Genomic DNA, 107,567 nt, shown 5'->3' with positions numbered 1-107,567 from the left:
ACTTTATATAATGTTTACATGCCCTACATTACTCATCTCATATGTATATACTGTACTCTATACCATCTACTGTATCTTGCCTATGTCGTTCGGCCATCGCTCATCCATATATTTATATGTTCATATTCTTATTCATTCCTTTACACTTGTGTGTATAAGGTAGTTGTTGGGGAATTGTTAGATTACTTGTTAGATATTACTGCATGGTCGGAACTAGAAGCACAAACATTTCGCTACACTCGCATTAACATCTGCTAACCATGTGTATGGACCAATAACATTTGATTTGATTTGACATCCTTGACAAATATACTGTAAACATTATACCCTTCTATTCTACTATATTATATTCTACTATATTACATTCTACTATATTATATTCTACTATATTACATTCTACTATATTATATTCTACTATATTATATTCTACTATATTACATTCTACTATATTATATTCTACTATATTATATTCTACTACATTATATTATACTATATTTTATTATACTATATTATATTATAATATATTTTATTATAATATATTTATTATACTATATTTTATTATACTATATTATATTCTACTATATTACATTCAACTATATTATATTATACTATATTATATTCAACTATATTATATTATACTATATTATATTCTACTCAGACTGATGTACTGCTGCTCAGGACTCTAATAACCACTGCCATCTGCTGCTCAGGACTCTAATAACCACGGCCATCTGCTGCTCAGGACTCTAATAACCACTGGCCATCTGCTGCTCAGGACTCTAATAACCACTGCCATCTGCTGCTCAGGACTCTAATAACCACGGCCATCTGCTGCTCAGGACTCTAATAACCACTGCCATCTGCTGCTCAGGACTCTAATAACCACTGGCCATCTGCTGCTCAGGACTCTAATAACCACTGCCATCTGCTGCTCAGGACTCTAATAACCACTGGCCATCTGCTGCTCAGGACTCTAATAACCACTGGCCATCTGCTGCTCAGGACTCTAATAACCACTGCCATCTGCTGCTCAGGACTCTAATAACCACGGCCATCTGCTGCTCAGGACTCTAATAACCACGGCCATCTGCTGCTCAGGACTCTAATAACCACTGGCCATCTGCTGCTCAGGATTCTAATAACCACTGCCATCTGCTGAATAAATGCAGTATTATCATCAGAATTTTGAATATTAAATCAGAAGGATGATGTTTTGATTTGGAGATCTATTCTGTCTCTATTGCATTTTATTTACAGACCTACAGACCTATATCTATCCTACCCTGCCTTTCTAAGGTCTTCGAAAGCCAAGTCAACAAACAGATTACCGACCATTTCGAATCCCACCGCACCTTCTCCGCTATGCAATCTGGTTTCCGAGCTGGTCATGGGTGCACCTCAGCCACGGTCAAGGTCCTAAACGATATCGTAACCGCCATCGATAAGAAACAATACTGTGCTGCCGTATTCATAGACCTGGCCAAGGCTTTCGAATCTGTCAATCACCACATTCTTATCGGCAGACTCAACAGCCTTGGTTTCTCAAATGACTGCCTCGCCTGGTTCACCAACTACTTCTCTGATAGAGTTCAGTGTGTCAAATCGGAGGGCCTGTTGTCCAGACCTCTGGCAGTCTCTATAGGGGTGCCACAGGGTTCAATTCTCAGGACGACTCTCTTCTCTGTATATATCAATGATGTCGCTCTTGCTGCTGGTGATTCTCTGATCCACCTCTACGCAGACGACACCATTCTGTATACTTCTGGCCCTTCTTTGGACACTATGTTAACAACCCTCCAGACGAGCTTCAATGCCATACAACTCTCCTTCCGTGGCCTCCAACTGCTCTTAAATACAAATAAAACTAAATGCATGCTCTTCAACCGATCGCTGCCCGCACCTGCCCTCCCGTCCAGCATCACTACTCTGGACGTTTCTGACATAGAATATGTGGACAACTACAAATACCTAGGTGTCTGGTTAGACTGTAAACTCTCCTTCCAGACTCACATTAAACATCTCCAATCCAAAATTAAATCTAGGATTGGCTTCCTATTTCGCAACAAAGCATCCTTCACTCATGCTGCCAAACATACCCTCGTAAAACTGACTATCCTACCGATCCTCGACTTCGGCGATGTCATTTACAATATAGCCTCCAATACCCTACTCAATAAACTGGACGCAGTCTGTCACAGTGCCATCCGTTTTGTCACCAAAGCCCCATATACTACCCACCACTGCGACCTGTATGCTCTCGTTGGCTGGCCCTCGCTTCATATTCGTCACCAAACCCACTGGCTCCAGGTCATCTACAAGACCCTGCTAGGTAAAGCCCCGCCTTATCTCCGCTCACTGGTCACCATAGCAGCACCCACCTGTAGCACGCGCTCCAGCAGGTATATCTCTCTGGTCACCCCCAAAGCCAATTCCTCCTTTGGCCGCCTTTCCTTCCAGTTCTCTGCTGCCAATGACTGGAACGAACTGCAAAAATCTCTGAAGCTGGAGACTCATATCTCCCTCACTAGCTTTAAGCACCAGCTGTCAGAGCAGCTCACAGATCACTGCACCTGTACATAGCCCATCTATAATTTAGCCCATTCAACTACCTCTTCCCCTACTGTATTTATTTATTTATTTATCTCCTTTGTACCCCATTATTTCTATTTCGCACTTTCTTCCACTGCAAATCTACCATTCCAGTGTTTTACTTGCTATATTGTATTTACTTTGCCACCATGGACTTTTTATGCCTTTACCTCCCTTATCTCACATCATTTGCTCACATTGTATATAGACTTATTTTTCTACTGCATCATTGATTGTATGTTGTTTTACTCCATGTGTAACTCTGTGTTGTTGTATGTTGTCGAACTGCTTTGCTTTATCTTGACCAGGTCGCAATTGTAAATGAGAGCTTGTTCTCAACTGGCCTACCTGGTTAAATAAAGGGTTAGGGTTATGTATATAATATATAAATACATGGTTAAATAAAGGTGAAATAAAAAATAAAAAAATTATAATACTGTGAAGACCCTGGGTTTATAAGCGCGGTTATCGACTCTGCCGCTTGAACGTGCTTTTGCGGTACAGTCGATAGCGCGCTGGACCTTGGGCTAGAAAGTCGAGGGTTCGAGACCTGCTCCCTCCCTGCCTGTTTCATTACAATACATTTAGGATTTTATTTATGTTTTTATTTTAGCTTTCTCACATATTTTCTTACAAAGATAAGGTGCACACAAAATAATATTTTTATTTCGTTTAGTTATTCCAAATTAAATATTTTTTAAAACGTTTCTGTTAAATATAATCAAAAACACAATCTACTGTGTCATCGTGACGTGACATGTGCTATACGGGATCCTCGGGACGTCCATACACTAAACCCTAAACCCTAAACCCAAAGATACTCTGGAGGAGATGGGAAACTCCATAGAAATTGTGGTAAAGGCCATTGTTTAAAATGCCCATGCATTCTGGGCGAATAAGGGATAAGGAAAGCAGTACTTCAAGTAGTGAATGGGAGTCGATTAAAAACCCAAACATTAGCAATAATTTCGTGAACAAGGAAGTACAACTTTACAAATATTTTCCACGATATCATATAGCTTTGGAATAATGTACTTTAGAGGAAAATAGCCCGGTTTCGCAATTCACAGCCTGACTTTTAGTTTAGCAACAGCGTGAACGCGATTGGTCGACAGTCTGCCATTCCTCCATCCACTGCCCAATGGGATTCCCATATCCTCCTCCTCTCTCTGTAATATCTCTGACTGTACTGTCTTTGGTCGGGTTGTCCTCCTCTCTCTGTAATATCTCTGACTGTACTGTCTTTGGTCGGGTTGTCCTCCTCTCTCTGTAATATCTCTCTGACTGTACTGTCTTTGGTCGGGTTGTTGCGCTGCATGCCGGGATACACCTCCGTTGTTGACACAAAATGGTCGAGTATGTTTTGTGACCCGGGAGTTTAGCAGGCCTAAAAGTTGTACCTTATCATTCGGCACGCAGAAACATCTATATTCGGATAGTAAATAGTAGATTAAGTGCATGAGATAGTTTTATAGAAAGGACATTTCTACAGCATGAGAGCAAGACTGTCGAAGGAGAGTTGATTCTGCCACAGACAAGACGCACAGTCCGCCCTGCATGACTCGGATAACACTCACAGGTCGGTAACATACAATATCTATCTATCTATTTATCTATCTATCTATCTAACAACGGGGATATTATTGGACTGCAGTCTTGTCACAAAAAAGCGAGGAAGCGATTGCATGAACAGAATGTCTTAAGATCGCCAAAATACTGATACACAGCGATGTTTTTTACTTGTCCACTTTGGCATATCAAGCACTTGGGACTATATTCTATCTTTACGTAGCAGAAATATCTGGACACCCCTTCAAGTTAGAGGATTCAGCTTTTTCAGGTTCACCCGTTGCTGGCTGGTGTAAAAAATTGAACACACAGCCATGCAATCTGTAGGAAAACATTGGCAGTAGACTGGCCTTAACTGAAGGTAACACAAGTTCACAGAACGGGACCGCTGAGTGCTGAAGCGCGTAGCGGGTAAAAATCCTCTTTCCTCTGTTGCAAAACTCACTTCCGACTTCCAAACTGCCTCTGGAAGCAACTTCAGCACAATAACTGTTCATGGCCGAGCAGCCGCACAAGCCTAAGATCACCATGCGCAATGCCAAGCGTCGACTGGATTGGTGTAAAGCTCGTCGCCATTGGACTCTCACGCATCACCATCTGGCAGTCCGACAGATGAATCTGGGTTTGGCAGGTGCCAGGAGAACGTACCTGCTGTAAAGTTTGGTGGAGGAGGAATAATGGTCTGTGGCTGTTTTTCATGGTTCGGGCCCCTTAGTTCCAGTGAAGGGAAATCTTAACGCTACAACATACAATGACATTCTAGACGATTCTGTACTTCCAACTTTGTGACAACAGTTTAGGGAAAGGCCCTTTCCTGTTTCAGCATGACAATGCCCCCATGCAAAAAGCGAGGTCCATACAGAAATGGTTTGTCGAGATCGGTGTGGAAGAACTTGACTGGCCTGCACAGAGCCCTGACCTCAACCCCATCGAACACCATTGGGATGAATTGGAACGCCGACTGCGAGCCAGGCCTAATCACCCAACATCTGTGCCCGACCTCACTAACGCTCGTGGCTGAATGGAAGCAAGTCCCCTCAGCAATGTTCCAACATCTAGTGGAAATCCTTCCCAGAAGAGTGGAGGCTGTTATAGCAGCAAAGGAGGGGACCAACTCCATAATAATGCCCATGATTTTGGAATGAGATGTTAGATGAACAGGTGTCCACATACCTTTGATCATGTAGTGTATTTACATATAACTAGGAATAAAATGACAGACAGTAAACAGTAGCAGTAGCATATGTGATGAGTCAAAATATTTCATGCGAAAAGGGTAAACTATTTAACTATTTAGCAGAGTCATCGGTAGAGAACGTTGAACAGAACAAGGCTATGTCAACAACTGAACAGAACAAGGCTATGTCAACAACTGAACAGAACAAGGCTATGTCAACAACTGAACAGAACAAGGCTATGTCAACAACTGAACAGAACAAGGCTATGTCAATAACTGAACAGAACAAGGCTATGTCAACAACTGAACAGAACAAGGCTATGTCAACCAACTCCATAAAACAATTTGAATGCAGATAGAAACCGTCGCTATAGTCCCAAAGCTCTCGATATCCTGGGTTTCACTTTGCAAGAAATAGCTGACCTTACTGTTACGCTTGTTTTACACAAAGCCTGTTTATGCTTGACCCGGGGAATGTGGCCTGGTGGTTCCGTACAGCGGGTGTGAAGCCGTAGGCTTGCAGAGGCCAGATCCAGCTCCGTACCGCATCGCCGTGCGCCTCCCAAAATGTAACATCGCATAGAGCTCCGTATAGCTCTGCGTTGAGATGATAGGTTGACGGTTAAGTGGGGGCAGTTTGTCCATATAAACACAAACTCACTTCCTCACTTATCACTGCGACCGCAAGAAATATTGTATGTCCTGACTTCTGCAGAGGCCGCGTCTCAGTAACTGATCCAGATTGACCGTAAATCTGCTTTCTGAGCTGCACTGGGGGCAGAACGCAATCATGGTTACATTGACACCGGGAGCCGGCGTGAGGGTTGGAAAACATACCTCAATGCAGGGATGGCATATGCCACTTCACTCCCAAGTTTGACCTTTATCCACACTGATACATCTAGAAGATTGAAATAGTGTTTAGGGAGAACTGCCCTTGACTAAAGAGACCCAGAAAAAACTATTGGCTAATTAAAAAAAAATATATATATATATATTTCAGTTCACTAAGACAAGAAAAAATATTCTCTATGTGACTAAAGTCTGACTTCTAAGTGGAATGGACAATCGTTTTTGGAGAGATTGCAAGCTTTTCAGTGACGAGCACAATTTAAAGCTGCAATATGTCACTTTTTGGGCGACCCTGACCAAATTCACATAGAAATGTGAGTTATAGATCTGTCATTCTCATTGAAGGCAAGTCTAAGAAGAGGTGGATCTGTTCTTGTTGCGCTATTTCTATGCTTCCCGTTAAGTTTAGTTTTTGCGTCTTACTTTTGGTTTGTAAACCAGCTTCGAACAGCTGAAAATTCAATATTATTGGTTATTGAAAATATATTTCAGTGGTTTAGATAGTTCACATAATTTCAGTTTGTGTGATTAAAATAAGCAATATATAGTTACAAGAATTATTGAACTATTAGAATTTTGCAACCATATTTCACCTTTTATTATTACCAGCATAGATGTGCAGTTCTGTTCAGCAGTGGGAAGTATGCGTCACACAGCCTACATCAGCTGGTGAGCTGCGGGGGAGCAAGCGATGACTGTGGGCAGACTGGCTCCGCCTCCGATTGTAGCCTACACATCACACAGGTGACTCTCTTGCTTTACCATCAGATTGCAGGCAGTCTTTGAATTTGTTAGTCTCGCTCAACCCTCCCACTTTTCCCACTGCATTTCATATGAGTCATTCCACATCAAAAAGGATTTCAACACCCACCGTCTCAGATTGTTCTGAAATACTTTCTGTAGTTACAAACCGATAAGATTAGCATTCCTGAAATATAATTTTCTTTAAATGTAATTAGATTTTTTTTGTTATTGGCATTTTTTTGTATTTATAAAATTCATATAATCTTCAATAAAAATAGTACCTACCATCCGATTTGGACCATAATTATTCCTACCAATGTCCAAGACGTGAGGAATCCAATAAAATGGTCAAAAGCAACCCACGGACTGCCCACGCCAATCCCACGCCAACGACCAGTATACAGTATCAATTCTCTGTCTGACAAGTAGTGTTAAGCTGCAGCTTGGAGTATTGCTTCTTCTTCCTTTGTAATGTATTCTCCTTTTTAATATCTGACTGGGTAAATAACTTTATTTTGAGTTAATGAGTAACCAGTGACTGACTTGAGCACTGGGATGCGGACTTCAGCCATAGGGACTCGTGACTGGACTCGTAACTCAACCATTGATGACTCGGACTCGAGCACAAGGGGACTTGGGGGGGGGGGGCTCGATTCGGACTCGGCTACATCACAGGGTGAAACAGTCATTAGCCCAGTGTGGCTATGGAGCGTTGATATCAATGACTTGACCGAATGACGGAGGTGCTACACCTACTACTTTACAGCACCATCTGTTGATTGTGTTTCTCTCCTCACTCTGTGTGTGTGTGTGTGTGTGTGTGTGTGTGTGTGTGTGTGTGTGTGTGTGTGTGTGTGTGTGTGTGTGTGTGTGTGTGTGTGTGTGTGTGCTGTGCTATAATATCTATTTAGGCTGAATTAGGAATTTACATGGACAGATAATTATTTTATATAATCTTCTATATGTTTGTCATATTTCTACTGTTGGGAAGAGAATAGGATGTTTAGCAGAGCAATATGTTGGTAGGACAAGGCTAGATATGTATGTTTATGTTTACTATAGGTTCATGAGGCACTACAAATGTGATGTAACAAATGAAAGGGCATTTAGTTGACTAAACGAAACTGTTTTTTGTAATTTTGACAATAATTAGACTAAATCATTATTCAAATTGAAATTATTTTAGTCACGTTGAACAACGAAGGAGCTGATTGGCTGACACTGCCGTTCCTAATTGGCTGCGGTGGCTACTGCTAGCTAGCATGAAGACGAAAAGGGCAATTTTCCAGGAACACTAACAGTAATTCTTGGAAAAAGGTACAGATTGAGTACAGTATCCCATCCCTGCATTACATTTTCCGACCCATATCTCACACTGGCTCCATGGTGTCTTAATGTAACCATGATTTTGTTCCCAGCTCAATTTAAACAAGCGTAACGGCAGGGTCGGTATCTTCTGGGTAGGTTTCACTTTGCTCACCTCGAACTAGCATCATGTATTTCTTCTCCTCTAGTTGCCCTCTAGTTGCCCTCTAGTTGCCCTCTAGTTGCCCTCTAGTTGCCCTCTAGCTGCCCTCTAGCTGCCCGCCTAGCTGCCCTCCTAGCTGCCCTCTAGCTGCCCTCTAGCTGCCCTCTAGCTGCCCTCTAGCTGCCCTCTAGTTGCCCTCTAGCTGCCCTCTAGCTGCCCTCCTAGCTGCCCTCCTAGCTGCCCTCCTAGCTGCCCTCTAGCTGCCCTCTAGTTGCCCTCTAGCTGCTGCTGTGGTGAGACACACGTGAGATGTAAAGAAGTGTCTGTCTAGCTGATGTGTTGCAACATGACACCAATGTAGCCAGCTGATGCTGAACTGTAACAGTGTAACAACAAATGGAAGGAGCTTGTTGACATCTGTACTGTAGCCTCTAGGCAGCCATAGCCGTATCCCGAGTGACTGACCATGTCGAAGACAGCAAGTGAATATGAAGCAGTTATCCTCCTATAGCTGCTTATTCTTTGGCCTAGTTACGAACTTTTATTTAGACAGTCCTTCAGAAGCCTCATATATATAACATTTCTTTTTAAATCAAAGGTTAGTTTGTTAACGTCCTGCCATCTTGTTTCAGACCATTGCCTACATCATAGAGGACGCTAAATCAAGCCGAATGTAAGTGTGAGGTACAGGAATGTTACTACTGCTAACTACCCATGTCCCATATTAACCACGGAGCCACAATTATTCTCTTCATCCTATTTGGACTGAGGCTAGATATCTCCATGCTGATTTGATATGATTTGTCACCATGGTGATTCACACAGTTTACCTTTTTTTTAAATTTTAAACGTGTCATCACTTTTGGCATGGACCAAATGGCAACATTGTCGCTAAATTGTAAACGGTCTACATTTTAGTCTAAATGCATGCAATGCTCAGATTTATTATTATTATTTTTTTTAAACTTATGATTAGTACATTCATAGTTGTTGCATTGCACGTTTATTCTTACTGTTTTTATTGGGGGGTTTTTGTGCTTTTTTTAAACAAAATTGTAAATATAATGTATCCTCTCTGTTCTGGGAGTCGTTCCACCTCCAAAAAGCACAAAGAGGATTTTCACATCCACCGTCTCAGATTGTTCTGAAATTGTAAGAAACGGATCAGATTAGCAACAGATCAGATTAGCAACAGATCAGATTAGCAACAGATCAGATTAGCAACAGATCAGATTAGCAACAGATCAGATTAGCAACAGATCAGATTAGCATCAGATCAGATTAGCAACAGATCAGATTAGCGTTCCTGCTGCATTGTTTTGTTGAAATATAATTTGATCTGACAAATTTAAGATAATTGATTGCACCCAAGTTGGCCATTTTAATTTATAGGATTCATATAAATTAATGTTTGACCATTTATTTCGATTCTTCATGCCTAACTCGTTGTTAGAATACATTTTGGTCCAAATCGTATGTTAGGTACTATATTTATTGAAGATTATATTAATCCTATACATTTAGATGCAGTCAATTAGTTTAATTTCTCAGATTTAAATTATATTTCAACCAAATAATGTTGCAGGAATGCAAAAATCATATCCATTTCTAACTACAGAAACAATTTCAGAACTATCGGAGTCATGGCTTGCTGAAATGACAATGTTAGTTCTGTGGTAGAGCAAGCTTCCTTTTCGGTGGTTGTCGTACTAAAACCTTGTCACTTCCTGTTTGAATGTCCTGTACAGGAAGAGAGCGGCTGCAAAGCATCTAATTGAGCGCTACTTTCGCCAGTTAACAGAGGGCTGTGGAAATGGGGCCTGCACGAATGAGTTGTGTGCATCGTGTCTTGATTTTCAACCGTTGGATCACAACGCGGCGGCCATCAGAGCCCTGGAGCTCTATAAAATTAACACCAAACTGTGTGACCTTCACCCCTCCGCTGCCTTCCCTGACAACGATAGTGCCGAGGACACACGACCTGCCTTATTACTGGGCGACCGCAACGGGAAGATGACAGACAACCTGTTTCCCCCTAGAGAAGACTTCAGAGGTAAACACTTTCACAGAAATACACACTGGCTGTATCCCAGATGGCACCCTGTTCCCTATATCAGACGCTGCTTTTGACCAGGGCCCTATATAATGCTCTGCTTTAGACCAGGGCCCTATATAATGCTCTGCTTTTGACCAGGGCCCTATATAATGCTCTGCTTTTGACCAGGGCCCTATATAATGCTCTGCTTTTGACCAGGGCCCTATATAATGCTCTGCTTTTGACCAGGGCCCTATATAATGCTCTGCTTTTGACCAGGGCCCTATATAATGCTCTGCTTTTGACCAGGGCCCTATATAATGCTCTGCTTTTGACCAGGGCCCTATATAATGCTCTGCTTTTGACCAGGGCCCTATATAATGCTCTGCTTTTGACCAGGGCCCTATATAATGCTCTGCTTTAGACCAGGGCCCTATATAATGCTCTGCTTTTGACCAGGGCCCTATATAATGCTCTGCTTTTGACCAGGGCCCTATATAATGCTCTGCTTTTGACCAGGGCCCTATATAATGCTCTGCTTTTGACCAGGGCCCTATATAATGCTCTGCTTTTGACCAGGGCCCTATATAATGCTCTGCTTTTGACCAGGGCCCTATATCAGACGCGGCTTTTGACCAGGGCCCTATATAATGCTCTGCTTTTGACCAGGGCCCTATATAATGCTCTGCTTTTGACCAGGGCCCTATATAATGCTCTGCTTTAGACCAGGGCCCTATATAATGCTCTGCTTTAGACCAGGGCCCTATATCATACACTGCTGTTGACCAGGGCCCTATATCATACACTACTTTAGACCAGGGCCCTATATAATGCTCTGCTTTTGACCAGGGCCCTATATCAGACGCTGCTTTTGACCAGGGCCCTATATCAGACGCTGCTTTTGACCAGGGCCCTATATCAGACGCTGCTTTTGACCAGGGCCCTATATCAGACGCTGCTTTTGACCAGGGCCCTATATCAGACGCTGCTTTTGACCAGGGCCCTATATCAGACGCTGCTTTTGACCAGGGCCCTATATCAGACGCTGCTTTTGACCAGGGCCCTATATCAGACGCTGCTTTTGACCAGGGCCCTATATCAGACGCTGCTTTTGACCAGGGCCCTATATCAGACGCTGCTTTTGACCAGGGCCCTATATCAGACGCTGCTTTTGACCAGGGCCCTATATCAGACGCTGCTTTTGACCAGGGCCCTATATCAGACGCTGTTTTTGACCAGGGACCGGTTTTCCCGACAGCGATAGAACTGAGGCTTACGAATGCGTTTCCCAAAATGGCACACAGAGAGAAGGTTCACTAAGCGCGTCATTGAGGCATGGTGTCGATACCGATAGGATGGAAAGAACGGCAGAGCTGCTTTCGGATCAGAGTTCTCCCTTTTCCAGTCTTACCTTAACGTTATAATTATTCCACAATACTGACGATGGATCAGCTCCTAGAGAGATATTACCACCTCTGGCTGAAAAGATCGAGATGGCTTAATATAATAATAATAATAATAATAATATTAATACACTGAATCAAGACTTAGCACATCAATGCTCATGTTGTTACGCATGAAAAATATTGAGACTCAAATTACAGACAGTAGACCTAGCCTACAATTTGCAAAATAGAACTCAATTTAATACACATGAAACTGATTTCAATATGATTGAAATACATACGGTGCATTTGGAAAGTATTCAGACCTCTTTACTTTTTTTAAACATTTTGTTACGTTACAGCCTTATTCTAAAATCTATTAAATAAATTGTTTTCCTCATCGATCTAAGCTCGACACTCCATAATGACGAAGCGAAAACAGGTTTTTAGAAATGTTGGCAAATTTATACAAAAAAAAAAAAAAATGGATACCTTATTTCTATAAGTATTCAGACCCTTTGTTATGAGACTTGAAATTGAACTCTGGTTTTTCCTGTTTCCATTGATCGTCCTTGAGATGTTTCTACAACTTGATTGGAGTCCACCTGTGGTAAATTCAATTGATTGGACATGATTTGGAAAGTCACACACCTGTCTATATAAGGTCCCACAGTTGACAGTGCATGTCAGAGCAAAAACCAAGCCATGAGGTCAAAGGAATTGTCCGTAGAACTCCGAGACAGGATTGTGTCGAGGAACAGATCTGGGGAAGGGTACCAAAACATTTCTGCAGCATTGAGGTGTTAAAGGAAGTTAATATCTTGATGATAATAATCAATAATCAATTCGCCTTGACTAATGCCCAAGGTTTGTAAGACAATAGGTTATAATAATTAGGCAAGGACTCAGCTTTCTGCAAAAGGTTTCTGTAGCTTTATTCATGAGAACGTTCTGAGGTCAGGATAACAAAACAGTCATTATATAGTTCTTGCTTACTTACGCACATGCATTTACACACAAACTGTTGGTGACCTGCATCCCCCATAAACTTCTCACACTGTTTATCACTATCCAGAGCTCAGCCTGTTCTTTTCCCTCAAGGTTCAAGAACTCTCTGAAGCTTTTACTCCCTTGACCATCTGTCTCCTGCTGTCCCTCCTAATGGCATACACACATTTCTTTCCCTCTCCAGTGGTTCCTGGACTTTCCGGAACTACTCAGACTAATCGATCCCTACATTGATCATTACATTGATTATTCATTAAACCTGCTGTATGACTAATAATTCATCATGGTTTATTGATTCATTTACATTTATTAGATAATTCTCTTATCATGAGGCCACTATGTTCTTGGAGACCTTAAATCATTCATAAATGGAAGAAGTTTGGAACAACCAAGACTCTTTGAGCTGACCGCCCAGCCAAACTGAGCAATCAGGGGAGAAGGGCCTTGGTCAGGGAGGTGAACCAAGAAACCGATGGTCACTCTGACAGAGCTCCAGAGTTCCTCTGTGGAGATGGGAGAACTTTCCAGAAGGACAACCATCTCTGCAGCACTCCAACAATCAGGCCTTTATGGTAGAGTGGCCAGACGGAAGCCACTCCTCATTAAAAGGTTCATGACAGCCCGCTTAGAATTTGTCAAAAGGCACCTAAAAGACTCTCAGACCATGAGAAATAAGATTCTCTGGTCTGATGAACCCAAGATTGAGTTCTTTGGCCTGAATGCCAAGCGTCACGTCTGGAGGAAACCAGGCACCACTCATCACCTGGCCAAACCATCCCTACGGTGAAGCATGTTGGTGGGAGCATCATGCTGTGGGGATGTTTTTCAGCAGCAGGATCGAGGGAAAGGTGAACGTAGTAAAGTACATACAGATCCTTGATTAAAAACCTGCTCCAGACTGAGACAAAGGTTCACCTTCCAACAGGACAACGACCCTAAGCACACAGCCAAGACAACGCAGGAGTGGCTTCAGGACAAGTTTCTGAATGTCCATTACTGGCCCAGCCAGAGCCCGGACTTGAACCCGATCGAACATCTCTGGAGAGACCTGAAAATAGCTGTGCAGCGACGCTCCCCATCCAACCTGACAGAGCTTGAGAGGATCTGCAGAGAAGAATGGGAGAAACTCCCCAAATACAGGTGTGCAAAGCTTGTAGCATCATACCCAAGAAGACTCGAGGTTGTAATCACTGCCAAAGGTGCTTCAATAAAGTACTGAGTAAAGGGTCTGAATATTGATGTAAATGTAATATTTCGGTTTTATTTTTAATAAATTTGCAAACTTTTCTAAAAAGCTGTTTTTGCTTTGTCATTATGGGGTTATTGTGTGTAGATTGAGGTGGAAAAAAACGAACAATTTAATCAGTTTTAGAATAAGGCTTTAACGTAGCAATGTGGATTAAGTCAAGGGGTCTGAATACTTTCCGAAAGCGTTGTATAGGGCTCTGGTCAAAAGTAATGCACTATATAGGGAATATGGTGCCGCGTGGGACGCGATATGTAGGGAATATGGTGCCACGTGGGACGCGGTATGTTGGGAATATGGTGCCACGTGGTATGTAGGGAATATGGTGCCGTGTGGGACGAGGTATGTGGGGAAATGTGGTGCCCTGTGGGTCGCGGTGTGTAGGGAATGTGGTGCCGGGGTATGCAGGGGAAGGTGGTGCCGCGGTATGCAGGGGAAGGTGGTGCCACGGTATGCAGGGGAAGGTGTTCGCTGCGGTATGCAGGGGAAGGTGGTGCCGCGGTATGCAGGGGAAGGTGGTGCCGCGGTATGCAGGGGAAGGTGTTCGCTGCGGTATGCAGGGGAAGGTGTTCGCTGCGGTATGCAGGGGAAGGTGTTGCCGCGGTATGCAGGGAAGGTGTTGCCGCGGTATGCAGGGGAAGGTGTTGCCGCGGTATGCAGGGGAAGGTGTTGCCGCGGTATGCAGGGGAAGGTGTTGCCGCGGTATGCAGGGGAAGGTGGTGCCGCGGTATGCAGGGGAAGGTGGTGCCGCGGTATGCAGGGGAAGGTGTTGCCGCGGTATGCAGGGGAAGGTGTTGCCGCGGTATGCAGGGGAAGGTGTTGCCGCGGTATGCAGGGGAAGGTGTTGCCGCGGTATGCAGGGGAAGGTGTTGCCGCGGTATGCAGGGGAAGGTGTTGCCGCGGTATGCAGGGGAAGGTGTTGCCGCGGTATGCAGGGGAAGGTGTTGCCGCGGTATGCAGGGGAAGGTGTTGCCGCGGTATGCAGGGGAAGGTGTTGCCGCGGTATGCAGGGGAAGGTGTTGCCGCGGTATGCAGGGGAAGGTGTTGCCGCGGTATGCAGGGGAAGGTGGTGCCGCGGTATGCAGGGGAAGGTGGTGCCGCGGTATGCAGGGGAAGGTGGTGCCGAATGGGGAAACAGACACAAACTTATTTTATTCTCCATTCATGCTGTTCAATAGTCATTCATTTTAGAGAGATTTAAAATGGTTGCTCACTATGTTTCTCTTGTTATATCTGTTTCCAGAGGTGCATTACCTGACTGAGGAGAAGGTGTACGAGATCCTGAGTATCTGTGAGGGGAAGGAGGACTACTCTCCTCTGATCCGAGTCATCGGGAGGATCTTCTCCAGCGCTGACGGTCTGGTGCAGAGCTTCAGAAAAGACAAGGAACAACACCCCAACACCAAGGAGCAGCGCAAGACCCACCAGGCCAAAGATGAGGACAAGGACGAGGATGAGAAGGAGAGAACCACGGCCATGGAGCAGGAATCAGAGGAATCGGAGGCCTCGGCGTCCATGGAAGGAGCGACGGGATCGACGGAGAACAGACTGGGTCCTGTCGAGGTCTCGGTGGACATAGAAGCTGTGAGGAGAGTGTACGACAGACTCCTCTCCAACGAGAAGATCGAATCGGCCTTCCTCAACGCCCTGGTCTACCTAACTCCCAACGTAGAGCTGGATCTGACCTATCTAGACGTGTACGACACCAACCCAGACTACCTAAACATCTTCGTCATCGTGATGGAGAACAGCAGCCTCCACAGCCCAGAGTACCTGGAGATGGCCATGCCTCTGTTCTGTAAGTGTATGAGTAAACTCCCTCTGCCTGCCCTGGCCAAGCTGACGCGCCTGTGGTCTCAGTACAGTGTGGAGCACGTCAGGCGTATGATGGAGACCTTCCAGCAGCTCATCACCTACACGGTAACGTTACATTCTTCTATTTGATTTTGAGGTTTTTATTTTCGTTCATGCTCGCAGTCGACAAGACTGAATTATGCGGAAAACGCCGTTACTCGCATTCAATGTTTTATGTACGTTATTTGGTATTTTTTTTTTGTCATTTTCTGGCTACCTAGAGCGTTGATTCGTCTGTAGTGAATACTTCTCTCTCAAAGTCAACAGCACATGATACAGCAGGTGGAAAAAGTACAGTAAAATGCTGTTATACAAATGTGTTATTATTATCGTTATTAAGGTGATAAGCAACGAATGCGGCAGCGACAGTCTGGTGAACGATGACGAGCGCGTTGTGGCGGCCACCAAGTGTCTGAAGGTATGGGTCTTTTTTTTTTTTTTTTTTGATTTTACATGTTAGTCATTTATCAGACGCTCTCATCCAGAGCAACTTAACATTGCATTCATCTTAAGGTAGCTAGGTGAGACGACCACGTTTTACTTAACTTTTAAAAGCACTGAAGTTCACAGCCTTGCCTCCCTCTTATCTGACAGACGTGCTGGTTCCATACAACCAAGGATCTGGTCTATAACAATACCTAGTGTTACAACCAAGGATCTGGTCTAACAATACCTAGTGTTACAACCAAGGATCTAGTCTAACAATACCTAGTGTTACAACCAAGGATCTGGTCTAACAATACCTAGTGTTACAACCAAGGATCTGGTCTAACAATACCTAGTGTTACAACCAAGGATCTGACCCTAACAATACCTAGTGTTACAGCCAAGGATCTGGTCTATAACAATACCTAGTGTTACAACCAAGGATCTGAACCTAACAATACCTAGTGTTACAGCCAAGGATCTGGTCTATAACAATACCTAGTGTTACAACCAAGGATCTGGCCTAACAATACCTAGTGTTACAACCAAGGACCTGGTCTAACAATACCTAGTGTTACAACCAAGGATCTGGTCTAACAATACCTAGTGTTACAACCAAGGATCTGGTCTAACAATACCTAGTGTTACAATCAAGGATCTGGTCTAACAATACCTAGTGTTACAACCAAGGGGCTGGTCTAACAATACCTAGTGTTACAACCAAGGATCTGTCCTAACAATACCTAGTGTTACAGCCAAGGATCTGGTCTATAACAATACCTAGTGTTACAACCAAGGATCTGAACCTAACAATACCTAGTGTTAAAGCCAAGGATCTGGTCTATAACAATACCTAGTGTTACAACCAAGGATCTGGCCTAACAATACCTAGTGTTACAACCAAGGATCTGGTCTAACAATACCTAGTGTTACAACCAAGGATCTGGTCTAACAATACCTAGTGTTACAACCAAGGATCTGGTCTAACAATACCTAGTGTTACAACCAAGGATCTGGTCTATAACAATACCTAGTGTTACAATCAAGGATCTGGTCTAATAACAATACCTAGTGTTACAACCAAGGATCTGGTCTAATAACAATACCTAGTGTTACAATCAAGGATCTGGTCTATAACAATACCTAGTGTTACAACCAAGGATCTGGTCTATAACAATACCTAGTGTTACAACCAAGGATCTGGTCTATAACAATACCTAGTGTTACAACCAAGGATCTGGTCTAACAATACCTAGTGTTACAATCAAGGATCTGGTCTATAACAATACCTAGTGTTACAACCAAGGATCTGGTCTAATAACAATACCTAGTGTTACAATCAAGGATCTGGTCTATAACAATACCTAGTGTTACAACCAAGGATCTGGTCTAACAATACCTAGTGTTACAACCAAGGATCTAGTCTAACAATACCTAGTGTTACAACCAAGGATCTAGTCTAACAATACCTAGTGTTACAACCAAGGAGCTGGTCTATAACAATACCTAGTGTTACAACCAAGGATCTGGACTAACAATGCCTAGTGTTACAACCAAGGAGCTGGTCTAACAATACCTAGTGTTACAACCAAGGAGCTGGTCTAACAATACCTAGTGTTACAACCAAGGAGCTGGTCTAACAATACCTAGTGTTACAACCAAGGATCTGGTCTATAACAATACCTAGTGTTACAACCAAGGATCTGGTCTATAACAATACCTAGTGTTACAACCAAGTTTAATCTGGTCTAACAATACCTAGTGTTACAACCAAGGATCTGGTCTAACAATACCTAGTGTTACAATCAAGGATCTGGTCTAACAATACCTAGTGTTACAACCAAGGATCTGGTCTAACAATACCTAGTGTTACAACCAAGGATCTGGTCTATAACAATACCTAGTGTTACAATCAAGGATCTGGTCTAACAATACCTAGTGTTACAACCAAGGATCTGGTCTAACAATACCTAGTGTTACAATCAAGGATCTGGTCTAACAATACCTAGTGTTACAACCAAGGATCTGGTCTAACAATACCTAGTGTTACAACCAAGGATCTGGTCTATAACAATACCTAGTGTTACAATCAAGGATCTGGTCTAACAATACCTAGTGTTACAACCAAGGATCTGGTATAACAATACCTAGTGTTACAACCAAGGATGGGGTCTATAACAATACCCTATTATCTATACCTACAGTCTTCAGAAAGTATTCACACCCCTTGTTGTGTTACAGCCTGAATTTAAAATGAATTCAACTGAGATGTGTCACTGGCCTACACACGATACCCCATAATGTCAAAGTGGAATTATTATTTTTTTAACAAATTAATTAAAAATGAAATCCTGATTTATGTTTTGAGTCGTTTTCCCCCTGATTCGGACTCTCCGGTTCGAATGAAATCGTGGTGAATCCTGCCAACAACGCCAACCCTATAGCTTATAAATAGAGTGAAAACTAGCAACAGCTCAAACCAAGTTTAATCTGGTCTAACAGATTAAATGGGTCAAACAGCCGAAAAAAGACAAAGACATATTGACACAAGCACTGGCATTTATACCTTCCTCCTATGCTGAGTCTCCTCCTTACACCTCCTATGCTGAGTCTCCTCCTTACACCTCCTATGCTGAGTCTCCTCCTTACACCTCCTATGCTGAGTCTCCTCCTTACACCTCCTATGCTGAGTCTCCTCCTTACACCTCCTATGCTGAGTCTCCTCCTTACACCTCCTATGCTGAGTCTCCTCCTTACACCTCCTATGCTGAGTCTCCTCCTTACACCTCCTATGCTGAGTCTCCTCCTTACACCTCCTATGCTGAGTCTCCTCCTTACACCTCCAGGTGTTGAAAGCTCTTAGAGACTTACCCAGAAAGACTCAACAGCTGTAATCACTGCCAAAGGTGATTGTAACATGTATTGACTCGGGTGTGAATATTCAATTAGATATTTCTGTATTTCATTGTCAATAAATTAGCACATTTCTAACAAAAAACATGTTTTCACTCTGTAATTTTGGGGTGTAGATTAAGTGAGAAGAAAAAAACAAACAATTTAATCCATTTTAAATTAAGGTTGTAACACACAGTGGAATAAGTCATGGGGGTATGAATACCTCCTGAAGGCAGGAAGTGGTTCTACACCGAGTAGAACCAAGGAGAATCCTTTATCGGATCCCCACAGCTATGGAACGACCTGTCAGGAAAGAGGGGCAGACAGTCAAGGTTTTTAAAACTCGTTTGAAAAGCCACTTTTTTTTAAATAAATGATTTTACTGTTATTTTGCTTTTTACTGTAAATCAACGATTTCACAATTTATTGTAGACATTTTTATAAATGTTATAGTTGTAATTTATTGTTTTACTGTAAAGTGTGTTGTGATTTTGAATCATGTTTGATTCTATTTGAAGCTGGTGTTCTACGCCAACGTACTGGGAGGTGACCTCGATACGGGCCACAACGAAGAGGAGGTAAGAAATGTTGTCCGGCTGGAGCAGCTTACTGATTTATGATTGTCTAATAAACTCATAATCAACTAGAAAGGTATTTTGTCCATGAAGAGAAGTTGCGTGACTTGCTTTAACTGTTTAGGTAGCCTTTTTCCACTTCAATATGGATTGAAAGTGGCATATTTTTGTCTTGACTGATAACCATTATACATTTGAGCACAGCACTCAACAAGAAGTTGCTGCCATCCTCCCAACTAATTGGGCAACTTTTTCACATTTGTTGTCTGAGGGAGGTAAATGTTGTAAATCAAGAGGGTGTTCTGACGGATGAGACGTTGAGGGTTATAATAAATACAGCTTTAAGGTCATATAGTATCTCAGGGCCGTACCCCTGGACAGGACGTCAGCCTATCACAGGGCCGTACCCCTGGACAGGACGCTGGCCTATCACAGGGCCGTACCCCTGGACAGGACGCCAGCCTATCACAGGGCCGTACCCCTAACACCAGTTATTCCTCTCACTGAAACCCACAGTTTGGAGAGGTGTGGGGCCACTTGGAAACACCAGTTATTCCTCTCACTGAAACCCACAGTTTGGAGAGGTGTGGAGCCACTTGGAAACACCAGTTATTCCTCTCCCTGAAACCCACAGTTTGGAGAGGTGTGGGGCCACTTGGAAACACCACTTATTCCTCTCCCTGAAATCCACAGTTTGGAGAGGTGTGGGGCCACTTGGAAACACCACTTATTCCTCTCCCTGAAACCCACAGTTTGGAGAGGTGTGGGGCCACTTGGAAACACCAGTTATTCCTCTCCCTGAAACCCACAGTTTGGAGAGGTGTGGAGCCACTTGGAAACACCAGTTATTCCTCTCACTGAAACCCACAGTTTGGAGAGGTGTGGAGCCACTTGGAAACACCAGTTATTCCTCTCCCTGAAACCCACAGTTTGGAGAGGTGTGGAGCCACTTGGAAACACCAGTTAGTCCTCTCCCTGAAACCATTGTAATCGTTTTTTCTTATCTTGTACCTACTCCGAAAGTTCAATTAATATTCTTATCATGTTACTGTAAGTATCCGGAGTATTTTCAGATTTCGTTATCAACAAATACAGTGAAAGTACTGTTGATGTAAAATGCACATCAAATCAACAATGTCATGTTTGGATTCATTCTTGGCAGATCTACAGTTGTGTCCTCACCTTTTTGGTCTAATAATTTACCCATAATCCTCAGTGTTCTCTTTCACGGTTCTGTAAGGAACGTTTCAATTTGGCCCTATCCACGTAGGTCAAGTATTTTTATGGTAGTGGGAGAAGTTTTAAAAAGTGCAAATTCAATCAGGAGGAGGAGCCCCCGTCTGAGTCCAGCGAGCTCACCTTGCAGGAGCTCTTGGGGGAGGAGAGGAGGAACAAGAAGGGTCCCCGGGTCGACCCTCTGGAGAAGGTAAAGAATTCACTTTTTCTTTGTTATCCTCAATAATTTACAGTGCAGTCAAAGTATTCAGATCGCTTGATTTTATCCACGTTATGTTACAGCCTTATTCTAAAATCGATTAAATCGTTTTTTTTCCCCCTCATCAATCTACACACAATACCCCATAATGACATCACAATACCCCATAATGACATCACAATACCCCATAATGACATCACAATACCCCATAATGACATCACAATACCCCATAATGGCATCACAATACCCCATAATGACATCACAATACCCCATAATGACAAAGCAAAAACTGGTTTAGAAATTTTTGCTGATTTATTCACACAAAAAAACGTATCACATTGACATAAGTATTCAGACGCATCTTTGGCAGTGATTACAGCCTCAAGTCTTCTTGGGTATGACGCTACAAGCTTGGCACACCTGTATTTGGGGAGTTTCTCCCATTCTTCTCTGCAGATCCTCTCAAGCTCTGTCAGGTTGGATTGGGAGCGTCGCTGCACAGCTATTTTCAGGTCTCTCCAGAGATGTTCGATCGGATTCAAGTCCGGGCAACTCAAGGACATTCAGTGACTCGTCCCAAAGCCACTCCTGCGTTGTCTTGGCTGTGTGCTTAGGGTCGTTGTCCTGTTGGATGGTGAACCTTTGCCCCAGCCTGAGGTCCTGAGCACTCTGGAGCAGGTTTTCATTAAGGCCTGATGGGTGGACTACTGCAGAGATGATTGTCCTTCCGGAAGCTTCTCCCATCTCCACAGAGGTACTCTGGAGCTTTGTCAGTGACCATCGGGTTCTTGGTCACCTTCCTGACCAAGGCACTTTCACCTGATTGCTCAGTTTGGCCGGGCGGCCATCTCTAGAAGCAATCTTTGTGGTTCCAAACTTCTTCCATTTAAGAATGATTGAAGGTCCCCAAGAACACAGTGGCCTCAATGCTGCAGAAATGTTTTGGTGCCCTTCCCCAGATCTGTTCCTCGACACAATCCTCTCTCTGAGCTCTACGGACAATTCCTTTGACCTCATGGCTTGGTTTTTGCTCTGACATGCACTGTCAACTGTGGGACCTTATATAGACAGGTGTGTGACTTTCCAAATCATGTCCAATCAATTGAATTTACCACAGGTGGACTCCAATCAAGTTGTAGAAACATCTCAAGGATGATCAATGGAAACAGGATGAACCTGAGCTCAATTTCAAGTCTCATAGTAAAGGGTCTGAATACTTATGTAAATAAGGTATGTTTTTGTCTTTTTTTATAAATTACCAACATTTCTAAAAACCTGTTGGCTTTGTCATTATGGGGTATGGTGTGTGTGTGTATATTGAGGGACAATTAAAAAAAAAAAAAAATCTGTTTTAGATTAAAGCTGTAACAAAATCTGGAAAAAGTCTAGGGGTCTGAATACTTTCCAGATACACTGTAAATACTTTTTTTGTGTTATCCTCAATGATTTAAATACTTTGTTATCCACACTGATTTGGAATGGATAGTGTCCACGGTTGGTTGAATTATTTTTAAATTGTCCAATGAAAAGGAGCTGGGCGTCAGGACCCTGGACTGCAGACGACCCCTCATCCCCTTCGAGGAGTTTGTCAACGAACCGTTGAACGATGTTCTAGAAATGGACAAGGACTTTACCTTCTTCAAGGTGGACTCGGAGAGTAAGTTCTCCTTCCAGAGCTGTCCCTTCGTCCTCAACGCCTGCACCAAGAGCCTGGGTCTGTACTACGACAACCGCATCAGCATGTACAGCGAGAGGAGGATCACAGCGCTCTACAGCCTGGTACAAGGACAGCAGCTCAACCCGTACCTCAGGCTCAAAGTACGACGAGAGCACATCATCGACGACGCCCTCGTCAGGGTGAGTCACAAACAACACACATACACACACACACACACACACATATAGTACCAGTCCAAAGTTTGGACACACCTACTTATTCCAGGGTTTTTCATTATTTTTACTATTTTCTACATTGTAGAATAATAGTGAAGACATCAAAACTGTGAAATAACACAAATGGAATCATGTAGTAACCAAAAAAAAAAGTGTTAAACAAATCAAAATATACAGTATCAAGAAAAAGTATGTGAACCTTTTGGAAATACCTGGATTTCTGCATAAATTGGTCATAAAATCTAGGTCACAACAACAGACAAACACAGTCTGCTTAAAGTAATAACACACAAACAGTTAGACGTTTTTCTTGAACAAACCGTGTAAACATTCACAGTGCAGGGTCGGAACAAGTATGTGAACCCTTGGATGTAATAACTGATTGACCCTCCTTTGGAAGCAATAACCTCAACCAAATATGTTTAGACCTGCACAATGGTCAGGAGGAATTTTGGACCATTCCTCTTTACATTTTGTTATATTACAGCCTTATTCTAAAATGGGTTAAATACAATTATATCTACACTCAATACCCAATAATTAAAAAGCGAAAACAGGTTAAGATTTTTTACATTTTTATAAAAAATAATGTAAAATACTTTATTTACATAAGTATTCAGACACTTTGCTATGAGACTCGAAATTGAGCTCAGGTGCATCCTGTTTCCATTGATCGTCCTTGAGATGTTTCTACAACTTGATCGGAGTCCACCTGTGGTAAATTCAATTGATTGGACATGATTTGGAAAGGTACACACCTGTCTATATAAGGTCCCACAGTTGACAGTGCATGTCAGAGCAAAAACCAAGCCATGAGGTCGAAGGAATTGTATGTGGAGCTCTGAGACAGGATTGTGTCGAGGCACAGATCTGGGGAAGGGCACCAAAACATTTCTGCAGCATTGAAGCTCCCCAAGAACACAGTGGCCTCCATCATTCTTAAATGGAAAATTAAACATTGAAGGCGATTGCATCGTCTGTGGACCTATTGGGGCGGTAAGCAAATTCAAGTGGGTCTAGGGTGACAGGTAAGGTGGAGGTGATATGATCCTTGTCTAGTCTCTCAAAGCACTTCATGATGACAGGAGTGAGTGCTACGGGGCGATTAGTTAGTCATTTAGTTCAGTTACTTTCGCTTTCTTGGGTACAGGAACAATGGTGGACATCTTGAAGCAAGTGGGGACAGCAGACTGGGATATGTCCGTCAACACTCCAGCCAGCTGGTCTGCGCATGCTCTGAGGATGCGGCTAGGGATGCCGTCTGGGCCGGCAGCCTTGCGAGGGTTAACACGCTTCAATGTCTTACTCATCTTGGCCACAGAGAATGAGAGCCCACAGTCCTCTTGAGCGGGCCGCATCGATGGCACTGTGTTATCCTCAAATCGAGCAAAGATTGTGTTTTAGCTTGTCCGGGAGCAAGACGTCGGTATCCGCTACGTGGCTGGTTTTCCCTTTGTAATCCGTAATTGTCTGTAGACCCTGCCACATACGTCTCGTGTCTGAGCCGTTGAAATTGCGACTCCGCTTTGTCTCTGTACTGACGTTTTATCCTGTTTTGATTTGCCTTACGAAGGGCATAACTGCACTGTTTCTTTTCAACCATATTCCCATTCACCTTGCCGTGGTTTGCGCTTTCAGTTTTGCTGCCATCTGTCCACGGTTTCTGGTTAGGAGGGTAGGTTTTAATGGTCACAGTGGGAACAACATCCCCTGTGCACTTCCCGATGAACTGCGTCACCGAGTTCAGTGTATACATCAACGTTATTCTCAGAGGCAACCCGGAACATATCCCAGTCCGCGTGATCAAAACAATCTCGAAGCATGGATTCCGATTGGTCAGACCAGCGTTGAACAGTTCTTAACACGGATAATTCCTGTTTTGAGTTTCTGCCTATAGGAAGGGAGTAGCAGAATGGAGTCATCATCTGATTTGCCCGAAAGGTGGAAGGGGGAGGGCCTTGTAGCCATCCAGGAAGAGAGAGTAACAACGATAGAGTTTTTGAAGCTCAAGTACTATAGTCAATGTGTTTGTAGAACTTCGGTAGCGTTTTCCTCAGATTTGCTTTTGTTAAAGTCCCCAGCTACAATAAATGTGGCCTCAGGATATGTGGTTTCCACTTGCACAAAGTCTAGTGTAGTTCTTTGAGGGCCGTCGTGGTATCGGCTTGAGGGGGAATATACTGCGGTTATGGCTGCGACATTAGCCGAAGAGAATTCTCTTGGGAGGTAATATGGTCAACATTTGAGGTATTCGAGGTCGGGTGAACTAAAGGACTTGAGTTCCTGTACATTACCACAATCACACCATGAGTAGTTAATCATGAAACATACAGCTCCGCATTTCTTCTTCCCGGAGAGTTCTTTATTCTCTTCTTTATTCTCGTCTGCATGATGTACTGAGAACCCAGCTGGCTGTATGGACAGGGACAGTATATCCTTACAGAGCCATGATTCCATGAAACAGAGTATGTTACAGTCCCTCATGTCTCTCTGGAAGGAGATCCTCGCCCTGAGCTCGTCTACTCTATTGTCCAGGGACTGAACATTAGCCAGTAATATACTCAGAAGCGGTGGATGGCGTGTTCGCCTCCTGACTCGGACTAGACGTCCACTCCGAATACCTCATCTCCGTGGCATCTTACCTCTGGGATAAGTTCATGCATCTTGGGGGGGGTACGAAGAAAGAATCCAATTCAGATAAGTAATATTTCTGTTCGAAATGCAGGTGAGTGATTTCCGTCTGTATGTAAAAAAACGCAAAGAACATTCTGGGGTAATGTAATAAATAACAAAAACCAAAATAATACTGCTGAGTTGCTTAGCAGCAGAGCGGTCACGTCGGTCGGACTCCCTCTAGTCATCTGTGTCTTTTTTTTAAAATTATTTTGTCAGACAAGCTCGGTGCATATCTTTGATTTGATTTAAAACACATTGGATGTGTCTATATATGGGAGAGAAAAAAAAAAACGTTTTAACATTTCTACCAATCGATTGGTGGAAAGAACAGACGACTCTCGGGTCGACCCAGAGACCAGGCTAGCGCTAAGGTGAATGGAAAGGGTTCCTCTGTGTGTCTGTCCCCTTCTCCTAAACCTAATGGTCTGGGAAGGGTTCCTCTGTGTGTCTGTCCCCTTCTCCTAAACCTAATGGTCTGGGAAGGGTTCCTCTGTGTGTCTGTCCCCTTCTCCTAAACCTAATGGTCTGGGAAGGGTTCCTCTGTGTGTCTGTCCCCCTCTCCTAAACCTAATGGTCTGGGAAGGGTTCCTCTGTGTGTCTGTCCCCTTCTCCTAAACCTAATGGTCTGGGAAGGGTTCCTCTGTGTGTCTGTCCCCTTCTCCTAAACCTAATGGTCTGGGAAGGGTTCCTCTGTGTGTCTGTCCCCTTCTCCTAAACCTAATGGTCTGGGAAGGGTTCCTCTGTGTGTCTGTCCCCCTTCTCCTAAACCTAATGGTCTGGGAAGGGTTCCTCTGTGTGTCTGTCCCCTTCTCCTAAACCTAATGGTCTGGGAAGGGTTCCTCTGTGTGTCTGTCCCCTTCTCCTAAACCTAATGGTCTGGGAAGGGTTCCTCTGTGTGTCTGTCCCCTTCTCCTAAACCTAATGGTCTGGGAAGGGTTCCTCTGTGTGTCTGTCCCCTTCTCCTAAACCTAATGGTCTGGGAAGGGTTCCTCTGTGTGTCTGTCCCCTTCTCCTAAACCTAATGGTCTGGGAAGGGTTCCTCTGTGTGTCTGTCCCCTTCTCCTAAACCTAATGGTCTGGGAAGGGTTCCTCTGTGTGTCTGTCCCCTTCTCCTAAACCTAATGGTCTGGGAAGGGTTCCTCTGTGTGTCTGTCCCCTTCTCCTAAACCTAATGGTCTGGGAAGGGTTCCTCTGTGTGTCTGTCCCCTTCTCCTAAACCTAATGGTCTGGGAAGGGTTCCTCGGGCTGTCCCCCCCCCGGTCGGGGGGTCCTCGGGTCGCCCCCTTCTCCTAAACCTAATGGTCTGGGAAGGGTTCCTCTGTGTGTCTGTCCCCCTTCTCCTAAACCTAATGGTCTGGGAAGGGTTCCTCTGTGTGTCTGTCCCCTTCTCCTAAACCTAATGGTCTGGGAAGGGTTCCTCTGTGTGTCTGTCCCCTTCTCCTAAACCTAATGGTCTGGGAAGGGTCCCTCTGTGTGTCTGTCCCCTTCTCCTAAACCTAATGGTCTGGGAAGGGTTCCTCTGTGTGTCTGTCCCCTTCTCCTAAACCTAATGGTCTGGGAAGGGTTCCTCTGTGTGTCTGTCCCCTTCTCCTAAACCTAATGGTCTGCGTCCTACAGTTAGAGATGATCTCCATGGAGAACCCAGCGGACCTGAGGAAGCAGCTGTTTGTGGAGTTTGAAGGAGAGCAGGGCGTCGACGAGGGAGGAGTCTCTAAAGAGTTCTTCCAGCTCGTCCTGGAGGAGATGTTCAACCCTGATATTGGTGAGATGTTCTACTTGGAATTGAATGCTGTATCTGTGGTTGATTTAAAAATACAATGTCGTCTCTCAGGCTTTGCGTTATACATGTTGTTATATGTGAGCCAAAGACACTTTCCTAATGCACTGAATATAGAAATGTATCAAGACCTCTTCTGTTTTTCCACATTTTGTTACATTAGTCTTATTCTAAAATGGATAAAGTAAATTTTAAAAAATCCTCATCAATCTAGATATAATGACAAAGCGAAAAACAAGTTTAGTCGTTTTTGCTAATGTATTAAATATAAATAACAGATACCTTATTTTACATAAGCATTCAGACCCTTTGATTTGAGACTCGAAATTGATCCTCCTTGATGTTTCTACAACTTCATTGGAGTCCACTTGTGGTAAATTCAATTGAATGGACATGATTTGGAAAGGCACACACCTGTCTATATAAGGTCCCACAGTTGACAGTGCATGTCAGAGCAAAAACCAAGTCATGAGGTCGAAGGAATTGTCTGGAGAGCTCAGAGACAGATCTGGGGAACGGTACCAAACAATTTCTGCAGCATTGAATTTCCCCAAGAACACAGTGGCCTCCATCATTCTTAAATGGAACAAGTTTGGAACTGCCAAGACTCTCCCTAGAGGTGGCCGCACAACCAAACTGAGCAATCGGGAAAGAAGGACCTTGGTCAGAGAGGTGCCCAAGAACCCAATGGTCATTCTGACAGAGCTCCAGAGTTTTTCTGTGGAGATGGGAGAACTCTTCCAGAAGGACAACCATCTCTGCAGCACTCCAACAATCAGGCCTTTATGGTAGAGTGGCCAGATGGAAGCCACTCTTCAGTAAAAGGCACATGACAGCCCGCTTGGAGTTTGCCATCCCTACGGGGAAGCATGGTGGTGGCAGCATCATGCTGTGGGGATGTTTTTCAGCAGCAGTGACTGGGAGACTAGTCAGGATTGAGGGAAAGATGAACAGAGCAAAGTACAGAGAGATCCTTGATGAAAACCTGCTCCAGAGCACTCAGGACCTCAGACTGGGGCGAAGGTTCACCTTCCAACAGGACAACGACCCTAAGCACACAGCCAAGACAACACAGGAGTGGCTTCGGGACAAGTCTCTGAATGTCCTTGAGTGGCCCAGCCAGAGCCCGGACTTGAACCCGATCAAACATCTCTGGAGAGACCTGAAAATAGTTGTGTAGCGACGCTCCCCATCCAACCTGACAGAGCTTGAGAGGATCTGCAGAGAAGAATGGGAGAAACTCCACAAATACAGGTGGGCCAAGCTTGTAGTGTCATACCCAAGAAGACTCGAGACTGTAATCCCTGCCAAAGGTGCTTCAACAAAGTACTTAACTAATAAATTGCAACTGGCGTAGAGGAAAGCCAGAGTGTCTATGTATGTGGATGACTCAACACTATACACGTTAGCTACTACAGCGACTGAAATTACTGCAACACTTAACAAAGAGCTGCAGTTAGTTTCAGAGTGGGTGGCTAGGAATAAGTTAGTCCTAAATATATATATATATTTTTAAACTAAAAGCATTGTATTTGGGACAAATCATTCACTAAACCCTAAACCTCAACTAAATCTTGTAATAAATCATGTGGAAATTGAGCAAGTTGAGGTGACTAAACTGCTTGGAGTAACCCTGGATTGTAAACTGTCCTGGTCAAAACATATTGATACCACAGTAGCTAAGATGGGGAGAAGTCTGTCCATAATAAAGCGCTGCTCTGCCTTCTTAACAACACTATCAACAAGGCAGGTCCCTACAGGCCCTAGTTTCTACCTTCTTAACAACACTATCAACAAGGCAGGTCCTACAGGCCCTAGTTTCTACCTTCTTAACAACACTATCAACAAGGCAGGTCCTACAGGCCCTAGTTTTGTCACACCTGGACACCTGTTCAGTCGTGTGGTCAGGTGCCACATCAAAGGACTTAAGAAAATTGCAATTGGTTCAGAACCCTTGGATGTACACACAGAGCTAATATGAATAATATGCATGTCAATCTCTCCTGTCTCAAAGTGGAGGAGAACTTGACTTAATCACTACTTGTATTTGTGAGAGGTATTGACATGTTGAATGCACCGAGCTGTCTGTCTAAACTACTGGCACACAGCTCAGACACCCATCCATACCCCACAAGACATGCCACCAGAGGTCTCTTCACAGTCCCCAAGTCCAGAACAGACTATGGGAGGAGCACAGTACTACATAGAGCCATGACTACATGGAACTCTATTCCACATCAAGTAACTGATGCAAGCAGTAAAATCAGATTTAAAAAACAAAACACATTTTTTAAAAACACCTTATGGAGCAGCGGGGACTGTGAAGCAACACAAACATAGGCACAGACAGACAGACAGACAGACAGACAGACAGACAGACAGACTCACATGTATACATGGATTTTGTACTGTATATATGTGGTGGAGTTGGGGCCTGAGGGCACACAGTCTGAATGTATTGTAATGTTTTTAAAATTGTATAAACTGCCTTAATTTTGCTGGACCCCAGGAAGAATAGCTGCTGCCTTGACAGGAACTAATGGGGATCCATAATAAACCCCAGGAAGAGTAGCTGCTGCCTTGACAGGAACTAATGGGGATCCATAATAAACCCCAGGAAAAGTAGCTGCTGCCTTGGCAGGAACTAATGGGGATCCATAATAAACCCCAGGAAGAGTAGCTGCTGCCTTGGCAGGAACTAACGGGGATCTATAATAAACCCCAGGAAGAGTAGCTGCTGCCTTGGCAGGAACTAATGGGGATCCCTAATAAACCCCAGGAAGAGTAGCTGCTGCCTTGGCAGGAACTAATGTGGATCCATAATAAACCCCAGGAAGAGTAGCTGCTGCCTTGGCAGGAACTAATGGGGATTCATAATAAACCCCAGGAAGAGTAGCCACTGCCTTGGCAGGAACTAATGGGGATGCATAATAAACCCCAGGAAGAGTAGCTGCTGCCTTGGCAGGAACTAATGGGGATCCATAATAAACCCCAGGAAGAGTAGCTGCTGCCTTGGCAGGAACTAATGGGGATCCATAATAAACCCCAGGAAGAGTAGCTGCTGCCTTGGCAGGAACTAATGGGGATCCCTAATAAACCCCAGGAAGAGTAGCTGCTGCCTTGGCAGGAACTAATGGGGGTCCCTAATAAACCCCAGGAAGAGTAGCTGCTGCCTTGGCAGGAACTAATGGGGATCCATAATAAACCCCAGGAAGAGTAGCTGCTGCCTTGGCAGGAACTAATGGGGATCCATAATAAACCCCAGGAAGAGTAGCTGCTGCCTTGGCAGGAACTAATGGGGATCCATAATAAACCCCAGGAAGAGTAGCTGCTGCCTTGGCAGGAACTAATGGGGATCCATAATAAACCCCCAGGAAGAGTAGCTGCTGCCTTGGCAGGAACTAATGGGGATCCCTAATAAACCCCAGGAAGAGTAGCTGCTGCCTTGGCAGGAACTAATGTGGATCCATAATAAACCCCAGGAAGAGTAGCTGCTGCCTTGGCAGGAACTAATGGGGGTCCCTAATAAACCCCAGGAAAAGTAGCTGCTGCCTTGGCAGGAACTAATGGGGATCCCTAATAAATACAAAAGTAAAGGGTCTGAATACTTATGTAAATGTGATATTTCAGGCTTTTTTTATTAATTTGCCAAATTTCCCAAAACCCGTTTTTGCTTTGTCATTATGGGGTATTGTGTGTCGATTGATGACGTAAAATATTTTTGTTGTCCATTTTAGAATAAGGCCGTAACGTAACAAAATGTGGAAGAAGTGAAGGGATCTGAACACTTTGTGAATGCACCGTATGTTAGCCATAGACACATTTCTATAAAGTTTTAAACTTGATATTCACAAACAAATTGTCCATCTGTTTTCTTGGTATTAAAGTCCAGTTCTCCCTCCCTCCTCCAGGCATGTTTACATATGACGAGTCCACCAAGCTGTTCTGGTTCAACCCGCCTTCTCTGGAGAATGAGGCCCAGTTCACCCTGATTGGCATCGTCCTGGGCCTGGCCATCTACAACAACTGCATCCTGGATGTTCACTTTCCCATGGTGGTCTACAGGAAACTGATGGGGAAGAAAGGCACCTATCTGGACCTGGCAGACTCACATCCGGTACTGAAACATGCTGAAATATGTTTAAATGTAATTCTGAATCGGTCTATGTTCTTAAAAAGTGTTTCAGGTTAGACAACTACTACAAGAGCTGTGTTTAATTTTTTAATTTAAAACCTTGTAATTTAATAATATAGCATGCTTATCCTTCTGTTAGCTACGTATTAATATAGCGCGCTAATCCCTCTGTTAGCTACGTATTAATATAGCCTGCTAATCCCTCTGTTAGCTACGTATTAATATAGCCTGCTAATCCCTCTGTTAGCTACGTATTAATATAGCCTGCTAATCCCTCTGTTAGCTACGTATTAATATAGCATGCTAATCCCTCTGTTAGCTACGTATTAATATAGCATGCTTATCCCTCTGTTAGCTACGAATTAATATAGCGCGCTAATCCCTGTGTTAAATATGTATTGGTGGTCTCTCCCATTTATACCGACTGACTGACAGCCTGGGGTCTCTCCCATTTATACTGACTGACTGACAGCCTGGGGTCTCTCCCATTTATACTGACTGACTGACAGCCTGGGGTCTCTCCCATTTATACTGACTGACTGACAGCCTGGGGTCTCTCCCATTTATACTGACTGACTGACAGCCTGGGGTCTCTCCCATTTATACTGACTGACTGACAGCCTGGGGTCTCTCCCATTTATACTGACTGACTGACAGCCTGGGGTCTCTCCCATTTATACTGACAGCCTGGGGTCTCTCCCATTTATACTGACAGCCTGGGGTCTCTCCCATTTATACTGACAGCCTGGGGTCTCTCCCATTTATACTGACAGCCTGGGGTCTCTCCCATTTATACTGACTGACTGACAGCCTGGGGTCTCTCCCATTTATACTGACTGACTGACAGCCTGGGGTCTCTCCCATTTATACTGACTGACTGACAGCCTGGGGTCTCTCCCATTTATACTGACTGACTGACTGACAGCCTGGGGTCTCTCCCATTTATACTGACTGACTGACTGACAGCCTGGGGTCTCTCCCATTTATACTGACTGACTGACAGACAGCCTGGGGTCTCTCCCATTTATACTGACTGACTGACTGACAGCCTGGGGTCTCTCCCATTTATACTGACTGACTGACAGACAGCCTGGGGTCTCTCCCATTTATACTGACTGACTGACAGACAGCCTGGGGTCTCTCCCATTTATACTGACTGACTGACTGACAGCCTGGGGTCTCTCCCATTTATACTGACTGACTGAATGACATTCTGGGGTCTCTCCCATTTATACTGACTGACTGACTGACATTCTGGGGTCTCTCCCATTTATACTGACTGACTGTCTGACAGCCTGGGGTCTCTCCCATTTATACTGACTGACTGACAGCCTGGGGTCTCTCCCATTTATACTGACTGACTGACTGACAGCCTGGGGTCTCTCCCATTTATGCTGACTGACTGACAGCCTGGGGTCTCTCCCATTTATACTGACTGACTGACTGACATTCTGGGGTCTCTCCCATTTATACTGACTGACTGACTGACAGCCTGGGGTCTCTCCCATTTATACTGACTGACTGACTGACATTCTGGGGTCTCTCCCATTTATACTGACTGACTGACTGACATTCTGGGGTCTCTCCCATTTATACTGACTGACTGACTGACATTCTGGGGTCTCTCCCATTTATACTGACTGACTGACTGACATTCTGGGGTCTCTCCCATTTATACTGACTGACTGACTGACATTCTGGGGTCTCTCCCATTTATACTGACTGACTGACTGACAGCCTGGGGTCTCTCCCATTTATACTGACTGACTGACTGACAGCCTGGGGTCTCTCCCATTTATACTGACTGACAGCCTGGGGTCTCTCCCATTTATACTGACTGACTGACTGACAGCCTGGGGTCTCTCCCATTTATGCTGACTGACTGACTGACAGCCTGGGGTCTCTCCCATTTATACTGACTGACTGACAGCCTGGGGTCTTTCCCATTTATACTGACTGACTGACTGACAGCCTGGGGTCTCTCCCATTTATACTGACTGACTGACTGACAGCCTGGGGTCTCTCCCATTTATACTGACTGACTGACTGACAGCCTGGGGTCTCTCCCATTTATACTGACTGACTGACTGACTGACAGCCTGGGGTCTCTCCCATTTATACTGACTGACTGACAGCCTGGGGTCTTTCCCATTTATACTGACTGACTGACAGCCTGGGGTCTCTCCCATTTATACTGACTGACTGACAGCCTGGGGTCTCTCCCATTTATACTGACTGACTGACTGACAGCCTGGGGTCTCTCCCATTTATACTGACTGACTGACAGACAGCCTGGGGTCTCTCCCATTTATACTGACTGACTGACTGACATTCTGGGGTCTCTCCCATTTATACTGACTGACTGACTGACATTCTGGGGTCTCTCCCATTTATACTGACTGACTGACTGACATTCTGGGGTCTCTCCCATTTATACTGACTGACTGACTGACTGACAGCCTGGGGTCTCTCCCATTTATACTGACTGACAGCCTGGGGTCTTTCCCATTTATACTGACTGACTGACTGACAGCCTGGGGTCTTTCCCATTTATACTGACTGACTGACTGACAGCCTGGGGTCTTTCCCATTTATACTGACTGACTGACTGACAGCCTGGGGTCTCTCCCATTTATACTGACTGACTGACTGACAGCCTGGGGTCTTTCCCATTTATACTGACTGACTGACTGACAGCCTGGGGTCTTTCCCATTTATACTGACTGACTGACAGCCTGGGGTCTCTCCCATTTATACTGACTGACTGACTGACATTCTGGGGTCTCTCCCATTTATACTGACTGACTGACAGCCTGGGGTCTCTCCCATTTATACTGACTGACTGACAGCCTGGGGTCTTTCCCATGCCAGGTTCAGTACCAGAGTCTGAAGGAGCTGCTGGACTATGAAGGGGATGTGGAGGAGGACATGATGATCACCTTCCAGATCTCACAGACGGACCTGTTTGGAGAACCCATCACTTACGACCTGAAGGAAAATGGGGACCAGATACCTGTCGGTGAGGACAATAGAAAGGTGAGATACCTGTCGGTGAGGACAATAGAAAGGTGAGATACCTGTCGGTGAGGACAATAGAAAGGTGAGATACCTGTCGGTGAGGACAATAGAAAGGTGAGATACCTGTCGGTGAGGACAATAGAAAGGTGAGATACCTGTCGGTGAGGACAATAGAAAGGTGAGATACCTGTCGGTGAGGACAATAGAAAGGTGAGATACCTGTCGGTGAGGACAATAGAAAGGTGAATATTTTGTTGTAGCCCTGTCCAGAACGACCCATAGAGAAGTATCTAGTCTGTCACAGGACCACTGAAGTATCTAGTCTGTCACAGGACCACTGACTGAAGTATCTAGTCTGTCACAGGACCACTGACTGAAGTATCTAGTCTGTCACAGGACCACTGAAGTATCTAGTCTATCACAGGACCACTGAAGTATCTAGTCTATCACAGGACCACTGAAGTATCTAGTCTGTCACAGGACCACTGAAGTATCTAGTCTGTCACAGGACCACTGAAGTATCTAGTCTGTCACAGGACCACTGACTGGCTGAAGTATCTAGTCTATCACAGGACCGCGGTCGTCCCCCTCTTCAAAGGGGGTGACACTCTAGACCCAAAATGCTACAGACCTATATCTATCCTACCCTGCCTTTTCTAAAGTCTTCAAAAGCCAAGTTAACAAACAAATTAAAGACCATTTCAAATCTCACCGTACCTTCTCCGCTATGCAATCTGGTTTCCGAGCTGGTCATGGGTGTACCTCAGCCACGTTCAAGGTCCTAAACGACATCATAACCATCGATAAAAGACAGTACTGTGCAGCCATCTTCATCGACCTGGCCAAGGCTTTTGACTGTCAATCACCGCATTCTTATCGGCAGACTCAACAGCCTTGGTTTCTCAAATTATTGCCTCGCCTGGTTCACCAACTACTTCTCTGATAGAGTTCAGTGTGTCAAATCGGAGGGCCTGTTGTCCAGACCTCTGGCAGTCTCTATGGGGGTGCCACAGGGTTCAATTCTCAGGACGACTCTCTTCTCTGTATATATCAATGATGTCGCTCTTGCTGCTGGTGATTCTCTGATGACACCATTCTGTATACATCTGGCCCTTCTTTGGACACTGTGTTAACTAACCTCCAAACGAGCTTCAATGCCATACAACTCTCCTTCCGTGGCCTCCAACTGCTCTTAAATACAAGTAAAACTAAATGCATGCTCTTCAACCGATCGCTGCCCACACCCGCACCCCGTCCAGCATCACTACTCTGGATGGTTCTGACATAGAATATGTGGACAACTACAAATACCTAGGTGTCTGGTTAGACTATAAACTCTCCTTCCAGACTCATATTAAACATCTCCAATCCAAAATTAAATCTAGAATTGGCTTCCTATTTCGCAACAAAGCCTCCTTCACTCATGCTGCCAAACACACCCTCGTAAAACTGACTATCCTGCCGATCCTCGACTTCGGCGATGTCATTTACAAAATAGCCTCCAACACTCTACTCAACAAACTGGATGCAGTCTATTACAGTGCCATCCGTTTTGTCACCAAAGCCCCATATACTACCCACCACTGCGACCTGTATGCTCTCGTTGGCTGGCCCTCGCTACATATTCGTCGCCAAACCCACTGGCTCCAGGTCATCTACAAGTCTCTGCTAGGTAAAGCCCCGCCTTATCTCAGCTCACTGGTCACCATAGCAACACCTACCCGTAGCACGCGCTCCAGCAGGTATATCTCACTGGTCATCCCCAAAGCCAACACTTCCTATGGCTGCCTTTCCTTCCAGTTCTCTGCTGCCAATGACTGGAACTAATTGTAAAAATCACTGAAGCTGGAGTCTTATATCTCCCTCTCTAACTTTAAGCATCAGCTGTCAGAGCAGCTCACAGATCACTGCAGCTGTACATAGCCCATCTGTAAATAGCCCATCCAACTACCTCATCCCCATATTATTACTTACCCTCTTGCTCTGTTGCACCCCAGTATCTCTACTTGCACATCATCATCTGCACATCTATCACTCCAGTATTAATGCTAAATTGTAATTATTTTCGCCTCTATGGCCTATTTATTGCCTACCTCCCTACATTTGCACACTTTACATAAATAGAAAAAACTTTTTTCTATTGTATTATTGACTGTACGTTTGTTTATGTGAAACTGTTTTGTTTGTGTCGAACTGCTTTGCTTTATCTTGGCCAGGTCGCAGTTGTAAATGAGAATTTGTTCTCAACTGGCCTACCTGGTTAAATAAAGGTGAAATATTATTATTATTATTTTTTTTAACTGACTGAACTATCAAAGAAGTTGATGCCCGTGTGGCTCAGTTAGTAGAGCATGGTGTTTGCAACGCCAGGGTTGTGGGTTCGATTCCCACGGGGGACCAGTACGAAGGGGGGGGGGGGGGGGGGGGAAATGTATGAAGTGTATGCATTCACTACTGTAAGTCGCTCTGGACAAGAGCGTCTGCTAAATGACTAAAATGTAAAAAATGATGCAGTGGAAGTGAATGATGCCTTTTAATTCTGACTGGTCCTATCTGTGTTCCTGTGTGTGATCTCCAGGAGTTTGTCTCTCTGTATGGTGATTACATCCTTAATAAGAGCGTGGAGCGCCAGTTCAAAGCCTTCAGGAGGGGCTTTCAGATGGTCACCAACGAATCGCCTCTCAAGTGTTTATTTAGACCTGAAGAGGTGGAGCTACTGATCTGTGGAAGCAGGGTAAGGAAACTCATCTGAGGCCCTTTCTCAATGATTCTTTGCTTTGTTTACTCGCTTCCTCTGTCTCTTCTCCTCGTTTCCTTCTCTAAAGGATTTTGGGGGAGAGAGAAGGTCACAGGAATGTGAGACTTTCTGGAGGCAATGATGCAAGGTCTCACGGAAAGACCAATTGAGCTTGAGTTATAGAAAAGACATTTGGTGTCAGTGTTGGAGTCACTGCTTCATCTTTTCTACACCACCTGATCTAATGCAACCTTGTGTGTGTGTGTGTGTGTGTGAACTCAGCAAAAAAAGAAACGTCCTCACTGAACTGCGTTTATTTTCAGCAAACTTAACATGTGTAAATATTTGTTTATGTACCCGTCTCTTGTATTCTGACTTCAATCTACACCCCCTGATGTACCCTTCTCTTGTATTCTAACTCCTTCTACACCCCCTGATGTACCTGTCTCTTGTATTCTAACTCCTTCTACACCCCCTGATGTACCTGTCTCTGGTATTCTAACTCCTTCTACACCCCCTGATGTACCTGTCTCTTGTATTCTAACTCCTTCTACACCCCCTGATGTACCCGTCTCTTGTATTCTAACTCCTTCTACACCCCCTGATGTACCCGTCTCTTGTATTCTGACTTCAATCTACACCCCCTGATGTACCCGTCTCTTGTATTCTGACTTCAATCTACACCCCCTGATGTACCTGTCTCTTGTATTCTAACTCCTTCTACACCCCCTGATGTACCCGTCTCTTGTATTCTGACTTCAATCTACACCCCCTGATGTACCCGTCTCTTGTATTCTAACTCCTTCTACACCCCCTGATGTACCCGTCTCTTGTATTCTAACTCCTTCTACACCCCCTGATGTACCCGTCTCTTGTATTCTGACTTCAATCTACACCCCCTGATGTACCCGTCTCTTGTATTCTAACTCCTTCTACACCCCCTGATGTACCTGTCTCTTGTATTCTAACTCCTTCTACACCCCCTGATGTACCTGTCTCTTGTATTCTAACTCCTTCTACACCCCCTGATGTACCCGTCTCTTGTATTCTAACTCCTTCTACACCCCCTGATGTACCCGTCTCTTGTATTCTAACTCCTTCTACACCCCCTGATGTACCCTTCTCTTGTATTCTGACTTCAATCTACACCCCCTGATGTACCCGTCTCTTGTATTCTAACTCCTTCTACACCCCCTGATGTACCCGTCTCTTGTATTCTGACTTCAATCTACACCCCCTGATGTACCCGTCTCTTGTATTCTAACTCCTTCTACACCCCCTGATGTACCTGTCTCTTGTATTCTAACTCCTTCTACACCCCCTGATGTACCCGTCTCTTGTATTCTGACTTCAATCTACACCCCCTGATGTACCCGTCTCTTGTATTCTAACTCCTTCTACACCCCCTGATGTACCTGTCTCTTGTATTCTAACTCCTTCTACACCCCCTGATGTACCTGTCTCTTGTATTCTAACTCCTTCTACACCCCCTGATGTACCCGTCTCTTGTATTCTAACTCCTTCTACACCCCCTGATGTACCCGTCTCTTGTATTCTAACTCCTTCTACACCCCCTGATGTACCCTTCTCTTGTATTCTGACTTCAATCTACACCCCCTGATGTACCCGTCTCTTGTATTCTAACTCCTTCTACACCCCCTGATGTACCCGTCTCTTGTATTCTGACTTCAATCTACACCCCCTGATGTACCCGTCTCTTGTATTCTAACTCCTTCTACACCCCCTGATGTACCTGTCTCTTGTATTCTAACTCCTTCTACACCCCCTGATGTACCCGTCTCTTGTATTCTGACTTCAATCTACACCCCCTGATGTACCCGTCTCTTGTATTCTAACTCCTTCTACACCCCCTGATGTACCTGTCTCTTGTATTCTAACTCCTTCTACACCCCCTGATGTACCCGTCTCTTGTATTCTGACTTCAATCTACACCCCCTGATGTACCCGTCTCTTGTATTCTAACTCCTTCTACACCCCCTGATGTACCTGTCTCTTGTATTCTAACTCCTTCTACACCCCCTGATGTACCTGTCTCTTGTATTCTAACTCCTTCTACACCCCCTGATGTACCCGTCTCTTGTATTCTAACTCCTTCTACACCCCCTGATGTACCCGTCTCTTGTATTCTAACTCCTTCTACACCCCCTGATGTACCCTTCTCTTGTATTCTGACTTCAATCTACACCCCCTGATGTACCCGTCTCTTGTATTCTAACTCCTTCTACACCCCCTGATGTACCCGTCTCTTGTATTCTGACTTCAATCTACACCCCCTGATGTACCCGTCTCTTGTATTCTAACTCCTTCTACACCCCCTGATGTACCTGTCTCTTGTATTCTAACTCCTTCTACACCCCCTGATGTACCCGTCTCTTGTATTCTGACTTCAATCTACACCCCCTGATGTACCCGTCTCTTGTATTCTAACTCCTTCTACACCCCCTGATGTACCTGTCTCTTGTATTCTAACTCCTTCTACACCCCCTGATGTACCCGTCTCTTGTATTCTAACTCTTCAGAATTTAGACTTTCACGCACTTGAAGAAACAACAGAGTATGACGGAGGCTACAACAAAGACTGTCGCATTATCAAGTAAAAACATGTAATTTCTCTCCAGAATGACATAGATGTTTTAGTCCAATACATAAATCTATTTCAAAATGTCTCTTTTTAAAATATTTAACAGACTTTTAAAGTATTTTAACAGACTACCATTATACTCCTGCTCATTCTGATGCTGCTGTTGTATTGTTATTATATATCCTGTTTTATGAAACGCTGTTCTTTATTTCCGTACTCATAGAGACTTCTGGGAGACGGTGCATTTGTTTGGTGAGGAAGATAAGAGACTTTTCCTCCAGTTTACTACGGGGACTGACAGAGCACCCGTAGGAGGGCTGGGCAAGTTAAAGATGATCATCGCCAAGAACGGCCCCGACACAGACAGGTGAGACCAGGCCTCGGGTCCCAAAATGGCATCTTGTTCCCTATGTACTGCATTACTGGTCAAAAGTTGTGCACTGTCTAGGGAATAGGGTGCCATTTGGACCAGAGACCTGTTTCAATGGGGCCTCTCAGATGACTTGGACAGATCTATAATCTCTCTCTCTCTCTCTCTCTCTCTCTCTCTCTCTCTCTCTCTCTCTCTCTCTCTCTCTCTCTTCTCTCTCTCTCTCTCTTCTCTTTCTCTCTCTCTCTCTCTTTCTTTCTAGGTTACCTACTTCTCACACTTGTTTTAATGCCTTGCTGCTCCCAGAATACGACACAAAGGACAAGCTGAAGGAGAGACTTCTCAAAGCCATCACTTATGCCAAAGGATTTGGAATGTTGTGAAACAAAACAACTACTCTGGGAAAATATATAATATTAATAATAAATTAAATGGTTTTAATGGATAAGGAAGGAGTTCTACAATACAATGAGACATGAGTTTAAATAAAAAAATTTAAAAAAAGTGGCATTATGACAAGGAAGTGTTCCACTGGTGTGTGCCAAGATATCAATTAGACAGACACTTTGATCAATCCCTCCCACTCAGATCTCTCTAATGTAGAACCTCTCCTTATTTTCTAGCTTTTTCAAATAGTTTAAAATCACTCAGAATGCTTACTGGAGGAGCACGGTTCTCCTACATGTGTTTATTAAAGATGGTTGACGTGTAAAAAAAAACAAAAAACATCCAGTCTGAAGCAGGTTATCATTGTCTCTGATTTGTTGTGAAAGTGCACTTAACTAAACGTTCAGAATGTTAGCGAATGGTATATACAGGACTGTATGTGAGGCAATGGTATATATACAGGACTGTATGTCAGTCAATGGTGTATATACAGGACTGTATGTCAGTCAATGGTGTATATACAGGACTGTATGTCAGTCAATGGTGTATATACAGGACTGTATGTCAGTCAGTGGTGTATATACAGGACTGTATGTCAGTCAATGGTGTATATACAGGACTGTATGTCAGTCAATGGTGTATATACAGGACTGTATACTTTCGTCCGGTGACATTTTGTTTGTTTATGAATCATAAGTCTTCCCGGTTAGTATTCTGTAATTGCCAGCAGTATTGTCGGTTAAACTGCCTAAAATGAATACCCTCTTCATAATGCATTATAAGTGCATTCTTAATACCATTTGCGAGTTATGCATATGGTATTTTTAATACCTGACATAGGTGCTTATAGCTGTTCATAAGCATCTTTATAATGCATTATTAAGAGAGTGTTCATATGAAGTGTTAGCAAGTGGTCTAAGGCAGGTTTTTTCCCATACTCGGTGCTGGTTATTTAAATCAGCTGTGTAGCGCTAGGTCTAAAACCAAAATGTGCACCCATTGGTGGATCCCAGCAGCACCGGACTGACTGTTCTCACCAAGTACACCAATGGTGTTCCTGCTCTGCCAGCCTCTGTGCAAATGGCACACTATTCCCTGCATTCGTCACTACTTTTGACCAGGGTCCATAGGAGTACACCATGTATGGCAGGGGTCTCCGACCCTGTTCCTGGAGAGATACCCCTCCTGTAGGGTTTTAACTCCAACCCTGTTCCTGGAGAGATACCCTCCTGGAGGTTTACACTCCAACCCTGTTCCTGGAGAGATACCCCTCCTGGAGGTTTACACTCCAACCCTGTTCCTGGAGAGATACCCCTCCTGGAGGTTTACACTCCAACCCTGTTCCTGGAGAGATACCCCTCCTGGAGGTTTACACTCCAACCCTGTTCCTGGAGAGATACCCTCCTGGAGGTTTACACTCCAACCCTGTTCCTGGAGAGATACCCCTCCTGTAGGGTTTTAACTCCGACCCTGTTCCTGGAGAGATACCCCTCCTGTAGGGTTTTAACTCCAACCCTGTTCCTGGAGAGATACCCTCCTGGAGGTTTACACTCCAACCCTGTTCCTGGAGAGAGACCCTCCTGGAGGTTTACACTCCGACCCTGTTCCTGGAGAGATACCCCTCCTGTAGGTTTAAACTCCAACCCTGTTCCTGGAGAGATACCCTCCTGGAGGTTTAAACTCCAACCCTGTTCCTGGAGAGAGAGCCTCCTGGAGGTTTTTATCTCCAACCCCAGTTGTAATTAACCTGATTCATCTTAACTACCAGCTAATAATTAGGATAGGTGTGCTAGATTAGGGTTGTATCTCTCCAGGAACAGGGTTGGAGTTAAAACCCTACAGGAGGGGTATCTCTCCAGGAACAGGGTCGGAGTTAAAACCTCCAGGACGGTATCTCTCCAGGAACAGGGTCGGAGTTAAAACCTCCAGGACGGTATCTCTCCAGGAACAAGGTTGGAAAGCCCTGATGTAGGGAATAGGCTGCAATTTGGGAAGTAGCCTATATAAATATCATGGAGTTGCATGACTGACTATATTTCTACCACTTTGGTAAACCACGCTGCTACATTTGGCTGTAGTGCTGCATACGAAATGTTTCTGATACATTGATTAGTTTGCTGTTTAAACACTTTTTTTTGTTTTGTTGCAATGTTCATTTTGTATGCCACAGCCCAGACAGAACTGAATACACTCTGCCCTGATGGAATGTTTTCAAGTTTTATTTTAACGCATAATTCGACATTAATTTGTAAGTCGCTCTGGATAAGAGCGTCTGCTAAATGACTTAAATGTAAAAATTAAAATGTATAATTTGCTTTGCATCGCTGCAGTCTATTGTGCCGGGCTATGTTAATATTTTGTAGCTAAATCTGGGAATGTTACCAGAATTCTGGAACCCTTTGCTCACTTTACCGTAAATCAGACCCAGATATTGTGAAATATTGGAACCCTTTGCTCACTTTACCGTAAATCAGACCCAGATATTGTGAAATATTGGAACCCTTTGCTCACTTTACCGTAAATCAGACCCAGATATTGTGAAATATTGGAACCCTTTGCTCACTTTACCGTAAATCAGACCCAGATATTGTGAAATATTGGAACCCTTTGCTCACTTTACCGTAAATCAGACCCAGATATTGTGAAATATTGGGACCCTTTGCTCACTTTACCGTAAATCAGACCCAGATATTGTGAAATATTGGAACCCTTTGCTCACTTTACCGTAAATCAGACCCAGATATTGTGAAATATTGGAACCCTTTGCTCACTTTACCGTAAATCAGACCCAGATATTGTGAAATATTGGGACCCTTTGCTCACTTTACCGTAAATCAGACCCAGATATTGTGAAATATTGGAACCCTTTGCTCACTTTACCGTAAATCAGACCCAGATATTGTGAAATATTGGGACCCTTTGCTCACTTTACCGTAAATCAGACCCAGATATTGTGAAATATTGGAACCCTTTGCTCACTTTACCATAAATCAGACCCAGATATTGGGAAATATTGGCGTGGAGAAATGTTTCTTGCGTATTTCTATAATAATAGCACTGAATTAATACGCCACAGCCATGCTCACTCAGAACAGTGCGTTTGGTTCATGTTGTTTTCGGATTGATTTTTGGTGTGACTGGGAATTGTTATTATGCTGTACAGCACAGGAGGTTGGTGGCACCTTCATTTGGGAGGATGGGCTCGTTGTTAATGGCTGGAGTGGAATGGTATCAAACACATGGTGGTTTGATGCTGTTCCGTTCGATCCGTTTTAGCCGTTATTGTGAGCCTTCCTCCCCTGTGCAGCCTCCACTGATGTGCACCTGAAAGCCTCACAAGCCCTACAGAATGTTTTGGTTTAATATCCAATGTGTGCAACAGGAAGGAAAGAAAGTATTTTTAGTTGTTTGCTGCCTGGTTTATTTGATCAAAATGGATATCTCATGAGATGAAGGAATGTGCAAACACATTGAAACACTTGATGTGTCAACAGAATGCAAAATAAAAGTAAATTTTTTTAACCTTTGTCTCCTTGTGGAAGTACATGAGATCAACTACTGTCTATTATCATCATATTAACATTGAATTCACTCAAGCGATCTAAAAACGGCTAGAATTTATTTTCTTATCATGACATCTCTCTCGTGAATTCCCCCTCTACGAGTTCTATTTTTACCTGGACACTTAGTGAAAAGTAGCGACTACAAACCACATGAAATGTGCATGTCTGCTCTCAGCTACTGCGCCTGGTCACCTGAAGGATTATTCAGCGATCACTGGACTGCATCAGGTCAGAGCAGGTAAAGAGAGGAAAAAGGAACCTGTTTAACCTCGTTGCTACGAAGTTACCTCCTTGAAAACAACATCAGTGTCTTGCTTTTTATTTAACTAGGCAAGTGAGTTAAGAACAAATTATTATTTTCAATGACGGCCTACCGGGGAACAGGGGGCAGAACGGCAGATTTGTACCTTGTCAGCTCGGGGATTCGATCTTGCAACCTTTCGTTACTAGTCCAACGCTCTAACCACTAGGCTAGCTGCTGGTTACTAGTCCAACGCTCTAACCACTAGGTTAGCTGCTGGTTACTAGTCCAACGCTCTAACCACTAGGCTAGCTGCTGGTTACTAGTCCAACGCTCTAACCACTAGGCTACCTGCTGGTTACTAGTCCAAAACTCTAACCACTAGGTTACCTGCTGGTTACTAGTCCAACGCTCTAACCACTAGGCTAGCTGCTGGTTACTAGTCCAACACTCTAACCACTAGGCTAGCTGCTGGTTACTAGTCCAACACTCTAACCACTAGGCTAGCTGCTGGTTACTAGTCCAACACTCTAACCACTAGGTTACCTGCTGGTTACTAGTCCAACGCTCTAACCACTAGGCTACCTGCTGGTTACTAGTCCAATGCTCTAACCACTAGGCTAGCTGCTGGTTACTAGTCCAATGCTCTAACCACTAGGCTAGCTGCTGGTTACTAGTCCAACACTCTAACCACTAGGCTAGCTGCTGGTTACTAGTCCAACACTCTAACCACTAGGTTACCTGCTGGTTACTAGTCCAACGCTCTAACCACTAGGCTACCTGCTGGTTACTAGTCCAATGCTCTAACCACTAGGCTAGCTGCTGGTTACTAGTCCAACGCTCTAACCACTAGGCTAGCTGCTGGTTACTAGTCCAACACTCTAACCACTAGGCTAGCTGCTGGTTACTAGTCCAACACTCTAACCACTAGGTTACCAGCTGGTTACTAGTCCAACACTCTAACCACTAGGTTACCTGCTGGTTACTAGTCCAAAACTCTAACCACTAGGTTACCTGCTGGTTACTAGTCCAACGCTCTAACCACTAGGCTAGCTGCTGGTTACTAGTCCAACACTCTAACCACTAGGTTACCTGCTGGTTACTAGTCCAACACTCTAACCACTAGGTTACCTGCTGGTTACTAGTCCAACACTCTAACCACTACGTTACCTGGTGGTTACTAGTCCAACACTCTAACCACTAGGCTAGCTGCTGGTTACTAGTCCAACACTCTAACCACTAGGCTAGCTGCTGGTTACTAGTCCAACACTCTAACCACTAGGCTAGCTGCTGGTTACTAGTCCAACACTCTAACCACTAGGCTAGCTGCTGGTTACTAGTCCAACGCTCTAACCACTAGGCTACCTGCTGGTTACTAGTCCAACGCTCTAACCACTAGGCTACCTGCTGGTTACTAGTCCAACACTCTAACCACTAGGCTAGCTGCTGGTTACTAGTCCAACACTCTAACCACTAGGCTACCTGCTGGTTACTAGTCCAACACTCTAACCACTAGGCTACCAGCTGGTTACTAGTCCAACGCTCTAACCACTAGGCTACCTGCTGGTTACTAGTCCAACACTCTAACCACTAGGCTACCTGCTGGTTACTAGTCCAACACTCTAACCACTAGGCAAGCTGCTGGTTACTAGTCCAACGCTCTAACCACTAGGCTAGCTGCTGGTTACTAGTCCAACACTCTAACCACTAGGCTACGCTGCCGCCCCTCCACTCTAACCACTAGGTTACCCTGCCGCCCCTCCACTCTAACCACTAGGCTACGCTGCCGCCCCACCACTCTAACCACTAGGCTACGCTGCCACCCCTCCACTCTAACCACTAGGCTACGCTGCCGCCCCTCCACTCTAACCACTAGGCTACGCTGCCACCCCTCCACTCTAACCACTAGGCTACGCTGCCACCCCTCCACTCTAACCACTAGGCTACGCTGCCGCCCCTCCACTCTAACCACGAGGCTACGCTGCCGCCCCTCCACTCTAACCACTTGGCTACGCTGCCGCCCCTCCACTCTAACCACTAGGTTACCCTGCCGCCCCTCCACTCTAACCACTAGGCTACCTTGCCGCCCCTCCACTCTAACCACTAGGCTATGCTGCCGCCCCTCCACTCTAACCACTAGGTTACCTTGCCGCCCCTCCACTCTAACCACTAGGCTACGCTGCCGCCCCTCCACTCTAACCACTAGGTTACGCTGCCGCCCCTCCACTCTAACCACTAGGTTACGCTGCCGCCCCTTTCAAGACCAGGGTGTCAACATACAGGTACTGATCTGGGCGGACGGCTGGGTAGTCCGGGGGACGGCCGGGTAGTCCGGGGGACGGCCGGGTAGTCCGGGGGACGGCCGGGTAGTCCGGGGGACGGCCGGGTAGTCCGGGGGACTGGCTCACTGTGATGACCCGTGGTAGGAGGCAATCCATCTGAGGTACGGAGAACCTCGCTGTTGGTGTCGAGGCGGTGGAGAACACAGAGGACTTCCTTCATGGTCGTACCCAGTAGAGCCAGCTGGTGGTGTCGAGGCGGAGGACTTCCTTCATGGGCGTTCCCCAGTAGAGCCAGCTGGTGGTGTCAAGGCGGAGGACTTCCTTCATGGGCGTTCCCCAGTAGAGCCAGCTGGTGGTGTCGAGGCGGTGGAGAACACAGAGGACTTCCTTCATGGTCGTACCCAGTAGAACCAGCTGGTGGTGTCGAGGCGGTGGAGAACACAGAGGACTTCCTTCATGGTCGTTCCCAGTAGAGCCAGCTGGTGGTGTCGAGGCGGTGGAGAATGCGGGGGACTTCCTTCATGGTCGTTCTCAGTAGAGCCAGCTGGTGGTGTCGAGGCGGAGGACTTCCTTCATGGTCATTCCCCAGTAGAGCCAGCTGGTGGTGTCAAGGCGGTGGAGAACACGGAGGACTTCCTTCATGGTCATTCCCCAGTAGAGCCAGCTGGTGGTGTCCAGGCGGTGGAGAACACGGAGGACTTCCTTCATGGTCGTACCCAGTAGAGCCAGCTGGTGGTGTCGAGGCGGTGGAGAACGCGGAGGACTTCCTTCATGGTCGTTTCCAGTAGAGCCAGCTGGTGGTGTTGAGGCGGTGGAGAACGCGGAGGACTTCTTTCATGGTCGTTCCCAGTAGAGCCAGCTGGTGGTGTCGAGGCGGAGGACTTCCTTCATGGTCGTACTCTGTAGAGCCAGCTGGTCGTGGTGTTGGCGGAGTAGATGACCCTATTCCTCGACCATCTGGAATATGGTATAATCTTCTGCCGCTTCCATAATTTCTGAGGCAGAATTCTGCAACGAAGACGCAGGGAGTCAGGTGCAGATGGTGAGTTTAAAATAACGACCACGGAGAGTTACAAAACAAGAGAAGCGTTTGGACTTGAAAACAGAACCAATACTGCCTGATGACTGAGGTTGGTGAGGGCTATATGAAGGGAGAGTAATCAGGGTGGTGATGAAGTCCAGCTGTGCTTAACGATGGGGAGAAGGTATGCGCAATGATGGTTGCCAGCTGTTTCGCAATAGGCATGACAGAGTCCGTCTGTCCGTCCGTCCCCCTCCCCCCCGACACGTATCTCCAGATGTCTACGTCACAAAACACAGGGGGACCACATGATGGGCTGGAGGACACTCACAGGGGGACCACATGATGGGCTGGAGGACACTCACAGGGGGACCACATGATGGGCTGGCGGACACTCACAGGGGGACCACATGATGGGCTGGAGGACACTCACAGGGGGACCACACGACGGGCTGGAGGACACTCACAGGGGGACCACATGATGGGCTGGAGGACACTCACAGGGGGACCACAAGATGGGCTGGAGGATACTCACAGGGGGACCACACGATGGGCTGGAGGACACTCACAGGTGGACCACATGATGGGCTGGAGGACACTCACAGGGGGACCACATGATGGGCTGGAGGACACTCACAGGGAGACCACACGATGGGCTGGCGAACACTCTCAGGGGGACCACATGATGGGCTGGTGGACACTCACAGGGGGACCACACGATGGGCTGGTGGACACTCACAGGGGGACCACATGATGGGCTGGAGGACACTCACAGGGGGACCACAAGATGGGCTGGAGGACACTCACAGGGGGACCACACGATGGGCTGGAGGACACTCACAGGTGGACCACATGATGGGCTGGAGGACACTCACAGGGGGACCACATGATGGGCTGGAGGACACTCACAGGGAGACCACACGATGGGCTGGCGAACACTCTCAGGGGGACCACATGATGGGCTGGTGGACACTCACAGGGGGACCACACGATGGGCTGGTGGACACTCACAGGGGGACCACAGGATGGGCTGGAGGACACTCACAGGGGGACCACATGATGGGCTGGCGGACACTCACAGGGGGACCACACGATGGGCTGGAGGACACTCGCAGGGGGACCACACGATGGGCTGGCGGACACTCACTAAATCTTGTAATGAATAATGTGGAAATTGAGCAAGTTAAGGTGACTAAACTGCTTGGAGTAACCCTGGATTGTAAACTGTCCTTGTCAAAACATATTGATACAACAGTAGCTAAGATGGGGAGAAGTCTGTCCATAATAAAGCGCTGCTCTGCTTTCCTAACAGCCCTAGTTTTGTCTCAACTGGACTACTCCCCAGTCATTATAGTCAGGTGCCACAGAGAGGTGAGATAGGCAGATTACAGAATCCCAGAACAGGGCAGCACGGCTGGCCCTTAAATGTACACAGAGAGCTAACATTAATAATATGCATGTCAATCTCTCCTGGCTCACAGTAGAAGAGAGATTGACTTCATCACCACTTGTCTTTGTAAAAAGTATTGACATGTTGAAAGCACTGAGCTGTCTGTTTTTAAAACTACTAGCACACAGCTCAGACACCCATTCATAGACCAAAACAGACTCTGGGGAAACACACAGTACTTTATAGAGGCATGAATACATGGAACTCTATTCAACATCAAGTAACTCAAGCAAGCAGTAAAATCAGATTGAAAAAAAACATTAAAATGAGCGAGAGTTTTCCTGCAACTATTTACGACCATCATGAAACTGTGTTTGGGGGGGGGGGGAATCTGGCGCCTATGATCCTCACCCAAAAGGGCAAGTCATGACAACAGTTTCCTGTGTGTTTCAAGAATGGTCCACCACCCAAAGGACATCCAGGCAACTTGGCCTAACTGTGGAAAGCATTGGAGTTAACACGGACCAGCATCCCTGTGGAACGCTTTCGACACCTTGTAGAGTCCATGACCTGATGAATTCAGGCTGTTTTAACTCAATATTAGGAAGGTGTTCTTAATGTTTTGTACACTTGGTAAATATTTTATTGTAATGTTGTCATATTGTTGTATTGTAGGTGATGTAGTGGTGTAATAATGTGTTGTATTGTAGATATATAGTGGTAGTGTAGTGGTGTAATAATGTGTTGTATTGTAGGTGATGTATTGGTGTGATAATGTGCTGTATTGTAGGTGATGTAGTGGTGTAATAATGTGTTGTATTGTAGGTGATGTATTGGTGTGATAATGTGCTGTATTGTAGGTGATGTAGTGGTGTAATAATGTGTTGTATTGTAGGTGATGTATTGGTGTGATAATGTGCTGTATTGTAGGTGATGTAGTGGTGTAATAATGTGTTGTGATGTAGTGGTGTAATAATGTGTTGTATTGTAGGTGATGTAGTGGCGTAATAATGTGATGTAGTGGTGTAATAATGTGCTGTATTGTAGGTGATGTAGTGGTGTAATAATGTGTTGTATTGTAGGTGATGTAGTGGTGTAATAATGTGCTGTATTGTAGGTGATTTAGTGGTGTAATAATGTGTTGTATTGTAGGTGATGTAGTGGTGTAATAATGTGTGGTATTGTAGGTGATGTAGTGGTGTAATAATGTGATGTAATGGTGTAATAATGTGTTGTATTGTAGGTGATGTAGTGGTCTAATAATGTGTTGTATTGTAGGTGATGTAGTGGTGTAATAATGTGTTGTATTGTAGGTGATGTAGTGGTGTAATAATGTGTGGTATTGTAGGTGATGTATTGGTGTGATAATGTGCTGTATTGTAGGTGATGTAGTGGTGTAATAATGTGTTGTGATGTAGTGGTGTAATAATGTGTTGTATTGTAGGTGATGTAGTGGTGTAATAATGTGCTGTATTGTAGGTGATGTAGTGGTGTAATAATGTGTTGTATTGTAGGTGATGTAGTGGTGTAATAATGTGCTGTATTGTAGGTGATTTAGTGGTGTAATAATGTGTTGTATTGTAGGTGATGTAGTGGTGTAATAATGTGTGGTATTGTAGGTGATGTAGTGGTGTAATAATGTGATGTAATGGTGTAATAATGTGTTGTATTGTAGGTGATGTAGTGGTCTAATAATGTGTTGTATTGTAGGTGATGTAGTGGTGTAATAATGTGTTGTATTGTAGGTGATGTAGTGGTGTAATAATGTGTGGTATTGTAGGTGATGTAGTGGTGTAATAATGTGATGTAATGGTGTAATAATGTGTTGTATTGTAGGTGATGTAGTGGTGTAATAATGTGTTGTATTGTAGGTGATGTAGTGGTGTAATAATGTGCTCTATTGTAGGTGATGTAGTGGTGTAATAATGTTCTGTATTGTAGGTGATGTAGTGGTGTAATAATGTGCTGTATTGTAGGTGATGTAATAATGTGTTGTATTGTATGCCTTTCTCCAGTGGGGCTGGACAGGGGAGAGAACAGGGGCAGTTAGAGGAGGTTAAAGAGAGTGCTCCTAATCTCAGTTTGTTACCTGTATAAAAGACACCTGTCCACAGAAGCAATCAATCAATCAGATTCCAAACTCTCCACCATGGCCAAGACCAAAGACCTCTCCAAGGGTGTCAGGGACAAGATTGTAGACCTACACAAGGCTGGAATGGGCTACAAGACCATCGCCAAGCAGCTTGGTGAGGTGACAACAGTTGGTGCAATTATTCGCAAATGGAAGAAACACAAAAGAACTGTCAATCTCCCTCGGCCTGGGGCTCCATGCAAGAGCTCACCTCGTGGAGTTGCAATGATCATGAGAACGCTGAGGAATCAGCCAAGAACTACACGGGAGGATCTTGTCAATGATCTCAAGGCAGCTGGGACCATAATCACCAAGAAAACAATTGGTAACACACTACGCCGTGAAGGACTGAAATCCTGCAGCGCCCGCAAGGTCCCCCTGCTCAAGAAAGCACATATACATGCCCGTCTGAAGTTTGCCAATGAACATCTGAATGATTCAGAGGACAACTGGGTGAAAGTGTTATGGTCAGATGAGACCAAAATGGAGCTCTTTGGCATCAACTCAACTCACCGTGTTTGGAGGAGGAGGAATGCTGCCTATGACCCCAAGAACACCATCCCCACTGTAAAACATGGAGATGGAAACATTATGCTTTGGGGGTGTTTTTCTGCTAAGGGGACAGGACAACTTCACCGCATCAAAGGGACGATGGACGGGGCCATGTACCTTCAAATCTTGGGTGAGAACCTCCTTCCCTCAGCCAGGGCATTTGAAATTGGGTCGTGGATGGGTATTCCAGCATGACAATGACCCAAAACACACGGCCAAGGCAACAAAGGAGTGGCTCAAGAAGAAGCACATTAAGGTCCTGGAGTGGCCTAGCCAGTCTCCAGACCTTAATCCCATTGAAAATCTGTGGAGGGAGCTGAAGGTTCGAGTTGCCAAACGTCAGCCTCGAAACCTTAGTGACTTGGAGAATATCTGCAAAGAGGAGTGGGACAAAATCCCTCCTGACATGTGTGCAAACCTGGTGGCCAACTACAAGAAACGTCTGACCTCTGCGATTGCCAACAAGGGTTTTGCCACCAAGTACTAAGTCATGTTTTGCAGAGGGGTCAAATACTTATTTCCCTCATTAAAATGCAAATCATTTTATAACATTTTTGACATGTGTTTTTCTGGATTTTTTTGTTGTTATTCTGTCTCTCACTGTTCAAATAAACCTACCATTACAATTATAGACTGATCGTTTCTTTGTCAGTGGTACAAAATCAGCAGGGGATCAAATACTTTTTTCCCTCACTGTACCAGTGACTCGAGCTTCATCGATAAGTACATCGATGACTAAAGGGTAGAGCTGCTGATTTCAATGAGCGGGACTCTAACCTGCACGCTATGCCCTGCGACTAACCATCAAACAGGCAAAGCATCAATACAGGACTAAGATCGAATCGTACTACACCGGCTCCGACGCTCGTCGGATGTGGCAGGGTTTGCGTACTATTACAGACTACAGCCGAGAGCTGCCCAGTGACATGAGCCTACCAGACGAGCTAAATTACTTCTATGCTCGCTTCGAGGCTAGCAACACTGAGGCATACATGAGAGCACCAGCTGTTCAGGACGACTGTGTGATCGCGCTCTCCGTAGCCGATGTGAGTAAGACCTTTAAACAGGTCAACATTCACAAGGCCGCAGGGCCAGATGGATTACCAGGACATGTACTCAGAGCATGCGTGGACCAAATGGCAAGTGTCTTCACTAACATTTTCAACCTGTCCCTGACTGAGTCTGTAATACCTACATGTTTCAAGCAGACCGCCATAGTCCCTGTGCACAAGGTAACCTGCCTAAATGACTACAGACCCATAGCACTCACGTCTGTAGCCACGAAGTTCTATGAAAGGCTGGTTATGGCTCACATCAACACCATTATCCCAGAAACCCTAGACCCACTCCAATTTGCATACCACCCTAACCGATCCACAGATGACACGATCTCTATTGCACTCCACACTGCCCTTTCCCACCTGGACAAATGGAACACCTACGTGAGAATGCTGTTCATTGACTACAGCTCAGCGTTCAACACCATAGTGCCCTCAAAGCTCATCACTAAGCTAAGGACCCTGGGACTAAACACCTCCCTCTGCAACTGGATCCTGGACTTCCTGACGGGCCGCCTCCAGGTGGTAAGGGTAGGTTACAACACATCCTCAACATGGGGGCCCCTCAGGGGTGCGTGGTCAGTCCCCTCCTGTACTTCCTGTTCACGCATAACTGCACGGCCAGACAACACCATCATTAAGTTTGCCAATGACACAACAGTGGTAGGCCTGATCACCGACAACGATGAGGATGAGACAACCTAAAGGGAGGAGGTCAGAGACCTGTCCGTGTGTTGCCAGGACAACAACCTCTCCCTCAACGTGATCAAGACAAAGGAGATGATTGTGGACTTACAGGAAAAGGAGGGCCGAGCACGCCCCCATTCTCATCGACGGGGCTGTAGTGGAGCAGATTGATGTCCACATCACCAACAAACTAACATGGTCCAAACACACCAAGACAGTTGTGAAGAGGGCACGACAAAACATTTTCTCCCTCAGGAGACTAAAAAGATTTGGCATGGGTCCCCAGATCCTCAAAAAGTTCTACAGCTGCACCATCAAGAGCATCCTGACTGGTTGCATCACCACCTGGTATGACAACTGCTCGGCCTCTGACTACAAGGCACTACAGAGGGTAGTGCGTACGGCCCAGTACATCAATGGTGCCAAGCTTCCTGCCATTCAGGACCTCTATAACCAGGCGCTGTCAGAAGAAGGCCATAAAAATTGTCAGACTCCAGCCACCCTAGTCAGTTTGTTTTCTCTGCTACCACACGGCAAGCGGTACCAGAGCGCCAAGTCTAGGTCCAAAAGGCTGCTTCTTCTAACAGCTTCTACCCTCAAGCCATAAGACTCCTGAATAGCTAATCAAATGGCTACCCAGACTATTTGCATTGTCCCCCCCCCCCCCTTTTACGCTGCTGCTACTCTGTTTATTATCTATGCATAGTCACTTTACCTCTACCTACATATTACCTAGACTAACCGGTATATAACCCTGTATATGACCTCGCTAATGTTATTTTACTGCTGCTCTGTAATTATTTGTTATTTTTATTGTTTACTTATCTATTTTTTACTGAACACTTTGTAAGCATTTCACTGTAAGGTCTACTACACCTGTTGTATTCAGCATTTCACTGTGAGGTCTACTACACCTGTTGTATTCAGCATTTCACTGTGAGGTCTACTACACCTGTTGTATTCAGCATTTCACTGTAAGGTCTACTACACCTGTTGTATTCAGCATTTCACTGTGAGGTCTACTACACCTGTTGTATTCAGCATTTCACTGTTGTATTTGTCGCATGTGACAAATAAGATTTGATTTGAGATGATTTATGGGTGGTTTATGAGGGACTATTGGTGGACTATTAGTGGATTAGCAATATACTACTGGTGGGCTATTGCAGACTACTGGTGGACTATCGATAGACAAATTGATAGATAGACTACTGTTGGACTATCCATAAACTATTGGTGGGATATTGGTGGACTATTGATAGACTATTGGTGGGCTATTGATAGACTATTGGTGGGCTATTGATAGACTATTAGTGGGATATTGATAGACTATTGGTGGGATATTGATAGACTATTGGTGGACTATTGATAGACTATTGGTGGGATATTGATAGGCTATTGCAGACTACTGGTGGACTATTGATAGACTATCGGTAGTCTATTGGTAGACTATTGATGGGCTATTGATGGACTATTGGTGGACAATTGGTGGGATATTGATAGACTATTGGTGGACAATTGGTGGGATATTGATAGACTATTGGTGGACTATAGCTAGACTATTGGTGGGCTATTGGTAGACTACTGGTAGACTATTGGTGGGCTATTTATTGGTGGACTATCTATTGGTGGACTATTGGTGGACTATTGATGGGCTATTGATGGGCTATTGGTGGGCTATTGGTGGTCTATTGGTGGTCTATTGGTGGGCTATTGGTGGGCTATTGATGGGCTATTGGTGGGCTATTGGTGGAATATTGTTTGACTATATGAGCCAAAGCTAGAGGATGTTATATAATTAAATATAATATAGGTGATGGACTACAGGAACATCTGCCGGTCCCTACAAAGACAACATAGAACACACACACAATAACATTTAGTTTTTATTATTCATTTAATCTTTTGGTTGGAATTGAACACTTGCTAATACATCCCATTGCACATTTCATATTCATACTGTAGATCACGGCAGATCAAATACACGCTTTTGATGACAGTCTGGTCTTGTGATTTGTGCATATTTGAGGTACACGAATGTCTTGGTCCAGTTTACATAACTTAAAGTGTAAAGCTGAAGTTATCAAATGATATAATAACTTCCGTTGTAAAATACACCGTTGTGGACTGTAGTCGCCATAGAAATAGAATCGATTAGAACATGTTTCATACATGCCACATTCATACACATACTAATGCATTGACAGATGATCAATAATACTAAATTATATTATTCTCTGTGAAGCACTTCATTCAACTAGACTCGGAACATTTGAAAAATAAAGAATACATTTCCAAAACCACTAAAGGCTATATTATGAAAATGTCCTGTACAAAGACTTTTTCTCTTTACCAGGGTTGGTTTCAATTCCAAGTCAATTCAGAAAGTAAACCAAATTACAGATTCCAATTCAAAAATTGTACTCATTGTAAAAGCATTTTGAAGAGTATTGGAATAGAAATGTCGGTGTACAATCTCTGAATGGACTGGAATTGAATGGACTCGGCTCTCTATTGCCCCAACGAGTGTCTCGAAACCAGTCCCATGCCATGATTCTGATTTTGAAGATGCACAAGTCTGTAACTTCTCAGTCACTGCATATGGAAATGTGTACCCACTTTATACACTGGATATGAACATATTGACATTTGACACATATTTAGAGGTGCATTTTTACTCAATAAGAAGTACATAATACGTGGTTGATAATGTACATATGATGTATAAATACGAACAGTCAAAAAGTATCAAACTATCTACTGTTTTATGTATTGTTTTTGAAAAACAAAAAAACATCTCTGTGTTAACTGTAAGGGCTCACACACACTGGCAACACATCCCACACAGAGCTAACGGAGAAGTGCCTCGTTTTTGTACAACTTCACGCACCCCTGGTACGCCTGTACCTCTACCACTCCGACGCACCTTCCCTAATGAAACCCGTTGAGTTGGCTTCGTCCTTTTACTCTGCATTGCTCAGTGTGAAAGGTTCCTAAAGTCTCTGGGTAAATACATTGTGTTGTGGGACTATTTGGTCTACTTGTCGGCCACCACCTCAGATATATCCTCGGGCCGGACCGACTTGACTGTTGTCTCCATGCTGGTGATCCTCTGTTTGATCTTGCTCTGGCTGGCTGTGAACTCAGCCATGATCTTGGCCAACTTGGACGTCATGACTTCCATATTACTCTCCAGCCTGAGGATCTTCTCCTCCATGTCCTTGGGGTCGGCACCCGCGTTAGCGATTTCCTCATCGATCATGTTGTCCTTCATCAGCGTAGCCTTTCCTTTCTCTTCCAGGATCTTCTTGGCTTCGGGATACTCGGTGAGAGCTTCCATAAGGTCGTCTTTAGATAGAGCGAAGAGGTCAGAGTAACCAACGCTCCTGATGTTGGCCGTTCTCCTGTTACCGGCTTTGGAACCCTTGATGCCTAGGATACTGATGTCTCCAAAGTACGCTCCGTCGCTGAGCACGCACCACTGTGTGACGCCGTCTTCCGCAACCACCGCTAGCTTCCCCTCCTTGATGATGTACATCTCTCTGCCGATGTCTCCCTTCTTACAGATATAATCTCCTGGGGAGAAGACCTGAGGCTGCAGCTTCATCACTAACTCAATAAGCAGCCCAGCCTCGCATTCCTGGAAGATTTTCACTTTCTTCAGGGTATCCAGATGGACGTCGATGGCAATCTCGGCCTTCAGCTTGTCCGGCAGGTTCTTCAGCACCTCCTTCTCATCGCAGGTCTTCTTCTCCGTCCAGAGGTAGTCAAACCACTTGATGACCCTGGCCTCCAGATCCTTGGAGACCTTACGGAACTGCATGTATTGCTTGATGGAGTCGATCTTAGCCTGGAAGTCTGCACGGTTTTTGTTCATGTTGGAGATCATGGCGCCAACATTACCGACAATGGTGGCGAAAATCAGCACGCCGATGAGGAAGTCGGCGACCACGAAGAGGTACTCAAAGTCCTTGACGGGAGGCGGGGTTTCTCCGATGGTGGTCAGGGTCAGGGTCGACCAATAGAGACAGTAGATGTACTTCCTGGAAAGGCGGCCGTGCTCAGGGTGACTGATGTTGGGGTACACCCATGAGTCGGACCCGAACCCGATGATCTTGGAGATGGCGAAGAAGATGCAGGCGTTCCAGTGGATGATGATCAGGATGTAAAGTACCAGATTACTGATTCGGAAAACGTTGGGGAAGCTGGTTCTGGTTTCTGTGCGGTCAAAGTACTCAAAGAGGCGGTTCATCTTTGCAAGCCGGTTCAGTCTGAGCTCGGGGTTGTTGATGCCCACTTTCAGAAAAAGCAGGTCTGTGGGTATCATTGAAATGACGTCCCATTTGAACTGTTCCGTTTGTCTGTATTTGTCTAGAAGCTTTTGTTTGTCTTTCACAAGCAGCCCCTGTTCCAAATAACCTGTTAAGATAATGAAGAGAAAATGTAATTAGTGATAATCAAAAATAAATCAAATAATCACAAACAAAAGTTAATTCATTTTGACTGCATGGAAGTGTCTACTGCCTCTCTTGCTTGACAAATCACAAATGATCAAAGAAACCCCTACTTGCGTTGGTTCAAATCCATACCGGCCTTCACATCCCATCACCCCCGGTCTTCACATCCCATCACCCCCGGCCTTCACATCCCATCACCCCCGGTCTTCACATCCCATCACCCCCGGCCTTCACATCCCATCACCCCCGGTCTTCACATCCCATCACCACCGGCCTTCACATCCCATCACCCCCGGTCTTCACATTCCATCACCCCCGGTCTTCACATCCCATCACCACCCGTCTTCACATCCCATCACCCCCGGTCTTCACATCCCATCACCACCCGTCTTCACATCCCATCACCCCCGGTCTTCACATTCCATCACCCCTGGTCTTCACATTCCATCACCCCCGGTCTTCACATCCCATCACCACCCGTCTTCACATCCCATCACCACCCGTCTTCACATCCCATCACCCCCGCGCTTCACATCCCATCACCCCCGCGCTTCACATCCCATCACCCCCGGCCTTCACTTCCCATCACCCCCGGCCTTCACATCCCATCACCACCCGTGTTCACATCCCATCACCACCCGTGTTCACATCCCATCACCCCCGCGCTTCACATCCCATCACCCCCGGCCTTCACATCCCATCACCACCCGTCTTCACATCCCATCACCCCCCGTCTTCACATCCCACCACCACCCGTCTTCACATCCCATCACCACCCGTCTTCACATCCCATCACCCCCGGCCTTCACATCCCATCACCCCCGGCCTTCACATCCCATCACCACCCGTCTTCACATCCCATCACCCCCGGCCTTCACATCCCATCACCCCCGGCCTTCACATCCCATCACCCCCGGCCTTCACATCCCATCACCACCTGTCTTCACATCCCATCACCACCCGTCTTCACATCCCATCACCACCGGTCTTCACATCCCATCACCCCCCGTCTTCACATCCCACCACCACCCGTCTTCACATCCCATCACCCCCGGTCTTCACATCCCATCACCCCCGGCCTTCACTTCCCATCACCCCCGGCCTTCACATCCCATCACCCCCGGCCTTCACATCCCATCACCACCCGTCTTCACATCCCATCACCACCGGTCTTCACATCCCATCACCCCCCGTCTTCACATCCCATCACCCCCCGTCTTCACATCCCATCACCCCCGGTCTTCACATCCCATCACCACCGGTCTTCACATCCCATCACCCCCGGTCTTCACATCCCATCACCACCCGTCTTCACATCCCATCACCCCCGGTCTTCACATCCCATCACCCCCGGCCTTCACTTCCCATCACCCCCGGTCTTCACATCCCATTACCCCCGGTCTTCACATCCCATCACCCCCGGTCTTCACATCCCATCACCACCGGTCTTCACATCCCATCACCCCCGGGCTTCACATCCCATCACCCCGGTCTTCACATCCCATCACCCCCGGGCTTCACATCCCATCACCCCCGGTCTTCACATCCCATCACCACCCGTCTTCACATCCCATCACCCCCGGTCTTCACATCCCATCACCACCCGTCTTCACACTACGTTCCCTCTATCTGTCTCCCTGCTCATCCCGGTCTATCAAACTGTAAAAATACCTCATATGTGTTTTTAGAAGAAGAACCTCACCTGTTCTAGACCTGACGAATGTGTCCGCGTAGTAAACTAAGTCTGATGTGTAGTCCAGGACAACCCACAGTATTGTGTATGTGTTCTGGAGTTCGTTAAAACATGCCCTGTGGGGCGACAAAACAACAAATAGTCAACAACAATAAACAACATTACATTTTTTTTTTTTATATATATTTTTTTTAAATACAACAAACATTCAACAACAACAAATCGAACATATTCCAGTTTGTAAGATAAAATGAAGTGAACTGTACTGTATGAGAACATACCTGGTCACTAGCATCATCAGGTTGTAGAAACATGGTGCTGCGATGATGGTCAGCCATGTGTAGTAATGATCTGTTGATGGGTCCATGATCCAAATCTCTTTCCTGAAACATGACCGCACACTTTTCAATCAAAATCAAATCCAATGTATTTATATAGCTCTTCTTACATCAGCTGATATTCTCAAAGTGCTGTACAGAAACCCAGCCTAAAAACCCCCCCAAACAGCAAGCAATGCAGGTGTAGAAGCACGGTGGCTAAGGAAAAACTCCTTTGAAAGGCCAGGAACCCTAGGAAGAAACCTAGAGAGGAACCAGGCTATGAGGGGTGGCCTCAATCACAAAGGGGTTATAGTCTTTCATTATAATCAAGTGACAAGATTGACCACCATCTTGCATATACAATACATTACAACGGAACAACATTTGTTAATGTCTTATTCTGACATTGTACAATCAATGGCCACCATGTTCAATGTTCACGGTGATGAAACCCGGGAATTGGTAAAAACAAAGGCTACCTTTCTCTCTTACCGACACCCACTTAGTGTTACTCTCCCACCCATCCAATCAGAGTGGAGCTATTTTTTTTTTATGTCAGGTGTGCCTTATCCTTCACATCTTGGGGCAGACGACCTATCAGACTACAGTCATACTACTTACGGGGGCTCCTCCTTCTTCTTCTCTTCCTTCTTAGGCTCCTCCTTCTTAGGCTCCTCCTCCTTCTTAGGCTCCTCCTCCTTCTTAGGCTCCTCCTCTTTCTCCTTCTCCTCATCTTTTTTCTCCTCTTTCTTTATTTCGTCCTTCTTGTCATCTTTTTTGCTATGGATAATGGATGTTTATTTTTTTCATGTTAAAGGGCTAAGATGATCTATAAGTTACTTTCTAGGGTCATTTTTGTTTGTCAAGACTATTGACAGACTATTGGTGGACTAATTGGCATACTATTGGTAGACTATTGGTGGACTATCATACTCCAATATGAGCCAAAGCTAGAGAGGGGAACTAGATACTCTACAGCAGGGTTCCCCAATAGGCGGCCCACAGGCAAAATCTCATTTTATTTGATGATCATTTTTATTTGAATTAATCATTTTGTTGTTGGCCGTGAAAGAATGTAAAATCACTAGGAAATCAACTCAAAGTTATTTTTTAATTTAGAAAATCTGTTTCCAAGTAGTCCCACGCATAAATAAAGCAATACGTGATCGTATCCCAATGTAATCAACGTCGGGAGATTATTCTGTTATCGTGAAATACTATATCTGACTGGGATTCTTGTGGTCAATTTGCAGTGTACTAAATATTTATTTATTTATAACTATGTTCTGGTCGTCGTCGTCGTCCCCCCCCCCCCCCCCGACCATCGGCCTGAATGTAATTATGAACCCCTGCTCTACAGAAACAGGTAACAGGTCTATCATATCCAGGTTGAAACAGTCCCCAGAGTGTTTCAGAGGGAATTCATTAACCGTATGTGAAAGTGCATGTTATCTACGACAGCCCCTGTAGGTGGCAGCACTACTACTGTTTAATGTTCACCGTACAGTTCACTCCTCATGAGAATAACTTCCAACTTTATATTGACGTAAATAAAAAAAAAAGGGTATAGTTCAACCATTCACTGAATGTTGAACAAGGAGTAAAATAGTTTATACTTCCATTTTTAGATGTATCTTTTTGAGATGAGATATAACCAGTGGCCTCACCACTATAATCAAGATCAGGACTTTAAACAATTCATTCTAAAGAAGACTTATAGTACTATATAGGTGATCCATTAAAAGCTATTTAATAATGATCCTAAATGGGGACCTCTCAAACAATGATAAAGTGTCTTCTCGTTCTATAGTTGCAACTAAAATCCAACTGGGACTTAATGCATAACGAAACTGTTATCGACATAGCAGATCTTTATTACCCATAGTCATACATGCTTATCTATGTCTTATCTATATCTTATCTATATCTATGAACTATTATGTCTACAGAACTACAGGGAAAATGTCTACCACAGACGAACACAATGGACAGAGGAACTTACTGTCGTCTATGGTTATACATGCTTTATATGGATCTACAACTACTGGTGTACATCTACACCATACCAGGATTTACAGTGTACCAATAGGTTAAGACCTGTGAGAGTTCCAGTGTCCTCTATAAACTAGTATCGAGGGCTACTTCCTACTTCCTCTCTAAAGAGTTGCGTTTAGCTCCACTTACTCATCTGTGTTGTTGCAGTTGTTCATATTGTACATAGCCAGCGGCCATTGACTGACTTGGCTTGAGAGGGAAAGACAGGGACAGATAGGCAGTGTTAGTTAAATAATTACTCAAATTGAGCATAATGTAATCAAAAATTGATCATCATTTTTATTCAAATTTTTTTGCTTAATTTAATTCAAATTGAGCGTCATTTAATACCAGTTTTTCTCTGCTGATGTATTAATTAAATCCCAGGTCTATTCAAGTCATCTTAGATGAAGATATTAAATCCCAGGTCTATTCAAGTCATCTTAGATGAAGATATTAAATCACAGGTCTATTCAAGTCATCTTAGATGAAGATATTAAATCACAGGTCTATTCAAGTCATCTTAGATGAAGATATTAAATCACAGGTCTATTCAAGTCATCTTAGATGAAGATATTAAATCACAGGTCTATTCAAGTCATCTTAGATAAAGATATTAAATCACAGGTCTATTCAAGTCATCTTAGATGAAGATATTAAATCACAGGTCTATTCAAGTCATCTTAGATGAAGATATTAAATCACAGGTCTATTCAAGTCATCTTAGATGAAGATATTAAATCACAGGTCTATTCAAGTCATCTTAGATGAAGATATTAAATCACAGGTCTATTCAAGTCATCTTAGATGAAGATATTAAATCACAGGTCTATTCAAGTCATCTTAGATGAAGATATTAAATCACAGGTCTATTCAAGTCATCTTAGATGAAGATATTAAATCACAGGTCTATTCAAGTCATCTTAGATGAAGATATTAAATCACAGGTCTATTCAAGTCATCTTAGATGAAGATATTAAATCACAGGTCTATTCAAGTCATCTTAGATGAAGATATTAAATCACAGGTCTATTCAAGTCATCTTAGATGAAGATATTAAATCACAGGTCTATTCAAGTCATCTTAGATGAAGATATTAAATCACAGGTCTATTCAAGGATATTCGAAGTTAGAGATTTTAGGTTTGTTTTCATTTAACCTTTTTTAAATACAGGTTAGACCCGCTGAGATCAGAAAATCTCTTTTAAAAGAAGAGAGACCTGTCCAATCTGTTTTTAGGGTTCACTCATCAAGACAGCTTTTTTTCGTTGAGTATAAAACTGCTAAATTCTGGAAACAGGTTTTCCATAAATCCCAGGATGGGTTGGAAGATTCCCGGAATGAGGACAAAAGAAGCAGAAAATCTGTGAATCCTCCACAACAACAAAAAATCAGCAGAATTTTGCAATCCGAGTTAACCATCACCATCTCTAGTCCAGACTTACTTCCTCTTGCGGATTCTGTCGGGGTATCCCTGTGACCGTGCGTTGCTCTCTCTGCTGGAGGGGGTCTCTTTGAGCTCAGGGGTCCTGAAGCGCTCCGGGAAGGAGTCCAGTCTCTCCACCTCGCGGTGCATCCTGTGAGAGGCCCAGGTCCGAAGCATGAACAAGAAGTGAGAGAGCCTAGACGATCAGGTAACACAACAACATAACGCACTCTGTGTCTACGCTGCCGCTGGCTACGTCCAAAATGGCTCCCTATGAAACACTGCATGAACACGAATGACTGAATGATATGGGTGAGATGCATAGACATTAAACCAGTAGATACTGTTAGCACTGACGTCATCCGCGTCAGGGGCGGCAGCGTAGCCTAGTGGTTAGAGTGGAGGGGCGGCAGCGTAGCCTAGCGGTTAGAGTGGAGGGGCGGCAGCGTAGCCTAGCGGTTAGAGTGGAGGGGCGGCAGCGTAGCCTAGTGGTTAGAGTGGAGGGGCGGCAGCGTAGTCTAGTGGTTAGAGTGGAGGGGCGGCAGCGTAGCCTAGCGGTTAGAGTGGAGGGGCGGCAGCGTAGCCTAGCGGTTAGAGTGGAGGGGCGGCAGCGTAGCCTAGCGGTTAGAGTGGAGGGGCGGCAGCGTAGTCTAGCGGTTAGAGTGGAGGGGCGGCAGCGTAGCCTAGCGGTTAGAGTGGAGGGGCGGCAGCGTAGCCTAGCGGTTAGAGTGGAGGGGCGGCAGCGTAGCCTAGTGGTTAGAGTGGAGGGGCGGCAGCGTAGCCTAGCGGTTAGAGTGGAGGGGCGGCAGCGTAGCCTAGCGGTTAGAGTGGAGGGGCGGCAGCGTAGCCTAGCGGTTAGAGTGGAGGGGCGGCAGCGTAGCCTAGCGTTAGAGTGGAGGGGAGGCAGCGTAGCCTAGTGGTTAGAGTGGAGGGGAGGCAGGTAGCCTAGTGGTTAGAGCGTTGGACTAGTAACCAGCAGGTAGCCTAGTGGTTAGAGCGTTGGACTAGTAACCAGCAGGTAGCCTAGTGGTTAGAGCGTTGGACTAGTAACCAGCAGGTAGCCTAGTGGTTAGAGCGTTGGACTAGTAACCAGCAGGTAGCCTAGTGGTTAGAGCGTTGGACTAGTAACCAGCAGGTAGCCTAGTGGTTAGAGCGTTGGACTAGTAACCAGCAGGTAGCCTAGTGGTTAGAGCGTTGGACTAGTAACCAGCAGGTAGCCTAGTGGTTAGAGCGTTGGGCCAGTAACCAGCAGGTAGCCTAGTGGTTAGAGCGTTGGACTAGTAACCTGCAGGTAGCCTAGTGGTTAGAGCGTTGGACTAGTAACCAGCAGGTAGCCTAGTGGTTAGAGCGTTGGACTAGTAACCAGCAGGTAGCCTAGTGGTTAGAGCGTTGGACTAGTAACCAGCAGGTAGCCTAGTGGTTAGAGCGTTGGACTAGTAACCTGCAGGTAGCCTAGTGGTTAGAGTGTTGGACTAGTAACCAGCAGCTAGCCTAGTGGTTAGAGTGTTGGACTAGTAACCAGCAGCTAGCCTAGTGGTTAGAGTGTTGGACTAGTAACCAGCAGCTAGCCTAGTGGTTAGAGTGTTGGACTAGTAACCTGCAGGTAGCCTAGTGGTTAGAGCGTTGGACTAGTAACCAGCAGGTAGCCTAGTGGTTAGAGCGTTGGACTAGTAACCAGCAGGTAGCCTAGTGGTTAGAGCGTTGGACTAGTAACCAGCAGGTAGCCTAGTGGTTAGAGCGTTGGACTAGTAACCTGCAGGTAGCCTAGTGGTTAGAGCGTTGGACTAGTAACCAGCAGGTAGCCTAGTGGTTAGAGCGTTGGACTAGTAACCGAAAGGTTGCAAGATCGAATCCCCGAGCTGACAAGGTAAAAATCTCTCGTTCTGCCCCTGAACAAGGCAGTTAACCCACTGTTCCTAGGCCCTCATTGAAAATAAGAATTTGTTCTTAACTGACTTGCCTAGTTAAATAAAGGTTAATTAAACATTTAAAAAAATAATTCCTCTGAAGCTGGAAGTATTTCAATGTGAAAGGTGCTATGGGACTGAATTGCATAAGAAAATCACGAAGGATCATGGTGAATGTGGCTGTAACTAGCAAAGGATCATGGTCGATGTAGTTGTTTTCATTCTGCCTGAGTGAGTCTAACAGGCCTGTGATTGGTCTGTATCAGCACATGGTCCTGAGTGACGACAAATATAGTAGTCAGAATGGCTCACTACTTCATTAAATATCTCCATTGGTCAAGAATTCACCGTGGGGATCGAACTTGATCATAATAAACCAAATTTAGAGCCCAAAACAGGGGGTCTACATTTTGGGGTTTTGGCGATCGTAATTTACATATGCTTTCTAGAGCAGACCAGGGCTTTTGACACCGCTGGGTTGCTATGCAATAGCATACCAGGGCTTTTGGCACCGCTAGGTTGCTATGCAATAGCAGACCAGGGCTTTTGGCACCGCTGGGTTGCTATGCAATAGCAGACCAGGGCTTTTGGCACCGCTAGGTTTCTATGCAATAGCAGAACAGGGCTTTTGGCACCGCTGGATTGCTATGCAATAGCAGACCAGGGCTTTTGGCACCGCTAGGTTGCTATGCAATAGCAGAACAGGGCTTTTGGCACCGCTAGGTTGCTATGCAATAGCAGACCAGGGCTTTCGGCACCGCTAGGTTGCTATGCAATAGCAGACCAGGGCTTTCGGCACCGCTAAGTTGCTATGCAATAGCAGACCAGGGCTTTTGGCACCGCTGGGTTGCTATGCAATAGCAGACCAGGGCTTTTGGCACCGCTGGGTTGCTATGCATTAACAGACCAGCAGGGCTCATGACCACACTAGTGAGATGGTGCGACTGCGAGGTGTGGGATACCTGGCCAGGGCTCCTGAACCTGTGAAGGAATCTCTGTGAGACTCTGGGTATCTGTTGGTTAACACGGAGACAGAACCCTGAATCTCTGACGTGGTGTCCTCACACTCTGAGTTGGACCTTCAAGAAATAGGAGATGGAGAGAGAACATGACAGCAGTGACATACAGCATGTGTACTGTTGACCAGAGGACACAACAGTAGTACACTATATAGGGAATGGGGTGCCATTTGGGATTGCTACTGTGGGGAAGAGTGGGGTAAGTTGATCCACCCTTGTTTCTAAGACACCGTACACAAAATGAATCATTTGACCAAATATGTAGGACGAGGTCATCTTTTTTAAGAAGAAACCACATGGGGGGGGGGAAAAAAACGGATTTTCACCTAGTCAAATGTATTTATTGTGTTAGAGATTTCGTTATGCTTTTCTCTAAACCAAAGTAGATACTTTTAAATTTGTTCTATACATCAGTCTTTATCAGTTTTAATATGAGGTCTTAAACCGAGCATGAAAGGGCATTATTGTAGCTGTGTGTGTGTGTGTGTGAGCTAATATAGTCAAAATGTTTGCTTTGAGGAAAGTTGAGCCAATTGAAATGTTTTATTCCCAGGCGTAATTCAAGGCGTTATCGCTGGGATATGAGGTAACAACATTTACCTTGATTTAACTAGGCAAGTCAGTTAAGAATAAATTCTTATTTCCGTGTTAAAAGTGTTTAAAAACGGTGTTTGGGAAGTAAAGATACACATGGTTTTATAAGGTAGTGGTAATATTTCATTCAGTACAGAAATATGTAAGATTTACCCCACACCCGGGTAAGTTGTGCCAAAAAGACCACTTTTTGTTGTTGTTGGACAAGCTGTTTTCAAAACTGTAACGTTTACATAAATTCTGATGATTTATTTCTAGGGATACACATTATCCTGAAATATATGTAGATATCTTTGTTAGAAATAATCCTGTATTTCCCTTTATGGAATGATGCTGGATGCAAAAAAAATTGCTCAATTTACCCCACTCTCCCCTACACGTACAGTACAATCCACAGGGTCGACAGCAGGCAGCTGTTTTCGGATTGAGACAACCTAAATTTTCACGCACCACATACTGAATTCGTGGAGATCAACCTAAACATTTTGATTGGGTACGTCCAAAATGGCACCTTATTCCCAGAATCCTTTGGACCTTGATCAAAAATAGAGAACTATATTGGGACTAGTGTGCCATTTAGGAGGCAGAAGCTCATTGGCTCTCAAGCGTTCTGTAGCGACCACTGACCTGGGGGTTCCGTTGTCAATGGAGTCCAGATTGTCATTTGGCGTGCAGAGAGATGACCGTTGCCGGGTCATCGCCGGGTAGGACTGGTCTGTGCAGATCTTTGCCATGCTGAGTCCTAAGGTTCTGCTGGGCAGGGGCCTCCAGCCATCCAACAAGACACTGTAGAGGTCAAGGGGTCATAGACCACAATCAGTCAATTATATGTATTTTATAAAGCCCTTTTTACTTCAGCAGTTGTGTCACAAAGTGCTTTACAGAAACCCAGCCTAAAACCCCAAAGAGCAAGCAATGCAGGTGTAGAAGCACGGTGGCTAGGAAAAACTCCCTAGAAAGGCAGGAACCTAGGAAGAAACATAGAGAGGAACCAGGCTATGAGGGGTGGCCAGTCCTCTTCTGGCTGTGCAGGAACCTAGGAAGAAACCTAGAGAGGAACCAGGCTATGATGGGTGGCCAGTCCTCTTCTGGCTGTGCAGGAACCTAGGAAGAAACCTAGAGAGGAACCAGGCTATGAGGGGTGACCAGTCCTCTTCTGGCTGTGCCGGGTGGAGAGGAACCAGACTATGAGGGGTGGCCAGTCCTCTTCTGGCTGTGCTGGGTGGAGAGGAACCAGACTATGAGGGGTGGCCAGTCCTCTTCTGGCTGTGCCGGGTAGAGAGGAACCAGGCTATGAGGGGTGGCCAGTCCTCTTCTGGCTGTGCAGGAACCTAGGAAGAAACCTAGAGAGGAACCAGGCTATGAGGGGTGGCCAGTCCTCTTCTGGCTGTGCAGAGTGGAGAGGAACCAGGCTATGAGGGGTGACCAGTCCTCTTCTGGCTGTGCCGGGTGGAGATTTTAAGAGGTCAGCTAACCAATGATCAGTTCACAGGTAAAACCTGCTCCTTGTACGTCACAAAATGTTTACCCTGCATGAAAATAACTGAGTGTGTGGACAGCTAGAAAATAGACCTTCATTTTACGTCTGTGTATGGTTCCATATTCATTCTCAGTCTTTCAATGGTCTTTTCTTTACATTTTATAGACGCTCTTATCCAGAGCGACTTACAGTAGTGAATGCAAACATTTCTTATTTTTCCGTAATGGTCCCCCATGGGAATCGAACCCACAACCCTGGCATTGCAAACACCATGCTCTACCAACTGAGCCACACGGGACCTTCACATTTTACATTACATTAGTCATTTATCAGACGCTCTAATCCAGAACAATTTACAGTTGAATCCTTTTTTTTTCTCTCTCGTAAATCCCCATGAAGCATTTAGAAAAGTAAGACTACAGTCGTAATGAAACAAAGGCCTGTACCACAGGGCTCTACCCATAGGACTCTAGCCATAGGGCTCTACCCACAGGGTAAGACTACAGTATGTCTGACTATAACTGCTAGTCGTAATGAAACAAAGGCCTGTACCACAGGACTCTACCCATAGGACTCTAGCCATAGGGCTCTACCCACAGGGTAAGACTACAGTATGTCTGACTATAACTGCTAGTCGTAATGAAACAAAGGCCTGTACCACAGTACTCTACCCATAGGACTCTAGCCATAGGGCTCTACCAACAGGGCTCTAACCACAGGGCTCTACCCACAGGGCTCTACCCACAGGGCTCTACCCACAGGGCTCTACCCACAGGGCTCTACCCACAGGGCTCTAACCACAGGGCTCTAACCACAGGGCTCTAACCACGGGGCTCTACCCACGGGGCTCTACCCACGGGGCTCTACCCACGGGGCTCTACCCACGGGGCTCTACCCACAGGGCTCTAACAACAGGGCTCTAACCACAGGGCTCTAACCACAGGGCTCTACCCACAGGGCTCTAACCACAGGGCTCGACCCACAGGGCTCGACCCACAGGGCTCGACCCACAGGGCTCGACCCACAGGGCTCTACCCACAGGGCTCTACCCATAGGACTCTACCCATAGGGCTCTACCCACAGGGTAAGACTACAGTATGTCTGACTATAACTGCTAGTCGTAATGAAACAAAGGCCTGTACCACAGGACTCTACCCATAGGACTCTAGCCATAGGGCTCTACCCACAGGGTAAGACTACAGTATGTCTGACTATAACTGCTAGTCGTAATGAAACAAAGGCCTGTACCACAGGACTCTACCCATAGGACTCTAGCCATAGGGCTCTACCCACAGGGTAAGACTACAGTATGTCTGACTATAACTGCTAGTCGTAATGAAACAAAGGCCTGTACCACAGGACTCTACCCATAGGACTCTAGCCATAGGGCTCTACCAACAGGGCTCTAACCACAGGGCTCTACCCACAGGGCTCTACCCACGGGGCTCTAACCACAGGGCTCTACCCACAGGGCTCTACCCACAGGGCTCTACCCACAGGGCTCTAACCACAGGGCTCTAACCACAGGGCTCTACCCACAGGGCTCTAACCACAGGGCTCGACCCACAGGGCTCGACCCACAGGGCTCTACCCACAGGACTCTACCCATAGGGCTCTACCCATAGGACTCTACCCATAGGACTCTACCCATAGGGCTCTAACCACAGGACTCTACCCATAGGACTCTACCCATAGGGCTCTAACCATAGGGCTCTACCCACAGGGCTCTAACCATAGGGCTCTACCCACAGGGCTTCTAACCATAGGGTTTCTACCCATAGGACTCTACCCATAGGACTCTACCCACAGGGCTCTAACCACAGGGCTCTACCCACAGGGTTTCTACCCGTAGGACTCTACCCACAGGGTTTCTTCCCACAGGGTTTCTACCCATAGGGCTCTACCCACAGGGTTTCTACCCGTAGGGCTCTACCCACAGGGTTTCTACCCACAGGGCTCTACCCACAGGGTTTCTACCCGTAGGGCTCTACCCACAGGGTTTCTACCCACAGGGTTTCTACCCATAGGGCTCTACCCACAGGGTTTCTACCCACAGGGTTTCTACCCACAGGGTTTCTACCCATAGGGCTCTACCCACAGGGTTTCTACCCACAGGACTCTACCCACAGGGTTTCTACCCACAGGGTTTCTACCCATAGGACTCTACCCACAGGGTTTCTACCCACAGGGTTTCTACCCATAGGGCTCTACCCACAGGGTTTCTACCCATAGGACTCTACCCACAGGGTTTCTACCCACAGGGTTTCTACCCATAGGGCTCTACCCACAGGGTTTCTACCCATAGGACTCTACCCACAGGGTTTCTACCCACAGGGTTTCTACCCATAGGGCTCTACCCATAGGGTTTCTACCCATAGGGCTCTACCCATAGGGTTTCTACCCATAGGGCTCTACCCATAGGGTTTCTACCCATAGGGCTCTACCCATAGGGTTTCTACCCATAGGGCTCTACCCATAGGGTTTCTACCCATAGGGCTCTACCCATAGGGTTTCTACCCATAGGGCTCTGGTCAAAAGTAGTGCAGTTTAAAAGGAACAGGATGAAATTTGGGACACACACCTGTTGTTGTCATGACGAGATTTATTCTGGCTGACTGAAGTGCCAATCAAGGCAGGCGAGCCATCTGAGAGTGGTGCTCCTGGAGGCTCCTAAAAATACATCCTGATTAAGTCTTAAACACTAAACAGGATCAGTGCCCTGGTCCTCTGAAAGATCACCACGGCTTTAAAAGAACCATGCCCTATAGGCTGTAGCTAGGCCCTATAGGCTGTAGCTAGGCCCTAGAGGCTGTAGCTAGGCCCTATAGGCTGTAGCTAGGCCCTGTAGCTAGGCCCTGTAGCTAGGCCCTAGAGGCTGTAGTTAGGCCCTATAGGCTGTAGCAAGGCCCTGTAGGCTGTAGCTAGGCCCTATAGGCTGTAGCTAGGCCCTATAGGCTGTAGCAAGGCCCTGTAGGCTGTAGCTAGGCCCTATAGGCTGTAGCTAGGCCCTATAGGCTGTAGCTAGGCCCTGTAGCTAGGCCCTGTAGCTAGGCCCTAGAGGCTGTAGCTAGGCCCTATAGGCTGTAGCTAGGCCCTGTAGCTAGGCCCTGTAGCTAGGCCCTAGAGGCTGTAGTTAGGCCCTATAGGCTGTAGCTAGGCCCTATAGGCTGTAGCTAGGCCCTATAGGCTGTAGCAAGGCCCTGTAGCTAGGCCCTATAGGCTGTAGTTAGGCCCTATAGGCTGTAGCTAGGCCCTATAGGCTGTAGCTAGGCCCTATAGGCTGTAGCTAGGCCCTGTAGCTAGGCCCTATAGGCTGTAGCAAGGCCCTGTGGCTAGGCCCTATAGGCTGTAGCTAGGCCCTGTAGCTAGGCCCTGTAGCTAGGCCCTGTAGGCTGTAGCTAGGCCCTGTAGCTAGGCCCTATAGGCTGTAGCTAGGCCCTATAGGCTGTAGGTAGGCCCTATAGGCTGTAGCTAGGCCCTATAGGCTGTAGGTAGGCCCTATAGGCTGTAGCTAGGCCCTATAGGCTGTAGCAAGGCCCTGTAGCTAGGCCCTATAGGCTGTAGCTAGGCCCTGTAGCTAGGCCCTGTAGCTAGGCCCTGTAGCTAGGCCCTATAGGCTGTAGCTAGGCCCTATAGGCTGTAGCTAGGCCCTATAGGCTGTAGCTAGGCCCTGTAGCTAGGCCCTATAGGCTGTAGCTAGGCCCTATAGGCTGTAGTTAGGCCCTATAGGCTGTAGCAAGGCCCTGTGGTTAGATCCTATAGGCTGTAGCAAGGCCCTGTGGCTAGGCCCTATAGGCTGTGGCTAGGCCCTGTGGCTAGGCCCTGTGGCTAGGCCCTGTGGCTAGGCCCTGTGGCTAGGCCCTGTAGGCTGTAGCTAGGCCATGTAGCTAGGCCCTGTAGGCTGTAGCTAGGCCCTATAGGCTGTAGCAAGGCCCTGTAGCTAGGCCCTGTAGCTAGGCCCTGTAGCTAGGCCCTGTGGTTAGGCCCTGTAGGTAGGCCCTGTAGGCTGTAGCTAGGCCCTGTAGCTAGGCCCTGTGGCTAGGCCCTGTAGCTAGGCCCTGTGGCTACCTGTGGCTAGGCCCTGTAGCTAGGCCTGTGGCTACCTGTGGCTAGGCCCTGTGGCTAGGCCCTGTGGCTAGGCCCTGTGGCTAGGCCCTGTGGCTAGGCCCTGTGGTGAGGCCTGTGGCTACCTGTGGCTAGGCCCTGTGGCTAGGCCCTGTGGCTAGGCCCTGTGGCTAGGCCCTGTGGCTAGGCCCTGTGTTTCATCAGGTCTACAGGTCCATAAAAATAGAACCATTCTAGTTCTGGGGCCACGTATAGACTATGTGAAGGACCTCATTTTCAGGACATGTAGTATGGGTGAATAAGATATTTTAGGACATTTTACAGAAGCACCCTGAAAGACCTCTAGTATGGGGGAATAAGATATTTTAGGACATTTTTGTTATTGGCGATTTCGAGGAACAGTTCATTAGCCATTGGCTTCTGGGAAGAGATTAGCGTACTTAGCCTATCCTCGCAAAGGACGATTTGTAATGTATCCAAAATGCAGTGGCTGAGACGGAGCCTTTCTGAGCTTGCCCAGCCTGATCTACATACAGGACATTCTGACTGGTGCTACTGGTGGTGTTAAACACTGAGAATACACCACAATGATGGGGTCATCATACCGTCATTGAACTGCATAATAACGGCATCGTTCTGCTCTTATTAAAAGCTGAATGGAGAACCTTGGATCAAATGTAGCTGAATGGAGAACCTTGGATCAAATGTAGCTGAATGAAGAACCATGGATCAAATGTAGCTGAATGGAGAACCTTGGATCAAATGTAGCTGAAAGGAGAACCATGGATCAAATGTAGCTGAATGGAGAACCTTGAATTAAAATAAAGTGACAGGCCTGTGGTGTAGACAGAGAGTCAGAGACCACTGACCTGTGGTGTAGACAGAGAGTCAGAGACCACTGACCTGTGGTGTAGACAGAGAGTCAGAGACCACTGACCTGTGGTGTAGACAGAGAGTCAGAGACCACTGGCCTGTGGTGTAGACAGAGTCAGAGACCACTGACCTGTGGTGTAGACAGAGAGTCAGAGACCACTGACCTGTGGTGTAGACAGAGAGTCAGAGACCACTGGCCTGTGGTGTAGACAGAGTCAGAGACCACTGACCTGTGGTGTTGACAGAGAGTCAGAGACCACTGGCCTGTGGTGTAGACCTAGAGTCAGAGACCACTGGCCTGTGGTGTAGACCTAGAGTCAGAGACCACTGGCCTGTGGTGTGGACAGAGAGTCAGAGACCACTGGCCTGTGGTGTAGACAGAGAGTCAGAGACCACTGGCCTGTGGTGTAGACAGAGAGTCAGAGACCACTGACCTGTGGTGTAGACAGAGAGTCAGAGACCACTGACCTGTGGTGTGGACAGAGAGTCAGAGACCACTGGCCTGTGGTGTAGACAGAGAGTCAGAGACCACTGGCCTGTGGTGTGGACAGAGAGTCAGAGACCACTGACCTGTGGTATGGATAGTAAAACATGTAAAAGAAGAGACCATTGTGTTTATTTCCCTGTGAATTTACATTTCACCGAAAGAATGTCCTCTTTTCAAGTAAATCGGCAGAAAGTTATGAACTGTTCGTTCAAATCAAAGTGCTGTAAAATTGAAAATATTCTCAATTATTGATAGCAATCAATGGTAGCCTACGCTAATAATAGCATGGTTATGAATAGGCTATAGGGTGGTTCTGACCTCAGGTGGCTAATATTTGATTCCATGTTTATTTATTCACTATAATCTGTACAGTGACTAAGAAAGCTTACTTTTTGATTGTCTTTCTCATTTCAAAACTGTTTTTTTTAAGTTATCCAACTTGTGAATGTAAACATCACTGAAAGAACTTCCTGTTTTAAAGTAAAAGTCAAAAAGTCCGAAAATCAATGCTATGACAAAAATATCTAGTCCTACATTGTTATGTCTGTATATAGGCTATAGTGTAGGTAGGCCGTAATTCATTTATTGAGATAGTATAGGTAGGTCGTAATTCATTTATTGAGATAGTATAGGTAGGACGTAATTCATTTATTGAGATAGTATAGGTAGGTTGTAATTCATTTACTGAGATAGTATAGGTAGGTCGTAATTCATTTACTGAGATAGTATAGGTAGGTTGTAATTCATTTACTGAGATAGTATAGGTAGGTCGTAATTCATTTATTGAGATAGTATAGGTAGGTCGTAATTCATTTACTGAGATAGTATAGGTAGGTCGTAATTCATTTACTGAGATAGTATAGGTAGGTCGTAATTCATTTACTGAGATAGTATAGGTAGGTAGTAATTCATTTACTGAGATAGTATAGGTAGGTCGTAATTCATTTACTGAGATAGTATAGGTAGGTCGTAATTCATTTACTGAGATAGTATAGGTAGGTCGTAATTCATTTATTGAGATAGTATAGGTAGGTCGTAATTCATTTATTGAGATAGTATAGGTAGGTCGTAATTCATTTATTGAGATAGTATAGGTAGGTCGTAATTCATTTACTGAGATAGTATAGGTAGGTCGTAATTCATTTACTGAGATAGTATAGGTAGGTCGTAATTCATTTACTGAGATAGTATAGGTAGGTCGTAATTCATTTATTGAGATAGTATAGGTAGGTCGTAATTCATTTACTGAGATAGTATAGGTAGGTCGTAATTCATTTATTGAGATAGTATAGGTAGGCCGTAATTCATTTATTGAGATAGTATAGGTAGGTCGTAATTCATTTATTGAGATAGTATAGGTAGGTCGTAATTCATTTATTGAGATAGTATAGGTAGGTCGTAATTCATTTAATGAGATAGTATAGGTAGGTCGTAATTCATTTATTGAGATAGTATAGGTAGGTCGTAATTCATTTACTGAGATAGTATAGGTAGGACGTAATTCATTTATTGAGATAGTATAGGTAGGTCGTAATTCATTTATTGATATAGTATAGGTAGGTCGTAATTCATTTACTGAGATAGTATAGGTAGGTTGTAATTCATTTACTGAGATAGTATAGGTAGGTCGTAATTCATTTACTGAGATAGTATAGGTAGGTTGTAATTCATTTACTGAGATAGTATAGGTAGGTCGTAATTCATTTACTGAGATAGTATAGGTAGGTCGTAATTCATTTATTGAGATAGTATAGGTAGGTCGTAATTCATTTACTGAGATAGTATAGGTAGGTCGTAATTCATTTATTGAGATAGTATAGGTAGGCCGTAATTCATTTATTGAGATAGTATAGGTAGGTCGTAATTCATTTATTGAGATAGTATAGGTAGGCCGTAATTCATTTATTGAGATAGTATAGGTAGGTCGTAATTCATTTATTGAGATAGTATAGGTAGGTCGTAATTCATTTATTGCGATAGTATAGGTAGGTCGTAATTCATTTACTGAGATAGTATAGGTAGGTCGTAATTCATTTACTGAGATAGTATAGGTAGGTCGTAATTCATTTATTGAGATAGTATAGGTAGGTCGTAATTCATTTACTGAGATAGTATAGGTAGGTCGTAATTCATTTACTGAGATAGTATAGGTAGGTCGTAATTCATTTACTGAGATAGTATAGGTAGGTAGTAATTCATTTACTGAGATAGTATAGGTAGGTCGTAATTCATTTACTGAGATAGTATAGGTAGGTCGTAATTCATTTATTGAGATAGTATAGGTAGGTCGTAATTCATTTAATGAGATAGTATAGGTAGGTCGTAATTCATTTATTGAGATAGTATAGGTAGGTCGTAATTCATTTACTGAGATAGTATAGGTAGGTTGTAATTCATTTACTGAGATAGTATAGGTAGGTCGTAATTCATTTACTGAGATAGTATAGGTAGGTTGTAATTCATTTACTGAGATAGTATAGGTAGGTCGTAATTCATTTACTGAGATAGTATAGGTAGGTCGTAATTCATTTATTGAGATAGTATAGGTAGGTCGTAATTCATTTACTGAGATAGTATAGGTAGGTCGTAATTCATTTATTGAGATAGTATAGGTAGGCCGTAATTCATTTATTGAGATAGTATAGGTAGGTCGTAATTCATTTATTGAGATAGTATAGGTAGGCCGTAATTCATTTATTGAGATAGTATAGGTAGGTCGTAATTCATTTATTGAGATAGTATAGGTAGGTTGTAATTCATTTATTGCGATAGTATAGGTAGGTCGTAATTCATTTACTGAGATAGTATAGGTAGGTCGTAATTCATTTACTGAGATAGTATAGGTAGGTCGTAATTCATTTATTGAGATAGTATAGGTAGGTCGTAATTCATTTACTGAGATAGTATAGGTAGGTCGTAATTCATTTACTGAGATAGTATAGGTAGGTCGTAATTCATTTACTGAGATAGTATAGGTAGGTAGTAATTCATTTACTGAGATAGTATAGGTAGGTCGTAATTCATTTACTGAGATAGTATAGGTAGGTCGTAATTCATTTATTGAGATAGTATAGGTAGGTCGTAATTCATTTAATGAGATAGTATAGGTAGGTCGTAATTCATTTATTGAGATAGTATAGGTAGGTCGTAATTCATTTACTGAGATAGTATAGGTAGGACGTAATTCATTTATTGAGATAGTATAGGTAGGTCGTAATTCATTTATTGAGATAGTATAGGTAGGTCGTAATTCATTTACTGAGATAGTATAGGTAGGTTGTAATTCATTTACTGAGATAGTATAGGTAGGTCGTAATTCATTTACTGAGATAGTATAGGTAGGTCGTAATTCATTTATTGAGATAGTATAGGTAGGCCGTAATTCATTTATTGAGATAGTATAGGTAGGTCGTAATTCATTTATTGAGATAGTATAGGTAGGCCGTAATTCATTTATTGAGATAGTATAGGTAGGTCGTAATTCATTTATTGAGATAGTATAGGTAGGTTGTAATTCATTTATTGCGATAGTATAGGTAGGTCGTAATTCATTTACTGAGATAGTATAGGTAGGTCGTAATTCATTTACTGAGATAGATAGTATAGGTAGGTCGTAATTCATTTATTGAGATAGATAGTATAGGTGGGTCGTAATTCATTTACTGAGATAGTATAGGTAGGTCGTAATTCATTTATTGAGATAGTATAGGTAGGTCGTAATTCATTTACTGAGATAGTATAGGTAGGTCGTAATTCATTTATTGAGATAGTATAGGTAGGTCGTAATTCATTTACTGAGATAGTATAGGTAGGTCGTAATTCATTTATTGAGATAGTATAGGTAGGTCGTAATTCATTTATTGAGATAGTATAGGTAGGTCGTAATTCATTTATTGAGATAGTATAGGTAGGACGTAATTTATTTATTGATATAGTATAGGTAGGACGTAATTCATTTACTGAGATAGTATAGGTAGGTCGTAATTCATTTATTGAGATAGTATAGGTAGGTCGTAATTCATTTATTGAGATAGTATAGGTAGGTCGTAATTCATTTACTGAGATAGTATAGGTAGGTCGTAATTCATTTATTGATATAGTATAGGTAGGACGTAATTCATTTAATGAGATAGTATAGGTAGGTCGTAATTCATTTACTGAGATAGTATTGGTAGGTCGTAATTCATTTATTGAGATAGTATAGGTAGGTCGTAATTCATTTACTGAGATCAACATTTCTGTTGACCTCAAGTGACACTGTCTTTGCATGTTTATCAGGTTCGGGGGTATTTTTCCATTTAAATCCAGAACTTAAACCCATTTCCAAATCCACATTTTCCTCATTGAAAAACATTGGAGAGAATTTGAATGTGAGTTTTACTTCCAGAATTGAAATATAATTGAGCTGAACCCTGATGTGTATTTATTTGGTGATGGAGTGATCTGATCTATGGTGTGAAGACCACTGCTGACAACACGTGTACCTACGGATTAGTGATAGATAATACCATGGCTTTAAGCTCTGCTCAAGCAGATCCCAGTTAGGTAAGCTCTGAATATACATACGCATATAGCAGTACTATCGGTTTTAAACATTTCAGCATCTTCAAATAGCCTGTAACATAATTATAGTCCATAAAGTATCTATGATAGCCAATCAAGGTTGTTTACTGACAAAACGTGTAGCCTGTGATGTGGTGCTCTCTTGATATAATAACCTGGTAGTCGTTAATGAAACACTAATAGGGTATATAGTTAGAACTGTTCAAACAGCATCTAGACTGTCCTGTGTCGTCGGCTAAAGCAACAGTAGCTCACCTGAATGTAGCCTGGTCCTCTCCTCACGCTGTGTTGCACATAATCCCTCTCAAATTCACATTGGATAATTCCATTTTTCAGAAATAATTGTAATCCTATGTCGTTTGGTCGTTAGTTGTTGTTCTGTGAGGAAAAAAATCATAATCCCAATTGTAATCCAAATAGTAGAGAATTTAGTGAGTGACTTTCAGAGAAGCCTTTCTGTGGTACATTAACCATCACGGACAGCGCGCTAACAGGAGAGAGATCACTGAGCCGTCTGGCAGGGTGGAGCCTGGTGGTGCTCTAACTCATCAATATTCAACAGACAAACAATCTGACAGTTTTTAATGGTAGGGGCGGAGCCTGGTGGTGCTCTAACTCATCAATATTCAACAGACAAACAATCTGACAGTTTATAATGGTAGGGGCGGAGCCTGGTGGTGCTCTAACTCATCAATATTCAACAGACAAACAATCTGACAGTTTTTAATGGTAGGGGCGGAGCCTGGTGGTGCTCCAACTCATCAATATTCAACAGACAAACAATCTGACAGTTTTTAATGGCAGGGCGGAGCCTGGTGGTGCTCTAACTCATCAATATTCAACAGACAAACAATCTGACAGTTTTTAATGGCAGGGCGGAGCCTGGTGGTGCTCTAACTCATCAATATTCAACAGGCAAACAATCTGGCATTTTTTAAATCAACGATGCTGCCATATAATTAGAATACTAGAATGGACATGAACGTCATTTAATAGGATCTCTATGGATACTCTGCTATTAATATATCATTTTATTAAGTCATAAAAAGGTTGATTCCGATTGTATTTTCCTATAAGGTAATTAGTAGAAATAAATCTACAAAAACAATGCACCCAGATCAACAGAATACTTATTTTATTTCCAAAACATTACATAATTTCATTAGTGAGCGTTCTTGGCCCGAAAGCTTCATTTAAATGTCAAAATGTAATGCAAGGAGTATCGTAAAACATTAAGCTTCTCACTGTTCCTCAAGAAACAAAATTAAGGTTTTGTTGTATTATTATTATTATTATTTTTTTTTCATTTATTTTCAATTTAAGAGTCTTAAATTAAGTATATGCATTATTATTGGTACTGGTTAAATGCGGAAGACACATTTCAGTAGAATGCATTCAGCTGTACAACTGACTAGGTATCCCCTTTTCCCTATCCCTCTACTCATGGTTTGTGAATGTACCCTAATACGCCAAGCATTTGATGTATTCTGATCTTTTTGATTTGGGTGCCATGCTCACAATACAGATGTTCACGGCAACCTATAAATGTTGGTATATCAAGGGAAAACAAACTGTACATGGGTTTGATGGTGAACATACAGTGCATTCGCTAATTATTCAGACCCCTTCACTTTTTCCACATTTTGTTAAGTTAAAGCCTTATTGTAAAATATATGTTTTTTTTTTTTTATTCCCTCATCAATCTACACTCAATACGCCATAATCACAAAGCAAAAACAGGTTTTTAGACATTTTTGCCAATGTATTAAAAATAAAAAACAGAAATACCATATTTACATAGGTATTCAGGCCCTTTCAAATGAGACTCGCAGTACATCCTGTTTCCATTGATCATCCTTGAGATGTTTCTACAACTTGATTGGAGTCCACCTGTGGTAAATTCACAGTTCACAGTTGACAGTGCATTTCAGAGCAAAAACCAGGCCATGAGGTCGAAGGAATTGTCCGTAGAGCTACGAGACAGGATTGTCCTGTTTTTGCTTTGTCATTATGGGGTATTGTGTGTAGATTAATGAGGGGAAAAAAACTATTTCATCAATTTTAGGATAAGGCTGTAACGTGACAAAATGTGGAAAAAGTGAAGGGGTCTGAATACTTTCCGAATGGGTTTGACATTCTGATGAGCTACTGGCTCAATCCTGAAGAACTGGTATCAGAGGAGAAGACAAGCTTCTCTAGAAGTGGTATCAGAGGAGAAGACAAGCTTCTCTAGAAGTGATATCAGAGGAGAAGACAAGCTTCTCTAGTACTGGTATCAGAGGAGAAGACAAGGTTCTCTAGAAGTGGTATCAGAGGAGAAGACAAGCTTCTCTAGAAGTGATATCAGAGGAGAAGACAAGCTTCTCTAGTACTGGTATCAGAGGAGAAGACAAGCTTCTCTAAGACTGGTACCAGAGGAGAAGACAAGCTTCTCTAAGACTGGTATCAGAGGAGAAGACAAGCTTCTCTAAGACTGGTACCAGAGGAGAAGACAAGCTTCTCTAAGACTGGTATCAGAGGAGAAGACAAGCTTCTCTAAGACTGGTACCAGAGGAGAAGACAAGCTTCTCTAAGACTGGTATCAGAGGAGAAGACAAGCTTCTCTAGTTCCTCTTCTATTTCATTCTCTGTGACCTCCTCTTCATGGTAGACATCCTCTTCCTCTTCCTCCTTCTTCTATTCTGTTGTTATTCTGTTCCAGATGCCTCAGAATAGATTTACAATAGTGGGGGGGAATCACACTACAAAGTACACTGGGGGAAAATCACACTACAAAGTACACTGGGGGGGGGGGGGGAAATCACACTACAAAGTACACTGGGGGGGAAAATTACACTACAAAGTACACTGGGGGGGGGGAATCACACTACAAAGTACACTGGGGGGAGGTGGAGAAATCACACTACAAAGTACACTGGGGGGAGGTGGAGAAATCACACTACAAAGTACACTGGGGGGAGGTGGGGAAATCACACTACAAAGTACACTGGGGGGAGGTGGGGAAATCACACTACAAAGTACACTGGGGGGAGGTGGGGAAATCACACTACAAAGTACACTGGGGGGAGGTGGGGAAATCACACTACAAAGTACACTGGGGAAAGAATGACGAAGAAAGCGATGCCAAGCCATGCAGGTGGTAGGATTAGTTGGTAATTGACTCGTTGCAGTCCTCACCTGACCCTCTGCAATCTGTTTGTCTGTCCCTCTAAAGTGTCATGTCACCTAACCAACGTTTATTCTACAAGGTTCATATACATTGGTCTGAGGGAACGTCCCCTAGAAACAAGGAAATAGATTAATTTTGGAACAGTGGGCATTTGCCTCAGAAATGTGAGTATTTGACTTGATTTAGTAACTGTCCTTCTGTAGGATAGATTAGAAAGAATAATAAAAAATACAATTTTGGGGTCATTTAAAGAAGAATGCCTCCTAAAATCACCTCTTGTAAAGTAACTTTTACCAGCCACACATGGTGGCAAGTGATGCCTGCTTTGGCACACTTAACCAGTATGGCTACCACAGCATTCTGCAGTGATACGCCATCCCATCTGGTTTGTGCTTAGTGGGACTATCATTTTGTCAACAGGACAATGTTCCAACACAGCTCCAGGCTGTGTAAGGGCTATTTGACCAATAAGGAGAGAGATGGAGTGCTGCATGGAGAGAGCTGCATGGAGAGAGCTGGCTGCTGGAGAGAGGTCATGAGCAGATGAGCTCCCGTGTTTTTCAGCATGTTTATACAAAAATAGAGATTTAGAGTTAGATAAACTTGGATTTTTTTGGGTCAGAGACACATACAGGATGCTACCCTCCACAGCATAACTTTCACTCCAGATCAAAACTCCAAACCTACAACCTAACCTAATGTCCTGGCCTGTCTCCCCTGTCTGGTACAGGTACCCCCCTCTCTGTTCACCGTCTGCCCTGGCCTGTCTCCCCGTCTCTGTTCACCGTCTGCCCTGGCTTGTCTCCCCCCTGTCTGGTACAGGTACCTCCACCACACTCCCCCTCGCTTCATATCCGTCGCCAAACCCACTGGCTCCAGGTCATCTATAAGTCTTTGCTAGGTAAAGCCCTGCCTTATCTCAGTTCACTGGTCACCATAGCAGCACCCACCCGTAGCACGCGCTCCATAAAGTATATCTCACTAGTCATCCCCAAAGCCAACACCTCCTTTGGCCGCCTTTCCTTACAGTTCTCTGCTGCCAATGACTGGAATGAATTGTAGAAATCAATGAAGCTGGAGAGTTATATCTCCCTCTCTAGCTTTAAGCATCAGCTGTCAGAGCAGCTCACAGATCATTGCATCTGTACATAGCCCATCTGTAAATAGCCCAACCAACTTCCTCATCCCCATATTGTTATTTATTTTTGCTCCTTTGCCCCCCAGTATCTCTACTTATACATTCATCTTCTGCACATCTATCACTCCAGTGTTCAATTGCTAAATTGTAATTATTTCACCACAATAGCCTATTTATTGCCTTACCTCCCTAAATGTGTAACTCTGTGTTGTTTCTGTCACACTGCTTTGCTTTATCTTGGCCAGGTCACAGTTGTAAATGAGAACTTGTTCTCAACTAGACTACCTGGTTAAATAAAGGTTAAAAAAAGATGACCTGGCCTCCACAATCACCCGACCTCAACCCAATTGAGATGGTTTGGGATGAGTTGGACCACAGAGTAAAGGAAAAGTAGCCAACAAGTGCTCAGCATATGTGGGAACTCTTTCAAGACAGTTGGAAAAACATTCCAGGTGAAGCTGGTTGAGAGAATACCAAGAGTTTGCAAAGCTGTCATCATGGAAAAGGGTTTAAAACTTTTTTGGTTACTACATGATTCCATATGTGTTATTTCATTGTTTTGATGTCTTCACTATTATTCTACAATGTAGAAAATAGTCAAAATAAAGAAAAACCCAAACGTTTGACTGGTACTGTATGTGTATTAAAGTAATAAATAGTGAAGTATTTGGTCCCATATTCATAGCATGGAATGACTACATCGATCTTGTGACTACAGATTTGTTGGATGCATTTGCTGTTTGTTTTGGTTGTGTTTCAGATTCATTCAGGATTGTCAGTAATCATGGTAGCGTCCACATGAATGTGGAAGTGTTTATATACATATTGTGTTCTTATTTACAATAAAAAGGACTCCAAATGACACAATACATTATTTACCATTAATTTCTATTGGGCACAACATAATCTGAAACAACCGAAGCAAACAGCAAATGCATCCAACAAATCTGTAGTCACAAGATCGATGTAGTCATTCCATGCTATGAATATGGGTCCAAATACTTCACTTTTACTGCACATATGTGAATTTGTTTGGATTCCTAAAATGGGGCCACTATGTACAAAATGTGCTGTAATTTCTAAACGTTTCACACGATATGTATGAAAATACCTTCCAATTAAAGCTGACAGTCAGCACCAGTATTCAGTGCCCCCTGTAATTATTGAGACAGTGCAGCATAGTGTTTTCTTCTTTTGGCTCTATACTCCAAAAGTTTGGATGTTAAATCAAAATGTTGGAGTATAGAGTCAAAAGAAGAAAACACGCTACACTGTATATAACTAAATACTGGACACATCTAGACCACTGGTTCTATTCAATCCACATCTACTGGCAGATTCCTGTAATACACATGGTAACAAGCTAGGTCATTTATCTACTGGCAGATTCCTGTAATACACACGGTAACAAGCTAGGTCATTTATCTACTGGCAGATTCCTGTAATACACACGGTAACAAGCTAGGTCATTTATCTACTGGCAGATTCCTGTAATACACACGGTAACAAGCTAGGTCATTTATCTACTGGCAGATTCCTGTAATACACATGGTAACAAGCTAGGTCATTTATCTACTGGCAGATTCCTGTAATACACATGGTAACAAGCTAGGTCATTTATCTACTGGCAGATTCCTGTAATACACACGGTAACAAGCTAGGTCATTTATCTACTGGCAGATTCCTGTAATACACATGGTAACAAGCTAGGTCATTTATCTACTGGCAGATTCCTGTAATACACACGGTAACAAGCTAGGTCATTTATCTACTGGCAGATTCCTGTAATACACATGGTAACAAGCTAGGTCATTTATCTACTGGCAGATTCCTGTAATACACATGGTAACAAGCTAGGTCATTTATCTACTGGCAGATTCCTGTAATATACATGGTAACAAGCTAGGTCATTTATCTACTGGCAGATTCCTGTAATACACACGGTAACAAGCTAGGTCATTTATCTACTGGCAGATTCCTGTAATACCCATGGTAACAAGCTAGGTCATTTATCTACTGGCAGATTCCTGTAATACACACGGTAACAAGCTAGGTCATTTATCTACTGGCAGATTCCTGTAATATACATGGTAACAAGCTAGGTCATTTATCTACTGGCAGATTCCTGTAATACCCATGGTAACAAGCTAGGTCATTTATCTACTGGCAGATTCCTGTAATACACATGGTAACAAGCTAGGTCATTTATCTACTGGCAGATTCCTGTAATACACACGGTAACATGAAGAAAACACGCTACACTGGACATACCTAAATACTGGACATATCTAGACCACGGGTTCTTTTCAATCCACATCACGGAAGTTCAGCTTTACAGCGTGATTGAATTTAAAGGTAATGTTCCGTCTTTAGCGGGAGACTGCATTCACAGTAAACACTGCTTATGTCAACTCAATCTGAAATTACCTTTAAATTTCTCTAGCTGAGTCTGTGACGCTTCAGCTATATAGATGGACTAAACAGCCCCGTGTACTGTAACATCTAACGTGCACTCTGTCAATAGGGTCATCCGTACTCTTTGTAACTCTCAATATTTCTCTAACTATCACAACAATTCTTGGTTCTGGCAGCTTGATATTTGATGATCCAGCGATCCAGGTGATTAGGACACACAGGACACACGGACCGTTACACAAAGTAACACCTGACCTGACATAAGCCAAGCACCCCCCCAGTTAGCCGAGAGAGACCTGAGAAATCCCTGGCCAATCTGCAGATAGAGATAGAGTGGCCACCGTTAATCTCAGATAAGACCTGAGCACCATCTGAGCTTCCTAAAGCTGCTGCTTGGAAACAGGCAGTTAGATGGGCGTACCCTTTACGAAGCTAACCTCATAGAGATAGAAGAGCTCTCTATAGTCTATCTTCAAAATGGCCTCTTCTGTGACCCTTCCACATAGATTTACATTAGAACGTTTTTGAATGTATTACAACATATTACACATTTTATAGGCTCTCTCTGTGTCCTTTCCTAACCTATCGCAAGTCTCACCCAGTTGACTACTTCGAAATGGTGAAAGCCCTCAATGACGATTAGCCCTGCCCCATGCTACAACACGTTTTGGGCCAAGCGAGTCCTCTATCCATCTCTATGAGTAACCTCAGGTAGGCTATCATAGTGATCTGTCATGCGTAGACTTATTAATAGAAGAGCAAACAGACGTTTATAAAAAGAGACAGAAATAAAGGTAGTGTAAAACAACCAGACCAGAATAGAGCCTTGGGTTTCCAGATGGAGTGGTTTCGACAGGTCTACTGTAGTGAGTATATAGGGGGTTGCCTGGCTGTAGAAGAAAAGTGCTTACCACTTAGTTTCCTGGCCTAAGTATGGAGAACGTTATAAGGACAGGGATTCCACCCTAATTGGTCATTAGGCCGTCTCCAGTCATACTGCTAATACTAATGTACATTAGTTAGTAAACAATAACATGGAATTAAATTATGGTTCTTATTTGAAGAGAAACAGGGCATCACAGCATGAAGTGTATTTATATACTAAGCACCAATCATATTCATCTGAACCCTAGTTACTATATACTAACCACCAATCATATTCATCTGAACCCTAGTTACTATATACTAACCACCAATCATAATCATCTGAACCCTAGTTACTATATACTAACCACCAATCATAATCATCTGAACCCTAGTTACTATATACTAACCACCAATCATAATCATCTGAACCCTAGTTACTATATACTAACCACCAATCATATTCATCTGAACCCTAGTTACTATATACTAACCACCAATCATAATCATCTGAACCCTAGTTACTATATACTAACCACCAATCATAATCATCTGAACCCTAGTTACTATATACTAACCACCAATCATATTCATCTGAACCCTAGTTACTATATACTAACCACCAATCATAATCATCTGAACCCTAGTTACTATATACTAACCACCAATCATAATCATCTGAACCCTAGTTACTATATACTAACCACCAATCATAATCATCTGAACCCTAGTTACTATATACTAACCACCAATCATAATCATTTGAACCCTAGTTACTATATACTAACCACCAATCATAATCATCTGAACCCTAGTTACTATATACTAACCACCAATCATAATCATCTGAACCCTAGTTACTATATACTAACCACCAATCATAATCATCTGAACCCTAGTTACTATATACTAACCACCAATCATATTCATCTGAACCCTAGTTACTATATACTAACCACCAATCATAATCATCTGAACCCTAGTTACTATATACTAACCACCAATCATATTCATCTGAACCCTAGTTACGATATACTAACCACCAATCATAATCATCTGAACCCTAGTTACTATATACTGACCACCAATCATATTCATCTGAACCCTAGTTACTATATACTAACCACCAATCATAATCATCTGAACCCTAGTTACTATATACTAACCACCAATCATAATCATCTGAACCCTAGTTACTATATACTAACCACCAATCATAATCATCTGAACCCTAGTTACTATATACTAACCACCAATCATAATCGTCTGAACCCTAGTTACTATATACTAACCACCAATCATAATCGTCTGAACCCTAGTTACTATATACTAACCACCAATCATAATCATCTGAACCCTAGTTACTATATACTAACCACCAATCATAATCATCTGAACCCTAGTTACTATATACTAACCACCAATCATATTCATCTGAATTGAATAGAGATTCCAACCCCCGACTATCAGCCAGTAGACTTGTCTTTTAACCCCTGACTAATATACTAACGCTAGTCAGCAGGAGTTACTATATACTAACCCTAGTTACTATATACTAACCCTAGTTACTATATACTAACCCTAGTTACTATATACTAACCCTAGTCAGCAGGAGATACTATATACTAACCCTAGTTACTATATACTAACCCTAGTTACTATATACTAACCCTAGTTACTATATACTAACCCTAGTTACTATATACTAACCCTAGTTACTATATGCTAACCCTAGTCAGCAGGAGTTACTATATACTAACCCTAGTTACTATATACTAACCCTAGTTACTATATACTAACCCTAGTCAGCAGGAGTTACTATATACTAACCCTAGTTACTATATACTAACCCTAATTACTATATACTAACCACCAATCATAATCATCTGAACCCTAGTTAGTATATACTAACCACCAATCATAATCATCTGAACCCTAGTTACTATATACTAACCACCAATCATAATCATCTGAACCCTAGTTACTATATACTAACCACCAATCATAATCATCTGAACCCTAGTTACTATATACTAACCACCAATCATATTCATCTGAACCCTAGTTACTATCTACTAACCACCAATCATAATCATCTGAACCCTAGTTACTATATACTAACCACCAATCATATTCATCTGAACCCTAGTTACTATATACTAACCACCAATCATAATCATCTGAACCCTAGTTACTATATACTAACCACCAATCATAATCATCTGAACCCTAGTTACTATATACTGACCACCAATCATAATCATCTGAACCCTAGTTACTATATACTGACCACCAATCATAATCATCTGAACCCTAGTTACTATATACTAACCACCAATCATAATCGTCTGAACCCTAGTTACTATATACTAACCACCAATCATATTCGTCTGAACCCTAGTTACTATATACTAACCACCAATCATAATCGTCTGAACCCTAGTTACTATATACTAACCACCAATCATATTCATCTGAACCCTAGTTACTATATACTAACCACCAATCATAATCATCTGAACCCTAGTTACTATATACTAACCACCAATCATATTCATCTGAACCCTAGTTACTATATACTAACCACCAATCATAATCATCTGAACCCTAGTTACTATATACTAACCACCAATCATAATCATCTGAACCCTAGTTACTATATACTAACCACCAATCATAATCATCTGAACCCTAGTTACTATATACTAACCACCAATCATAATCATCTGAACCCTAGTTACTATATACTAACCACCAATCATAATCATCTGAACCCTAGTTACTATATACTAACCACCAATCATAATCATCTGAACCCTAGTTACTATATACTAACCACCAATCATAATCATCTGAACCCTAGTTACTATATACTAACCACCAATCATAATCATCTGAACCCTAGTTACTATATACTAACCACCAATCATAATCATCTGAACCCTAGTTACTATATACTAACCACCAATCATAATCATCTGAACCCTAGTTACTATATACTAACCACCAATCATAATCATCTGAACCCTAGTTACTATATACTAACCACCAATCATAATCATCTGAACCCTAGTTACTATATACTAACCACCAATCATAATCATCTGAACCCTAGTTACTATATACTAACCACCAATCATAATCATCTGAACCCTAGTTACTATATACTAACCACCAATCATAATCATCTGAACCCTAGTTACTATATACTAACCACCAATCATATTCATCTGAACCCTAGTTACTATATACTAACCACCAATCATAATCATCTGAACCCTAGTTACTATATACTAACCACCAATCATAATCATCTGAACCCTAGTTACTATATACTAACCACCAATCATAATCATCTGAACCCTAGTTACTATATACTAACCACCAATCATAATCATCTGAACCCTAGTTACTATATACTAACCACCAATCATATTCATCTGAATTGAATAGAGATTCCAACCCCCGACTATCAGCCAGTAGACTTGTCTTTTAACCCCTGACTAATATACTAACGCTAGTCAGCAGGAGTTACTATATACTAACCCTAGTTACTATATACTAACCCTAGTTACTATATACTAACCCTAGTTACTATATACTAACCCTAGTCAGCAGGAGATACTATATACTAACCCTAGTTACTATATACTAACCCTAGTTACTATATACTAACCCTAGTTACTATATACTAACCCTAGTTACTATATGCTAACCCTAGTCAGCAGGAGTTACTATATACTAACCACCAATCATAATCATCTGAACCCTAGTTACTATATACTAACCACCAATCATAATCATCTGAACCCTAGTTACTATATACTAACCACCAATCATAATCATCTGAACCCTAGTTACTATATACTAACCACCAATCATAATCATCTGAACCCTAGTTACTATATACTAACCACCAATCATAATCATCTGAACCCTAGTTACTATATACTAACCACCAATCATATTCATCTGAACCCTAGTTACTATATACTAACCACCAATCATAATCATCTGAACCCTAGTTACTATATACTAACCACCAATCATATTCATCTGAACCCTAGTTACTATATACTAACCACCAATCATAATCATCTGAACCCTAGTTACTATATACTAACCACCAATCATAATCATCTGAACCCTAGTTACTATATACTAACCACCAATCATAATCATCTGAACCCTAGTTACTATATACTAACCACCAATCATAATCATCTGAACCCTAGTTACTATATACTAACCACCAATCATAATCATCTGAACCCTAGTTACTATATACTAACCACCAATCATAATCATCTGAACCCTAGTTACTATATACTAACCACCAATCATAATCATCTGAACCCTAGTTACTATATACTAACCACCAATCATAATCATCTGAACCCTAGTTACTATATACTAACCACCAATCATAATCATCTGAACCCTAGTTACTATATACTAACCACCAATCATAATCATCTGAACCCTAGTTACTATATACTAACCACCAATCATAATCATCTGAACCCTAGTTACTATATACTAACCACCAATCATAATCATCTGAACCCTAGTTACTATATACTAACCACCAATCATAATCATCTGAACCCTAGTTACTATATACTAACCACCAATCATAATCATCTGAACCCTAGTTACTATATACTAACCACCAATCATAATCATCTGAACCCTAGTTACTATATACTAACCACCAATCATAATCATCTGAACCCTAGTTACTATATACTAACCACCAATCATAATCATCTGAACCCTAGTTACTATATACTAACCACCAATCATAATCATCTGAACCCTAGTTACTATATACTAACCACCAATCATAATCATCTGAACCCTAGTTACTATATACTAACCACCAATCATAATCATCTGAACCCTAGTTACTATATACTAACCACCAATCATAATCATCTGAACCCTAGTTACTATATACTAACCACCAATCATAATCATCTGAACCCTAGTTACTATATACTAACCACCAATCATAATCATCTGAACCCTAGTTACTATATACTAACCACCAATCATAATCATCTGAACCCTAGTTACTATATACTAACCACCAATCATAATCATCTGAACCCTAGTTACTATATACTAACCACCAATCATAATCATCTGAACCCTAGTTACTATATACTAACCACCAATCATAATCATCTGAACCCTAGTTACTATATACTAACCACCAATCATAATCATCTGAACCCTAGTTACTATATACTAACCACCAATCATAATCATCTGAACCCTAGTTACTATATACTAACCACCAATCATAATCATCTGAACCCTAGTTACTATATACTAACCACCAATCATAATCATCTGAACCCTAGTTACTATATACTAACCACCAATCATAATCATCTGAACCCTAGTTACTATATACTAACCACCAATCATAATCATCTGAACCCTAGTTACTATATACTAACCACCAATCATAATCATCTGAACCCTAGTTACTATATACTAACCACCAATCATAATCATCTGAACCCTAGTTACTATATACTAACCACCAATCATAATCATCTGAACCCTAGTTACTATATACTAACCACCAATCATAATCATCTGAACCCTAGTTACTATATACTAACCACCAATCATAATCATCTGAACCCTAGTTACTATATACTAACCACCAATCATAATCATCTGAACCCTAGTTACTATATACTAACCACCAATCATAATCATCTGAACCCTAGTTACTATATACTAACCACCAATCATAATCATCTGAACCCTAGTTACTATATACTAACCACCAATCATAATCATCTGAACCCTAGTTACTATATACTAACCACCAATCATATTCATCTGAATTGAATAGAGATTCCAACCCCCGACTATCAGCCAGTAGACTTGTCTTTTAACCCCTGACTAATATACTAACGCTAGTCAGCAGGAGTTACTATATACTAACCCTAGTTACTATATACTAACCCTAGTTACTATATACTAACCCTAGTTACTATATACTAACCCTAGTCAGCAGGAGATACTATATACTAACCCTAGTTACTATATACTAACCCTAGTTACTATATACTAACCCTAGTTACTATATACTAACCCTAGTTACTATATGCTAACCCTAGTCAGCAGGAGTTACTATATACTAACCCATCTATATCGAACCCTAGTTACTATATACTAACCACCAATCATAATCATCTGAACCCTAGTTACTATATACTAACCACCAATCATAATCATCTGAACCCTAGTTACTATATACTAACCACCAATCATAATCATCTGAACCCTAGTTACTATATACTAACCACCAATCATAATCATCTGAACCCTAGTTACTATATACTAACCACCAATCATAATCATCTGAACCCTAGTTACTATATACTAACCACCAATCATAATCATCTGAACCCTAGTTACTATATACTAACCACCAATCATAATCATCTGAACCCTAGTTACTATATACTAACCACCAATCATAATCATCTGAACCCTAGTTACTATATACTAACCACCAATCATAATCATCTGAACCCTAGTTACTATATACTAACCACCAATCATAATCATCTGAACCCTAGTTACTATATACTAACCACCAATCATAATCATCTGAACCCTAGTTACTATATACTAACCACCAATCATAATCATCTGAACCCTAGTTACTATATACTAACCACCAATCATAATCATCTGAACCCTAGTTACTATATACTAACCACCAATCATATTCATCTGAATTGAATAGAGATTCCAACCCCCGACTATCAGCCAGTAGACTTGTCTTTTAACCCCTGACTAATATACTAACGCTAGTCAGCAGGAGTTACTATATACTAACCCTAGTTACTATATACTAACCCTAGTTACTATATACTAACCCTAGTTACTATATACTAACCCTAGTCAGCAGGAGATACTATATACTAACCCTAGTTACTATATACTAACCCTAGTTACTATATACTAACCCTAGTTACTATATACTAACCCTAGTTACTATATGCTAACCCTAGTCAGCAGGAGTTACTATATACTAACCCTAGTTACTATATACTAACCCTAGTTACTATATACTAACCCTAGTCAGCAGGAGTTACTATATACTAACCCTAGTTACTATATACTAACCCTAGTTACTATATACTAACCACCAATCATAATCATCTGAACCCTAGTTACTATATACTAACCACCAATCATAATCATCTGAACCCTAGTTACTATATACTAACCACCAATCATAATCATCTGAACCCTAGTTACTATATACTAACCACCAATCATAATCATCTGAACCCTAGTTACTATATACTAACCACCAATCATATTCATCTGAACCCTAGTTACTATCTACTAACCACCAATCATAATCATCTGAACCCTAGTTACTATATACTAACCACCAATCATATTCATCTGAACCCTAGTTACTATATACTAACCACCAATCATAATCATCTGAACCCTAGTTACTATATACTAACCACCAATCATAATCATCTGAACCCTAGTTACTATATACTAACCACCAATCATAATCATCTGAACCCTAGTTACTATATACTAACCACCAATCATAATCATCTGAACCCTAGTTACTATATACTAACCACCAATCATAATCATCTGAACCCTAGTTACTATATACTAACCACCAATCATAATCATCTGAACCCTAGTTACTATATACTAACCACCAATCATAATCATCTGAACCCTAGTTACTATATACTAACCACCAATCATAATCATCTGAACCCTAGTTACTATATACTAACCACCAATCATAATCATCTGAACCCTAGTTACTATATACTAACCACCAATCATAATCATCTGAACCCTAGTTACTATATACTAACCACCAATCATAATCATCTGAACCCTAGTTACTATATACTAACCACCAATCATAATCATCTGAACCCTAGTTACTATATACTAACCACCAATCATAATCATCTGAACCCTAGTTACTATATACTAACCACCAATCATAATCATCTGAACCCTAGTTACTATATACTAACCACCAATCATAATCATCTGAACCCTAGTTACTATATACTAACCACCAATCATAATCATCTGAACCCTAGTTACTATATACTAACCACCAATCATAATCATCTGAACCCTAGTTACTATATACTAACCACCAATCATAATCATCTGAACCCTAGTTACTATATACTAACCACCAATCATAATCATCTGAACCCTAGTTACTATATACTAACCACCAATCATAATCATCTGAACCCTAGTTACTATATACTAACCACCAATCATAATCATCTGAACCCTAGTTACTATATACTAACCACCAATCATAATCATCTGAACCCTAGTTACTATATACTAACCACCAATCATAATCATCTGAACCCTAGTTACTATATACTAACCACCAATCATAATCATCTGAACCCTAGTTACTATATACTAACCACCAATCATAATCATCTGAACCCTAGTTACTATATACTAACCACCAATCATAATCATCTGAACCCTAGTTACTATATACTAACCACCAATCATAATCATCTGAACCCTAGTTACTATATACTAACCACCAATCATAATCATCTGAACCCTAGTTACTATATACTAACCACCAATCATAATCATCTGAACCCTAGTTACTATATACTAACCACCAATCATAATCATCTGAACCCTAGTTACTATATACTAACCACCAATCATAATCATCTGAACCCTAGTTACTATATACTAACCACCAATCATAATCATCTGAACCCTAGTTACTATATACTAACCACCAATCATAATCATCTGAACCCTAGTTACTATATACTAACCACCAATCATAATCATCTGAACCCTAGTTACTATATACTAACCACCAATCATAATCATCTGAACCCTAGTTACTATATACTAACCACCAATCATAATCATCTGAACCCTAGTTACTATATACTAACCACCAATCATAATCATCTGAACCCTAGTTACTATATACTAACCACCAATCATAATCATCTGAACCCTAGTTACTATATACTAACCACCAATCATAATCATCTGAACCCTAGTTACTATATACTAACCACCAATCATATTCATCTGAATTGAATAGAGATTCCAACCCCCGACTATCAGCCAGTAGACTTGTCTTTTAACCCCTGACTAATATACTAACGCTAGTCAGCAGGAGTTACTATATACTAACCCTAGTTACTATATACTAACCCTAGTTACTATATACTAACCCTAGTTACTATATACTAACCCTAGTTACTATATACTAACCCTAGTCAGCAGGAGATACTATATACTAACCCTAGTTACTATATACTAACCCTAGTTACTATATACTAACCCTAGTTACTATATACTAACCCTAGTTACTATATACTAACCCTAGTTACTATATGCTAACCCTAGTCAGCAGGAGTTACTATATACTAACCCTAGTTACTATATACTAACCCTAGTTACTATATACTAACTCTAGTCAGCAGGAGTTACTATATACTAACCCTAGTTACTATATACTAACCCTAGTTACTATATACTAACCACCAATCATAATCATCTGAACCCTAGTTACTATATACTAACCACCAATCATAATCATCTGAACCCTAGTTACTATATACTAACCACCAATCATATTCATCTGAACCCTAGTTACTATATACTAACCACCAATCATAATCATCTGAACCCTAGTTACTATATACTAACCACCAATCATATTCATCTGAACCCTAGTTACTATATACTAACCACCAATCATAATCATCTGAACCCTAGTTACTATATACTAACCACCAATCATAATCATCTGAACCCTAGTTACTATATACTAACCACCAATCATAATCATCTGAACCCTAGTTACTATATACTAACCACCAATCATAATCATCTGAACCCTAGTTACTATATACTAACCACCAATCATAATCATCTGAACCCTAGTTACTATATACTAACCACCAATCATAATCATCTGAACCCTAGTTACTATATACTAACCACCAATCATAATCATCTGAACCCTAGTTACTATATACTAACCACCAATCATAATCATCTGAACCCTAGTTACTATATACTAACCACCAATCATAATCATCTGAACCCTAGTTACTATATACTAACCACCAATCATAATCATCTGAACCCTAGTTACTATATACTAACCACCAATCATAATCATCTGAACCCTAGTTACTATATACTAACCACCAATCATAATCATCTGAACCCTAGTTACTATATACTAACCACCAATCATAATCATCTGAACCCTAGTTACTATATACTAACCACCAATCATAATCATCTGAACCCTAGTTACTATATACTAACCACCAATCATAATCATCTGAACCCTAGTTACTATATACTAACCACCAATCATAATCATCTGAACCCTAGTTACTATATACTAACCACCAATCATATTCATCTGAATTGAATAGAGATTCCAACCCCCGACTATCAGCCAGTAGACTTGTCTTTTAACCCCTGACTAATATACTAACGCTAGTCAGCAGGAGTTACTATATACTAACCCTAGTTACTATATACTAACCCTAGTTACTATATACTAACCCTAGTTACTATATACTAACCCTAGTCAGCAGGAGATACTATATACTAACCCTAGTTACTATATACTAACCCTAGTTACTATATACTAACCCTAGTTACTATATACTAACCCTAGTTACTATATGCTAACCCTAGTCAGCAGGAGTTACTATATACTAACCCTAGTTACTATATACTAACCCTAGTTACTATATACTAACCCTAGTCAGCAGGAGTTACTATATACTAACCCTAGTTACTATATACTAACCCTAGTTACTATATACTAACCACCAATCATAATCATCTGAACCCTAGTTACTATATACTAACCACCAATCATAATCATCTGAACCCTAGTTACTATATACTAACCACCAATCATAATCATCTGAACCCTAGTTACTATATACTAACCACCAATCATAATCATCTGAACCCTAGTTACTATATACTAACCACCAATCATATTCATCTGAACCCTAGTTACTATATACTAACCACCAATCATAATCATCTGAACCCTAGTTACTATATACTAACCACCAATCATAATCATCTGAACCCTAGTTACTATATACTAACCACCAATCATAATCATCTGAACCCTAGTTACTATATACTAACCACCAATCATAATCATCTGAACCCTAGTTACTATATACTAACCACCAATCATAATCATCTGAACCCTAGTTACTATATACTAACCACCAATCATAATCATCTGAACCCTAGTTACTATATACTAACCACCAATCATAATCATCTGAACCCTAGTTACTATATACTAACCACCAATCATAATCATCTGAACCCTAGTTACTATATACTAACCACCAATCATATTCATCTGAACCCTAGTTACTATATACTAACCACCAATCATAATCATCTGAACCCTAGTTACTATATACTAACCACCAATCATAATCATCTGAACCCTAGTTACTATATACTAACCACCAATCATAATCATCTGAACCCTAGTTACTATATACTAACCACCAATCATAATCATCTGAACCCTAGTTACTATATACTAACCACCAATCATAATCATCTGAACCCTAGTTACTATATACTAACCACCAATCATAATCATCTGAACCCTAGTTACTATATACTAACCACCAATCATATTCATCTGAATTGAATAGAGATTCCAACCCCCGACTATCAGCCAGTAGACTTGTCTTTTAACCCCTGACTAATATACTAACGCTAGTCAGCAGGAGTTACTATATACTAACCCTAGTTACTATATACTAACCCTAGTTACTATATACTAACCCTAGTTACTATATACTAACCCTAGTTACTATATACTAACCCTAGTCAGCAGGAGATACTATATACTAACCCTAGTTACTATATACTAACCCTAGTTACTATATACTAACCCTAGTTACTATATACTAACCCTAGTTACTATATACTAACCCTAGTTACTATATGCTAACCCTAGTCAGCAGGAGTTACTATATACTAACCCTAGTTACTATATACTAACCCTAGTTACTATATACTAACCCTAGTCAGCAGGAGTTACTATATACTAACCCTAGTTACTATATACTAACCCTAGTTACTATATACTAACCACCAATCATAATCATCTGAACCCTAGTTACTATATACTAACCACCAATCATAATCATCTGAACCCTAGTTACTATATACTAACCACCAATCATAATCATCTGAACCCTAGTTACTATATACTAACCACCAATCATAATCATCTGAACCCTAGTTACTATATACTAACCACCAATCATATTCATCTGAACCCTAGTTACTATATACTAACCACCAATCATAATCATCTGAACCCTAGTTACTATATACTAACCACCAATCATAATCATCTGAACCCTAGTTACTATATACTAACCACCAATCATAATCATCTGAACCCTAGTTACTATATACTAACCACCAATCATAATCATCTGAACCCTAGTTACTATATACTAACCACCAATCATAATCATCTGAACCCTAGTTACTATATACTAACCACCAATCATAATCATCTGAACCCTAGTTACTATATACTAACCACCAATCATAATCATCTGAACCCTAGTTACTATATACTAACCACCAATCATAATCATCTGAACCCTAGTTACTATATACTAACCACCAATCATAATCATCTGAACCCTAGTTACTATATACTAACCACCAATCATAATCATCTGAACCCTAGTTACTATATACTAACCACCAATCATAATCATCTGAACCCTAGTTACTATATACTAACCACCAATCATAATCATCTGAACCCTAGTTACTATATACTAACCACCAATCATAATCATCTGAACCCTAGTTACTATATACTAACCACCAATCATAATCATCTGAACCCTAGTTACTATATACTAACCACCAATCATAATCATCTGAACCCTAGTTACTATATACTAACCACCAATCATAATCATCTGAACCCTAGTTACTATATACTAACCACCAATCATATTCATCTGAATTGAATAGAGATTCCAACCCCCGACTATCAGCCAGTAGACTTGTCTTTTAACCCCTGACTAATATACTAACGCTAGTCAGCAGGAGTTACTATATACTAACCCTAGTTACTATATACTAACCCTAGTTACTATATACTAACCCTAGTTACTATATACTAACCCTAGTCAGCAGGAGATACTATATACTAACCCTAGTTACTATATACTAACCCTAGTTACTATATACTAACCCTAGTTACTATATACTAACCCTAGTTACTATATGCTAACCCTAGTCAGCAGGAGTTACTATATACTAACCCTAGTTACTATATACTAACCCTAGTTACTATATACTAACCCTAGTCAGCAGGAGTTACTATATACTAACCCTAGTTACTATATACTAACCCTAGTTACTATATACTAACCACCAATCATAATCATCTGAACCCTAGTTACTATATACTAACCACCAATCATAATCATCTGAACCCTAGTTACTATATACTAACCACCAATCATAATCATCTGAACCCTAGTTACTATATACTAACCACCAATCATAATCATCTGAACCCTAGTTACTATATACTAACCACCAATCATAATCATCTGAACCCTAGTTACTATATACTAACCACCAATCATAATCATCTGAACCCTAGTTACTATATACTAACCACCAATCATAATCATCTGAACCCTAGTTACTATATACTAACCACCAATCATAATCATCTGAACCCTAGTTACTATATACTAACCACCAATCATAATCATCTGAACCCTAGTTACTATATACTAACCACCAATCATAATCATCTGAACCCTAGTTACTATATACTAACCACCAATCATAATCATCTGAACCCTAGTTACTATATACTAACCACCAATCATAATCATCTGAACCCTAGTTACTATATACTAACCACCAATCATAATCATCTGAACCCTAGTTACTATATACTAACCACCAATCATAATCATCTGAACCCTAGTTACTATATACTAACCACCAATCATAATCATCTGAACCCTAGTTACTATATACTAACCACCAATCATAATCATCTGAACCCTAGTTACTATATACTAACCACCAATCATAATCATCTGAACCCTAGTTACTATATACTAACCACCAATCATAATCATCTGAACCCTAGTTACTATATACTAACCACCAATCATAATCATCTGAACCCTAGTTACTATATACTAACCACCAATCATAATCATCTGAACCCTAGTTACTATATACTAACCACCAATCATATTCATCTGAATTGAATAGAGATTCCAACCCCCGACTATCAGCCAGTAGACTTGTCTTTTAACCCCTGACTAATATACTAACGCTAGTCAGCAGGAGTTACTATATACTAACCCTAGTTACTATATACTAACCCTAGTTACTATATACTAACCCTAGTTACTATATACTAACCCTAGTCAGCACGGAGATACTATATACTAACCCTAGTTACTATATACTAACCCTAGTTACTATATACTAACCCTAGTTACTATATACTAACCCTAGTTACTATATACTAACCCTAGTTACTATATGCTAACCCTAGTCAGCAGGAGTTACTATATACTAACCCTAGTTACTATATACTAACCCTAGTTACTATATACTAACCCTAGTCAGCAGGAGTTACTATATACTAACCCTAGTTACTATATACTAACCCTAGTTACTATATACTAACCACCAATCATAATCATCTGAACCCTAGTTACTATATACTAACCACCAATCATAATCATCTGAACCCTAGTTACTATATACTAACCACCAATCATAATCATCTGAACCCTAGTTACTATATACTAACCACCAATCATAATCATCTGAACCCTAGTTACTATATACTAACCACCAATCATAATCATCTGAACCCTAGTTACTATATACTAACCACCAATCATAATCATCTGAACCCTAGTTACTATATACTAACCACCAATCATAATCATCTGAACCCTAGTTACTATATACTAACCACCAATCATAATCATCTGAACCCTAGTTACTATATACTAACCACCAATCATAATCATCTGAACCCTAGTTACTATATACTAACCACCAATCATAATCATCTGAACCCTAGTTACTATATACTAACCACCAATCATAATCATCTGAACCCTAGTTACTATATACTAACCACCAATCATAATCATCTGAACCCTAGTTACTATATACTAACCACCAATCATAATCATCTGAACCCTAGTTACTATATACTAACCACCAATCATAATCATCTGAACCCTAGTTACTATATACTAACCACCAATCATAATCATCTGAACCCTAGTTACTATATACTAACCACCAATCATAATCATCTGAACCCTAGTTACTATATACTAACCACCAATCATAATCATCTGAACCCTAGTTACTATATACTAACCACCAATCATAATCATCTGAACCCTAGTTACTATATACTAACCACCAATCATAATCATCTGAACCCTAGTTACTATATACTAACCACCAATCATAATCATCTGAACCCTAGTTACTATATACTAACCACCAATCATAATCATCTGAACCCTAGTTACTATATACTAACCACCAATCATATTCATCTGAATTGAATAGAGATTCCAACCCCCGACTATCAGCCAGTAGACTTGTCTTTTAACCCCTGACTAATATACTAACGCTAGTCAGCAGGAGTTACTATATACTAACCCTAGTTACTATATACTAACCCTAGTTACTATATACTAACCCTAGTTACTATATACTAACCCTAGTCAGCAGGAGATACTATATACTAACCCTAGTTACTATATACTAACCCTAGTTACTATATACTAACCCTAGTTACTATATACTAACCCTAGTTACTATATGCTAACCCTAGTCAGCAGGAGTTACTATATACTAACCCTAGTTACTATATACTAACCCTAGTTACTATATACTAACCCTAGTCAGCAGGAGTTACTATATACTAACCCTAGTTACTATATACTAACCCTAGTTACTATATACTAACCACCAATCATAATCATCTGAACCCTAGTTACTATATACTAACCACCAATCATAATCATCTGAACCCTAGTTACTATATACTAACCACCAATCATAATCATCTGAACCCTAGTTACTATATACTAACCACCAATCATAATCATCTGAACCCTAGTTACTATATACTAACCACCAATCATAATCATCTGAACCCTAGTTACTATATACTAACCACCAATCATAATCATCTGAACCCTAGTTACTATATACTAACCACCAATCATATTCATCTGAACCCTAGTTACTATATACTAACCACCAATCATAATCATCTGAACCCTAGTTACTATATACTAACCACCAATCATAATCATCTGAACCCTAGTTACTATATACTAACCACCAATCATAATCATCTGAACCCTAGTTACTATATACTAACCACCAATCATAATCATCTGAACCCTAGTTACTATATACTAACCACCAATCATAATCATCTGAACCCTAGTTACTATATACTAACCACCAATCATAATCATCTGAACCCTAGTTACTATATACTAACCACCAATCATAATCATCTGAACCCTAGTTACTATATACTAACCACCAATCATAATCATCTGAACCCTAGTTACTATATACTAACCACCAATCATAATCATCTGAACCCTAGTTACTATATACTAACCACCAATCATAATCATCTGAACCCTAGTTACTATATACTAACCACCAATCATAATCATCTGAACCCTAGTTACTATATACTAACCACCAATCATAATCATCTGAACCCTAGTTACTATATACTAACCACCAATCATAATCATCTGAACCCTAGTTACTATATACTAACCACCAATCATAATCATCTGAACCCTAGTTACTATATACTAACCACCAATCATAATCATCTGAACCCTAGTTACTATATACTAACCACCAATCATAATCATCTGAACCCTAGTTACTATATACTAACCACCAATCATAATCATCTGAACCCTAGTTACTATATACTAACCACCAATCATAATCATCTGAACCCTAGTTACTATATACTAACCACCAATCATAATCATCTGAACCCTAGTTACTATATACTAACCACCAATCATAATCATCTGAACCCTAGTTACTATATACTAACCACCAATCATAATCATCTGAACCCTAGTTACTATATACTAACCACCAATCATAATCATCTGAACCCTAGTTACTATATACTAACCACCAATCATAATCATCTGAACCCTAGTTACTATATACTAACCACCAATCATAATCATCTGAACCCTAGTTACTATATACTAACCACCAATCATAATCATCTGAACCCTAGTTACTATATACTAACCACCAATCATAATCATCTGAACCCTAGTTACTATATACTAACCACCAATCATAATCATCTGAACCCTAGTTACTATATACTAACCACCAATCATATTCATCTGAATTGAATAGAGATTCCAACCCCCGACTATCAGCCAGTAGACTTGTCTTTTAACCCCTGACTAATATACTAACGCTAGTCAGCAGGAGTTACTATATACTAACCCTAGTTACTATATACTAACCCTAGTTACTATATACTAACCCTAGTTACTATATACTAACCCTAGTCAGCAGGAGATACTATATACTAACCCTAGTTACTATATACTAACCCTAGTTACTATATACTAACCCTAGTTACTATATACTAACCCTAGTTACTATATACTAACCCTAGTTACTATATGCTAACCCTAGTCAGCAGGAGTTACTATATACTAACCCTAGTTACTATATACTAACCCTAGTTACTATATACTAACCCTAGTCAGCAGGAGTTACTATATACTAACCCTAGTTACTATATACTAACCCTAGTTACTATATACTAACCACCAATCATAATCATCTGAACCCTAGTTACTATATACTAACCACCAATCATAATCATCTGAACCCTAGTTACTATATACTAACCACCAATCATATTCATCTGAACCCTAGTTACTATATACTAACCACCAATCATAATCATCTGAACCCTAGTTACTATATACTAACCACCAATCATATTCATCTGAACCCTAGTTACTATATACTAACCACCAATCATAATCATCTGAACCCTAGTTACTATATACTAACCACCAATCATATTCATCTGAACCCTAGTTACTATATACTAACCACCAATCATAATCATCTGAACCCTAGTTACTATATACTAACCACCAATCATAATCATCTGAACCCTAGTTACTATATACTAACCACCAATCATAATCATCTGAACCCTAGTTACTATATACTAACCACCAATCATAATCATCTGAACCCTAGTTACTATATACTAACCACCAATCATAATCATCTGAACCCTAGTTACTATATACTAACCACCAATCATAATCATCTGAACCCTAGTTACTATATACTAACCACCAATCATAATCATCTGAACCCTAGTTACTATATACTAACCACCAATCATAATCATCTGAACCCTAGTTACTATATACTAACCACCAATCATAATCATCTGAACCCTAGTTACTATATACTAACCACCAATCATAATCATCTGAACCCTAGTTACTATATACTAACCACCAATCATAATCATCTGAACCCTAGTTACTATATACTAACCACCAATCATAATCATCTGAACCCTAGTTACTATATACTAACCACCAATCATAATCATCTGAACCCTAGTTACTATATACTAACCACCAATCATAATCATCTGAACCCTAGTTACTATATACTAACCACCAATCATAATCATCTGAACCCTAGTTACTATATACTAACCACCAATCATAATCATCTGAACCCTAGTTACTATATACTAACCACCAATCATAATCATCTGAACCCTAGTTACTATATACTAACCACCAATCATAATCATCTGAACCCTAGTTACTATATACTAACCACCAATCATAATCATCTGAACCCTAGTTACTATATACTAACCACCAATCATAATCATCTGAACCCTAGTTACTATATACTAACCACCAATCATAATCATCTGAACCCTAGTTACTATATACTAACCACCAATCATATTCATCTGAATTGAATAGAGATTCCAACCCCCGACTATCAGCCAGTAGACTTGTCTTTTAACCCCTGACTAATATACTAACGCTAGTCAGCAGGAGTTACTATATACTAACCCTAGTTACTATATACTAACCCTAGTTACTATATACTAACCCTAGTTACTATATACTAACCCTAGTCAGCAGGAGATACTATATACTAACCCTAGTTACTATATACTAACCCTAGTTACTATATACTAACCCTAGTTACTATATACTAACCCTAGTTACTATATACTAACCCTAGTTACTATATACTAACCCTAGTCAGCAGGAGTTACTATATACTAACCCTAGTTACTATATACTAACCCTAGTTACTATATACTAACCCTAGTCAGCAGGAGTTACTATATACTAACCCTAGTTACTATATACTAACCCTAGTTACTATATACTAACCCTAGTTACTATCTACTAACCCTAGTTACTATATACTAACCCTATCACGAGTTACTATCTACTAACCCTAGTCATATCTCTAACCCTAGTTACTATCTACTAACCCTAGTTACTATCATACTAACCCTAGTTACTATATACTAACCACCAGTTACTATCATACTAACCCTAGTTACTATATACTAACCCTAGTTACTATCATACTAACCCTAGTTACTATCTACTAACCCTAGTTACTATCTACTAACCCTAGTTACTATATACTAACCCTAGTTACTATCATACTAACCCTAGTTACTATATACTAACCCTAGTTACTATCATACTAACCCTAGTTACTATATACTAACCCTAGTCAGCAGGAGTTACTATATACTAACCCTAGTTACTATATACTAACCCTAGTCAGCAGGAGTTACTATATACTAACCCTAGTTACTATCTACTAACCCTAGTTACTATATACTAACCCTAGTCAGCAGGAGTTACTATATACTAACCCTAGTTACTATCTACTAACCCTAGTCAGCAGGAGTTACTATATACTAACCCTAGTTACTATCTACTAACCCTAGTTACTATATACTAACCCTAGTCAGCAGGAGTTACTATATACTAACCCTAGTTACTATCTACTAACCCTAGTCAGCAGGAGTTACTATATACTAACCCTAGTTACTATCTACTAACCCTAGTTACTATATACTAACCCTAGTTACTATATACTAACCCTAGTTACTATATACTAACCCTAGTTACTATATACTAACCCTAGTCAGCAGGTTTTACTGCAATATATTACAGTCATGGCTGCAATAATGCTACAATTAATTCTACAGTGAAGTTTGTAAAAACATTACAGTGAATACTATAGTATTTAGATGATAGAATTCTATAATTTATATAAATATAATAATAGTACAGTGTTTAAACCATAGTACACTATTAATATTTCTTCATGTGGGTTAGCTGTAAATGTGTGACATGCCTGAACTAGGACCACAATGGAAATACATTCTCGACAAATGTCTAAATGAATTGTATCCACATTTTTGTGATTGTTTTGTGTTTCTAAATAGTCAAATATAATCCATGGATACTACAGTGTGGAGTGTAGTATTCTACAGTGGGGGAACCTCAGAGGAAATCCCCAGCAGGAGCTCCCCCAAGGACAGCACATCCAAAACAGCATTGACAATGTTGGCAGCTAGCATTAAAGCTAGCTGACGTTCCAATCGATTAATAAAAAACCGATAAAGTAAACACTACATGATCAAAGGATTCTACAGTGTATAGGATTCTACAGTGTATAGGATTCTACGGTGTATAGGATTCTACGGTGTATAGGATTCTACGGTGTATAGGATTCTACGGTGTATAGGATTCTACAGTGTATAGGATTCTACAGTGTATAGGATTCTACGGTGTATAGGATTCTACGGTGTATAGGATTCTACAGTTTACTATACTATATAATTCTATTGTAAGCACGACACGATTGAGGGAAACTACAGTGTGGATTATAGGATTCTACAGTATACTATACTATATAATTCTATTGTAAGCACGACACGATTGAGGGAAACTACAGTGTGGATTATAGGATTCTACAGTATACTATACTATATAATTCTATTGTAAGCAC

General features: G+C 42.4%; 2 protein-coding genes across 7 annotated transcripts; one reads left to right on the top strand and one right to left on the bottom strand.

Moving 5' to 3' along the window:
* Window positions 1-3,800: 3,800 nt before the first annotated feature.
* On the top strand, window positions 3,801-44,375 carry LOC106574119 (ubiquitin-protein ligase E3A). Of its 4 annotated transcripts, none has more exons than XM_014149725.3 (15): window positions 3,801-4,168; window positions 6,797-6,931; window positions 10,148-10,452; window positions 15,317-15,993; window positions 16,268-16,345; window positions 19,767-19,826; window positions 21,148-21,249; window positions 22,789-23,115; window positions 27,445-27,589; window positions 31,516-31,721; window positions 34,611-34,775; window positions 37,336-37,491; window positions 40,035-40,108; window positions 40,320-40,463; window positions 40,729-44,375. In XM_014149725.3, the coding sequence occupies exons 2-15, from the start codon at window positions 6,879-6,881 to the stop codon at window positions 40,847-40,849; spliced, it is 2,613 nt and encodes an 870-aa protein (XP_014005200.1). In that variant the 5' UTR covers window positions 3,801-4,168; window positions 6,797-6,878; the 3' UTR covers window positions 40,850-44,375. The 4 variants fall into 4 exon arrangements, with proteins under 4 accessions (XP_014005200.1, XP_045553458.1, XP_014005202.1 ...); XM_014149727.3 differs by lacking the exon at window positions 6,797-6,931 and adding an exon at window positions 9,032-9,072 and having other exon boundaries at window positions 3,803-4,168; XM_082962801.1 differs by lacking the exon at window positions 3,801-4,168 and adding an exon at window positions 9,032-9,072.
* An 11,276-nt stretch (window positions 44,376-55,651) lies between these two features.
* Window positions 55,652-79,210, bottom strand: cnga3a (cyclic nucleotide gated channel subunit alpha 3a). 3 transcript variants are annotated; one of them, XM_014149732.3, is made up of 9 exons: window positions 78,952-79,210; window positions 67,856-68,014; window positions 66,578-66,694; window positions 63,728-63,904; window positions 62,433-62,492; window positions 60,870-61,028; window positions 60,210-60,311; window positions 59,938-60,044; window positions 55,652-58,197 (listed from the first exon to the last, which is right to left on the bottom strand). In XM_014149732.3, the coding sequence occupies exons 2-9, from the start codon at window positions 67,960-67,962 to the stop codon at window positions 56,816-56,818; spliced, it is 2,211 nt and encodes a 736-aa protein (XP_014005207.2). In that variant the 5' UTR covers window positions 67,963-68,014; window positions 78,952-79,210; the 3' UTR covers window positions 55,652-56,815. The 3 variants fall into 3 exon arrangements, with proteins under 3 accessions (XP_014005207.2, XP_014005204.1, XP_045553456.1); XM_014149729.3 differs by having other exon boundaries at window positions 63,728-63,859; XM_045697500.2 differs by lacking the exon at window positions 62,433-62,492 and having other exon boundaries at window positions 63,728-63,859.
* Window positions 79,211-107,567: the final 28,357 nt, after the last annotated feature.

The sequence above is a fragment of the Salmo salar genome, chromosome 16, assembly GCF_965601325.2.
Source record: "Salmo salar chromosome 16, fSalSal1, whole genome shotgun sequence".
In the NCBI taxonomy this organism is placed as follows: Eukaryota; Metazoa; Chordata; class Actinopteri; order Salmoniformes; family Salmonidae; genus Salmo; species Salmo salar.
The sequence above is the reverse complement of the archived record's forward strand: the minus strand, read 5'-3'. Positions and strand labels throughout refer to the sequence as shown.

Bases quoted from the DNA above. Each gene is read 5' to 3' on its own strand.
- LOC106574119 (XM_014149725.3), top strand. From the start codon at position 6,879: ATGACTGTGGGCAGACTGGCTCCGCCTCCGATTGTAGCCTACACATCA. The intron at 23,116-27,444 runs GTGAGTCACAAA...TGCGTCCTACAG, and splicing joins TCGACGACGCCCTCGTCAGG to TTAGAGATGATCTCCATGGA. The intron at 31,722-34,610 runs GTACTGAAACAT...TTCCCATGCCAG, and splicing joins ACCTGGCAGACTCACATCCG to GTTCAGTACCAGAGTCTGAA.
- cnga3a (XM_014149732.3), bottom strand. From the start codon at position 67,962: ATGGCAAAGATCTGCACAGACCAGTCCTACCCGGCGATGACCCGGCAA. The intron at 66,695-67,855 runs GTCAGTGGTCGC...TATTTCTTGAAG, and splicing joins ATTGACAACGGAACCCCCAG to GTCCAACTCAGAGTGTGAGG. The intron at 63,905-66,577 runs GTATCCCACACC...CTGATCGTCTAG, and splicing joins GGTTCAGGAGCCCTGGCCAG to GCTCTCTCACTTCTTGTTCA.